The sequence below is a fragment of the Lycium barbarum genome, chromosome 4, assembly GCF_019175385.1.
Source record: "Lycium barbarum isolate Lr01 chromosome 4, ASM1917538v2, whole genome shotgun sequence".
NCBI lineage: Eukaryota > Viridiplantae > Streptophyta > Magnoliopsida > Solanales > Solanaceae > Lycium > Lycium barbarum.
In genome coordinates this window covers 140,061,567-140,205,745 of record NC_083340.1, presented here as the reverse complement: position 1 = coordinate 140,205,745, position 144,179 = coordinate 140,061,567, and the positions used below count along the sequence as shown (strand labels likewise).

Genomic DNA, 144,179 nt, shown 5'->3' with positions numbered 1-144,179 from the left:
GTCTTTTCCAAATATGAGGTTGTCCAGCAGCCCCTTTTTTTGAGACAGAATGTGTTCTTTGACAACATTTAGAATCAATAAAATTTCTCCAAAGAGTATCCTTTGTTCTGAAATTCCACCAAACTTTGGCACCAAAGACATGACTAATGTCTTGAATGGATCTGAAGCCAAGTCCTCATTCCAATTTAGGAAAGCATAATGTTCTCCATGCAATCCAGTGCTTCTCCTTTTTTCCTTCACTATCACTCCAAAACAGGTTAGCCATAAGCTGTTCAATCTGAGTATTAGTGGTCTTAGGAATTTGAATAACAGATAAAATATGCAGAGGAATAGAGTAAAGAATAGATTTAATCAAAATAGCCTTACCTCCATGAGATAACATCTTACCTTGCCAGCGTTGCGTTCTGTTAGCAACTTTAGAAACCAAATTACCAGAGTAAATAACTTTTTTCCTTCCATTACAGATAGGAGCACCTAAATAATTAAAAGGAAATTTGGCCTGTTCAAACCAGTTAGATGCTTGATGTCTTTAACAAGAGAAGGAGAAGTATTAGAGCCAACTAAGAAACAAGATTTTTTCTTGTTTATTAGTTGACCAGAGGTGCTCTCATGGATATACAGTTTTTTCATCATAGACATGAGGGATAAGGGGTCACCTGAGGAGAAGAGAATAGTATCATCTGCGAAACTAAGATGAGTAATGATAGGACAACCTCTATCCACAGCATAAGGAATAAATTGTTCATTTTAATTGATCCATAAGAATCGAAAGCAATTCAGAACCAATAATAAAAGGAGATGGAGAGATAGGTCCCCTTCCTTGATACCTCTGGATTTGAAAAAACAATGTCTTTCTCCATTAATTAATATTAATAGAGTACCAATTATTGGAGAGAAGTCTCCAAATCATGTTAGTCCAGTAATCAGAGAGATCAAAATTTCTCAAAACTTGATAAAGTAATTTCCAGTCTACTCTATCAAAAGCTTTTGCCATATCTAGTTTTAAGACCACATTACCATTTACATTGGCCTTACCAATATTGGAGTCAATTCCTCAAATGGTCACTCAACTTAAGCAAATTATCTAGTAAAGTCAGTTATCTATCATTTATTCCTCATATGGTCATTGGAGTTTATACATTTACCTTACAAAGTAACAAGGGCTAAAAGTCACTTTACAAATAAAAGAAAAAGGGTCAAAGTAGTTCCTTATGTTTGCATTTTCCACTAAAATAGTCTTATTCTTTAACATAAAAAACTAAGAACCTTTTAATGATACAAAATTTTAGTTCAACTCTAATTGTGATATTAAAAGTAACGAAACACACAAAAAATTGTGACTAATAACTTTCGAAATGGAAAAAAACTTTTTCATTTTATCACTACTAAAAAAAGAATGTGAAATAGCCTATATATACTTTATTTGCTTGGAAACTTAGGAGCTCAACAATAAAATAATGTTTTCTATTTAGTCATTTTATGAGCAATCTTTATTTTGATAAAATAGTTTAAATTAGTTGTTCGTTTCTTCTATGGTAGAAATTATTGGCAGGACATTCATAATTAATAAGGAAGACGATGAATTCCTTCAAACAAAAAAACTAGGTCCTAATAGGAAAAAAAATCATATGTAAAAATTAATCATAAAGCGTTTTTGTAAAGAAAAGCACATAGATCCATATAGAAGGATATCATCATAATAATATAAGTCATTCGATATCACATGAAATAAGGAGATTCTATATCATCATTGTGTACTTCAAATATTAATTGTTGAATCTTGTAATATTATTTGGGTGAAAATTATATCCCACTACAACCCTGCTAAAAAAATTAAATAGCTCTCACAACTTCGAACAATAGTTGTTCCTCCCTTTATCTCATTTAAAAATTTTAGTACCTATTTTACGCTTTATGTTAACACTCTTCATTTCTTTTTACTTTTAAATATTATGATTTTTTTAATAATCTATATACTAACCTATATGACGAACACAATCTAATTTACGAAGTAAGAAAGTGAAAAATAGTTGGAGGACTATTATTTTTCGGTGTTAAAAAAATAAGGGATGTTTTAACTCAAAGTCCAAACTTAAGGGACTACTTTGGCCCCTTTTTTTTTAATTTTTAAAGTGACTTTTGACCCTTGTTACTTTATAAGGCAAATGCATAAACTTCAATGACCATATGAGGAACAAAGAACAGATAAATGACTTTAGTAGGTAATTTCCTTAAGTTGAGTGACCATATAAGGAATTGACTCCCAATATTGTGAACCATTTCTTGAGTTAACATAATATTATCAGAAATGGATCTAACTTTAAGAAAATCAGTCCGATTCGGTGAGACAATTTTATGGATCACCTTGGATAGCCTGGTATTCAGCAATTTTGAAATAATTTTGCAGCTGAAGTTTCTTAAGCTTATAGGTCTCAAATTAATGTATCTCTGAGGATTGTCCACCTTTGGAAGGAGGATCAGACAAGTATGAGTAAGGGATCTTGGCAATTGAGTGCCTGCAAAAAATTCACAAATCATGATTAGAGATAATGTCCCAACAATGTTGATAGAATTTTCCAGAAACTCCATTAGGTCCTGGAGCACTATCAAGACTCAAGGAAAAGACAACTTCTTTAATTTCTTGAAGAGTAGGAGGAGCTCCTAACATATCATTATCCTCTTGAGAAATTATTTTAGGAATACAATTAAAGATCCTAAGATCTCTTTGTCATCTTGGATCAGAGAACTGTTTTCAAAGAAACTAACAGCCTCTTTAGCAATGTCCTCATTTCCTTCCACCCAAGCATTGTCATCCTTTTTCATCTTCTTAAGTGTCAGCCTTCTTCTTTTAGCATTGACAATGGAGTGAAAGAACTTAGTATTGGCATCTCCTTTCTTAAACCCTTTCATTCCTGCTTTCTGCCTCTAATATGCTTTCTCATTTTTTTTTTTTTTTTTGTGCATAATAAGCTGATCATTGGCTTTATTGAGTTCCATTCTATTGCACTCACTGTTGACCTGGATACACATCTCCTCCGTATCAGCCACTATTCTTTCCAATTCTTTAGTCTTTTAAAATGTTTCCAACATGATTCTTGACCACCAGGAGAGTTGTTTGTTGAGCTTCATGTGAAATATCCAAAGTGAGGAACTTGAAGCTTCAAATTCCCAAGCTCGTTTATCCACATCCAAGAAAGTAGGCTCATTAATCTAGAAATCCAAAAATTTGATGTATTTCTTATGAGTAGGCTGATTAGAATCGAGAGTAATGAACAACAGTGAATGGTCTGAACCTGATCTGATCAAGTGATAAACATATGTTCCAATATATTTTTGGGACCAACAGTAATTCATAAGAACCCTGTCCAATCTTTCCCAAACTCTAAATCTTGGACTTCTCCCATTACACCAGGTGAAAATGGAACCTGTGTACCAAGCACCAATCAAGGAGCTATCAGAAATGCAGTCTATAAAAGGCATACTATCACTCATTTTGTGCATATCTTTTTATTTTGATCAATGGCGCAATTGAAATCTCCGGCAATCATCCATGGGAGATTAATATTGTGAGCCATATTTTTTTTATGTCATTCCATAATTCCTCTCTTAAGTGTTGTTTACACTTAGCATAAACAACTGTAATAAGAATAGTTTCATCCTGCTCGTTAATACTACATGTAACTTGTTGTTCAGTATCCTGGATAATTGTATAAACAAAGTTGATCACAAAAAATCCATATCTTGTTTTTCTTATGAAAAAGTAGGAAACGCACTTAAAATTTTGACGGTAATGTATAGTATATCAACTCAAAATGCAAGTGTTTCAACTTGCATTGGCGATACAATCCAACGTCATAGGTATTTATTTTTTATAGGGATAAGGCACTATTACCCAAATCCTTAATTCCTCTTAATTCTCCTGTAGTTCATCATTAATAGAGTGAAAAGAAGTTTGTAGAATATTAAGTTCTTCAATCAAACGTTCTATCTCCCTTCAGTTCAAAAAAGTATAGTCTAGGGTTTTTTTTTTTGATTTCTTCGGTGGTACAACTTGTTGATTCACGGTCAGTTGGAAGGCTAAGCTTACATTTCGACCAAAGGTTAGTACTTTACTACATTTAATTGGGTTTGTGTTAGTCTAGGGTTTTAGGGGTTTTTATGTTTGCGATTTTGATGAATCGAACAAAATAGTATTTTTCTTGAATTGCTGCTAAAATGTTAGATTTTCCACTTGATTTGCATGTCTACACTGCTTTTTTGCTTTAGTGAGTTTTTCTCATTTTTGTCGATTACTTAGTTTGTTGAGAATTATGATGATTTTTTTTGTTATTTGTGTTTGTTTGCATGTAGGTATGAGTGGGTTTACATTTATCACTGTAAGACTGTATCATGGTGGGGACTTAGTGTATGAAGATGATGAGGATGAAGCAAGATATGTGGGTGGGGTAATGAGTGAATTTACTAATATTGATGTTGATACACTTTCTTATTTTGAGCTGAAGGGTTATATTACAGATCTAGGGTACAACTCATGTTGCAACTTTAGTATTAGGCCACCTAACAGTGGCATTTTAGGAAATATTGACAATGATAGGGTTCTTTCAAGAATTGGTAGGACTTTGCAAAGTGGGCATATTTTGGAAGTATATGTGCACATGGATGAGGGGGAGTCTGATTCTTCTCTTTATAAACGGGTAGGGACCATTGAAGGAAGTGCTAGTCAAAACATTGAAGTTGGTGAGGTATCTTTAAATGCCCCAGCTTCAACCCTAAATACTGCCTCCAAAAATGCCCTAGATACTGCCCCAAATACTACTCCATTAGAAGTAGTACCTCCAAACACTCAAGATCCAATAGATCTAGCTGCTGCTCTATCAGATTCTGAAAACAGTGAACTTTCAGTAAAGGGATCTGATGAATCAACTGATGATAGTCCAGATTCTGAATATGGTGACTTGACTGGAGAGGATGATTATTTCAGTGATGTACATGAGGAGTACATAGAGCTTAAGAATGAGAGAAGAAAAGCAGCAAGGAGGAATAGAAGGGAAAGAATTCCAAAAGACACTGAAGAAGTACCATGTGGTGAAGCTGGACCAGATTTGGGATTTGATGAGACTGCAGAAGTAGGTAAAAAAAAATTTAGAAGGCAGACTAGGGGGTGATGAACCATATTACCCACGTTCCGATCCTGGTAGCTATGAAATTGATGATGATGAATATTGGTTTGAAGAGGGGCAGCAGAGGAGGGTAAAACTATCAAAATTTAAAAGAAAAAAATCTGGTACAAAGGGTGTGAGATTTGATCCAACTTGTAAAAAAATTGTGTGGCAGTTGGGAATGGATTTTGTGAGTGTGAAGGAGTTTAGAGATGCAGTCACTAGGTATGCAATCCAGAGGAGAGTTCAGATTGAGAAGTATGTTAATGAGCCTAATAGAGTAAGGGTGGGGTGTTGCAAGGAAGGTTGCAAGTGGCTTCTGTTTGCTAGCCTTGACAAAGTAAGTAATAATTTTATTATTAGGACTTACATTCCAGTTCATAAGTGTGAAAAATCCTCCAGAAATTACTTGTGCAATGCTAAATTCTTGGCTCATGCCTTAAAAAAGAGAATAATTGAACAACCAAACATTAGCGTGTTTAAGTTGCAAGAGATAGTTAGAAAGAAGTTTAAAGTCCATGTTGGTAAGACCACAACTAGGAGAGCAAGAGCTAAGGTGCTGAAGGAGATAATGGGAGATCATGTTCTTGAGTTTGGGAGAATTCTTGATGATAAGGATGAGTTGTTAAGGACAAACCCTGGAAGTAGTTGTGTTGTTAAACTTGGTGATGCTAATGATCTTAGTCAGCTAGTTTTTGAAGCTTTTTACATCTCTTTTGATGCACTCAAGAAGGCATTCATGGCTGTTAGGAAATGCATAGGATTAGATGGTTGTTTCGTTAAAGGAATTAGTAGGGGGCAATTACTATGTGCTGTGGCTAGGGATGGGAATAACCAAATGCTTCCACTTGCTTGGGCAGTAGTGGAATACGAGAACAAAAATACTTGGACTTGGTTCTTGACTTTGCTGAAGGAGGACTTGGGATTAGGAGATGGCACAGGCTACACTATTATTTCAGACATGCAAAAGGTATGTTCTTATCATACCTTCTAGTTATTTTCACACTTTATGTTTATTTATTCTTCATTGTTTCTGTTTTTTCACTCTTTGATGCCAATTGTTGTAGGGACTTGAATCAGCAACTAGGGAACTGTTGCCAGCCTGTGAAGAAAGAAGGGGTGCTAGGCACGTTCTTGCTAACTGGTCAAAGGAATGGAGAGGGCTTCAAAGAAAGCAAGTATTTTAGAAGTGTGCTAAAAGCACTTATGAGGCAGAATTTAATGCAAATTTGAATAGTTGATGATCTACTCTACTATGATAAAGAGTATTGGTGCAAGGTGTTTTTTAACACTGATGTGAAGTGCGATTCAATTGATAATAATATGTGTGAGAGTTTTAATGCCTGGATTTTGGCAGCTAGGCACAAAACTATCATTAGCATGCTTGAGGAGATAAGAGTAAAGGTTATGACTAAAATTGCTAGATTAAATCAATTTGCAAATACTTGGATAGGGGACATTTCTCCAATGGGAATGAAGATAGTGGAGGATAATATTGACAAGGCAATGGACTGTTCACTGGAATTTAATGGACAATCAGGATATGAAGTGTTGGAAGGAGACAAACAACACTCTGTTTATCTAAGAAAGAGGGTATGTAGTTGTAGATCATGGATGCTTAGGGGAATACCCTGTGCACATGCCATATCTGCCATGGTTTTAAAACAATATGACCCAACTGAATATGTTGATAGCTGCTACAAAAAAGAGAGATATTTGATGACATATTCTCACTTCATTCAGCCTGTAAATAATATGCCTTTTTGGCCTGATAATAGACATCCTACTGTTTCACCACCAGTGGTGAAACCAATGCCAGGCAAGCCTAAAAAGAATAGAAGGAAAGAGCAAAATGAAACAAAGAAGTGTGGGAAATTACCTAAAAGTGGTATGACTATGACATGTGGTCTCTGCCGTGTTAAGGGTCACAACAGAAGAGGATGTCCTTTGAAAAATGTTGGTTCATCAGTTCCATCAAGTTCAATTGATGCACATGATCATCCTGGTTCATCAATTCCATCAAGTTCAACAATAAGAATGGGCAGACCAAAGGTAATGTACTATTTTATTGTGTGTCTTCTAATATTGGTTGTGTTTTCTAATATATGTGTGTCTGTATGTTAGAAAACAATAACTGTTGAACTTGAGCTTGCAGTAAAGAGAGGGAGAGGCAGACCTAAGAAAAATACAGTTGCTGCTGAAGTTCCATCTGCAACTAACACAACACCAAATGTGGCACATGAAACTTCTTCAAGAGCTGCTGAAAGTACAAAAAGAACCAGAGGTACTAGAGGTGGTAGAGGAAGTGGAAGGGGTGTGGGGAGAAATGTGGGAGGAGAAAAAGTTAATCACTTACTTGAAAGTTGGTTCAACTGCTCTGGAAGTACTACTACACCTGGTTCAACAGCTGCACCTAGTTCAACTGCTGCACAGAGTTCAACTGCTGCAACTAGAGGAAAAAGAAAAAGTGTGGGAAGAAATGTGGGAGGGGATGTTAATCATCCACTTGAAAGTTGGTTCAACTGCTCCGGAAGTACAACATCACCTAGTTCAATTGCTGCAACTAGAGGAAAAGGAAAAGGTGTGGAAAGAACAACACCATATAAAAGACCAAGAATGATAGGAGTAGGTGTGTTTCAAGCTAAGAATGGCTTCACAACTTTTAATGTAAGTATTGATACATTACTATATTGTACTGTTCTCTTAATAACAGTAACTTATGATTTATTTTTTAAATAGCCTGGGCTGCCAAGTCAAAGAATAGTATCTACTGGACCAAAAACAATAGTAAGATCAGCTGATGTAACTGGTGATATTGGTTTCAAACCAATAAGTACACTGAAGTGGAAGGGAGCTAAAGCACTCACAACAAGAAGGCTTCAACAGATTAGAGATCAAGTAAGGGCTAAAGCAAGGCAAAGTACCAATCCTTCACTGCCAAGAGACCCATGGAAGATCTAATGTTAAGTGACAGCTGGAAGTGTTGTATTTTGTTTGTTTGAAGCTACATTAAGACTTAAGACTTTGAAGTTACTGCTTTGTTCATGTTGGTATTCAGATGTACCATTTGTTTTTTGTTATGTTGGAAATGGTACTGAATTCTGCTATTTACACCCAATGTTTAAGAAGTGTTTTGTTTATCTATGGTGCATTTGAGTGACAAAATCTGGTGCATTTTGTCATTCAAAAAATTGTTAGTTTGTTATGGCATATGAGAATGCTTTTGAAGCTGAATTCTGGTGCATTTGAGTGACAAATTCTGGTGCATTTTGTCACTCAAAAAACTGTTAGGTTGTTATGGCATTTGAGAATGGTTTTGATGCTGAATTCTGGCACATTTGAGTGACAAATTCTAGTGCACTTTTAGAATGAAAAAAACTGTTAGGTTCTCATGGAATTTGAGAATGGTTTTGTTTGTTGAAATCTGGTGCAATTTGCTGCATTATGTGATTTTATTTTGCCCAACATTTACTCAAACAATACCAAAAGAAAGTTGTCAAAATTTAGTGAAACAACACCAATATGAGAAGTAGGATAAACTAAAACAAGTGTAGGTACAAGACCACCATTAAAATACCATTACAATGCTTCGTTACAATACCAAAATGTACCATCCAACAAAACACATCTAACTTATCCTATCCGAGATCATTCAAGTACCATTACAACAAACAAAATGAGGTACTATTAACAGACCACTGGCTACTATGGCAACTTCATTTGATTTTTCTTCAAGTTGCCCATTTCGAATAAACTACTAAGATACACAACAAATAAACAAACCATCAAACACCAAAGTAAGTTTCTATTAAACCAACACCTGCTGCTTTTCTTTTTTCCTGTCATATCCTTCTCTTTCAAATTACCCTTCTCTTTTGAATCTTCAAGCTCATTCAAATCATCCTTCTCCTCTTTTGTATCTTCAAACTCATTCAACCCATCCTCCTCCTCTTTTGAATCTTCAAACTCATTCAACTCACTTTTATCTTTTGAATCTTGAAGCTCAATCAACTCACCTTTATCTTTTGAATCTTGAAGCTCAATCAACTCACTGATGTTGAGATTATCATATTGAAGGGTAAGACTTTCAACCTCATCCAACTGAATTTTCTCCTTAGGTTCAAGTGAATTCATGTCGACATTATCATATTTCATCTTAAGACTTTCAAGCTCATCCAAATGCACCCGAACATGCTCGTAATTTTCTTCTAACTCTTTGATTTTGTTCACCAATCTTGGAATAATAAACCTTGATCTTTGATCAACTCTCTCTGTGTCTCTCCATTTGAAAAAATTACACTTCATTGGCTGAAATTTGAAGAATACAGTTACTTGAAATTAACACTTAACACTAAAATTAATCAATCAAATTAGAATATGAGCACAAACCTCATAGTGAGGACAAGACTAAAATCTCCTTCCGGGATTGCGATCAGACCAAGAAGTCTGCATTTTCAGCAAAATGCCATGTTTGCATTGCACTACGGAATTGAGCATAGGATCTTTTTCGTCCATACATAGCTTATTCAACAAGTTGTTCGCCATTCCTAACCTTAAAATTTTGTACACAAAAATTAGGGAAGGAAATTAAAACTCTAAACTAGAAATTCGACATGAGATGGAGAAAGGATAACAAATTTACACAATAATTTACTTACCTCATCGAAAAAGATGAGAATTTAAGACCAAAAAAAATAATTTGAGTTCTTCTTAAATTGGGTGTATAATCGGTTGAGTATAGGATGAAATGTAGTGTACTTTACACGATGGGGTCTTCACATAAGCTTTGGGAATGATACGTGGCAGTTTCCTATTCGTGAAAAATTATGTTTTTTTACCTCCTACGCGCTTCACATATTTGATCTCACGCACTAGTCCAGGTCAGCACAAAAGGTGCAAATAATTACGGGAAAATATAGTTTAGGGGGGTAATAGGACCCCTTGAAAGGAAAGGTGTGTCCTAGCAAATTTGGTACAATTTTTTTTTGGGGGGGGGGGGGGGTGGGGGGTTAACAGTTCCTTATCCCTTTTTTATATCTCTTTTCTTCCTTAACAGTGGAAATTCATAAGATATGGTTCGTTTCAGATATGCGGATGGTAGTCTCTCTCACTCTTATCTTTTCTTTTTTATTCTTTTCCAATGGAAAGGGTCAAGTTTTAAGAAAAGGACATTCATGTGGAAGTGAAATTAAAGGAAAGAATGATTTGATATTGCTACTGAATTGGGAGTTTGGAAGAAGCCATTTCTTTTTCTTGATGAGACAAAAGTGAGGGATATAGATACTCACGGATACGGTTATACACCTAAAGGTTATTGGTCACACCTTGATAAATCAGAATGTGATGACAAAAACCTTAATTGAAATATATCTTTGATAAAAAAATTAAGTGGGGATTTTTGCGCAAATAGCATTCAGATTCATTGTTTATTTTCCTAACTCGTATACATAGATTATACACTATTTACATACATATTATACATCGATTATATATGTATTATATATGTATTATTATATCTGTCGGCTATTTTTTTTAGTTTAAGTGGGTCAGCCGCCTAATCGTAATTAGGGCTGTTCACGGGAAACCATTAAATCGAATCAAACCGAAAACCGAATCAAACCGACAAAAAAAACCAATTTTTTTTTTAGGTTTGATTTGATTTGATTTTTAATATTAAAAACCGACAAAATATTATTTGATTTTGATTTTAAGTAAAAAATAACTGAAAAAACCCGAATCAAACCGATTATACGTATAATATTTAAAAATTATAATTTTACTTATATATATATATATGAAAGTTTTTACTGTAGTAATTGATTTGATTTGATTCTTGTATTTGCAAAACCGAATTAAATGATTTGGTCATCTTTTAAGTACTAACCGATCCAAACCGGATCATGAACACCCCTAATCGTAATAGTTTGTAACGGCCACTGGTGTACATTTAGTGTATACCAAGCATATAATTAGTGTTATACCATGATTATAAATTGATTATGCATTGCATATTGACTAAAATCTGTAGGAGCTAAGCTATGCCTTGTACGACAAAATTTGTGTTAGATTATGATGCGAAAATATAAACTTATGCCAGATAACTTAATTCCTACAGAACTTATATCGGACAAGGCAAAGGTTCTATAAAATTATACCGCGCAAAATTAGGTCATAGATATGGGTGGGCCGTTTTTTTTTTATTTTTAAAATGTTAGGGGTATTTTCGGCCACTTTTTTATTACTTAAAGTGTCGAAGGACAAAAATTTAAGACCAACGATTTGAGGACCAAAAATTAAATACCAACGATTTGAGGGATAAAAATTAAATACCACCCCAACATAGGGTCATTCGTGTGAATGACCCAATCCAATTTAACTTCAAAGCTTTATCAAACTTTTGAGAAGTGAAAATGACAACTAATTTAGGTTGGAGTGAGTATTAGATATTCAAGTGTATTAATTAATTGATCTCTTTATTGTGAATACATTTATGATTGGTCCTACAACTACATAAACGCCTTCTAATCATTTTTTTTTTCTTTATCAACTTATATTACTAATGTTTAGGTATCATTCAACCACACTCTACTAAAAAGAAATTTCCCATTTCCTTAGTTTTCAAACTTTATTAATCTCATCAGCCACAATGGATGTGGTAATTTTTTGAAGAAAAGATAGAGAAAAGGAAAAAAAGAAACTTTAATAATTACTAGGTTTACTTAATTTTTTTTGACAAACTTGGTTTAATTTGGAAGAAAAGAATCAAAACTATTTTCAGCCAAACACTATAACCGAAAATATTTTATAAGTTTCCAAAAACGCAAGGAGGAACTCAAGAAAATGGCTTCTCAAAAAGTACTCTTGCCGTCTCAATTTACGTGAAGGTAATTGACTTGAATTTAGAATTTAAGAAAGAAAGAAAGACTTTTGAAACTTGTGGTTTAAAAATAAGTCATAGACGTTTGTGGCTGTAAATCAATTTCATTACAAGTAAAATGAGTATTTTAAAGTCAAATTGTTACTAAATAAAAATGTGCCATTTTTTTAAACCAAATAAAAAGAAAAGAGTGTCATATAAATTGAGACGAAGGGAGAAACATTTGGGGGAAATGATTAAGGAGGAATCGAATAATGAACGTTGACACTCATCTTCTGAGTTTGATTTTAGGGGAAGTTACATAGATACAAGTAAAATATTTCATAATCTACAACTATTAACTAAATTACATAATCTACAATATATGCTATATATTTAGGGTATATATATAATTGTATACCATAAATAAAAAAATGTTGCTATGAATAAAAGGCTAACAATAAGGAGTTTCCTATATTAGTGATAATCAAATTAAATACATATCAAACCACATTAATTACTTTCTAAACATCCCAATATACTCAGCTAGCATTATTAATCCATAAAATAGTATACTACTGCTTATATGATATATATTATACAATTCCTTGAACAAGTATATATATTCTTGTACTTATATATTACGTATATTTCACTATTATATACTATATATAATATTATTTTTTATGTATATTAACAAGTATATACTATATATAAAATAATTTCTTATGTAGATTAAACAAAAAGTATTTTATATATATGTCTTTGACCACATACATTATTGTATATATTAGGCATATATTGTTTATTATATTAAATATATACAAATATAAATTTAATTGAGTTAATTTTCCTATTTCATGGAAGAGAGAAAAAAATTGAATAGTAAATATGTGATGGCAGAAAGGAAGCCAAGTTTAATGGGATGAGGTGTCAATTATTAATTAAGATCCCATTTAGTGGTAATCCATAAGTAATTATATTATTCTATCTATATGTTGTATATTATATTGTATACTTATATGTTATTGTAGAGTACAATTGGTTGGCACATAGAGTAATATATTCATATATTAGGTATATCGCAATATTATATACTATATACACAAATAATATTATTATATTATGCACTACATATAATATACACACTTAAATGGGATATGTACATAGCATAACTAACTACCAGTACATATTTATATTTAGTAGCTATAGTTTAGATTAATTACATCCTATAGCTAAGAGTAATATGTTAAATACAATTAATAGCTACATACATATTTAAAGTAGAATACCCATCATCACATTATTAGAATACCCATCATCACATTATTCCAACTCAACCCTCCGATATCTCTCTCCCATCTTAGCCCACTAGAGCAGCCATCCTCTTTTGTTCCTCAGATTTGCCTTCAATTTATTCAAATCGAATATTTGCTCCCATCCTCGTCCTCTTTTGTTCATATATTACTGCAATTTAGTCCTTCTTTGTCCTCTTTGCACATATTTGCAAAACGGCCCGGTGGATATTTGCAGATCTAATAGATTCATATGGAGTAAATAGAGGCGAGGATGAACGGGTCGACATCGTGGCACCGTCACCGCTAGTGTCACGACCTAACTAGAGGGCCATGACGGGTACCCGGAGCTAACTACCGATCACCACTAATCATGCTACTACCGTGCCCAACCTGCACACACATAATCTCCAATATAATGCTTACTACTACGAATTAAACATAAACTATTCCGCAAAACATTCATGTATACATAAGTCCTCACGACACAAAGGAATAATATACAAAATGTACACTAAAGGGGCACATAACATTTACTACCCACTCATATGTATTTACGAGCCTCTAACTGAAGCACTGAAGTCATGAAGACGGGACAGGATCCTGTCATACCCAAGTATGTACACAAAAGAACATATCAAAAACTGCACCTCCGGAATAGGGAAGTGCTCCTGTGCAAGCTGATCCGGCTCCTAGGAATATGGGTCATCCCCCTATCTACCTATGGGCATGAACACAGCGCCCATAAAAGAAAAGAATGTCAGTACGAACAATGTACTGAGTATGTAAGGTATATATAGTAACATAATAAGAAAGTATAGAAAGCATAATAAGAAAGATAGCTGGAACTGCGTGCCTCTTGAGGCGGAACCATGCATGCTCACTTTTACCGTGTAAAACATATCATACATGCATACATGAACTGTCTGAGTCAATAATATCATTAGCTCGCGTCTGGGCCTCCCGCGTCCGGGGTAATCATCTCATGCCTCCCACTAGTGGTGTCATGCCCGCGCCATAAAGACACGGTGTATTATCATTATGTACATAACATCAAGCATGCATGCGAGCTCAAGTAAAAGCTATAGCGCTATCAGAGTGATGTAAGGTCGGGAACCTCCGATTCTGTTTGGAACATCATCATCGTCATGCCTCGCCTTGAAAGAACTAGTATCATGAGGTGATGCAACAACAAAGAATAACATTAATGAAATCATAAACATAGAAATGTCAGGCTCATGAAAGCATAATTATCATCATCACTATCATAAAACATATCTTGTAAGAAGCTCTTAAAGATCTTTGACTTTCGTCTTTCGGGATGTAAGAAGGTCATGGGAGTATAGAAAAGAATTTGTAGTATAGAAATCATGCCTTTGAATGAAGGGGACTAGCCTTAACATACCTTTATGTCTCCTTAACGATATCGGCTAGGCGCTCTCCCTCCGAGCTGACAATTCTACATACAAAAGGGTTCGTACTAGAATCAGATAATCAGAAGTATACTTAAGCTTAAACTAAAGCGGCTAAGGCTAATAAAAATTGGGCAGTGATACGCTCAAATTACACCTATTAATGGCGAAAAGCAAACGTTGTCAAATATAGTAACCCAAACAAGGTTGGGGTCGAGAAAAAGGGAATATGGAGAGAAAAAGGTACTAATTATTTATGTAACTAAGCTCTAGAAACTTTAATTTTATTCCGAATAGTATAGAGGAGAGATTTGGTTTGTATTCGCTATTTTGAAGTATTTGGAATTTGTTTGGATTGGAAGAACCAAAGTTGTGTCCCCGCGGTGATTAGATGTTATGCTATAGGTATCAATAGGATATATTTCTAATGGGTCGGGGTTTTGTATGCACTTAATCTCTAACGCACTTCCTAATATTTTCCAATAGTTAGAAAGTATTTCTTTTCATGATTTTCCCAAATGTAGAAAAGTTGCAAGTAAGATCGATTAAATATGCCAAGTATAACTCATCTTATCCCTAAGTGAGTTCATTAAATGAGGGTTAGCGCCCCGAGTCCTTGTTATATTATTTCAACTCACACCCTAGTTCATCTTTCTAAATAAACTAGAGTTTGTGCATAAGGAAGTGTGTGCAACCACTAACTAACAATGAATATGAGAAATAATAAAACACATCACAACCCATTATATATATATATATATATATATATATATATACACAATGTTAGACACCCATTACATAACACCCATCATTTGGGTCCACAACTTTGAGTAAAGAAACTACTCACACATAATGGTCACAAAAGTAGTGAGCAATAAATGAGACATAAAGCTTACAAAAGTGTGGTAAAGATGATGGAAAATGGAATCTTATTGTCTTCACTAAGCTCCAAAAGTGGAGTAATCAATGCTCACCCACCAACGGAACTTTGTTCAAGTGCACAATAAAATATGGCTGCTAAAAATAACCTAAAATGTTCTTTAAATAGGCTCCAAAAGCGCACAGCAGCGACTGACAAAATTTGCCCTGATAGCAAGATTGACGGACCGTCGATCGTTCGATGATCTGTCGATTCCTCCGTCCTTTATATCTTTAGCGATGTGATCCATTCGACGGTACCGTCGACCAGTTCGAGCTCCGTCGAGTATTCCGTCTTTCTCTCTTCTTGTTGACAGATCTTGATTGATGACACAAACGACGAAGCGTCGATCAGTTCGACGCTTCGTCGATGGATCCGTCCTTTATCATCTTCAACTAAGGCCATCACTGGAAAATCGAGCTTATCGACGCTTCGAAAGACGGTCTATCGGCTGATCGACGGGACGTCGATTCTTCATTTCTGGCCAATTTTTCCTTTGTTCTTTGTTTTTTCTTTTGGGCTATTGTTTTCCTAAAACACAACAAAAACATATTAACAAGAACCAGAATTACTTGAAAACAACCAAAATTCATAGTAAAAAGGTGTCGAATGTGCCACAAATCTGCGGCTCATCAACACCCCCAACTTAGGATCTTTGCTTGTCCTCAAGCAAGTCAGACAAAACAACCACAAAATAAAACTACAACTATGCTAAAAATAAAGTAAAAGTGACTACAATTGTGCTTGCTCATCACTACCGGCATGTGCATTTTTCAAATTAACTCCCTCTTTCCTCATTCCCAAACAAGGTTCTTTCATAATAACTTATTAGAATTGACCATGACGCTTCAATCAATGACATCACATTATCAGAAGCATTTATGCGTGCGAGTATTCACCATTATGCCCTCACTTAGATTAGAGAATGTCCCATACACAATTTTACAATAAGAACCGGGACAAGGATGGATGAGAATAGAAAGCACTCGCGCTCACAAAGAAGTTCATGATTTACAAGTGCAGATACCATATGCTTGCCTTTAATTTCAATGCCTAACACTTTCGGATGGTTCAGTTGTGATCACTATAGGACTTGTTCTTGGGTTGTAATGTAGGCTCGGGGACGGGTAGGATACTCATTTGGGAATTAGTGACTCATCCTCCTCGACACTACATATTTTGACCTTTCTTTTCATGCCCATTCTATTCATTCTTCAACTCATGACTAAGATGTGATTTTATTCTTACTAGAATTTACAATATTTTTATGAGACAATATTATTATTATTTTTATTTTTTTATTTTTTATAAAACACTTTTCTCAAATTTGATTCGCTATCACATCCAGTTCTCGACTATGCAACTCACATACCCCCAGATTTAGGCTCTTGGCCTCTACTTCACACATATACCACCCCCAGCTTAGGCGATTTGTCTCTTTTCTCTAGTAGTGTCAAGGAGGGAACGGGTGCAAAGATAGAATGAATTCATGAAGCAGGAAAAAGGTTTGTTACGGCTAATCAAGAGAAAAAGTCAAAGGCTCAATATGGGAACTAGTGATATTCATATAGAACGGGTTTTGGGATTTTTAAGGTTAACGTGACTATTTACAAGGAAAGCCTATAATCACTTCACAACCAACTATCCTAAACAATATAGCACAACCTACCAGGCAAGTTCTAGATCCATATATGCTAATAATGAACACAAGAAGTTCTCACACGCACAATGGCATAAGGATTTGAACACTCAACTCATACACACTCTAATATTTATGATGTCACAAAAAGAATCATACATGTCAATTCATTACAACTTACGATACACAATAAGCTTTCGGAGGGGTCAATTTCAAATCAATCCATTTTTAAGTTCATAAATATCCCTTTTCATTCAAAATTCATGCCATAAGTTCAAAATGCAACAACCATGAAAGTCACAATTACTTTAAACAAGATTTAACACATATATACACTACAAGATACATCAGGTTACCCCACCCCCAGCAAAAAGAGGATGCATTGTCCCTAATGCATCAAAAATCATACCATCACCCCATGGTGGAGGGGCCAACCTGAGATGCTCTAATCCTGCTGTTGCTGCTGAGGTGTCTCCTCCGCGGCAGTGCAAATGGGAACCCTCTCTACTGCTGGCTCAATGGACTCAAGAGGTGGAGCATACTGGCCCTGTGGCTGCAGGTCCTGAGGAACTATCGTAATCGGCCTGACTGGTACTGGGATAGCACTAGTGCTGGACAATACGCTGGTGAAACTCGTGTCCAGGCGCGACCGCCGAATACCCTCCTGAAGCTCAGGGTCTTCATCCTCATTATCCTCTCCCTTATCCTCATCATCAGCCAATGTGTCAGGCCTCTTTCTCTTGCGAGTTTCCCTAGGATCATCCTCAGTCACCAAGTCAACTACTCTGATCAAATCTGAAATACTGGCGACTGGTGCAGGATGCCCTTTATCTCTCTGTTGGAGACTTCAACCTGACCACTCGTCTGAGGATGATAGGGAGTGGCAACCCTGTGATGCACGCCATATTTTTCAAGAAGATCAGCGAATGATTTGTTGCAGAAATGAGAACCACCATCACTAATAATAACTCTAGGAGTGCCAAATCTAGTAAAAATGTTCTTTTTTAGAAAGTCAATGACTCTCCTACCATCATTGTTAGACAAGGCCACTACCTCCACCCACTTGGAGACATAATCCACCGCAACAAGAATATATTTCAGGCCATATGAGCTCACAAAGGGCCCCATAAAATCAATGCCCCACACATCAAAGAGCTCCACCTCAAGCACAAAATTTATCGGTGTTTTATGATTCCGACCTATTGTGCCCTGGCGCTGGCATTTATCACAAGAACATGCCAATATATTCGCATCACGATAGATGGCTGGCCAATAGTAGCCACACTCTAGCACCTTGGCTGCAGTTCTATTTCCACTGTAATGCCCATCAACCGGAGAATCATGACAAGCCTTCAAAATATCCATCACCTCAGATTCAGCTGCACATCTTTTGATCATATTGTCTGCACAAGTCCTGAATAAGTAAGGCTCATCCCAATAATACTGTCGGCAATCTCTCAAGAATTTTTTCTTTTGATATGCCTTCAAATCTTCAGGAACAATGCCAGTTACCAAATAATTGGCAATATCGGCATACCATGGTGCCACATCACTGGAGATTGCCAAGACTCTTTCATCCGGAAAAGTGTCATCAATATCCAGCACATCAATCGGTTTCCCTGCTGCTTCAAGTCTGGAGAGATGGTCAGCCACTTGATTTTCTGACCCTTTTCGGTCTTTGACTTCAAAGTCAAATTCTTGTAGCAACAACACCCATCTTATCAACCGAGGCTTAGCATCCTTTTTAGCCATTAAGTACTGCAGGGCAGCATGGTCAGTGTGAACCACTACCTTGGCCTCCAATAAATAAGGTCGGAACTTTTCAAAGGCATAAACAATAGCAAGTAACTCCTGCTCTGTTACTGTACAGTTCAATTGAGCTCCATTTAGTGTTTTGCTGGCATAATAAATTGGGTGCAAGATTTTGTTGAGCCGCTGACCAAGCACAACGCCAATTGCAAGACCACTGGCATCACACATTAATTCAAAGGGCAACGACAAATCCAGGGACACAACAATAGGGGCTGAGGTCAATTTCAACTTCAACTCGTCGAAAGCCTTGATGCACTTCTCATCAAAACTGAATTTGGACTCCTTTTCCAAGAGTTTGCACATTGGATTTGCAATTTTGGAGAAGTCTTTGATAAATCTTCTATAGAATCCGGCGTGCCCCAAGAAACTCCGAACCCCTTTACTGAGATGGGTGGAGGGAGTTTTGAAATCACATCGATTTTGGCTTGGTCAACCTCAATCCCTCTTTTGGAAATCTTATGGCCAAGGACAATTTCCTACTTTACCATAAAATGACACTTTTCCCAGTTGAGAACGAGGTTTGTCTCCTCACACCTTTGTAGCACCCGATCAAGATGGTCAAAACATTTATCGAATGAATAGCTTTTTCAATGCCCAAAGGGCCTTATGCTCAAGCTCAATAGGCAAATGACATGCCTTCCCAAGTACAAACTTATACGATGAAGTCCCAATAGGAATTTTGAACGCTGTGCGATATGCCCATAAAGCATCATCCATCTTTTTGGACCAGTCAGTGCGATTCACATTGACTGTCTTTGCCAAGATGCTCTTTATCTCTTTGTTGGAGACTTCAACCTGACCACTTGTTTGAGGATGATAGAGAGTGGCAACCCTGTGATGCACGCCATATTTTTCAAGAAGATAAACGAATGGTTTGTTGCAGAAATGAGAACAACCATCACTAATAATAGCTCTAGGAGTGTCAAATCTAGTAAAGATGTTCTTTTTTAGAAAGGCAATGACTCTCCTACCATCATTGTTAGGCAAGGACACCGCCTCCACCCACTTGGAGACATAATCGACCGCAACAAGAATATATTTCAAGCCATATAAGCTCACAAAAGGCCCTATAAAATCAATGCCTCATACATCAAAGAGCTTCACCTCAAGCACAAAATTTATCGGTGTTTCATGCTTCCGACCTATTGTGCCCTGGCGCTGGCATTGATCACAAGAACGTGCCAACATATTCGCATCATGATAGATGGCTGACTAATAGTAGCCACACTCTAGCACCTTGGCTGCAATTCCATTTCCACTGTGATGCCCACCAATCGGAGAATCATGACAAGCCTTCAAAATATCCATCACTTCAGATTCATCCGCACATCTTCTGATCATATTTTCTGCACAAGTCCTGAATAAGTAAGGCTCATCCCAATAATACTGTCAGCAATCTCTCAAGAATTTCTTCTTTTGATATGCCTTCAAATCTTCAGGAACAATGCCAGTTACCAAATAATTGGCAATATCGGCGTACTACGGTGCCACATCACTGGAGACTGCCAAGACTCTTTCATCCGGAAAAGTGTCACCAATATCCAGCACATCAATCTATCTCCCTACTGCTTCAAGTCTGGAGAGATGGTCAGCCACTTGATTTTCTGACCCTTTTCGGTCTTTGACTTCAAAGTTAAATTCTTATAGCAACAACACCCATCTTATCAACCGAGGCTTAACATCCTTTTTAGCCATTAAGTACTGCAGGGCAGCATGGTTAGTGTGAACCACTACATTGGCACCCAATAAATAAGCCCGAAACTTTTCAAAGGCATAAACAATAGCAAGTAGCTCCTGCTCTGTTACTGTATAGTTCAATTGAGCTCCATTTAGTGTTTTGATGGCATAATAAATTGGGTGCAAGATTTTGTTGAGCCGCTGACCAAGCACAACGCTAATTGCAAGACCACTGGCATCACACATTAATTCAAAGGGCAACGACCAATCCGGGGACACAACAATAGGGGCTGAGGTCAATTTTAACTTCAACTCGTCGAAAGCCTTGATACACTTCTCATCAAAATTTAATTTTGACTCCTTTTCCTAGAGTTTGCACATTGGATTTGAAATTTTGGAGAAGTCTTTGATAAATCTTCTATAGAATCCGGCGTGCCCCAAGAAACTCCGAACCCCTTTTACTGCGATGGGTGGAGAGAGTTTAAAATCACATCGATTTTGGCTTGGTCAACCTCAATCTCTCTTTCGGGAATCTTATGGCCAAGGACAATTTCCTCTTTTACCATAAAATGACACTTTTCCTAGTTGAGAACGAGGTTTGTCTCCTCACGACTTTGTAGCACCCAATCAAGATGGTCTAAACATTCATCGAATGAATCTCCCACAACAGAGAAGTCATCCATGAAGACTTCAAGAAAGTTTTCAACCATGTCAGAGAATATGGACATCATGCATCATTGGACAGTAGCTGGGGCATTTCAAAAACCAAATGGCATTTGGCTGAAAGCGAATGTCCCATAGGGACAAGTGAAAGTAGTGTTTTCTTGGTCTTCCAATGCAATGTTGATTTGGTTATAACTTGAGTACCCATCCAAGAAATAATAATAATAAGACCTTCCAGCTAGCCAATAAAGCATTTGATCAATAAAAGGTATAAGGAAATGATCCTTGCAAGATGCAGTGTTCAGCTTTCTGTAGTCCATACACACTCTCCAACCGGTGATAGTTCTTGTAGGAATCAACTCATTTTTAGAATTAGGGACAACAGTGATGCCCTCTTTCTTTGGCACACATTGGACTGGACTTACCCATGGACTGTTGGCAATCGGGTAAACCACCCCAGCATCTAGCCACTTAATAATATCTTCCTTTACTACCTCTTGCATCGGTGGATTCAATCTTCTCTGATGCTCAACACTTGGTCAACTTTCCTCTTCCAACTGAATTCGGTGCTTACAAATTCCTGAGGGAATCCCCCAGATGTCTACAATAGTCCAACCCAAAGCTCTCAAATGTTTCCTCAAAACTGCGATGAGTCTATGAGTTTGGCCCTCATTCAGAAGTGATGACATAATAACTGGGAGAGTGGCATTTTCTCCAAGAAACTCATATTGAAGATGGGATGGAAGTTGCTTGAGCTCCAAATTCGGTGTCTCAATAATTGACGCTTTTGCTGGAGGAGTTGTTCGCTTCTCTAAATCAAGAGACAATTTCTTGAGCTCATAAGAGTAAGACCCCAGACCGGTGAGTGAATTCACCGTATCAATATATCCCTTCATTTCTTCTGCATCAAAATTGACCAAGATGGCCGATAATACTTCACCCAAGCATTCTTCCTCCATCTTGAATTCTACCGCTTCATCCACCACATTAAAAGAATTAATGACTGAAATACTTTGATAAAGACTAGGTAATTTCATACCCTTGCTGGCGTGAAAAGTCATCTCCTCATCGTTAACCCGGAACTTGATTTCATTCTTTTCTGAATCCATAAGAGGCCTCCCTGAAGCAAGGAAAGGACTCCCCAGAATAACAAGAATTTCTTGTTCAACAACACAGTCAAGAATCACGAAATCTTCCGGTAGTAGGAATTCCCCAATTTGAGCAAGCACATCATCAACTACCCCAACTGGCCTTTTTATCGACCTGTTAGCCATCCGCAACCTCATGGTAGTGGGTCTTGGTATCCCTAATCCTGATCCCTTGAAAATCTCAAGGGGCATAAGATTTATGCTAGCCCCGTTATCACATAACGCCTTGGCAAAATCCTGCTGCCCTGTGGTGCATGGAATGGTGAATGCTCCAGGATCTTCCCTTTTTTGCATTGTGGTCTTGGAAATAATAGCACTGGCGTGATGAGTGATACCCACAGTGTCGTGTTTCAATGGCTTCTTCTTCTTTGTTAAGAGATCCTTCAAATACTTAGAAAACCCAGGCATTTCTTGGACAACGTCCATGAAAGGAATGTTCATCGTCAACTGCTTGAGTTGATCATAAAATCGCAAACACTTGTCATCTTCTGTTTTCCTCACTAGCCTTTGAGGAAAAGGCGGCGAAGATTTGAACATTTAAGTCAAAGGGCATAGAGCGCCAGAAAGTTTTGCCTTCCCCTTTTCATGTTTTTCTCCTTGTGCCTTGAGATTATCAAGATTTTGCTCCTCTTCAGCTATAATAAGGACTTCCTCCTCTGTTTCTTCCTCTATAATAACATCAGATACATCAGGTTGTGCCTCTTCTTTAACAATTGGCTCAAGATCAATCACCTTTTTATCAGCACCTTGAAGTATTTTTCCACTTCGGGTGCTAATAGCAGCTACATGCTCCATAGAGTTTACCCCACTACCTTTCGAATTTGGAACTGTAATACTTGGTAGTTGTCCACGCTGAGGAGTATGCACTTCTCTGGAAAGGTCTCTGAATTGCGATTCAAGCTTCTGAATGGTAGCTGAATGAGATAGTTGAACCTGAGACATTCCCTTTATTGTACTTTCAGTTCTGTCCTGATTCATTAGCATTTTCTGCATCATACTTTTTCTCTCCGCATAATCATTAACAACATTGCTAGCAGAGTTGGTAGCTGAATTTACTCTCCACTGTTGGGAACTTGATGCTTGCCCCCTTGGTGGAATGTAGGGGTTAGAGCTCTTATTGCCATAATTGTTGTTATTATAATTCCCTTGATTTGAATTTCCCTGATCATTTCTGCTATAATTGTTCCCTTGCAATTGGTGTTGAGGCTTTTGCCGTGGGTGATGGTCCGGACCTTGATAATTTTGCCTTTGATAACCCCCTTGGGAGTTGTTGACATAATTAGCATCTTCATAATGTTGTTGCCCATCTTGGTACATCCCCTTAGGGACTTGATACATCCCTTGTGGATGAGGTGGTAAATCTTCAATAGCATTTACCCCTTGTGCATCCTTCTCTGCCAATTTCTTTGATAATAGATCCACCGTGGTTTGCAATTGAGCAAAGGCATGATCTCTCTCGTGGTTTTCTTTTGCAACAACAGCTAGTGATGGACTGCCATAAGAGAGACTCTCACTATCAGTTGAATGCCAAGCTTGATTGTGGGTGGTGAGTTTATCAAGCAAACAGGTGATGTTATTAAATGACTTGTCCATGAAGCATCCTCCCTTGGCAGTATTGACAGCAATCTGATTCATTGTATCTAAGCCCTTGTAGAATTTCTCAGTGAGAATAGCATCCGGAAACCCGTGAGTTGGAGATTGAGCTAGATAATACTTGAACCGCTCCCATGCCGAATATAATTGTTCCCCCGGGAGCTATTTGAACTCAAAGATCTTATCTCAAAGTTCAGCCTTTTTACTCGGTGGGGACCACTTCTTCAGAAATGTATTGGCTAGCTCGCTCCAGGTATGAATAGAATTGTTGAGAAGCTTTTCATACCATTCCCTTGCTTGGCCAGCCAAGGAATATTTGAAGACCCATAACCGACGTGCATCAGTAGAAACACCACCTTGAGATTGTTGAGCACATACGTGCAGGAAGTTCTTCAAATGTCGGAGTGGACAGTCCTCCGAAGAATTTCAGAAATAACCTTCAAGTTTCAGTAGCTGATAGATAGAACTATCAATTTTGAAAGTAGCATTTCCAGTTCTAGGAGGGACCACAGCAGAAGCATAATCAGCTTCATCGATGAATTCCGTAAATATATTCTCATCTTCCTCCTCTTCTTGTGCAGGTGGGTTCACTTGGAGCCCACTTGGTTTCCTTGATTTCGATTATGTCGTCCTGCCATGTTCACATGGTTCACCAAAACAGCAAACAAGGTGTGATGGAATAGAAAAAGTTTTAAAGCAAAGTACACAACAATCAGTAATTTCAAAACCGTATTTCCCGGCAACGGCGCCAAAATTTGATATGCTCAAATTACACCTATGAGTGGCGTAAAATGGTCTTTGTCAAATATAATAACCCAAACAAGGTTGGGGTGAAATCCCACAGGGAATATGGAGAGAAAAGGATATTAATTGTATGCGATACTAGTCTTTAAAGGCTTTAATCCTATTCCGAATAGTTTGAAATATTTGTTGTGTAATGTAATTGAATACTTTGACTTGAATTGTACTTAATGCGAGAGAGAGACTAAGGTTGTGTTCCCCACTTTGATTAATTATTATGCTTCAGGTTTCAATGTGATACACTTCTAATGGTTGTTCTAAGAGTATGCACTTGATCTCTTAAGGACTTCCTAATGTTTCCCAACAGTTAGGCCGTATTTCCTCTTTATGATTTTCCAAATGTAAAAGAGTTGAACTCAAAGAGCGACCAATAATGCCCATTAGGCTTGTTTTTATCCTTAAGTTAGTCTATTAAACGAGGGTTAATGCCCCGAGTCATTGTTATTCAATCTTACCAATACTAACTCTCTTTTCCAAGAAAAGTTAGTATAATGGCTTAGGCTAATGTTTGCAATCATTACCCAATGCTAACACACAAAGATAGAATAAATACCAACAACCATTATGCATATATCAATAGTAGAAACCCATTCACATAATACCGATCATGGGGTCCACAACCATAGAATTAAAATTAGCTACTCATCATTTTGGTTAACAAAGAAAGCTTAAAAGTTAACATAATGTACTTACAATGCTAATACAATGTGGAATGAGGGTGAAGTTGGTGCTTTAAATGCTTCAACCATTTCACAAATATCCAAGGCTTAAAGTTAATGCTCCAAAAGATCAGAATAAATGTTAAAAACCTAACTTTAAGTATTTATAGGGCCAAAAATTGCGCCAAAGGTCTGGACAAAAACACCCTTTCGTGGCATAGTTACGGACTGTAACACAGATTACGGTCCGTCCTTCGGTTCCGTCCTTTGTCAGCTTGATATAGGTCAACCTTTATGGCTTATTGCGACGGACCGTAACACAGGTTATGGTCCATATCTTCCAGCGGATCATGGCTTCAGTGTTCAGTGGCCAATGCGTTACGCCATGATGTTACGCCCTGTAACCTGCGTAACGGACCGTCCTTCTGGGCGTAACATGTGACACTACTTAGGCTTCTTACTGAAAATTTCCTTCAGATTATGGTACACGTTACGGCCCGCAACGTGAGTTACGGACCGTCCTTTATAGCGGCACATATCTAGATCTTCCTCTCTGGGTACGGATCACGTTACGGTTCGTAACTCGAGTTACGGACCGTCCTTTTGTTTCAAGTTGTCCGTTTTTCACCATTTCTTATCATTTCCGTTCCTTAGTCAGCCAACCCTACAAAACACCAAAATAACATAAGAAACGATGTAAAAACACTTAAAAACAAGCAACACTTCTAGTGAAAAAGACATAAAATGTGCCGAAATTCACGGCACATCAGCAGGTGGTGTCGGGTCATCCACAATAAACTGCTCTCTTGTCCGAAGGACCTTAATCTCAGCTCTGAGCTGGTCAAGCTCGGTCTTTAAATCTCCCGAAGTACCACTCTCATTCTTCTTCTGAAGAAAGGGTAGCATCAGCTACAGATGGTGTGGAAGCCTCTGCTGTGGACAGTCCCTCCGTGCCCATATCAACTGTGCCCTGTGGTACTGAATCCATAACATGCTCAGTCTGCTCATCCATGAGATCTAGCAATGAAGTACTGGTGGCCTGAGATGTACGGGGGGTCTCATTCTTACTCCGTGTGATGTCACGCACCTTTGTTGCGGGAAGAGTGGCTGCAAATGTATCAATGTGCCTCACCTGGGCCAACCTACACAACTGTGTGATAAGGCACGGGAATATCAAGGCTGTCGCCTCCTGTGGTACGCGTGCCCGAATGGCTCTATTGATCAATTCACCCAAGTTCATTGGGTACCAGGATAGCATGACAGCCACAGCCACTGCTCTGTCCGGCGTGACTATGTTATCTGCTCCCGTGGGCAGAACTCGATATATGACGAAATTTCACCAACATTTAGCTTCCAAGATGATATCCGCCTTATGTATTTTTGCAGCTAAGTTTCTCACCCATGGGGCCTGGTCCGCCGACCTTCTAGCCATCACCATTGCAAACCATTCCCTTACAGATTGCTCAGCCCTTCTTTCAAACTTATCATCATATTCCACTATGGTCGGTGCCACGAAGTCATCACCAAAATAAAACCTGTTGATTTGTGCGGGATGAGATATCAACATGGACACCCCGAACATACACTGTGTCTAATGGAGGGGCGGCTTTTAAAGCTCTCTTGTTCTTGTGCCGCTTCTCTAGCATCACTCTGTAGGTAGAATAGAATTCCGGAACCATGGTCGGGCAATAATCCCCTGGAGGCTGTGTGAATGCCTCAAGATTGTCACGACCCAACTAGGGGCCGCAACGGGTACCCGATACTATCAATATCGTCATTTCTTTACTTAACACTATCAATAATGGTATACTCGTAAAAAAGTGTCAATAAACTTTACTAACATATTAGACAACGACAAGGACATCAAGGTTGTGAAACATCTGACTGTACATATCTGTCTACGAGCCTCTAAATAAAATACATATAATCACAAGGAGGGCCGGGTTCTGCCGTGCCCGAATATATACACAAAAGTAGTACCAATAAACTGAAGCTCCGGAAGAACTGGAGCGCTCTCAATGTACCGCTGGTGGAGCTCCTAGGAATCGAACCCATCTACCTGCTTACCTGCGTGGCATGAAACGCAGCGTCCACAAGAAGGGACGTCAGTACGAGTAATGTACCGAGTATGTAAGGCATGAATAATAATATGATAATATGAACAGAACATGAACAACAACATAATAAGAAAATATGGAAGATAAAAGAAAAGGTATGTCTGTAACTGCTTGCCTCTTAAGGCGGAATCATGCATGCTCACTTTTACTTTCATACGTACATAAACTGTCTGAGTCAAATAACATCATTAGCCCGTGTCCGGGCCTCCCGCGTCTGGGGTAATCATCTCACGCCGCCCACTAGTGGTGCTGCCCGTGCCATATAGACACGGTGTTATTATCCATAAGCCGCCCGCCTTAGCGGTGCTGCCCGGCCGTATAGGCGCGGTGTAATCATCCAACATAAGCATGCATAAGAGCCCAATCAAGCGCTATAACTCCATCGGAGTGATGTAAGGTCGGTAACCTCCGATTACATTATGGAATAACCATGACCGCTTTGTCTCACCTTGAAGGAACAATTATTATAAGATGAGATGAGCAACGAATAACAGCATACATAAACCGACACCTGAAGGCTCAGAAACAAGTTTCAGGTCAATCCGATTTAGTATAAGGAAGTTATGAGCGTTTGAAGTACAAAACCTTTTGCGAACATTTCAGAAGCCATTTTTGGAAAATCATTCTTATCATAGTCATCATAGAAATATTCTCATCCTTGATATCATCATTGTCATTGTGAAACATATCCATCGTTATTGTCATAAGAGCTTACAAAATCATATACCTCTGTTTTGGTAGAATACGGACACTTTGGAAAACATTTACGAGTTATTGGGAAAAGAATCATGCCTTGGAATCATAAATATCTAACTTTTGAAAAACAAGTATGATATGGAAACAATTATGAAATCATAACATCGAGATCATGCCTTTGAAAGAAAGGGACAAGCCTTAACATACCTGCTCCACGTCCTATTAGCTACGCTTATTTATCCAAGCTTGCTAGTCTACAATCAAAAGAGTTCACACAATTATTAGATTCGTCATCATACATTTGCCTTAGTTCTCAAATAAATTTCACTTATGATCTGCCGAAATTTCGGCAGCATTTCCCCTGTAAATACACCATCCCCGAGAATCTAACTCGGCCAATTTTTATCAACAACAATCCGAGAATTTAACTCGGCCAAACTATCAACACAATACCATCAATCATACTAACAACTTTAACAATTTATCCAAAATACATTCTAACATTAACAATCCTTGCCACACAACTCATCGACACTTCATTTGTATTCAATTCAATCACATATAATCAAGCCAATACCAATGATACCACATTCAAGTATTACTCCGAAATCATTCCAACATGATTCAAGAATACTTCAAACAATTCACATAACATTCCAAACAACCTAATCAACATACTACTTCCCCCGAGACCTTCCAACTTCAATAAGAACAATAACAACCTAATTTCTTCTTTCAAGTTCAATCACAACAACCCAACAATTTACACACTAACAACATTATCTTCCATAAATACAAGAAGACTATTTTCAAATCGCATTAATTTCTAAAACAACTCTCCAACCATCACAACCTCACTAGAATCATCAAACTTCCATTATCAACATAGCATCCACAACAACAACAACCAAACACTAGATAAAATAATTAAATCATTATTCCTACACACACACACATACATTCACGGCCACAACATGTTTCCATATTTCCATGAATTTCATCCACTTTTACCTACTACAACATACATAATCATCCATAACATATAAGAAAAGGATTAAACCTTACCTTTTCCCTTAACTTCTCACTTGGCTAGAATTTGTAACTTGCAAGAATATGTGTTTTTCTTGCTCCAATGATCACTTCAATTTGCTAAGGACCCTTCAATGGATTGTTTAGCTAGAAGAAAATAATTTTTGATTAATTTTTCTTCAAGGTTCTTGTTGGGTTGAAGGTGGCCGAATGACCTTTGTTTTTCTCCTTCCTTTTCTTTGTTCTCTAAGGTTCTTGAAATATCTTAGGATAAAGATGAGAATTTAATGACTTAGTCATCTTTTATTTTGTCCATTAAGATCCTATGTGGGCCTAAGCCCACCACCATTGGCCGGCCACCTTGGCCCAATTAGTGCAAGCCCATCCTTTTTTTTTTTTTGTAAATCATGAAAATTTATTTTCCAAATTCCAAATTTGCCCTTAGCCTCCCTCCATATTTTCTATGGGCCATCTTGTGAAATTTCCTTTTTACCCCTAGCCTTTCTTAATATTTTCACTTCAAAATTTTCATACACAACTTGTGTATTAAACAAGGTCAAAATATAGTCTTGTCCTTGACTTCTTGCAATTGTCTTGATTTATCCGAATGTACAAAATGTGGAATATAACAAAGATGATAGTGCTGGATGAGATCAGTAATCCGAGGGTAGCTCTCTAAGCCGCTTATACTGATTTGTTCTTCTTCTTGAATATTCCTCCTTGGATTACCCCCGCTGACTGTAGTCTCCCCCTTTATATAGTACTTTCGGCACCCCTCATAGGGGAATCGGATTGCAGCTACCTCCATCTTTTGCAGCCGCTCTTGTTCCTCATCTAAATTTCGCTCAGGAGCGGCTGGTTGCTCTGTTGCTGCCTCGCTAGCACCAGCGGATGTGGAGGATGAAGCCCCCTCTATAGACTGGAGGAGAGTGGGGTGAGTGACGCTGCTCGGGGAGTGGTGGCCTGTGCCCTCAATCTAGTCGTTGGGACCACCGCTTGACATTCAGAGTCGGAGGGTTCATCCCTAAGAGTAAGGGTTGTTTGTCCTCGACATCAACCTTTTCTAGAACCACCACCCCGCCTGACTGGATTCTTTGGAGGCATACCTGCAAAAAATAACAGCCTTCGTTGTTGAGACAACCATAGAAATATAACAAAACCAGACAAAAGTGCAAAACATGTGATAATGTTAAAGATGCCAGCGGTCTGTCGATTTGCTACAAGAGTCGTCGAACAGATCGACAGAGCGTCGAAGTGTTCGTCGAATCGATCGACGAACCGTCGATCTCATCGTCGATCTCTTATTAGCCACTGGAATTTGCAACTTAAAGACGGTGGGAAAGACGCCCCGTCGATTGATTCGATGGACCATCGAGTCCACCGTCGATTTTGTTTTGGTTATGAGTTCTGAGAGGGCTCATTCGACATTGAGAAGGACGGTCCGTCGAATGAATTGACGGACCGTGGAACTGAGCATCAAATGATTTCGCAGGCTGCTACTAACAAATTCAATACAATCCTTTGGCCGCAGTGCAAATCTTCACGTAGTTTTGGGTTACTCAGACTTCACCCCACATTGGCTTAGGTTAGAATAGGGGAAACAATTGGCGGGCAAAACAACTCTCTGGTCGTAATGCCCTCCAAGCCATCGTTACACACAACGCCACACTTTGGCATTTCATCAAACAGGTGGCGGGCAAAACAACAACAATCTCATGAATGAGGTGTGTTTGTCGTAATGCCCTCCGACTCAGCTAAAGACTAATGAATCAACATCCAAAAACAAACCATCCCTAGCAAAAAAATTGAGCATACCAGGCGAAATAATAGAAAAACATGGAGCAATTGGATGGCAAGCAAAATAATCAAAACAAGTTATGGAATGCGAGCAAACAACTAGCAAGAACAAGGAAGCAAACAATCCGCGAACTCACATACCTTAAAATGGAAAGAAGATTTGATTTCAATCCTTAAGGAAGGAAAAACACACGAATAATCACTACTAGGGTGACATAGACACACAGAGGGACAAAGTAATGGGGCAGGAGGGGAACGGTGGTTCTGGGGTGGTGAAGAGAGAGGGACATGGGTAACGGTTATGGGAGAGGGAGAGGCTGAGAGAGAGAGAGAGATAGAGAGAGAGAGAGAGAATTTCAAAAGAAGTGAATAGGGAGGGGGAGAGACGACGCGGGGTTATAATAATACTCACCTGAACCGACGCGTCAAAAGGATGGAGCATCGATTGGTTCAATTCTCCGTCGAGTGAAAACGCTCCGTACTTTTTTTAAAATAAATGAAAAAGAGAGAAGAACGCCCCGTCGAACTGACCGTCAATCAGTTCGACGGAGCGTCATTGTCATCGAACTGCCATTATTTCCAGTGAAGAATCTTTCAGGTGGTCCATTCCGATGGTGCATTCGACGGCTCGTCGAACAGATCGACGGTCCGTCGAATGCGCCGTGTATCTGCTTTCCTTGCAATTTCTGGGTTCAACACTTAGGTTCCACGACACATCAACAAACATCAAAACAACACAACAACAAAAATCAACGAAATGGAAAAACATATTGCGAAAATGAACATGGGTTGCCTCCCAAGAAGCGCACAATTTAACGTCGCAGCACGACGTAATACCACTTTTGGTGTTAAGGTCCGGTGCCATGTTTCAACCGGTGAGCATCAACAATCTTGTCCCTATCAACCATCCAATGGTAGTGCTTTACCCGATGGCCATTCACCCTGAAAGTACGAGTCCCATCGTCGGACTTTAACTCCATCGACCCATTGGGTGACACACTCACCAAAGTAAAAGGGCCGGACCACTTGGATTTCAACTTGCCAGGAAAGAGCTTCAACCTTGAATTGAATAGCAACACCGAATCACCCGGTTGAAAATCTCTCTTTTGAAGTTTGACATCATGATAGTGCTTCATCTTTTCTTTATACAAACTCGCACTCTCATAGGCATGATACCGAAACTCATCGATTTCATTCGTTTGAAACAACTGCAACTTGGCTCTTCGTCCCAATTCATCTTCAATTTTTTTAATGCCCACAAAGCTTTGTGTTCAAGTTCAACAGGTAGATAGCAAGCTTTACCGAACAACAACCGATAAGGAGAAGTACCAATGAGCGTCTTGAATGTCGTTCTATAAGCCCAAAGAGCATCATTAAGCTTACATGACAAATCAGTTTTATTTGCATTAACCGTCTTGGCTAAGATGCTCTTTATCTCCCGATTGGAGACTTCGACTTGCCCACTAGTTTGGGGATGGTAAGGAGTTGCCACCCTATTGTTCAATCCATATTTCTCCATGAGATTAGCGAATTTCTTGTTGAAAAAGTGAGTGCCACCATCACTAATGATTTCCCTAGGAGTGCCAAACCTTGTGAATATATTCTTTTTCAGAAAATTTGTGACACTTTTGCCGTCATTGTTGGGCAATGCTACAGCTTCGACCCACTTGGACACATAGTCAACGGCAACAAGGATGTATCGCATACCACGAGAACTCATCAATGGGACCATAAAGTTGATGCCCCACACATCAAATAATTCAACCTCCATCACAAAATTCATTAGCATTTCGTGCTTCCTCCCAATTAACCCTTGTCGTTGACATTGGTCACAAAGTTTCACCATTAAATCTGCATCATGATAAAGGGTGGGCCAATAATAGTCACATTCAAGCACTTTTGCCGCTGTGCAGTTCCCACTGTGATGACCCCTCACGGGAGAGTCATGGCAAGCATTTAAGATTTCCATGGTCTCGGATTCGGCCACACATCGCCAAATGATGTTGTCGGCACAAGTGCGGAATAAATAGGGCTCATCCCAATAGTATTGATGACTATCTCTCCAAAATTTCTTCTTTTGATAAGCCTTGATGTCGTCGGGGATAAGACCCGTCACCAAGACGTTGGCGATATCTGCATACCAAGGAGCAACCTCACAAGATACCTCCAAGAGTCTCTCATCAGGGAAAACATCATTTAACTCAAGATCTCCACTCGGTCTCCCAGCTTCCTCAAGTCTGGATAGATGATCCGCAACTTGATTTTCACAACCTTTCCGATCTTTGACTTCAAAGTCAAACTCTTGCAACAATAATACCCAATGAATCAACCGCGGCTTTGCATCTTTCTTTGTCATCAAATATCTCAAGGCCGCATGATCCGTGTGAACAAACACTTTGGATCCAAGTAGATAGGCCCGGAACTTCTCAAACACATAGACAATGGCTAGAAGTTCTTGCTTGGTGACGGTATAATTCATTGGAGCTCCATTAAGGGTCTTGCTAGCATAATAAATTGGGTGCATGATTTTATTGTGCCTTTGCCCAAGCACCACACTAATAGCAAATCCGCTTGCGTCATACATGAGCTCAAATGGCAATGACCAATCCAGAGATACAATAATTGGAGTAGAGGTGAGCATTTCCTTCAACTCATTAAATGCCTTAAGGCACTTCTCATCAAACACAAACTTAGCTTCTTTTTCAAGAAGCTTACACATCGGATTGGCGATTTTAGAGAAATCTTTGATGAACAGCCGATAGAAGCCGGTATGCCCCAAGAAGATACGAACTCCTTTGATAGAGATAGGTGGAGGAAGCTTGGCTATAACATCAAATTTTGCTTGGTCTACCTTAATACCCTTCTCGAAAATCCTATGGCCAAGGACAATCCCTTCCTTTACCATGAAATTACATTTCTCCCAATTAAGTACAAGGTTAGTTTCTTCACACCGCTTCAATACCTTACCGAGATTGGCAAGACATTCGTCAAAAGAGTCACCAACAACCGAAAAGTTATCCATGAAGACTTCAAAGAAATCTTCCACCATATCTGAGAAAATAGACATCACACACCATTGGAAAGTAGCCGGGGCATTGCATAAGCCAAAAGGCATGCGGCTAAAAGCAAAAATGCCATAAGGACAAGTGAAAGTGGTTTTCTCTAGGTCATCTAATGCAATGTTAATTTAGTTGTACCCCGAATAGCCATCCAAAAAGCAATAATAAGATCTTCCGGTTAGCCGATCAAGCATTTGATCAATAAAAGGCATAGGGAAGTGGTCTGTACAAGTCGCTGTGTTGAGCTTTCGATAGTCCATACACACTCGCCATCCGGTAACTGTCTTTGTAGAAATCAACTCATTCTTGGAATTAGGGACAACAGTGACGCCCCTCTTCTTTGGCACACATTGCACCGGACTAACCCATGGACTATTTGCAATGGGGTATACAACACCCGCATCCAACCATTTGATTATCTCTTTCTTGACCACTTCTTGCATAGGAGGGTTTAGCCTTCCTTGATGCCCTACACTTGGTGAATTATCCTTCTTAAGTTCGATTCTATGTTCACAAATACCGGAGGGAATCCCCCTAATATCCGTAATAGTCCACCCAATAGATCTTCGATAAGCCCGCAACACTTCAAGCACCTTTTGAGTTTGTTCCTCATTTAACAAAGATGAAAGAATAACCAGTAAAGTATTATCTGGGCTAAGAAAAGCATACTTCAAATGAGAGGGAAGTAACTTGAGCTCAAGTTTTGGAGGCTCAATAATCGAAGGCTTATCTGGAAGAGTGGTTCTTTTATCAAGATCAAGAGTAATCTCTTTGGATCATAAGAGTACGAACCCCGGCCAATAAGAGAATTAACTGTTTCAATATACCCCTCCATGTTATCCGCCTCGATGTTCACCAAAATAGCCAAAAGTGTTTTGTCAAAGTGCTCCTCCTCTAACTTATGCTCCACCGCTTCGTCTACCACATCGAAAGAATAAATGACCGAAATTATCTCATAAGCACTAGGAAATTTTAACCCCTTGCTAGCTTGGAAAGTTACCTCTTCATCATTGACCCAGAATTTTATTTCATTCTTTTCCGAGTCCATTAGAGCTCTCCCGATGGCAAGAAATGGTCTCCCCAAGATAATTGGGACTTCTTTGTCAACCGCACAATCAAGGATGACAAAATCCGCCAGCAATAAGAATCTGTCCACTCTAACAAGGACGTCATCAACAACTCCTACCGGTCTTTTGATAGTTCTATCGGTCATTTGGTGACGCATACTCATTGGTCTAGGTGTTCCCAAACCCGATTGTTTATAGATGGCTAGTGGCATCAAAATTAATATTAGCCCTATTATCACATAAAGCACGAGCAAAATCATGATGACTGATGGTGCAAGGGATAGTGAAAGCCCCCGGATCTCCCTTCTTCTCAACCTTTGATGACGAAATAATAGCGCTCACACGGTAGGTGACTCCCACCGTATCATGCTTGATTGGTCTTTTCTTCGTCAAAAAGTCTTTCAAGTATTTAGCAAATCCCGGCATTTCTTGGAATGCATCAAGAAATGGGATATTCATTGATAACCCTTTCAATTGGTCGTAGAAGCGTTGGCACTTGGCATCCTCTGTTTTTTTTCATCAATCTTTGTGGGAACGGGGGAGGAGATTTATATGTTTGATTTAAGGGTTTAATTGCCCCCGTGACCTTGCTCTTTTGAGTGCTACCCCTGGTAGCCTTTTTAACCCTTGGCACCTCATCACCCTTGAGAACAATAGGGCGTACCTCCTTCTCTTTCTTAACATTAATAGACACTTCAATTGGTGCCTCCAGTTCTTCTTCAATTTCTTCCTCAATAAACTCATCAACAATCGGCTCGACAATGATAGGTTCAACCACTCTCTTATTTGCCGCATTAAGGATCTTCCCACTTCTAGTAGAAATAGCTTTGCATGAGGCAATGTGATCACCTTCACTACCCCTTGGGTTCAGAATTGTGTCGCTAGGAAGGCCCCCTCTTTGTGGTGGATGTTGCTTACGAGAAATATCTCGCATTTGTGACTCAAGTTTTTGAATCGAAGCGGTGTGAGAGCCCACCACTTCGGTCAAATGTTTCATCTTCTTGTCACTCTTATTTTGGTTGTCCAAGATCTTTTCAAGCATAGATTCCATTCGAGAGGTCCCTTGATCATTGGAAGGACCCTCTCGCCAATTTTAAGAGTTAGAAGAACGGCCCTTTGGTGGAACATAGGCATTAGAATTCCGATTACCATAATTGTTGTTGTTGTAATCCCTCCTGTCCGAACCACCATATTCATTTCGGCCATATTGATTGCTTTGTTGTTGGGGTATCCATTGCTTTTGATAACCCCCTTGAGAGTTATTGATATAATTAGCATCCTCACGTTGTGGCTGCCCCTCTAGATAAGTTTCCTCCGAGACTTGGTACATTCTGGGAGCATGGGATGACATTTATTCAACTACATTTACTCTCTTGGTGTCTTTCTCCACAAGCCTCTTTGACGACAAATCCATGGTGGTTTGCAATTGAGCAAAAGCATGATCTCGCTCATGATTTTCTTTGGCTACCGCGGCAACAAAGGGGCTACCATATGACAAGATTTCACTATCATTTGAGTGCCAAGCTTGATTGTGGGTGGTGAGCTTATTGAGCAACCTGGTGATGTTAACAAATGATTTGTCCATGAAGCATCCCCCAACTGCAGTATTGACAGCAATTTGATTCATTGTACCTAACCCCTTGTAGAACTTCTCGGTGAGAATAGCATCCGAAAACCCGTGAGTTGGAGATTGAGCTAGATAGTACTTGAAACGCTCCCATGTCGAATATAATTGTTCCATCGGAAGTTGTTTGAACTCAAAGATCTTATCTCGAAGCTCAGCCTTTTTGCTCGGTGGGAACCACTTCTTCAAAAATGTATTGGCTAACTCGCTCCAGGTATGAATAGAATTGCTGGGAAGCTTTTCATACCATTCCTTTGCTTGGCCAGCCAAGGAATATTTAAAGACCCGTAACCGAAGTGCATCAGCAGAAACATCACCTTAGGATTGTTGAGCACACATGTGCAGGAAATTCTTCAAATGTCGGAGTGGACAGACCTCCGAAGAATTTCGAAAATAACCTTCAAGTTTCAGCAGCTGATAGATAGAACTATCAATTTTGAAAGTAGCATTTCCAGTTCTAGGAGGGACCATAGCAGAAGCATAATCAGCTTCATTGATGAATTCCACAAATATATTCTCATCTTCATTCTCTTCTGGTACAGATGGGTTCACCTGGAGCCCGCCTTGGTTCCATTGATTTCGATTCTGTCTTCCTGCCATGTTCACCTAGTTTACCAAAACAGCAAACAAGGTGTGATGGAATAGAAAAAGTTTTAAAGAGAAGCACACAACAATCAGTAATTTCAAAACCGTATTCCCCAGCAACGGCGCCAAAATTTGATACGCTCAAATTACACCTATTAATGGCATAAAGCGGACGTTGTCAAATATAATAACCCAAATAAGGTTGGGGTCGAATCCCACAGGGAATATGGAGAGAAAAAGGTACTAATTATTTATGTAACTAATATCTAGAAACTTTAATTTTATTCCGAATAGTATAGAGGAGAGATTTGGTTTGTATTCACTATTTTGAAGTATTTGGACTTTGTTTGGATTGGAAGAACCAAAGTTATGTCCCCGCGGTGATTAGATGTTATGGTATGGGTATCAATAGGATATATTTCTAATGGGTCGGGGTTTTGTATGCACGTAATCTCTAATGCACTTCCTAATATTTTTCAATAGTTAGAAAGTATTTCTTTTCACGATTTTCCCAAATGTAGAAAAGTTGCAAATAAGATCAATTAAATATGTAAAGTAGAACTCATCTTATACCTAAGTGAGTTCATTAAACGAGGGTTAGATCCCCGAGTCCTTGTTATATTATTTCAACTCACACCCTAGTTTATCTTTCCAAATAAACTAGAGTTTGTGCATAAGGAAGTGTTTGCAACCACTAACTAACAACGAATATGAAATATAATAAAACACATCCCAACCCATTATATATACAATGTTAGACACCCATTACATAACACCCATCATTTGGGTCCACAACTTTGATTAAAGAAACTACTCACACATAATGGTCACAAAACTAGTCAGCAATAAATAAGACATAAAGCTTACAAAAGTGTGATAAAGATGATGGAAAATGGAATCTTATTGTCTTCACTAAGCTCCAAAAGTGGAGTAATCAATACTCACCCACCAATGGAACTTTGTTCACGTGCACAATAAAATCTGGCTGCCAAAATTAACCTAAAATGTTCTTTAAATAGGCTCCAAAAACGCACAGCAGCGACTGACAAAATTGCCCCTGATAGCAAGATCGACGGACCGTCGATCGTTCGACGATCCGTCGATTCCTCCGTCCTTTATATCTTCAGCGATGTGATCCATTCGACGGTGCCGTCGACTAGTTCGACGCTCCGTCGAGTATTCCGTCTTTCTTTCTTCTTATTGACAGATCTTGATTGATGACACAAACGACGAAGCGTCGATCAGTTCAACGCTTCATCGATGGCTCCGTCCTTTGTTGTCTTCAACTAAGGACATCACTGGAAAATCGAGCTTATTAACGCTTCGAAGGATGGTCTGTCGGCTAATCGACGGGACGTCCATTCTTCATTTCTGGCTAATTTTTCCTTTGTTCTTTATTTTTTCTTTTGGGCCATTGTTTTCCTAAAACACAACAAAACATATTAACAAGAACCAGACTTACTTGAAAACAACCAAAATTCATAGTAAAAAGGCGTCGAATGTGCCACAAATCCGCGGCACATCAGGCAGCATTTCCTTTGCTTCGACAACTTTCCCCATATAATAAAACAACTCGCAAACACCATAACAACACCTATAATATCGTAATACTAATTCCTTCGAGTTAGACATTATTCAACTTCCAAATTCACTTTTAAAATCCTCCATAACTATAACTATAATGCAACATCATGTTCATAATTTACATAATACTTCCTCAACATCGTTGGCGTCATTCGTAATAAGGTTATACTCATATTACACCATGAATCATGACTCAAGCTATCTTTCAACTCAACATACCATTATTTGCATATTTGAGCTCATATTCCATATTCTTTTCCTAATTCAAGTCCTTCAACTACTCAATACCATCAATAACATGAAACAATTGTAAAACTCACCTTTGATTACGTAGGGATGATCTTTGGATGGAAATACACCTCTTGAGAAAAGCTCAACTTAATACCAAAGAGATTTTTAGCTTCTATCAACCTAGGGAGCATTCACACCCTTGATTCTACCAACTCTTGATGTTTGATCTTAGATTTTTCCCTTAGATATGTGCTAGTATGATATGAAGAGGGTTCTAGAGGTTTAGAGAATGTTGGAGAAGTGTAAAATGAGAAAAAAAAATAAGAAGGATCGTGTATATATAAAAATGGAATTCGGACCCGACCCAAAATCTACGGCCTACTATACGGACCGTACATTTCCTCCAGAATGTCATCCCTCTCTGGAAGGGTTCTACGGATAGATATACGGGCCGTATAAATTATACGATCCGTATATATGACCATACAACCCACAATTTTTTTCGGATTTGTCCTCGTCGTTTCGTTTGATCTCAAATCCTTAGGCAACCTTCTTAGCACTTGTTTAACGCTTCATTAAAGATCTAAAGAACCTTATAACTCATCCTCGAAACCTTGCTAAATATTCGTTAGCTCAATAACTATAAAATCTTCCCTAAACACAACTTATACTTCGCTCCTTTTGACGAACCTAGCTTCACCAAGTCATATAACTTAAAAATCTTACCGTATATACTTTAAGGTTTCCAAATACCCTTTTATAGTCGTGAGAGCCTCATGTTCGTCCTAAGCTTGCGCTAGTCTATTTATGACTCAACGACATAAATTTTTTGAGGTGTAACACTTCCCCCCCCCCCCCCCAAAAAAAATATTTGTCCTTGAATGTTGAGTTCTCAGGAATTCTGTAGAAATTTTGCCAGAGTTTCCCCTGTAATTTGGAACTACCATCCTGTCACAATAACCCAAAATAACATCGTCACACAGGGATACAACATCAACAACAAGAACAATGGCCACACACGACCCAAAATGATAAAGAAAAGCATTTCATACTTGGGAACAATGGCGTTTCACCTTGAGCCTCTTCTGGGGGTAGAAATAAATGCGGATATTGGGACTTCATAGTTTCTTCTGCTTCTCAAGTCATTTCCTCTCTATTATTATTCCTCTATAAAAATTTGACTAAGGCTACCTCTTTGTTTATGAGTTTCCGCACTTGCCTATCTAGTATGGCAATAGGCATCTCTTCATATGCCAATCTTTCGGTGACTTGGATATCACTTGCAGGTACTACTTTGGTAGGAACATCGATACATGAAAGACTGGATGGACCGAGTTAAGCTCTGGGGGTAAGTCTAATTCATAGGCTACTTGGCCCACTTTATGTACAATCTTGTAGGGCCAATATATCCAGGACTAAGCTTACCTTTCTTACCAAATCTCATTATACCTTTCATTGGTGACACTTTCAGGAATACCCAATCATTGGCTTGAAATTCCAAATTTCGTCGGCGATTATCCGCATAAGATTTTTGGCGACTTTGGGCTGTCGACAACCGGTCTCGGATAAGCTTAATCTTCTCAACCGCTTGCTGGATCAGTTACAGGTCTGTCAACTATGTTTCCCCTACTTCAAACCATCCAATGGGCGATCTACACTTCCTCCCATATAAGGCTTCATACGGGGCCATCTAGATACTAGCATAGTAGTTGTTGTTATATGCAAACTCAATAAGTGGAAAATGATCCTCCCAATTACCTCCAAAGTCCAATGCACATGCCCGTAACATATCTTCTAAGGTTTGAATGGTGTGTTCAGCTTGTCCATCAGTCTGCGGGTGAAATACGGTGCTAAATTTAACTTGAGTGCCCAATCCTTCTTGAAAAGATCTCCAGAATTTGTTTGTGAACTGTGCTCCTCTGTCAGTAATGATGGACACAGTAGTGCCATGAAGTCGCACTATCTCTTTGAGATACAATCTGGCGTAGTCCTCCTCTGAATATGTAGATCTGACTAGCAAAACGTGCGATGATTTCGTCAGTCTGTAAACAATCACCCAGATGGAATCATACTTGCGCCGAGAACGAGGTAAGCCTATAACAAAATCCATATTGATCGCTTCCCACTTCTAGGTTGGAACTTCCATTGCTTGCAAGAGCCCCTCTGGTTTTTGGTGCTCAATTTTGGACATTGAGCCACAAACTCCGCTATATCTCTCTTCATTCCTTCCCATCAATACATTAATTTGAGATCATGGTACATCTTTGTTGCTCCTGGGTGAACGGAATATCGAGAGTAATGAGCTTCTTTCAGAATCTGACGGCGTAATCCCGCAACATCCGGAACACATAGTCTGCTTCGATACCTGAGAATTCCACCTGTAGAAATCTCAAATGGTGACTTCTCCTTTTGGGGAAGTGTATCCCCATAATAGTTTAATTTGGGATCTTCATGTTGGCGCCTTTTTACTTTCGTGTCTAGGGACGAAACAGTTGGGTTATGAATAGTAACCCATGCATTGCCCGAATCCATTAAGCGAACTCCTAGGCTAGCTAGCTGGTGGAGCTCACGGGCTAAATCTCTCTTTTCTGGCGGGACATCACACCGACTACCCATGGATTTATGACTAAGAGCATCGGCTACCACATTTGCCTTTCCAGGATGGTATAGAATATTTACATCGTAGTCCTTCAATAGCTCTAACCATCGTCTCTGTCACAGATTCAATTCCTTTTGCTTAAAAATATATTGGAGACTTTTGTGATCTGTTTAGATATCCACATGGACACCTTACAAATAATGCCTCTATATGTTTAGAGCATGAATAACTGCAGCCAGTTCAAGGTCATGGGTCGGATAACTCTTCTCATGTTTTCGTAACTGCCTAGAAGCATAGGCAATAACCTTACGTGTTACATCAGTACATAGCCTAACCCGACACCGGAGGAATCACAATACACAACATATCCTTCTGATCCTTCCGGAAGTGCCAGGACTAAGGTTGAAGTCTACCTGTCTTTCAGCTCCTGAAAGCTGCGCTCACAAGCATCGGTCCACTGAAATTTGGCGGCTTTCTGCATTAGCTTCATCAACGGTGCTGAAATAGAGGAAAACCCTTCCACAAATCTTCTGTAGTAACCTGCTAATCCCAGAAACCTACGAACTTCTGTAAGCGTTGTAGGCCTTGGCCAAGTCTTCACAGCCTCAATCATTTGAGTATCGACCCGAATACCGTCAGCTGAAATGATATGACCTAGAAAAGTTACAGAGTTCAACCAGAACTCACATTTTGAGAATTTAACATATAGTTTTCGAGCTCGGAGTATTCCAAGGATCGTACGCAGATGATCTGCATGCTCTGCCTCTGACTTGGAGTATACTAGGATGTCATCGATGAACACAATTATAAATAAATCTAGAAAAGGCCTGAACACCTCATTCATCAAGTTCATGATCCCTGCTGGAGCGTTAGTCAAGCCAAACGCCATCGCCCGAAATTCAAAAAAACTCACGTAATCTAGTTCTGAAAGCCATCTTCTAAATATCTTCTTCTTTGACCCTCACTTGGTGGTACACTGACCTCAGATCTATCTTTAAAAACCACTTGGCTTCTTGCAATTGATCAAACAAATCATCGATCCTCAGAAGTGGATATTTATTCTTTATGATTACCCTATTCAGCTGCCTATAATCGATGCACATTCGCAAGGACCTATCTCTCTTTCTTACAAATAAGACCGGTGCTTCCCATGGCGATGAACGGGGCCTAATAAATCCTTTCTCCAGCAAATCTTTCAATCGTGCTTTTAGCTCTTTCAATTCTGCAGGAGCCATTCTATAAGGAGGGATAGATATTGGCTCAGTATCTGGCAATACATCGATAGTAAATTCAATCTCCCGCTCCGGTGGAAGACCTGGAAGCTCATCCGAAAACACATATGGAAACTCGTTTACAACCGAGATGGACTGAAGAACCAGCGGTTTTGCTTCGATGTCATGGACCCGAACTAAATGATAAATATAGCCTTTGGCGATCATCTTCCTTGCTTTGAGATAAAAAATAAACCTACCTCTCGGAGATGCAGTGTTACCTTTCCACTCTAGAACTGGTTCTCCCGGAAATTGAAATCGAACCACTTTGGCTCTACAATCTACATTGGCATAACAGGAAGCCAACCAATCCATACCCATAATAACATCAAAATCCAGCATTTCTAGTTCAATTAAATCAGCTACGGTGTGTCAACCACTCACCACAATCCCACAATCTCTGTACACTTGTCTGGCTATCATGGGATCACCAACTGGGGTAGATACCTCAAAAGGTTTGATCGGCTCGGGTTTTATTCCAATACGACCAGCGATATTGTCACACCCCGATCTTACTAGGGTGTGATGGGCACCCGACCCGATATTCGGAGCCGAGCGAACCCGCTGACTCTTATTACGTACATAATCCTTTGGACTTTTAAATCAAATAAAGATGAAATGCATAGTAAAATTTTTAGAAATATTCTTTTTTTTTTTCGTTGCTTTCAAATCAAATAAAATCTGTAATCATATGCGACTTATATCATAACACGAATGACACATCGGCTGATGGAGCCGCTTACTGAACTGACAACCACTACCCACAACTCTGTCTGCAAAGTCTCTGGCTTCGAACAAAACTGCATAGCACATATACTCTGACTCGGCAGCACTCCAGGAACAAGTGGAGTCTACCAACTCCGCTGGAACGTCTTCTATAATGGCTTCCACTCATCTAGGTGTACCTGCACAGCATGAAACGCAGCCCCCGAAGAAAGGGGGTCAGTACGAGCAATGTACCGAGTATGTAAGACATGAAAAGCAGCATAATAAGGAACATAAAGTATGAATAACAATATCATAGGATCATAGAGCATATAGTGAGATAAGAGAGTAACCTGTACATATGAGTGCCTTTTTGGCGTGTACCATGCATGCTTAGTGCTGCGGAACGTGCATCCCGATCCATATATACATATACTATATCATATTGCTGCGGAACGTGCAGCCCGATCCATATGTACATATACTATATCATATTGCTGCGGAACATGCAGCCCGATCCATATATACATATACTATATCATATTATACTTTACTTTCTTTGAAAACATCTCTTTTTCATATATATAGAAAATAGAACATATCGTGTTGCCGAGGCGTCGGCTCCGATCCATTTAACCACATATCCCGCGTCCGGGACGTTATCATGTATCATACTCCAACTGATCAGGTGGTTGTGCGTCTATAGCGCCTTACCTTTCCCCTTACCCCATATACATATACATATATCATGTCCAGGTGTCATATACATATATCATATAAACAGCATGCATAAGAGCCCGAAGAGGGTCATGTATCTATCGGAGTGACGTAAGGTCGGTAGCCTCCGATTACGTTATGGAATAATCATAATCGCCATGTCTCACCTTGAAGGAACTAAAATTATAAGGCGAGGCTATCAATAAAGAGTAGCGTTAAGAGAAAACATATAATAAAATCGTAAACCTCATAAGGCGTCAATTTATATTCGTGGAAGTCCTTAGGAAGTAGAGTCATATTCAAGGAATAAAGTTGAGGATCAAGAACTAACTCTATATTCTCATATTCATATTGAATCCATAACTTGAGATTTGCAACCATGAAACCATATTCATCATAGACATATTCTCATTTTTGACAACATCGTTTTCATTACAAAACATGTCCGTCGTCATAATTATGAAAGCTTACAAAATCATAAACCCTTGTTTTGAAACGGTATAGACATTTTTGGAAAATATTTACGGGTTATCAGGGATAGAATCATGCCTTAGAATCCAAAACATCTAACTTTTGAAAACAAGGAAAATATGGGAACATTTACAAAATTATAGCGCAGGAATCATGCCTTTGAAAGAAAGGGGCAAGCCTTAACATACCTGTTCCACCTCCTATTGGCTATGCTTAGGTGTCCGAGCTTGTAAGTCTACATTTAAGATAATTCACACTAATGTTAGCCTTTTCATCGTACACTTGTACCATACTTCAAATTATACTATTTTATATTCTGCCGAAAATCGGGCAGCATCTCCCCTGTTTATATGCCTAGCCCGAATTTTTAATTCAGAAGCCAACAACACAACAACAATACCAACATCAGTAATATCCTTTTCCATAAAACAGCCCACACGCTGTTTTCCAACTTTCCACAACTAATTAACTCAGTATACAATTATTTAATCGCTTCTTCTTCATAAATAAACTAGTATTAACACAAATAGGAAGAGATTCATACCTTTCTCCTTTTAATATTGTTGTATCTTCACCTTTTCACGCTAATTTTTGGCCACCACACGCCCGCCATATGATTCTGCAGCGAAAACTATACGCTATCCGGATTGGAATTGGGAAATTATACCTGGTTTGGGCTAAAATTTGGCGGTAGAAAGTTGGGGAATTTTTGGGGGGTTTTTCGTGGGTTTCCAGCTGAAAATGAGGGGGTTTCCCCCTTTTTATAACGTTTTAGAAGCTGCCAGAAACGACTGGAAAAGTGTTCAGCGCGTTCGCGCTGGCCCTGTTTTTCTGCCTAGACCTTCGTTCAGTAAAACGGTCATAACTTTTCATCCCGATATCGTATGAGGGCCCACGACCTATGGTTGAAAAGCTAATTCAATTATCTACAACTTTCATATATGGACGTTTTCCCAAATTCCAAACTTATAATGCCGTTTTTTCCCCTCGAAGTCAGATCGTCCGAAAATGTTTCCTTAAATTGTCCCTTTGGAGGGCTTATGCCCATTTTTGGCTTATGGGTCCTTCTTATGACTTGCTCAACTTTCCATATACTACATGTATGTATCTTCATATGTCCTTTATAAAACTCCGACATGTGGGCCCCACTTAGCTTGCAGCAACGAGGGATTTTCGTCAATTAACATATGAACTAATTTACACCATATGGTCTCCAAATGTCATATATATGCTATTATTACCTTCTTATAACACAACCTTCATTCCGAACTTGATTTTTATATTTTTGTTCAGCGCGTTCGCGCTGTATTGGCCCTTTGGTCTTCTGCGCGTTCGCGCCACTCGCCGGCGCGTTCGCGCAGACCATTTTTTTTTCTGGCTTGCCCATCCAACTTGTAATGTCCATATCTCCTTACCCCGATGCCCGATTGAGGAGCCGCTTGTTCCGTTGGAAACTATACTTCCCGAACTTCATTTTAAACTTTTGTTTTACTTCAAAATTATTAATGTACTAGAACATATCATTTCTTCCATTTAGACCAAAATTTTCGTATCAGACCTTGCCTAACTTTCTTCCAAAGCCTCGGAAGCTTAACCTCCTTAATCCTGGCGTAACTTTACTCTTCCTTTGGCCCATACTAAGCCATCTACAGTTTTGGTAGCGCAAAATTTTTCCGGGGTGTAACAGATATAAGGAGTAATATATGACAAGATAGAACCCGGATCAATCAACGCATAAACATCATAAGACGATACTGTCAATATACCTGTAATACATTAGGGTAGGTCTCAAGATCATGTCGTCCGGCCAATGCATAAATATGATTCTGGGGACCACTCAAACTAGAGGCTCCTCCTCTGCCCCTGCCACGGCCCGCTGAAACCTGGGAAGTCTGCCCTACGGGACGCACGGATGTCGAAGAGCCTGCTACTGAACCTGTGGGCTAGGCCCCACCTCTGCCACTCACCGAGGGACAATTACACATCATATGCCCAGTCTGGACGCAGCCATAGCAAGCATCCGAGCCTCGGCGACACTGACCCAAATGTAGTTTGTCGCACAGGCTGCATCATGGTGCCGAGGGTCTCCTCTGGCTGGAATCGCCTCCGAAATGGGGGCCTGAAAATCTCGAGCACTGGCCCTGTCCAGAATAAATAGGGCGATCAAATATTCAACCCGCGAACCGAGGAGGTGCACTAGCTACAGGCTGTCCCGAATGTCTAGAATGATGTGGTCTCTGGCCCCCTCTATATTCACCGCTCGTACCGGCAGATCTGGCCCTCTTACCATATCCCCTATCAACATCTCGCTCACCCCTGTGTGGTTGTTGTTGCTCTTCTAGGTTCTAGGAATGGGCTTGAATACGCGAAATGTCCATTCCTTCTAGGAGTGAAGCTGTCAAATAATCTTTAAACAAGTGTGGCCCTAAGCCACTCACGAACCGATGTACCCGGTCTCCCATGTCTGCTATCATGGCCGGAGCGTATCTAGCCAGTGAATTAAATCGGAAACTATATTCCCGAGCACTCGTGCTTTCTTGCTTGAGATTCAAGAATTTATCGGCGTGAGACCGACGGACCTCAGGTGGCAAATAATGACAAATAAAAGCATCCACAAACTCTTTCCATTTCGTGGGAGGGTTTTTTCCCCTCTTGAAGAAATCCAATTGTTATACCATAAAACAACTACATCACGGAGTCTATAGGAAGCCAACTCCACGGACTCAGTATCAGAAGCATGAATTATCCTCAGCGTTCTCAACACCTTATCAATAAAGCCCTGCGGGTCTTCATTTGGTTTTGACCCGAAAAATTCTGGAGGATTCAAGCTCATGAAATGACGAGCTCGGGCACTAGTCGCCCTATCACCTGGACCCGCACTCTGCCGCTGAGCCTGAACGACAACTAACAGAGTCAGCAACTGGACTACATCTCGTAGGTCCTGATCTGGAGCAATAGAGGAAGGGGTTGGGGCCCTGTCATGCCCTTCTGCTGCTGGAGGAATATGAGTGGCATGCGAGGGAGTAGCACTCTGGGCCTCGCTATGTCCTAACTCAGCTGGGGTTCTCGACTGGTACCTTCTCCAGCGACGCCTAATATTGCGCGGATTTGCTTTTTCCTTGGCGGCATCACTGAAATTATAACGCACAATTAGGATAACAGGAAATATTACATTATAGCTCTATCGCACGATCTATAAGGAAGAGGGACGGTCATTGTTCCTAAATGCCCCCACAGCCTCTTATTTATAAGTGTGGCGCGCTTCACACCCATAAACAAGACTCTACCGGATACGGCTCGTAGACACACCTTAGGACAGAACTGCTCTGATACCACTTTTGTTACGACCCAACTAGAGGTCCATGATGGGTACCCGGAGCTAACTACCAAGCACCACTCATCATGCTACTATCGTGCCCAACCTGCACACACATAATCTCCAATATAATGCTTACTACTACCAATTAAACATAAACTATTCCGCAAAACATGCATGTATACATAAGTCCTCACGGCACAAAGGAATAATATACAAAATGTACACTAAAGGGGCACATAACATTTACTACCCACTCATATGTATCTACGAGCCTCTACCTAAAGCACTGAAGTCATAAAGACGGGACAGGACCCCGCCATACCCAAGTATGTACACAAAAGAACATATCAAAAATTGCACCTCCGGAATAGGGAAGTGCTCTTGTGCAAGCTGATCTGGCTCCTAGGAATCTGGGTCGTCCCCTTGTCTACCTGTGGGCATGAACACAACGCCCATAAAAGAAAAGGGCGTCAGTACGAACAATATACTGAGTATGTAAGGCATATATAGTAACATAATAAGAAAGTACATAAAGCATTATAAGAAGAATAACTGAAACTGCGTGCCTCTTGAGACGGAACCATGCATGCTCACTTTTACTGTGTAAAACATATCATACATGCATACATGAACTGTCTGAGTCAATAAGATCATTAGCCCGCGTCCGGGGTAATCATCTCACGCCTCCCACTAGTGGTGTCATGTCCGTGCCATAAAGACACGGTGTATCATCATTATGTACATAACATCAAGCATGCATGCGAGCTCAAGTAAAAGCTATAGCGCTATCAGAGTGACACAACGTCGGGAACCTCCGATTATGTTATGGAACATCAACATCGTCATGCCTCGCCTTGAAAGAACTAGTATCATGAGGTGAGGCAACAACAAAGAATGACATCAATGAAATCATAAACATAGAAATGTCAGGCTCATGAAAGCATAATTATCATCATCACTATCATAAAACATATCTCGTAAGAAGCTCTTAAACATCTTTGACTTCGTCTTCCGGGATGTAAGAAGGTCATGGGAGTATAGAAAAGAATTTGTAGTATAGAAATCATGCCTTTGAATGAAGGGGACTAGCCTTAACATACCTTTATGTCTCCTTAACGATATCGGCTAGGCGCTTTCCCTCCGAGCTCACAATTCTACATACACAAGGGTTCGTACTAGAATCAGATAATCGAAAGTATATATACTTAAGCTTAAACTAAAACGGCTAAGTCTAATAAAAATTGGGCAGCATTTCCTTTGCTTCAACAACTTTCCCCATATAATAAAACAACTCCCAAACACCATAACAACACCCATAATATCGTAATACGTAAATTCCTTCGAGTTAGACATTATTCAACTTCCAAATTCACTTTCAAAATCCTCCATAACCATAACTATAATGCAACATCATGTTCATCATTTACATAATACTTCCTCAACATCGTTAGCGTCATTCGTAATAAAGTTATACTCATATTACACCATGAATCATGACTCAAGCTATCTTTCAACTCAACATACCATTATTTGCATATTTGAGCTCATATTCCATATTCTTTTTCTAATTCAAGTTCTTCAACTACTCAATACCATCGATAACATGAAATAATTGTAAAACTCACCTTTGATTACGTAGGGATGATCTTTGGATGGAAATACTCCTCTTGAGAAAAGCTCAACTTAATACCAAAGAGATTTTTAGCTTCTATCAACCTAGGGAGCATTCACACCCTTGATTCTACCAACTCTTGATGTTTGATCTTAGATTTTTCCTTAGATATGTGCAAGTATGATGTGAAGAGGGTTCTAGAGGTTTAGAGAATGTTGGAGAAGTGGAAAATGAGAAAACAATAAGAAGGATCGTGTATATATAAAAATGGAATTCGGACCCGACCCGAAATCTACGGCCTACTATACAGACCGTATTAATTATACGGTCTGTATAATGGACCGTACATTTCCTCCAGAATGTCGTCCCTCTCTGGAAGGGTTCTACGGACAGATATACGGGCCGTATAAATTATAAGGTCCGTATATATGACCGTACAACCCACAATTTTTTCCGAATTTGTCCTCGTCGTTTTGTTTGATCTCAAATCCTTAGGGAACCTTCTTGGCACTTGTTTAACGCTTCATTAACGATCTAAAGAACCTTATAACTCATCCTCAAAACCTTGCTAAATATTCGTTAGCTCAATAACTATAAAATCTTCCCTAAACACAACTTATACTTCGCTCCTTTTGACGAACCTAGCTTCACTAAGTCATATAACTTAAAAATCTTACCGTATATACTTTAAGGTTTCCAAATACCCTTTTATAGTCATGAGAGCTTCATGTTCGTCTTAAGCTTGCGCTAGTCTATTTACGACATAAAATTTTCGAGGTGTAACAGCCAGATCTGGCGGACTGATTTTTTTGCGTTTGCCGGTGCTTTCGCCAATTTTTCGCTGTCGGTGACGGTGATAGCATCCATGTTAATATTTTGTTTGGTTTCACTAGATTTAGTGGTGGTCGAGGCGGCGCCGGTGAAGCTCCGGTTCGGCAAATCTGGCCGGAACTATTGGTTGTTGTTGTATTCATGAATACACGAGTGTATTCACTTTTTTGAGTTTTTTTTTGTTAATTTTTTAGATTGTATTCATTTATTTAGGGTGTATTTTGTTAATTTTTGGTGTATCTATATTTTTATGTATTCAGTTTTACTCGCTTTATTCATTAATACAACGAGCCCTTTTATGAATACATCTTAAATTTTTAGATTTGTATTCATTTTTTTAGGGTGTATTTGTTAATTTTGGTGTATATATTCAGTTTTACTCACTGTATTCATGAATACAACGAGCCCGTTTATGAATATAGATAGTCATTTCATGAATACAGTGAAAAAGAAAAAAAGAAAAATCGTTGTATTCATGAATACAGCGGAAAAAAATGAATACAACGAAAAAAAAAATACGACGAAAAAAAATACAGTGGGAAAAAAATGAATACAGCGAAAAACAAAGTAGCTACACCATGTAAATATTGAACATGTAGCTATGCCCAATTTAAAACCCCTAAAATGTAGTCATTTATGTAAAATTCCCAACTTAAATATGCTAATTTCTACTATTATATTCACAAACATTTTGTTATCATCTTTTCAGTTATAAATATACCAATTTGAATGTACCATATACTTTTTAAGGTATATTTTCATGTACATTTCTTATACCATATTTCCATATAACATATCTTTTCATGTACTTTTCTTGATATTAATATTCAAATAATTTCTTTTAGTTACAAAAAAATAATTGAATCATCATCAAGTGAAATTAAAAAAAGAAGAATAAAAGGAGGAAACGAAAGGAAAAAAAGTCTTTTTAAAATGGTAGATGGAATATGGTATTTGAAGTTGATTTTGTTATGTTTATTTGAAAAATTACATTATAATGATTTTGAAAGAAAGAGAAAGTAAAAAGTGAATATGCATTAATGGTAGTAACTCCTAAAATTAAGTATTATTGATATTTTAGGAATGTAAAAAGTTGTATTTTTGTAATTAAGAAGTTAAAATTTTGAATAAGTTGTATTTATGTAATTTTTTGAAAGTAATTGTAATCTTTTTAATTATCATTTGAAAAAGTTGTATTTGTGTGACTTTCCCTTGATTTTATTGATCTCTCTCGAATAATCAAAAGGAAGCTCACCCTTTTCTAGTTTAAGATCTACTTTCTTTTCTTAACACCATATAAACCATGACAGAACACACAAGTTTGATGCTAGCTTACCTATTTCTTTTGGTTCTAACCCGATGTTCGTTATTTGCTTTAGGATTGGATTAATCCATAATCGCATCGAGAAGTTTCACGTTGAGATATAAATTTCCTATAAAAGGCGATTTCATTCCCAAAATTCAAATTCGAGACCTATGATTAATAAAGAAGAAATACTTATGCTATATTTTCAATTATAACATATACACAAAATATGGCCTATAACAAATTCACAAAGCAGGGAAGTGATAAAGAGAAAGAAATATAACATCTCTAAGAATATTGTATAAATTTATCAAACGGTCACTCAACTATATAGAACTATTTAATAAAGTTACTTAGTCTTATATTAATAAAGTCACTCAACTTTATGTTTTCTCTGACAAACTTACTGTACTTGAATTTAGGGAAAAGGTCAAAAATACCCCTGAACTATTTGAAATGGGTCACTTATACCCTCCGTTAAATTTTCAGGTCAAAAATACCCCCGCCGTTACCAGACGAAGCCACAAATACCCCTCTGGTTAACGGCCTTCCACTTCATCCGATGTGGCAGTGCCACGTGGAAAAAATTATCCACGTGGACTGCCACGTCAGCCTTTTGGAATAGTTCAGGGGTATTTTTGACCCCCCCCCCCCCCACCCAAAAAAAAAAATTAACAAAAGTTTTGAATTTTTTTTCTTTTTTCACCAGCCACCCCTCACCCCCGCCACCCCCACCCCCTGCCCAAAAAAAAATTTGATTTTTTTTTGTTTTTTAACCAGCCAGCGCCCCCCCCCCCCCCCCCCAACAAAAAAAATACATAACTTCTTTTCAAGATTTGTTTTTTTTTTTTTGGGTGGTGCAGGAAATAAAAAATAAAATTAATTTTTTTGGGTGGGTGAGTGGAGTAAGAAACCAAAAAAAAAATCAAAATTTCTTTTTTAAAAAAATTACTTTTTCGGTTGGGGGGGGGGGGGGGGGGAGGGGGAGAACCAAAAACAAAAACAAAAAAAAATTGAAAAGAAGTTTTGATTTTTTTTTTTTTCTGGTTGCTTACTCCACCCACCCACCCAAAAAAATTAATTTTGTTTTAAAAAAAAAAAATATTTGATTTTTTGCACCACCCACTCACCGACCACCCAAAAAAAAAAACTTGAAAAGAAGTTATGTATTTTTTTTTGTTTGGGGGGGGGGGGGGGGGTGTTGAGGGGTGGGAGGACGAGGGGGGATTGGTGTAAAAACGAAACAAAAAAAAATCAAAAATTTTAATTTTTTTTTGTTGGGGGGACGGGGGGGGGGGGGGGGGGGGGGGGTGGTTGGTGAAAAATCAAAAGAAAATATCAAAACGTTTTTTTTGGGGGGAGGGGGGGGGGGAGGTGAGGGGTGGCTGGTGAAAAAAGAAAAAATTTCAAAACTTTTGTTATTTTTTTTTTGGGGGGGTGGGGGTAAAAAATACCCCTGAACTATTCAAAAGGCTGACGTGGCAGTCCACGTGGATAATTATTTTCACGTGGCACTTCCACCTCGGATGAAGTGGAAGACCGTTAACCAGAGGGGTATTTTTGGCCTCGTTTGGTAACGGCGAGGGTATTTTGACCTGAAAATTTAACGGAGGGTATAAGTGATCCATTTCGAATAGTTCAGGGGTATTTTTTACCCTTTTCCATTGAATTTATAACTTCCGGTCATCAAAAAAACTAGATTTCACAAAATAAGCTGATTATTTATGCCACGTGAACCTAAACCCGCACTATATAATACCATATCAAAAGACACATTAGTTATAACCCCGCACCTAGGGGCGTCAATGGTACAGTTCAGACGGCTATTTTATAAAATTTATATCATGGCGATTTTTCAGTTATTTTATTTAGTATAACCAAAATTAGACTTTTCAAAACCATCCCATCATCTCGGGTTTTTTGGGTATCGGTACGGTTCGGTTAATTTTCGGTATTTTTTAAAAACAAAAACTTTATGTAAATATCGCTAGTAAAAGGTACATGATACCATACATACTTCGGTTGGACTTTGACAAAACTCTCTTGGCATTTTTACTGTTTAAAAGATGATGAATCAAGAAAACATGAATAACGACAAGAAAGAGATTGATCTCACTATTTTACAATAGTGTAAAACAATGTTTTTAAATCACACAAGTAGAACAAATCAATCAATATTTTGATTCAAGAACTGATTCTTTTTTTTTTTTTTTTGGTAACTAATTTTGTTGTATTAATCACCAATTGAAACATTACAGAAACATAGCTAAGCGACCACAGCTTGCTATCTAAAACAGTAAATATAGGACTGTCAGACTCCTATAAAACTCCCAACCCACTTAGAATTTGTATGCTAGTATTGTACTCCTAATCCCTGGTGGGGCTCGAACACATGATACATACGCAGTTTCCTTAGCTATCAGTTGCTAATGTCTTCTCCTGTCCTCAAAGATCCTTGCATTGCGTTCTATCCATACAGCATGAACCACTTAAGCAAATATCAACCTGAAAATCTTGGCTTGTTGAGACTTCCCTTTCCCAGCATGTACTGCCCAATGCAGATATGCTCCTAGTTTCTAGCAGCTAATGTTGATCTGCCCAGCCAGTGCAAAACTTTCTTCCACAGGTTTCTAGTGTATTCGCATACAACAAATAGGTGCTCCCTGGTTTCATTATGCGATTGACATCGCGAGCAAATGGGATTTACATCCATTCCCCATTGTAGTAGTTTTTCAGCAGTTCTCATTCATCCGTGTAAGTGTAGCCACATAGTGAATTTGGCTTTTGGTCTTGCATCATTGTTAAACATTAGGCTTTTCCACTCCATTCTCATATAGTCACCCAGTAAATGAATGTAGCAACCAGACCCAAATAGTAGCAAGAGTCTCATCACTCAAGAACTGATTCTACTAAGATTAAATATTCAATAAGAGAAATATAATTTAAAACATATGATGGGAAAGATATATAATAATATGTAGTTTGCTATCAAAAATCGTTTGAGTACCTTGTAGCTTACATGTTACTTATCGAGGTCCTCAAACTAATTTAGTTTTAATATATATGTAGCTTACATGTTACTTATCGAGGTCCTCAAACTAATTTAGTTTTAAAATATATATATATATAAGTAGTATAATAAGTTTCAGTGTTAGGACCTTAGGTGTTAATTATGTTGTCAGCTCATAGTTGTTTCCATCACCTCAGGCTCACGGTGAAAATTTTAATATTTTATTATTTTTAAAAATAAAATATAAAATATATTTATATTTAAATATATTCGGTACAGTTCGGGATTTTTTCGATTTTTTTTATAAAAGTAAAAACCAATTCAGTATGGTTATAAATTTATGAAAAATTGTCGGTTTTTAAAGAAAACCTAAAAATCAGTTCGGTATGGTTCTATTCGGTCGGTTAAGTCGATTTTTCAAAATCCATTGACACCGCTCCCACCTCAGTTCCAATGCGAATAGTTCTGAGTTGGACTAGGTTCGGCCGTACCAATGTCTCATATACCCTTGGGTTCACCCTATGAACTCCTTGTTATAGGACACAATGGATGACCTCTATATATGTTGGTGACATTTTTACCAATTGCCTCTTTTTGAGAAATATGTTTAGTAAATGATCGGTTTTTTTATTCTTCTTTTTTTAAAAAAAAAAAAAACTTATGGACCTACCACTTTGCTGGGGAACTATTTTGATATTGAGAGAATTTCGGTGTAGCGGTCTGTAGTCGTCGAGCCAGGAATTTAAATTGGGGGATTCAAAAAAGAAAATTCATATCCCACAGGGATGCAAAAAAAGATCATTTTTATCCTATTTACAATATAAATTTCCAAAGAAGGGGGGTTGGATTGAACCCCTTGCATGCCTCTGCCTCCGCCCTCTGTATGTGGCTGTTTAAGCTTCTAGCTAAAAATGTCATGGCAGAGCATTTAGACTTGCTCCTCTGCAGCACCAGGGTACTTTTTCGTGTTGTCAATGCTCGTATCGTTCCAATTCTTGAGCTCTTCTTCTGAGTCTTCAAGAGTCCTGTTAAGGTTTTGCGCCTTGTATTGGTGTCTCATTGAGAAAACTAGGAAAACCAAGAAATTGAGTATTCCGAGCACTGCTAGCGTCCAGTAGAATTCGTCCAGCCTACCGTTGTTCAAATTGCTTTTAAGCCAGCTTCCGTTCGTTACCTTATGTACAACTGACACTAGCAAGCTACTCATAAAAAATCCCATGGAGAGCGTGGTAAGGAATAGGCCGGTGCTCATAGATTTCATTCCTTCCGGTGCTTCCCTGATGAAAAACTCGAGTTGTCCAACATAGGCGAAAGCTTCACCAGCGCCAACAATGAAGAACTGAGGGACTAACCAAAAAGCACTTATGCTATAGTTGTGTTTTATGGCGTTCTCCCTTCTTTGTTTTTCTACAATAGCTGCAGCTACCATCCCGGCAACAGATAGTGTTAGTCCAATTCCAACCCTTTGAAGGCTTGTGAGTCCTTGGTTATTGCCCGTGATTTTTCTTGCAATAGGTACAGTGACCCTTTCGTTTATGGAAGTAAACAAGAGTATTGAAATAAAGAGAAAAAAAGAAAAGGACCCCGCTGGGACACCAAATTTGCCAACGTTTCGATTCATGAAGGTAGCTTGCTCGATGCTGAACGTATTCATCTGAGAATAAACCGTCCAGAAAAGTATGCACGTGGACCATATCGGAATCAACTTAAGAACCATTTTCACTTCTTCGACTTGAGTAACGGTTGATACTATCCATGGATTGTTTCTATTTTCATTTGCAACTGCATAATCATCAAGAATCGCTGCCTTGTCAAAACACCTGTTGATAACAATCACATACTGATTAGCTCCTATATGAAAAATGAAGAATACCTGCTTCTAATTTGCTATTGTGATTCATTTGGTTCTTGTTTTCAACCTAAAAAGTTCATTCAGTTAAAAAATCAAGTTAAGAATATTAAATTTTGCAGAAAATTTTGATTCAAAGTGCCTGTCGAAATAATTTAGGCTTTGAGCAAAGTCTCACATGGAAAGTTGAAACGAAAAACAAGCTGCTTATAAGGTGTCAAATACTCTCAGTGATGCCTTTCGGGAAAACCGTGCATGCTTGGCCAAAAGTAGATAATATTACACCATGTTATTAAGAGTATCTTTAAGCCAGTTTAGCCCATATGCCTATTACACCAATTTGTGTCTTTCCCCTTCCATATTCACTGGCCCATCCTTCTCATTAAGTTAGTCCATATTTTGACTTTTTATTGACTCCTTTCGAAAGAGGTAAGATCAGGTGAATATGAAACAATTATTTAAGAATTCAAAACTTTTTCATTGAACAAACATATGAATATGCGTGGATTGAGCTAATCCATCGACGTGAATAGCTCATGGAAGAAAATTACGCTATTTTACTATGGTCAGGGCAGTGAGATTTATGGAACCAATTATACCTTTATGTCTATCGTCGTAGAGCTGTTCCTAGGAAAGATTATTGGCCTCGGATTAAAAATAAGTGAGAAAACTTGAGCTAAATATGAATCTCACCTCAGCATTTCTGTATGTGGTACTTTTGCATTGTGATATTCATTCAAGAATCCAGGATCTGAAGGGTGAGAAAGCTTTCTCTTTCTCCAAGCCAAGAACAAAACTCTCCATATTATAGTCAAAGGACTTCCCTCTGGCTTCTTGAATCTGTAAAATTTTGTTCCACCAAGCAATACAGCCACTGCTAGTACCATTGTGCCAGCTGATATTCCATACCCCCACCCCCTTCCAACATTGTCTTGTATATACACTAACACAGTCACTGCAAACAAAGATCCAAGGCTTATGCAGAAGTAGAACCTGTTGAAGAAGTATATCATGGCCTTGTTCTCTTTAGGATTTGACGAATCAAATTGGTCCGATCCAAAACCGGACACGCTTGACTTTATCCCCCCACAACCGAGGGATATGGTGTATAATGCTGCGAAGAGGAGAGCGAGCTGCTGCCCACTGGCTTCAATGCAGTGGCCTTTTGATCTTGAGTCGCACACGGGCGGCTTCATACTTGGGACGGATGTTGCGAGTGTCAACAGTGTTACTCCCTGGTTATAGACACATTATGTTAGTTGAATGTTTAACAAGTTTCTTGCTTTGTTACTTAATCAGATGTTTGCCCTTTCTAATAGCTATAGCATCTAGTTACTTCATAAGGTAGCTTTGTGATTTTAGAAGTGTTGAAGACATAATCAAATAAATCAGAAGTGTGCTCTTTCTAACAACTAAAACGTTTAGTTACTTCATTAGAAACTTCGTGCTTTCACATTGAGGACATAATCAAATAAATCAGAAGTGAACTCTCTCTAATAGCTAAAGCCTCTAATTACTTCATAAAGTAAGCTTCACACTTTTAGAAGTTTTGAAGATTTAATAAAATAAATTAGAAATGTGATCTCTCCAACGGCTTAAGCATAATTCAATTTAATTACTCCTAAATTCAAATATAATAAATTCAACATGGTATCAAAAAGGCAGAAGTCCTGTGTTCTAGTCTTACTGACGCTCATTATCAAAAGGGGCTTCCACGTGTATGTTTCAATGTAAAATAATCAAAACCACAAATGAGGAGATGCATTGAAAACATCGTTAAATAAGCTAAAAGTATGCTCTCTCTAATAGTTTGAACTTACCACTGCAGAGATGCAACCAAAGATTCCAATAGTTGCATAACGGCCGAGTTTAGCATCTGCCAAGAAACCACCAAAGAGGGCAAGAATATTGAGTGTGCCCATGAAATTGGTGACAATGTTAGCAGAATCAGAGGATGGAAGATGTAAATCTCCAACCAAGTAAGTCACCAAATTCATTGATATTCCCATGACACATAGTCTTTCTGATAGCTCTGTCCCTGAAACAGATAAATTAACATTTTGAGTACTATGACAAACATTTTTGTTATTCTCAAGAATAACAAAGTTGATTTCATGGTGATGGAGAGCATACCTAGGATTAGCCCTGCACCAAGCCATCCTCCAGTACGCGATTTATCGACTGGATTTCCACGAAAATCGACTAGAGCTCCATCAGTTGAACCATCTTTTTCAGCATGGTAATGAATAAAACCCTGTGAATGAATGATAGAAAGAAAGATAACATAAGATACTTAAGCATAAAAACATTTGTATTTTTGAAATGAAGTGATAATAGCTGAGTTTAGCATATTACCATTGTAGTGCAATTGTGTTCACAAGAGAGAAAGGGCAGAAGAGAGATATATAGAAGAGGATAGTTAATTTGAGGAATAAGGAGGGAGGGAAGATATATTTATAAAGCAAAAAAAGAGAGAAAATGAATGATTAGGCAAAGAGTTGGAAAAGGTAGGCATTAACACAACAGAGCCTTCATGTTAAATATCTTCTAGATCAGGAGGTAACTGACTGATTGAATCATTGAAGGATAGTTTGTATGTGGAAGGATCATTATGTGGTAAAAAAGTTAACAAACCCCACTGAGAAATAAGATTGAAATATGTCATTTATTTGATCAGAAAGTGTTTCTTATCTCCACAGCAACAGGATCTCTATGGGACCAGTTGCCAGAGTTTTTCGGTTATCCCTATTTATTACTTTTACAAATTACACATGGTTTAATTTGAGGCTTTGATGCTATCTCAAATTGGTAATAACATGTGGAAAGTGAGGAAACTAAAAAATTTACACTGTAGGTTGCTAGGACTCTTCAAAACGCCAATAGATGTGTGTTAGATCCTTAAAAAATAATGCATTTTTTTAGGATACATAATGCATTTTTAGAGGATTAGACACGGATGCAACATCGTTTTTGGAGAGTGCTAAAGTGGTAAATATTTGAATCCCAATAACAGAAAAATCCTCATTTAAATAGATTCTTTTTGAATTTATTGTTGATATATGGAATTGGACTCCCGAACTTAAGTGATGCAAGATGAAATTACAACGGATAGGCATATGTCATCTCCGTGCTACGAGACAAGTGTGTATCAGGATGAAGCATCAACTGGTGGACGAAAGTTTTTCGCGCTGTATTCCTCCTTAAGATATGCCCGACTAATTCTTTTATAGCCGAGAAATCCGCTGAGGCCAACCCTTAGAACTAACCGTACTCTTTGAAACTCAGAGATAATAGGTCCGCATGGTGCAGAGTTCGAACATGTGACCTAAGTCAGAAGTCCCTCAACCTTTGCCACTTAAATTAAGGCGCTACAAATGGGCCGGTGAAACCTTGTCCACGTGTCCACGGTTGTAATCATGGCTACGAATGGATTGCCTCCAGCTATACAAGGGTGTACGCGGTTGAGCTGGGAGCGTCATGCGGACTAATATATCTTAAATGTAACTTTATCATGAACACTGAATCTCTAAAAGAAAACTGTTTATGTTGCATGCTTTTTGGATGATTTTGGTCCACCACCATATGTATTGATTGATCAATTATATGCATGGTCATCAACTGGGCATCTTTTTTTCCTTTTTCTTGGCCAAAAGTTTTTTGTCTGAATATTCCCTATACTACTCCCAGACCCCCAAACACTGTATCTGGGTCCCTTCTGCTAATTATAGCACACATGACACACATATAGTGCTATCTTTAGTAATTCTGGAAGTAGCATTATCGCAGTCTACCAAGAATATCTATCCTACTCTTGTTACATTCTTTAGAGAATACTACCTATAAAAAAAAAAAAAAAAAACCCCTGGAATAAGCTAAGAGTTTCTTCACTAATTTGTAGCTAAATAGCTCGTACCCAACATAATCTTTCGATAATTTGTCGCTAAATAAGATTAACGATGAATTTTGTCTTTTAGCTATAGAATTTGCGTCGCTAATTCCTATTTTTTTAGTGTTTGACAATAATTGAATTTATTACTTCCTCTGTTGCATTTCATCTGTCTTACTTTGACTGGGCATATAAATTAAGAAGATAAGGGCGACTTTTGTATCTCGTACTCTTTTAAAAATGTGTATAATATATCAAAATGTCTTTTAAATCTTGTGAGTGAGGAAAATAAATTGAAACAGACTAGTATAAGTAAGTTGTGCATAGTTGGCAGTTGCTTCATACAAAAATTGTGTATATTATTATAACTAGTGCATAGTCGGTAGCTGCTTCGTATGGATGATCTCAATCTATCTAAAGCAAAATTTGCCTGCATCATTACCTGTTTCAATCCCAAAAAGAATGAAATTTTTCTTTCTTTAGTAATAATTTATCTTTAAAATACTCATTTTACTCTTAATGAAATGATTTACAACCACAAAAATATTTATGGTTCATTTTAGATAACAAGTTTTAAAAGTTCTTTTAAAAAAAAAAAAAAACCGTGTCAAGTCAAACACCTTCATATAGGGATGGAGGGAGTAGTAGGTTTGATTAAGAACCAGGGCCGGATTTACCTTGTCGCAAGCGGTATTACGTGCCACTTCGTTAATTTTTATTTATATATGTAGTCCTCACAAATTTTCAAATTAATGTTAAACTTTTCAATTAATTACTTCTAGGTCCTAATTTTATTTTTTAAAGTCAATTTTAAAAAAAAAAAATTATTTTATTACATAGGGGTAGGGGAAGGGGAAATGCGGGAGGGGATTATAACGTGAGGATTTCAACCCTCACCAATAAGGTGAAAATTTAAGTAACCAACCAATTGAGCTACGTCAACTTTACTTTTTGTTCTTATGGTATACTTTTAGAAGTTGTCGAACACCTACATTATTTCTTCTTTCACTTTCTTCTATTGATCTTATCTATTATCCTAAAAAAAAATCATCCTTATTTCTTCTTTCACTTTCTTCTATCGATCTTATCTATTATCCTAAAAAAAAAATCATTTCTTCGCTAGATATTCTTGCTTCTTGTCACTCTCTCATTTTCCCTTTTTCATTTGTTGCTTATTATGCTCCAACCTTTTTTTTCCTCTTGTTATTAGTTCGTTGGTTGTAGATTCTTATGTGTAGGCATTTCTTTTACTAAACTTGCATTATTGCATTTGAGGAAAATTTGTTTACTTACTCGTAGGCATTTCTATTACATTATATTTTATACTTTACGGAGCTCATGTGTTTAAACAAATTTGTACTAAAATTATTTTTAGGTATAATTTAAAAAAAAAATAGTCTAAAGCTAAGGTTAAAAATCGCATTTAACCAGCATAAACCCTTAACACAAAATAATGAGTGCATAATTTAATAAGTATCAAAACAGATTTATTTTTATCTATAAATAAAGTCACACGCTCACAAATTCACAAAAATATGAAAATATTTTTCGATTTATGGTTTTTGCAAGTTGTAATTATCCTACTTTATCATATTAGTTTTAGGATATCGAATCACTTGTGTCCCTTTGAGATTTTCTAATTTTTCTACTTAACTTTCTTCCTCATAAATAAAGTTTTCGTTAAAAGTCATCTAATTGTGTGATGAAGAAACTTTAATAATTATAAAACTTATTAATAAGGTATCATTAACCTGCAAATACATTAAATTAGTTATCTGGTAGAAAAATGTACTCCCTCCGTCTCAATTTATGTGATATAGTTTGATTAGGCACGGAGTTTAAGAAAGAAAAAAAAACTTTTGAAACTTATGGTCTAAAACAAGTCATAAAATTTTCACTAGGGGATATTCAAAATATAAGGTTAAACATACGAAAAATTCAATATCTGCTACATATATAAATGTTTAATCTTATATATCTATGCCGTAATTGTCCAGTAAAGGGACTGGGATGAACTCTCGTACGTTCCATAGCTCCGCCACTGCCTACTGGCGCCTAGAATTGGATTGCCTAGGAATGTATTATTTACCTAAAAAGTAGGGATGTACAAAACAAACCGACAAATTAACCGCACCAAACCGAGAAAAAAAACCCGACTAGTGGTTTGGTTTGACTTGGTTTGGTTTTAAAAAGAAAAACCCGAACACTATTGGTTTGGTTTGGTTTTAACTAAAAAAAGTCAAACCAAATCAAACAAACCCGACATTAAATTTATAAAATTTCAAACACATTTTATACATAGAAATATTTATTTATAATGTAATTTATAAATGTTTCTTTAACTTTTTCATAATTTTTTGTCTTTTAACATATTATTTCAAGCTTGGAATTAGACTTTTGAATGGTTTAATAAGTTTTATAGCCCAATGATATTAGTAACTCAAATAAAATTCAACAAAAATCAAATCAATACTAATGCTAACAAAAGAAATTCATATCTAACACTGGAATGACAATAATATCTATTCTTTAGTTTTATATTAGTTTAGAAAGTAAAAATGCATAACTTAATTTTATTTTTTTCTTAATATTTAGTCATGTAATTAATACTTAGTAGATGTACTTATTTTAGCATGACTTAGTACTTTTAGATTATGATCATTTTTTACATGTCTTATAAATTAGTTGTATTTATTGTAGCATGACTTAGTATTTTTAGATTATGATAATTTTATTTTATGCAATTTCATTAATTTTTTTCGTTGAATATTTTAGTACAATGTCATCTCTCATCACGTTTTGTGTTATTTTCTTAATAAACATCTTAATTAGATCGTTGTATCTTAATAGGACTAAAGAAATATTTGAAGTATAAGTTATATGTTTTGTATGAAGACTTGACCGGAAAAAACCCGAAAAACCCGAGCAACCCGAAAAAACCGAGAAAACCCGAGGTTGAAAAACCCCACTTTTGTTGGTTTGATTTAGTTTATAGATTTAAAAACCCGATGCAATTGGTTTGATTTGGTCTTTAAAAAATCTGAACCAACCCGATCCATGTAGACCCCTACTAAAAAGGAAAGTAGAATGTAACGTTTTTATCATTGGCTTCTTTTTTGGCTTTTTATCCGTCCAAGGTAAACTTCAGATTCTAAGTCAATAGTGCAAATCCAATTTTCATTTGGACCACGCAACACGTCCCCACAAGTGATTTAAATTCAGCCAACCAATCCAAAAGTAACACATGCATTCGAGCCTTTTGTTGAATTGAACAATTAGTACAGTTAATGGCGGACACAAAATTATTCGTGATCCTATATGTGCAATGGCGGAGTCACAGTCAAGGAAGCGGTTAATTGAATCACCTTGAATAGATCATCGTATTTCAAGGACGACAAAAATGACATAAGGCAAAATTTCATCACAGTAGTAAAGTTATAAGTTCAAAATTTGTATTTTACGTCGCAAGTTTAAAGTTTTGAAATCTCTTATTAAAATTTTTAATTCCACCACTTTATTTGTTGTATATATACATAGGAATAAGATCTATAAATATATAAGTTTAATAGAAATTTTCGATGAAGTAGGTTAGATAGACATCATGTGAAGCAATGTGTCTCCACAACTTGTATATAGTGGTATTATTAAAGGGCACATGTTCTATTTCCTTGCTTCTTTCCAAATAATTGATGACTAGGAAGACTATGAATTGAAAGATTTTGAGAGTGCCTTGGCACCACACACATAAATGAACCTGCTGAACTTAAACAAAAAATTATTAGTCAAATTTGAAGTTTCAGAATAAAAGTGAGGCTATTAGTTAATTCCTGGCGAAACTGGTGAATATAGATAGCCAAGATATTACTATGATTTTTCTTTTCTTTTTTTGGATTATATGCCACGCATATATAGTTGGATAACCTATGCAATGGGATAACGAGTTGCCCTTAGATTCTGTCCTCTAATTGAAAGGTGATCATGATGTTATACGTGATTAATTTCAGATTGAGGCCATCCATAATCTAAAATTTTATGGGTTCTTGCGATCGACCACAAATAATAATAATAATAATAATAATAATAATAATAATAATAATAATAATAATAATAATAATAATAATTGAGTTTATATTTAAATTATTAATAAATATAAAAAGATGTAATTTTTTTGGGATTGATTAATTAAAAATAAAAAGTGTCATATAAATTGATACAAAGAAAGTATATTCTTTCTTATTAAATCAAGATCCTTTGTCATAAAAAAGAAGGCAAATACACTTAAAGATCTTGAGTCATTATATAGTAATATACGGATTACAAATGCAAGTGTGACAACTTGGCATTACATTCCAACTTTGAAGATATTTCGTATCTTTTTTTTTTTTTTTTTCCTATAATGGAAATGTGTTAGGTATAATTCGTTTTAAATACGTGTATGGTAGTCTCTCCCTTGATACCTTTTCTATATGCTTTAGTATTGAAAAGGGTAAAATTTCAAGAAAAAGACATGCATTATACTTTTTTTGGTTTTGTCATTTGGTGTCTGGTACGTGCAGAGGCGGATCTAGGATTTGAAGGTGGTGGATTCCACAATTTTCTTCAATGTACATCTTGTTAGGAGGGTATATTTGGGTTGAGTCTATCTCTTTTTAGTTTATTCAGGTCAACTTAATAGATTTTTTTTTATTTGCAATTATGAAAATTACATCTCAAAAATAAAAAAACGAACATAATTAGCATCTTAAACAAGAAATTACACTCATTAACACCCATTAACAACAGAAGTAAAATCAACATTTTCACCAAGGGACTTGCATCTCTTATGTATATTAAAAAATGAATTTGCACAATAAAATAACATCTTCAATAAAAGAATTACACCAATCAAAATAAGAAAATTAACAGAAAAACTCTTCAATAGGTAAATACACCCCATAAGTAAATGTAGAATTAGATAAATTACAAGTTCTCAAAAATAAATTATAAATTTCATGTTTTTTCTAAGCAGTGCTTACGAAATTTCCATCATAATTTAAGTAGTAAAGTGATTTAAATTGAATTTAACAATTATAGAATAACATAAATTTTTATAATACACTCCCTTCGTCCATTTTAATTTGTCCATTATACTAAAAATATATGTCCACTTTTACTTGTAAGTTATATAGTTTGAAAAACCAAGACATAATTTACCATTTATACCTATTTTACCCTTATTATTAAGTACTCCAATTCATTTCTCATTTTATTTATTGCCTATTAAGAGTGTCCCAAGTCAAATATAGACAAGTAAACATGGACGGAGGGAGTAATAAACAAAAAAAAATAAAAATAAAAAAATAAATTAAATTTTGATCTCAATCCAAAATTCCCATTGAGACCCAAGTTTTTCGATTTAGATACTCACAGATTTGAGATTAAAAGAAATTCTTAATTTAAGAGATTTTGTAGTTTTTATTTGTGTGTTCTCGCTAGAGATCATAGATAAAATAATAGAAAAGAGGAAAGGTAATTTAAATAATAAAAAGATAAATAGAAAATTGGGAGAGCCGAAAAGGGAATTACTGGTAAAAGGAAGTAAAAAGCGCAAAGAAAAATGGGAGTTGGAAAATGCTCAAGATAGATTCAAACTTGTGTCTATCGGTCGTGACGCCTTTGTCTAATTTACGACTGGGGGGTGACAGGATCAAATATTTAACCTAATTTAAACAAATAACAACATAAGTATATAAAAAAAATTATTAATCGAAGGGGTGCCATGCCACCCCCACCCTAAAGGGTGGATCCACCCCTGGGTACGTGTTTTGGGGCCGGATTAATTCAAATTCATACTGGAAAATTCTATTTTGAAAGTAAGCGTTCCCTACAAAAGATAACTTTGTGTTTAGAGTTTAAACCCGAAACGTCTAATTAAGAATGAAAGAGTACTTATCGCTACACCATAACTTTCGATGATAAATTAGAGACAATAATACTCTGTAGAAGCGAAAAGGGGAAACTGCCTCAAAAAGAGGAATTAAAAGAAAGAATGATGTGTTACTGCAATTCCATTTTTATACATTTTTGAGATCTCTGCCATGGTGGAAACATAACAAATCTAGAATCCAACAGCACTCAGATTTTGAGACATTATCTACATGATTAGCTATTGTGGCTTTGAGATTATCCAATTAATATATATCACAGGAAAAGTAAGATAGCGAGAGATAACTTTTGTTCCTAAATAATAAAAGTTCTTCCTTAGTTTTATTTATGATGGATTAGATATATATTAAAAAGATTTTGTTAGCTATGGTTATTAAGCGATAAAGTAGAGATAAATTTTGTAAGTTTGGTTCACATGGAGCTGGTCCTTTTTTATATCGAGTCAGTGAAACAACGCAATCATCAAAGGTGGCTTAAGGTATAGACTAGTATAAAACTTTGCTATAACCTCCAAAATTGAGTCTTAAGAATTACTCGTAGAAGGTTTTGTGGTTACTTTTCCTTATAGAAAACTCGGAAATTTTTTAGATCAAAGGAAAAAAATGTGTTTTATTTGTTTCTTTCCAAATGATTGATGGCCAGGAATAAGGGTAATAGATTTTGACTACATTAGCACCACAAAATTAGTCAAATTTGAAGTCTCAGAAAGTGAGGCTTGCTATTACTTCCCAGCAAAAGTAGTGAATATAGATACCCAACTATTACATTTGTTCTTTGGATTATACAACAACAACATGCATCTATAGTTAGATATATTGATGCAATGGGATAACAAGTTATCTTGTCTTTCTAGACATAGTGACGGATTTAGAATTTTTGAATTATGTATGCTCAGTTATTTTCGATTTCAAAATTGTTACTGAAAGCGGGTTACGTGGTTATGGGTAGAAGATTAGCATGAAGATATTACATTAGCATTGTATCCATTTTTTGTTTCTCCAAAATGCCCCTAAAAGTATCGGGCCGGCCGGTGCTTTAGCCCCATCTATAACGTAGGTCCGCCATTGCCTTAATTGGCTAGTTGGCTCTAGTTGAAATGTGATCATGTTATATGGCCTTTTAATTCATGGGAGAGAGTCCGCATCGTAAAATACTTTAAGTTATGTAAACTAATAATGTAAAGTAATAACAAGTATTCTCTCTTTTAGTAAACTTAAGTTATCCTATCAAAAATAATTAGCGAATGCACTTAAAATGTTGAATATAATAATATACCGACTAGAAATGCAAGTGTTCAACTTGACATTTATTATAGTCAAACGTAACCTTGAAGGTATTCTTATCTTTTCGTCCTTACAGTGGAAGTGAGTTAGGTGCGGATTATATCGTTTTAATTAGATACGTGAATGATTTTCTATTATTTCCATTGAAAAATGGTAAAGACACTGTATAAGATATCAACTCCAGAAAATAAATCGATCTTTACTAGGGTTAGATGCACATTTTTCGCAATAGGTGCAAATGCACTTTCTACATATTTTTAAAGCTAAAAGAAATTTTAAAATATATTCCCTTTTTACTTAACTAGATTTTTCGTATGAAAAAGTAGGAAATGCACTTAAAATTTTGACTGCAATGTATATAGCATATCAACTCAAAATGCAAGTGTTTCAATTTGCATTGACGACCAATCCGACGTCAAAGGTAATTATTTTTTATATCTCTTTTCTTTCTTAACAGTGGAAATTCATAAGATATGATTCGTTATTTCAGATATGCTAATGGGAGTCTCTCTCACTAGCTATCTTTTTTTTTATTATTCTTTTCCAATGGAAAGGTTAAAGTTTTAAGAAAAGGACATGCATGTGAAAATTAAAGGAAAGAATGATGTGATATTGCTATTGAATTGGGAGTTTGGAAGAAGCCATTTCTTTTTATGATGAGACAAAAGTGAGGGACATAGATACTCAAGGATATGGTTATAGGTTATTGGTCACAATTGAGGAATATAGATATTCAAGGATATGGTTATAGACAAAAGACGTCAAAGGTTATTCCAATCAGAATGTGATGACAAAAACCTTAATTGAAATATATCTTTGATAAAACTTTTAAGAGCAGCTAGTGGGGATCTTTGCGCAAATAGCAGTCAGATTCATTTTTATCTTTGCGCAAATAGCAGTCAGATTCATTTTTAATTCTTCCTAACTCGTATACATAGATTATAAACCAGTTACGTAAGTATTATACATTGATTTATATATGTATTATTATATCCGTTGGCTATTTTTAGCTTAAGTGGTCACCCACCTAATCATAATAGTTTGTAATGATCGCTGAGGTAAATTCAGCGTATAACAAGTATATAATTAGTGTTATACAATGATTATAAATTGATTGTACATTACATATTGACTAAAATTTGTAATACATATATATATATTGCCATTGTTGTGGGCATTGTTAAGCTACTATGTAACTATATAGCAAAATCCCAACTTTTAATATACTCTCTCCGTTCACTTTTACTTGTTCAGTTGACTTTGCACATCCTCTAAGAAATAATAATTGATATGGGTATTTTACGACAGTATATATTCGTATTACTTGATGTTTAATCTTAGGTCTTGGGAAATACTCAATATGGGAAATAAGTAATTAATGCTAAGGTTAAAACATGATAAAAATATGCTTTTCTCTTGATATGTTTACTAATAGTGATGAGTAAAAAATAAAAATGCATTTTTCATATAGTGGACAAGTAAAAATGAATGGAGCGAGTATTAATAAGGATGGCTAAAAAAAGAAAATCTAAGTTTGGATCATGTTTTACTTCTCGAGAGTCAAACTATGTGAGCTTTGATTAACATTTTAAATTATATTTTTTCATCATATTGGCATGAGAAAATGGCAAGTGGTAGTACTTTTTATGTCGTTTTTAAATATCAAAATTTTAATTGTAAAATATTGCGATGATATAATTAATATCCAATTTAACTTTAAAGATTTGTCAAGTTGACTCTTAAGAAGCGAAAATTAATGGCAACTAATTGAGGTTGGAGGGAGTATCGGGTCTCTTTGGAAAGCCATCTAGTAATTGGAATTGGTCTAGTTACTAGGGCAGCAATTACACAGTCTAGCAATTATGATTGCCTGTTTGTTTATCATAATGTAATTACAAGCATATTATTTAGTTGCACATGTGTAATTGCACAGTTAGATTATTTTAAAAATAAAAATTAATAATTGACAAATATGTGTCTTTACAAATGATATAATAAGTTAGGTTTTTAAGATATATATTATTTCTTGAAAATATATTAATTAATAATCACATATTTGTAAATAATATTGTAAAAATGATTATATATATTTTTCAAATTAATAATTTTATAATTTAATTAATTATAAAGATTAAAAGCACACACTTTAAAAGAACATCATGGACTGGATGTGACAATAAAGTTAATATTTATACATATAATGTCTAAACATTATTCAAATGCCTGACAAAAAAATAATTTATCAATTGTAAGTAGAAAATGAAAAACATGCAATGTAAAACAACAAGTTAATAGTACTAAAACAAATAAATTGAAATCGAAAATATAACCTAATTTCAAAATTAAAAAAAAAATTAACATGATACTTTTATGTCAGATTCCAACATAACATAAAAAAAGTTTCAATATAACTTAAGTAAATATAATTCAAAATAAAGTGAAAACATATTTATGTCTGTAACCTCATTCAACAACGGGATTCTACTTTTATAACATCACTAGCTATATGTCAAGTTTGTTATGACTCATTGTTTATAATATTAGGAAGTATAGTTTCAAAAACCAAATAATAACGTAGTTACGCTAAATGAAGAAAATAAGAAAAAAAAAATACGAGCAATTATATGGAATCACAAGAAGTAAAGGTTGGGAAATGCGAAGAAAGAAAATGAAAGATTAATAATATAAAAAAATAATTTAAGATGTGAAAATAAAAAAGACATTAAATAATAGAATTAAAAATAAATTAAAAAGAAAAGAAATTAAAATAAAAATAAAAAGAGAAGAAATTAAAAAGTAATCCTGTAATTACAGGGTGTAATTACATCAATTTCTCAACCATCTCTTGAGCATTGGAGAGTGTAATTATCCCCTCCCAATTACATGTTGACCATGTAATTACTTGGCCTGACAAACATGCCAAACTATGTAATTGCACGCAATTCCAGTTACATGGTGGCTTTACTGTGTTATTAACATTTCTAAGCTTTAATTGATCTCTTTATTGTCGATTACATTTATGATTGGTCCTACAACTGCATAAAAACCTTGCAACCAATCTTTTTCCATCAACTGACAGTAGTAATGTTTAGGTATCATTCAACCACACTCACGGTAAACCTGTCAACCGGTTCGACCCGGCCCGGTTCCGGCACCGATTGGGCCAACCAGCCAGTTAAAAAATCGATTATGGAAACCCGGTTAATCGGGGCCAGTTATCCTGTTGAAAATACCCGAATCGTAACCGGCCGATTATATATATATATATATATATATATATATATATATATATATATATATATATATATATATATATATATATATATATATAAGTTTCATATATACCTATGCTTATAAATGGAGTATATGTAATACAGATTGTATACTTTTTATTTTCAAGTATATCTTTAACTTAAGTATATTTATATATGTTATGTATATATTCTAAGTGTGTGTATTGATAACGTCCAAATCCACTCCTCAAAGAGAAAGTGTACACGGTCGTATGCAATATAATTTACCCAACTATGAGTCGGGATCGATCCCACAGGGAACAATATACTAGCGATTAAGAAAGTAAGGAACTTTCACCAACTAAGCTAAATCCAAACGATAGGTAATTTTTGGTTTTTGAGAAAATTATAACTAATGCGGAAATATAAACTAACCTAGAAAGCAAGTAAAATGATCAATGGCCGCAAGCATGGATACACAGGAAATTACACTCAAGTAACGATCCAATGTATTTCACGATTTTACAACTAAGAACGGGTTTATATTAATAGATAATGATTTCTAAAATCTCATTGAAAGTCTTCCAACCAAATCAATGAATTTCACTCTTAAGCTTTTCCAAGCCTTAGAGTGTGATATTGGGCACAATCAATTTAACCTCAAGTAACTATCCTCTTCCGAGCTCAAGTTATTAGATGGGTTTAATGACCCAAATTCTTGCTATTAACTCTTTTCCTAACCTCTACTTTCTTTTCCAAGCAAAGTATGGGTATTTAGGCACAAATAATGTTGTACACCATTAAAGGACATTAAAGCTTGAAGAGTTAATAGAGAAACAATAAACCCACTTCATTAGTAATAACAACCATTCAATACATAAGCATAACAAGAGTTTTAATCCAACACTTAATAATCAATAATATCATAAACAAGATTCAAGTAATGAAATAAAATACAACACCCTTAAATAAGCAATACAAAGCAAGGAATTAAAGAAAGGGTTGAGAAATTTATCATTAACGAGCTCCAATCTTCTCCTCCAAAGGTGTGGTGTAAAACCTAGGCTCCAAAACTTGTAAAAAACTGCCAAAGATAAGTTTTAGAAACCCTAGCATTCTATTTATAGAAGTGCCAAAACGGGAACAAAATTTGGACAAAAATACCCTGCGTGCAAACATGCTACTCGCATCTTGTGTCGCAGGTGCAACATGCGAGTCGCATGTTGTGCCAATTTGTCTGTCAGCTCTGCTACTCGCAGATGCTGCATGCACAACATGCTGCAGCAAATGCTGCCAGAAAATGCTGATTGTTCTATTTTTGCTCTATTTTGCTCTGTTTTGCTCCTTTTTACTCCGTTATGCTCTCCGGGCATCTTATCCTACAAAACAACATAAATACACAAAAAGTAACAACAAAAGTGCTTGAAGAGTCACAAAAGCTTAAGGAATTAGCATCGAATATCCCGTAATTTCACAGCACATCATGTATATATATATATATATATAAGTTTCATATATACCTATGCTTATAAATGTAGTATATGTAATACAGATCGTATACTTTTTATTTTCAAGTATATCTTTAATTAAAGTATATTTATATATGTTATGTATATATTCTAAGTGTGTGTATATATGTGTGTGTGTTTAAGTTATATGTATTATATAACTTAAGTTTATACATTTACAAACAACTTATCAGTATTATAAAATTCAAGATTGTTTTTCTCTAAGTATATAACTTTCTATTTTATAACTTAAGTATATGTATATATTATAAGTATATTCTAAGTATATTGTAGGTATATATGTTTACGTTATATGTATTATAACTTAAATTTTATATTTACTAATAACTCATGAGTATTATAAAATTCAAGATTGTATATTTATAAATATATAAAGTTATAACTTTCTATTTTATAATTTAAGTAGATGTATATTATAAGAGTATATTGTAGGTATATTCCTAACTTAATATAAGTAATATTAACTTGAATACTCGTAAGAATATGAACACAAGTAAATAGAAGAAAGCTCAATGAGCATATATTTTATTCATTAATGGCTAGTATTTATTTGCAAGTTGTAATTTTTTTAAATTTGCAAATAAATATGAGTTGCAACTAAGTAGTACAAGAATAAAAACACATTGTTTCAACCATTTGGGTAATGTCCGCCATATCATATTCATCCATTGAGATATCTTCCATGTCTTCAATTTGGTCTTCTTCACTTGCTATTGAAACTTCAATCTCTTGTTGTTCTCCTTCCACCGCCGCTAGACTTTGATTGCGCCGCTCCGATCTAATCCAATTGCGAATGCAAACTAGTAATTGCAAGCTAAATCCGGATAAGGAGTGTCCATGGTCTCGAATTTGTTGTCTTCCTTGGCTAAATGCACTTTCCGAAGCCACGGTTGATATTTGAGCATTAAGGATATCCCGAGCCATTCTTGCAAGTACCGATAATTTGCCTTGTATTTCTTCCACCATGCTAAGAATTGTCCACTTCGTCGTTCATTTCCACCACTGGCTGCGTCAAATCAAAGTGAGGTTCATCAAAGTTTGCACTACTACTAGAAGGAGTAGTAGAAATGTTTCTCCAAATTCCTAAACTAGACATGCCGCATTTTTTAGTTTGAGAAGTAGAAGTAATAGGGTGTGGAGCAATGGGTGTAGCATTTTCTTCCAACTTAGAATAATGTTTTGTAAAAAAAAAAATTAAGCTCAACATCTACTGCTTTCTCGGCCTCAAATTTAGATGGTTCCTCGGCAGTAATATCTAAATAATGATAAATTTGTCTAACCAACTCAATGGTATAACAAGTTTTAAGACAAGGATTTAGAATAGAGCCCAATATAAATAAAGTTGTGATGGGAAAATAATACTTCTTAAATTTTTCACTCATACTATGAATAGCCGCTTGATAACCCGGTTTTTCACTATACTCATATAAAACTCTAGTTATTTCGGCTAAGTATGCTAAAATCCCGGTAACCGCGGGATACAATTGCCTAGAAAAAGCAAGAGTAGCATTATAAAAAGTTCCTAAAAGTGTAGTACATTCCATAACATCTTCCCAATCGGAATTACTTAACCACTCACTAATATCCTCATTGTGATTGTTGTGAGTATTTTATATGGGAACCTTATATTCATATGCTTGTTGTAAAATAATGTAAGTGTAGTTCCATCTAGTATCAACTTCAACTTGAATTTTCTTAGGTATAAGACCAATACTCACGCATTGTTGCTTAAAATCTCTACTTTTAACCCTATTGACATTACAAAAAAGAAAAGCAACCGCATTTCTAACCTTGTGAATAGAATCATCAAATGACTTAAGACCATCTTTAACAATCAAGTTTAAAATGTGACAACTACATCTCACATGGCAAATATTTTCTAGTGGAAGGTTTAATTCATTTTTTATAAGGCCAACCGCCTTTGTGTTGTCAGAAGCATTATCTAAAGCAATACAAAGTGTTTTTTTTGTAAATGTTAAAAAGTTCATATTAGTTGTTATTTCATTCGCTAAAAATTTACCGTCGTGACGACCCTTCCCTTCATCATATATAAAAAGCTATAATTCTTTTTTGCATCGCCCAATTATCATCTATCAAATGACATGATCTAACTTATTAACATTAAGACCAAGATTGACGGTAAGGGAAACATTACAATTTAAAGAATTAAGTACATGACGCAAATAAAATCTATACTTTTTATATAAATCCATAATATTCGTTCTACAAGTACTTCTAGGAATACCCTCAAACATCGGATTATAACTACGTTGAATATAAATTACAAAACCCGGCCCCGAAGGAAAGGAAAATGATAAAGCATCATAAGCTACCACTTTAGCTATCTCTACATGCACGGTCTTTCTTCTTGTTGTAACTAAAAGTTTTTCCGGTATGTGGGTCTATTATTTTTTATATCTTGTGTTATTTCTTTTACGTTTCCGCTAATAGACGGATCTACTAAGGAGGGAGGGATGCCACGCCACCTGCACACCTTCGATCAAAATCCTGTGTATTTATGTGTAAATATAGAGAAAATGGGTTAAATAGGTGGAGTGGCACTCAGACGAACAAATAGTTTCTTGGCGCCACTGGCGGAGGGATGAGTATTTTGCCCCTAGCACGCGAGGTCAAACCTTATGTTCTCCGCTTCTTTTTCTTCTTTTTCAAATCTATTCTGTTTTCTATTTTAAGAAGCTTGTACTGCCGTACAGCTTACAGGAGATTCGTTCTCCTTTTGTGTTATTTTCTTTTTTCTAGTTTGCTTCTTCTTTTCTTTCTTTTCCTTGTTTTTTCTTTTCTTTCTTTTTTCTTTATTTGTTGTTAACTATTTTTTCCTTATAAGTTACTATTGACATTTTAGATTTTATGATTTTTGCTTCTATTTTATAGTTCAAAGTGTTTTGTTTTGAGTATCTACATATACATCTAGAATGAGTCCTTGTTCTAGTTGTCTGACTCAACTATCCTTGAGTCAGACGATAAACCTAAAATATGTAAATTCATCAACGATTATAAAATGATATTTTTATTTATTAAATACGAGGTATGAATCTAGCCAAACCCCCGCCACTCCAAGGCGGCTATATAAAAAAAATGTTAATATTAGTAATATTATTGAAGTTTAATTATGATTTCTTCAAAATTATCACAATTTTCGGAGTATATTTTTTTGTTTAATTGTATTTATAAACCGGAAAGACAAAGAACCCAATCTGAAGCTCAAAATATATCAAGTCGAAGCCCAAAATAGTGTGGCAATCGGTATGTCTATATATAAATCAAAAAGACGAATAACCCGAACCGAAGCTCAAAATAGATTAAGTCGAAGCGTAAAATAGTGTGGCATCCAGAATCTTAAAATCCTGAATCCGCCTCTGCATAGGGATGCAAAAGAAAATCATTTTTATCCTATTTACAATATAAATTTCCAAAGAAGGGGGTTGGATTGAACCCCTTGCACGCCTCTGCCTCCGCCCTTGGCTGTTTGTATGTGGCTGTTTAAGCTTCTAGCAAAACATATCATGGCAGAGCATTTAGACTTGCTCCACTGCAGCACCAGTGCACTTTTTGGTGTTGTCAGTACTCGTATCGTTCCAATTCTTGAGCTCTTCTTCCGAGTCTTCAAGAGCACTGTTAAGGTTTTGCGCCTTGTATTGGTGTCTCATTGAGAAAACTAGGAAAACCAAGAAATTGAGTATTCCGAGCACTGCTAGCGCCCAGTAGAATCCGTCCAGCCTACCGTTATTCAAATTGCTTTTAAGCCAGCTTCCGTTCGTTACCTTATTTACAAGTGAAACTAGCAAGCTACTCATAAAAAATCCCATGGAGAGCGTGGTAAGGAATAGGCCGGTGCTCATAGATTTCATTCCTTCCGGTGCTTCCCTGATGAAAAACTCGAGTTGCCCAACATAGGCGAAAGCTTCGCCAGCGCCAACAATGAAGAACTGAGGGACTAACCAAAAAGCACTTATGCTATAGTTATGTTTTACGGCGTTCTCCCTTCTTTGTTTTTCTACTATAGTTGCAGCTACCATCCCGGCAACAGATAGTGTTAGTCCAATTCCAACCCTTTGAAGGCTTGTGAGTCCTTGGTTATTGCCCGTGATTTTTCTAGCAATAGGTATGGTGACCCTTTCGTTTATGGAAGTAAACAAGAGTATCGAAATAAAGAGAAAAAAGGAAAAGGACCCTGCTGGGACGCCAAATTTGCCAACATTTCGATTCATGAAGGTAGCTTGCTCGATGCTGAAGGTATTCATCTGAGAATAAACCGTCCAAAAGAGTATGCACGTGGACCATATAGGAATCAACTTAAGAACCATTTTCACTTCTTCGACTTGAGAGACCGTTGATACTATCCATGGGTTGTTTCGATTTTCATTTGCAACTGCATAATTATCAAGAATCGCTGCCTTGTCGAAACACCTGTTGATAACAAGAACATACTGATTAGCTTCTACATGAAAATCAAGAATACACTGCTTCTAATTTGCTGTGGTGATTGATTAATTCTTGCTTTCATCCTGTAAAAGTTCATTCAGTTAAAATCTTGTTAAAGATGTCAAATTTTATAGAACAACTTTTGATTCCAGTGCTTGGAGAAATAATTTAGGTTATGAAAAAAGTCCCACATGGAAAGTAGAAGCTACTTATAAGGTATTAGATACTCTTCATGATGCCTTTTGGGAAAAACCGTGTGTGCTTGGTTCAAATAGGATGATATCACACCACGTTAAGAGTATCTTTCGACCAGTTTAACCCCACAGAATATGCCTATTACCCATTTGTGTCATTCCCTTACCCTATTCACTAGCCCATCCTTCTCAAAATGTTTAAAAGTAAGTGAGAGGACTTGCACTACAAAAAAAAAACTGAAATTAGCTACAAACTTCAGCTCTAATTTGGTGCCAAATTGCTCGTAGCTGACATATTTTTTCTGATAATCCGTTGCTAAATAGGATTAGCAACAGATTTTGCTGTTTAGCATAATTTGTCCATCGCTAATCCTGGTTTTTGGTAGTTTTGAGTTAAATATAAATCTCACCTCAGCATTTCTGTATGTGGTACTTTTGCATTGTGATATTCGTTCAAGAATCCAGGATCTGAAGGGTGAGAAAGCTTTCTCTTTATCGAAGCCAAGAACAAAACTCTCCATATTGTAGTCAAAGGACTTCCCTCTGGCTTCTTGAATCTGTAAAATTTTGTTCCACCAAGCAATACAGCCACTGCTAGTACCATTGTGCCTGCTGATATTCCATAACCCCAGCCCCTCCCATCATTGTCTTGTATATACACTAACACAGTCACTGCAAACAAAGATCCAAGGCTTATGCAGAAGTAGAACCTGTTGAAGAAGTATATCATGGCCTTGTTCTCTTTAGGATTCGACGAATCAAATTGGTCTGATCCAAAACCGGACACGTTTGACTTTATCCAGCCACAACCGAGGGATATGGTGTATAATGGTGCGAAGAGGAGAGTGAGATGCTGCCCGCTGGCTTCGATGCAGTGGCCTTCTGATCTTGAGTCGCACGCGGGCGACTTCATACTTGGGATGGATGTTGCTAGTGTCAACAGTGTTACTCCCTGGTTATAGACACATATTATGTTAGATGAATGTTTAACAAGTTTCTTGCTTTGTTACTTAATCAAAAGTTTGCCCTCTCTAATAGCTATAACATCTAGTTACTTCATAAGGTAGCTTCGCGATTTTAAAAGTGTTGCAAACATAATCAAATAAATCAGAAGTGTGCTCTCTCTAACAACTAAAGCGTTTAGTTACTTCATTAGAAACTTCGCGCTTTCAGATTGAGGACATAATCAAATATTTCAGAAGTGTACTCTCTCTCTCACAGCTAAAGCCTCTAATTACTTCATAAAGTAAGCTTCACACTTTCAGAAGTTTTGAAGATTTAACAAAATAAATTAGAAATGTGATCTCTCCAACAGTTTAAGCATCTAATTCAATTTAATTACTCCTAAATTCAAATATAATAAATTCAACATGGTATCAAAAAGGCAGAAGTCTTGTGTTCTTACTGACGCTCGTTATCAAAAAGAACTTCCACGTGTTTGTTTCAATGTGAAAGAATCAAAACCACAATTGAGAAGGTGCATTGAAAACATCGTTAAATAAGCTAAAAGTATGCTCTCTCTAATAGTTTAAGCTTACCACTGCAGAGATGCAACCAAAGATTGCAATAGTTGCATAACGGCCGAGTTTAGCATCTGCCAAGAAACCACCAAGGAGGGCAAGAATATTGAGTGTGCCCATGAAATTGGTGACAATGTTAGCAGAATCAGAGGATGGAAGATGTAAATCTCCAACCAAGTAAGTCACTAAATTCATTGATATTCCCATGACACATAGTCTTTCTGATAGCTCTGTCCCTGAAACAGATAAATTAACATTTTGAGTACTATGACAAACATTTTTGTTATGCTCAGGAATAACAAAGTTGATTTCACGGTGATGGAGAGCATGTTAGGATTTAAATCCCAAATCCGACCTTTGTAAGCAGGTTCCCAGGAAAGATTGGAGGGTCACAGCTGGACCACTTAAATACCAACCTCCTTAGACAGAACCTACTTACGCCGTGATGTAAGCGAAGAATAAATAGCACACACAGATTTATAGTGGTTCACCCTCAATGTGAGAGCTACGTCCACGTTGCTGCTGCAGATCTTATTAAAGAAGAAATATTACAAGTGTTTACAACACTCAACCTCACAACCCCAATCCCAATTACACTCAAGAATTTTACCACAGACAATTCTTTCAAAGACCTTCTCTTACTTAAGCCTTTCACTAAGAGTATTTCTCTTAGATTTTTTTTCTCTCTTTGGGATGTGTTGTCTTCTTCAATTTGGTGTGTTTTACAAATGAACCATAAGCTACCTATTTATAGGAATGAATTTCCTATGATGAGGTAAGCGCTTACATCACGACTATCATGAGGTAAGCGCTTACATCACGACTATGTGAACAAAAGAATTGACTTGTTTGGCCAATTCCACACCCAACAAATCTCCCACTTGAAGACTAATTTTAATTTGTCTTCACACTTTGATCGATGCAGCAGCTCTTTCCTAGTTTCATACTTCGTGCAGGCCAACTGAAGCTGAGCATAGCTTCAGTTTGTCTATCGTCACTGCCTTTGTCAGCATGTCTGCTGGATTCTGACTCCCTGCGACCTTCTCAAGCACTAGCGCTCCATCTTCCAAAGCTGATCTAATGAAATGGTACCGGAGTTGTATGTGCTTCGTTCGATCATGGTAGACCGGGTTCTTTGCCAAATGAATGGCACTTTGGCTATCACAATATATCACACTTCCCTCGTGGTCCTGATCCAATTCCCGCAGAAAAGATTGTAGCCACATCATTTCCTTTGTGGCCTCCGTCACAGCAACGTACTCAGCCTCACAACTAGAGAGAGCTACTATCTTTTGCAACTTGGAAACCCAAGAGATTGCAGTACCTCCGAAGGTGTAAACATACCCGGATGTGCTCTTTCTGCTATCAATATCACCACCGTTGTCAGCATCAACATACCCTTGCAATCCTGTTTTTGATTTTCGGAAATACAGAGCTGAACTCGAGCTGCCTTTCAGATATCTGAATATCCACTTCACAGCCTCCCAGTGTTGCTTTCCCGGATTGCTCATAAATCGGCTGACAACTCCCACTGCATGTGCAATGTCTGGCCTTGTACATATCATTGCATACATAAGACTACCGATTGCAGATGCATAAGGTATCTTGTCCATCTGCTTCTTCTCATCCTCGGTTGTCGGCGACTGATCCTTTGACAACCGAAAGTGTCCAGCCAAGGGAGTGCTGACTGGCTTGGCATCATGCATGTTAAACCTTTTGATAACTTTCCTCACATATTCTTCTTGTGAGAGTTTGATGCCCTCCTTGCTTCGGTCGATTCTCATCCCAAGGATTTGCTTTGCAGCTCCCAAATCCTTCATTGCAAACTCTTCCGATAACCCTTTTTTCAACCGATCAATCTCCTGTAGGTTTGTTCCTACGATTAGCATGTCGTCGACATAGAGTAGCAGTATCATGTACGAGTCTTCAAATTTTTTGAAGTAACAGCAGTGATCTGCCTCGCACCTTGAAAAATAAGCTTTCTTCATAAAGCTGTCAAACTTTAAATACCACTGTCTTGGAGCCTGTTTTAGTCCGTACAGACTCTTTTGAAGTTTGCACACCAGATTCTCCTTTCCTTTGATTTTGAATCCCTCCGGCTGTCGCATGTAGATTTCCTCGTCTAGATCACCGTGAAGAAATGCAGTTTTCATGTCCATCTGTTGCAGATGTAGATTTTCCTTTGCTACCAGCCCAAGAACAGTTCTGATAGTCACCATCTTGACTACGGGAGAGAAGATCTCCGTATAGTCAATGCCTTATTTCTGTTGAAATCCCTTTGCAACCAGCCTTGCTTTATAACGCTTGCTTCCATTGGGTTCTTCATTTATCCGATAAACCCATTTGTTTTGCAATGCCTTTTTATCCTTTGGCAACTCGGATAATTCCCATGTATGATTTGCCGATAGTGAATCCATTTCATCCTTCATTGTCAGCTCCCACTTAGTCGATTCATCAACTTGCATTGCTTCTTCATAACATTCTGGCTCCCCTCTATCAGTGAGTAGAATGTAGTTGAGGGATGGAGAGTACCTGTGAAGCGGCTTCCTGATCCTGGATGATCTACGCAGCTCTGTGATTGGCGTCTGTTCATTTGTTTCAGAATCATCACTTTCATCAGCACCTTCTCGGATTGTTTGTTCCTCTGCCTCGGTTGTACCTGGCTGCGGCTCAGGTGCCGGAAAGTCCTTCAAATCGACTATTTCCGATTCCTTGTCCTGACATTCTGAATTCTTTTGCAGCTTGTATTTGTACAGTACCTCTTCGTTAAAGACAACATTCCTGCTTCGGATGATCTTCCGATTTTGTTCATCCCAAAATCGGTACCCAAGCTCGGTGTCACCATAGCCAATAAAGTAACACTTCTTTGATTTTGGATCAAGCTTGCTTCTAGCCGTATCATCATTATGAACATATGATAAGCAACCGAACACTTTCAGAAATGAAAGATTTACCTTCTTGCCACTCCAGACTTCTTCTGGAATTCTGAAATCCAAGGGAACTGACGGTCCTCGGTTAATTAAGAAGGCCGCGGTATTGACTGCATCTGCCCAGAATGTCTTGGGCAGTCCAGAGTGTATTCTCATACTCCGAGCACGCTCGTTCAACGTTCGGTTCATTCTTTCGGCTATTCCATTTTGTTGCGGCGTTCCAGGAATAGTCTTCATCATCTTGATCCCATTATCGGCACAGTACCGTTTGAAATCACCATCAGTGTATTCTCCGCCGTTGTCGGACCTCAAACACTTCAACTTGAGGTTTGTTTCATTCTCGACCATGGCTTTCCATCTTTTGAATACACTAAACACATCGGATTTATTTTTCATAAAATAAACCCATACCTTCCTGGTTGAATCATCAATGAAGGTCACGTAGTAGTGTGATCCTCCAAGGGAGGGTACAGTGGTAGGTCCCCACACGTCTGTGTGCACCAATTCTAGCTTTTCGACCTTCAACTCTCTGCCTGCACTTGAGAAGCTTACTCGCTTTTGTTTTCCGAGAATGCAGCTCTCACACGTATGAAGGTCCACCGTCTTCAGCTCCGGAATTAAGCCATTTGTCACCAACAACTTCATCCCCTTCTGGCTGATATGCCCAAGCCGACAATGCCACAAATCTGTCTTCTTTGTGTTGTCAACCACAGCAACAATATCACGACAGCTATCCGTCATGTAGAGAGTGCCAATCTTCTTTCCTCGGCCAACTACCATAGCACCTTTCGCCACCTTCCAAGACCCATTACCAAAGTTGAGATCATATCCCTCATCATCAAGCTGACCTACTGAAATCAGGTTTCGCATCAGCTTTGGAACATGTCTAACTTTTGTAATCTTCCACGAGGATCCATTTGACATCTTCAAATTAATGTCTCCCGTGCCAACAACATCTAGCGGCTCTCCATCGGCTAAATAAACTTTGCCGAGATTCCCAGCCACGTAGTTTGTCATTATATCATGATGTGGGGTGGTATGAAAGGACGCTCCTGAGTCAAGCACCCAAGAGTCTATCGGGCTGTCAACCGATAGCAACAACGCATCGCCAATGTCTTCCGTAGCAGCGTTGATTCCAGCCCCCTTGTTGTCCTCCTTCTTTGGCGCCCTGCAGTTCTTCTTGAAGTGACCTGGTTTTCCACAGTTCCAACACTCAAATGTTCGTCCTGGTCTGGATTGACCCCTGCCATTCCTTGACTTCGATCTGCCCCTATTTCGGTTGTAGTTTTTGTCATAATTTCTGCTTCTGTTTTCAACATTAAAAGCAGAACTCGTCGATGCCTCTCCAGAATCTGTCCTGCGCACTTCCTCAGCAAGGATACGATCCCTAACATCGTTGAACTTTAGTTTTTCACTACCGACAGAATTATTAACCGCTGCTCTCATTGGCTCCCAGCTATTTGGTAGGGATGCCAACAAAATTAGAGCTTGCACTTCATCATCGAAGTCAAGTTTTACCGATGACAATTGATTTACAATGGTATTGAATTCATTTACGTGTGCAGCAACATGAGCATTTTCCATCATCTTTAGATGAAATAGTTTCTTCATGAGAAATACCTTATTATTTGCTGAAGGTTTCTCATACATGTCAGACAATACCTTCATCATATTTGCAGTGGTCTTCTCCTTTGCCACATTGTGAGCAACGTTCTTTGACAGCGTCAGCCGAATGACTCCCAGAACTTGTCTGTCTAGGAGATTCCAATCTGCTTGCTTCATCTCCTCTGGTTTCGGACTCAGAGGTTCATGAAGCTTTCTGCCATATAAATAATCTTCAATTTGCATTCTCCAGAACACAAAGTCTGTACCATCGAATTTACCGATGCCGTGCGTCGTACCATCTTCGCCTCCCATCGTTTCTAAATCACAACACAACCTGTTGCTCTGATACCAGTTGTTAGGATTTAAATCCCAAATCCGACCTTTGTAAGCAGGTTCCCAGGAAAGATTGGAGGGTCACAGCTGGACCACTTAAATACCAACCTCCTTAGACAGAACCTACTTACGCCGTGATGTAAGTGAAGAATAAATAGCACACACAGATTTATAGTGGTTCACCCTCAATGTGAGAGCTACGTCCACGTTGCTGCTGCAGATCTTATTAAAGAAGAAATATTACAAGTGTTTACAACACTCAACCTCACAACCCCAATCCCAATTACACTCAAGAATTTTACCACAGAAAATTCTCTCAAAGACCTTCTCTTACTTAGGCCTTTCACTAAGAGTATTTCTCTTAGATTTTTTCTCTCTCTTTGGGATGTGTTGTCTTCTTCAATTTGGTGTGTTTTACAAATGAACCATAAGCTACCTATTTATAGGAATGAATTTCCTATGATGAGGTAAGCGCTTACATCACGACTATCATGAGGTAAGCGCTTACATCACGACTATGTGAACAAAAGAATTGACTTGTTTGGCCAATTCCACACCCAACAGAGCATACCTAGGATTATCCCTGCACCAAGCCATCCTCCAGTACGCGATTTATCGACTGGATTTCCATGAAAATCGACTAGAGCTCCATCAATTGAACCATCTTTTTCAGCATGGTTATGAACAAAACCCTGTGAATGAATGATAGAAAGAAAGATAACATAAGATACTTAACCATAAAAACATTTGTATTGTTGAAATGAAGTGATAATAGCTGAGTTTAGCATATTACCATTGTAGTGCAATTGTGTTCACAACAGAGAAAAGGCAGAAGAGAGATATATAGAAGAGGATAGTTAATTTGAGGAATACGGAGGGAGGGAAGATATATTTATAAAGCAAAAAAAGAGAGAAAATGAATGATTAGGCAAAAAGTTGGAAAAGGTAGGCATAGCTCCGCCACTGCCTACTGGCGCCTAGAATTGGATTGCCTAGGAATGTATTATTTACCTAAAAAAGAAAGTAGAATGTAACGTTTTTATCATTGGCTTCTTTTTTGGCTTTTTATCCGTCCAAGGTAAACTTCAGATTCTAAGTCAATAGTGCAGATCCAATTTTCATTTGGACCACGCAACACGTCCCCACAAGTGATTCAAATTCAGCCAACCAATCCAAGAGTAACACATGCATTCAAGCCTTTTGTTGAATTGAACAATTAGTACAGTTAATGGCGGACACAAAATTATTTGTGATCCTATATGTGCAATGGCGGAGTCACAGTCAAGGAAGCGGTTAATTGAATCACCTTGAATAGATCATCGTATTTCAAATAGGACAATAATATTTATTTTTGTATATTTGTAAACTTTTGAATCCCTCTAACATAAGGCAAAATTTCATCACAGTAGCAAAGTTATAAGTTCAAAATTTGTATTTTAGGTCGCAAGTTTAAAGTTTTGAAATCTCTTATTAAAATTTTTAATTCCACCACTTTGTTTGTTGTATATATACCTAGGAATAAGATCTATATGTATATAAATTTAATAGAAATTTTCGATGAAGTAGGTTAGATAGACACCACGTGAAGCAATGTGTCTCCACCACTTGTATATAGTGGTATTATTAAAGGGCACATGTTCTATTTCCTTGTTTCTTTCCAAATAATTGATGACTAGGAAGACCATGAATTGAAAGATTTTGAGAGTGCCTTGGCACCACACACATAAATGAACCTGCTGAACTTAACCACAGAATTATTAGTCAAATTTGAAGTCTCAAAATAAAAGTGAGTCTATTGGTTAATTCCTGGTGAAACTGGTGAATATAGATAGCCAAGATATTACAATGTTTTTTCTTTTCTTTTTTTGGATTATATGCCACGCATATATAGTTGGATAACCTATGCAATGGGATAACGAGTTGCCCTTAGATTCTGTCCTCTAATTGAAAGGTGATCATGATGTTATACGTGATTAATTTCAGATTGAGGCGATCCATAATCTAAAATTTTATGGGTTCTTGCGATCGACCACAAATAATAATAATAATAATAATAATAATAATAATAATAATAATAATAATTGAGTTTATATTTAAATTATTAATAAATATAAAAAGTTGTAATTCTTTTTGGGACTGATTTATTAAAAATAAAAAGTGTCATATAAATTGGTACAAAGGAAGTATATTCTTTCTTATTAAATCAAGATCCTTTGTCATAAAAAAGAAGGCAAATGCACTTAAACATCTTGAGCCATTATATATAATTATATAGTAATATACGGATTACAAATGCAAGTGTGACAACTTGGCATTACATTCCAACTTTGAAGGTATTTCGTATCTTTACTTCCCTATTATGGAAATGTGTTAGGTATAATTCGTTTTAGATACGTGTGTGGTTGTCTCTCCCTTGATATCTTTTCTATATGCTTTAGTATTGAAAAGGGTAAAGTTTCAAGAAAAAGACATGCATTATACTTTTTTGGGTTCTGTCATTTGTTGTCCGGTACGTGTTTTGGAGCCCGATTAATTCAAATTCATACCGGAAAATTATATTTTGAAAGTAAGCGTTTCCTACTAAAGATAACTTTGTGTTTAGAGTTTAAACCCGAAACGTCTACTTAAGAATGAAAGAGTACTTATGACTACACCACAACTTTTGATCATAAATTAGAGGCAATAATACTAGATAGTAGCGAAAAGGGGAAACTGCCGCAAAAAGAGGAATTAAAGGAAAGAATGATGTGTTACTGCAATTCCATTTTTATACATTTTTGAGATATATGCCATGGTGGAATCATAACACATCTAGAATCTAACAGCACTAAGATTTTGAGACAGTATCCACATGATTAGCTATTGTGACTTTGAGATTATCCAATTAATATATATCACAAGAAAAGTAAGAATTAGCGACTGATAACTTTTGTTCCTAAATAATAAAAGTTCTTCGTTAGTCTTATTTACGACGGATTAGCGATATATTAAAAAGATTTTGTTAGCTATGGTTATTAAGTGATAAATTAGAGATAAATTTTGTAGCTACTTCCTTTTTGTTTTGTTTTGTTTTTTTTTTTTTTTTGTTTTTTGGTGGGGGATGGGATATTCATATATGCCATCCCAATATACTCGTGCCACCTAGCTCTCCCTTTATCATCTTTCATTGTTCTTTGTATATAAGACACTTGTGCTAAAGTGACCTTTTGATCTCAATTCCTTTTCAATTCTCTCTTTTCTTCTGTTGTCTGGCTTTTTCCTTGTTTTCTGATTATGAAAAGAGTGAAAGTTATATATGGATACTCAATGCAAAGAATATTTGTTACGTCTAAGTAATAAATAGTCAGTTACATGTGTTGATTGTTGAAGTGTGTAACCAGTAATTAATCATCTCATCTAAAATTTTAGAACAAATTTTTATTTATTTAATTTTATGTTGAACAGACCTCCTCACGTACACACACGGACTTGATTTTTTTCATGAGCCAAGAACGTGACGGTGATAACTGATAAGACTTGAACAGATAACCTTGCCTGCTCTGATATCATTTAGAAGTATGTGACTATCTCATTTGAAAGTTTAAGTTTTAGAAAGAGCACATATTTATAATTTAATGATGTCTGCAACAACACTTTGACAAGAATCGATAAGTGATGAAAAGACCTTAATTACTGAAATGTCTCTTGATATAAAAATTCTAATATAGTAAAGATAGAAGAAAGGAAAATATAAGTTTGGTTCACATGGAGCTGGTCGTTTTTTATATCGAGTTAGTGAAATAACGCATATCATCAAAGGCGGCTTAAGGCATAGACTATAGTATAAAACTTTGCTATAACCTCCAAAATTGAGCCGCAAGAATTATTCGTAGAAGGTTTTGTGGTTACTTTTCCTTATAGAAAACTTGGAAATTTTTTAGATCAAAGAAAAAAAAATTGTGTTTTATTTGTTTCTTTCCAAATGATTGATGGCTAGGAATAAGGGTAATTGATTTTGACTACCTTAGCACCACAAAATTAGTCAAATTTGAAGTCTCAGAAAGTGAGGCTTGCTATTACTTCCCAGCAAAACTAGTGAATATAGATACCCAACCATTACATTTGTTCTTTGGACTATACAACATGCATATATAGTTAGATATATTGATGCAATGGGATAACAAGTTATCTCGTCTTCTAGACATAGTGATGGATTTAGGATTTTTGAATTATGTATGCTCAGCTATTTTCAATTTAAAAATTGCTACTGAAAGTGGGTTACATGGGTAGAAGATTAGCATGAAGATAGTAGATTAGTATTGTATCCACTTTTTATTTCTCCAAAATGCCCCTAAAAATAACGGGCCGGCCGGTGCTTTAGCCCCATCTATCACGTAGGTCCGTCATTGCCTTATTTGGCTCTAGTTGAAATGTGATCATGTTATATGGGCTTAATTCATGCGAGAGAGTCCGCATTGTAAAATACTTTAAGTTATATAAACTAATAATGTAAAATAATAACAAGTATACTCTCTTTTAGTAAACTTAAGTTATCCTATCAAGCATTATTAGCCAATGCACTTAAAATGTTGAATATAATAATATACCGACTAGAAATGCAAGTGTTCAACTTGACATTTATTATAGTCCAACGAAACCTGGAAGGTGGAAAGTATTCTTATCTTTTCGTCCTTATAGAGGAAGTGAGTTAGGTGCGGATTATATCGTTTTAATTAGATACGTGAATGATTTTCTATTATTTCCATTGAAAAATGGTAAAGAGATTGTATAAGATATCAACTCCAGAAAATAAATCGATCTTTATTAGGGTTAGATGCACATTTTTCGCAATAGGTGCAAATGCACTTTCTACATATTTTTAAAGCTAAAAGAAATTTTAAAATATATTCCCTTTTTACTTTACTGGATTTTTCGTATAAAAAAGTAGGAAATGCACTTAAATTTTGACTGCAATGTATATAGTATACCAACTCAAAATGCAAGTGTTTCAACTTGCATTGACGATACAATCCGACGTCAAAGGCAGTGGCGGACTTAGGATTTTTATCAAGTGGGTTCAATATAAGAAATATATAAATAACACTGTATATACATATATATTTTTTTAAAACAGATTAAATATACATGTATATACAGTGTTATTTTTCAACGAAATGAGTTCATATGAACCCACTTGAAACCACACACGACCGCCCCTGGTCAAAGGTAATTACTTTTTATATCTCTTTTCTTTCTTAACAGTGGAAATTCATAAGATATGATTGGTTTCAGCTATGCGAATGATAGTCTCTCTCAGTAGCTATCTTTTCTTTTTTATTCTTTTCCAATGGAAAGGTTAAAGTTTTAAGAAAAGGACATGCATGTGAAAATTAAGGGAAAGAATAATGTGATATTGCTATTGAATTGGGAGTTTGGAAGAAGCCATTTCTTTTTATGATGAGACAAAAGTGAGGGATATAGATACTCAAGGATATGGTTATAATTATAGGTTATTGGTCACAAGTGAGGGATATTCAAGGATATGGTTATCGACAAAAGACGTCAAAGGTTATTCCAATCAGAGTGTGATGACAAAAACCTTAATTGAAATATATCTTTGATAAAACTTTTAAGAGCAGCTAGTGGGGATCTTTGCGTAAATAGTAGTCAGATTCATTGTTTATTCTTCCTATGTATACATAGATTATGCACCAGTTACATAAATATTATACATTGATTATATATGTATTATTATATCCGTCGGCTATTTTTAGTTTAAGTGGTCACCCACCTAATCGTAATAGTTTGTAATAGTGCTGATGTAAATTCAGCGTATAACAAGTATATAATTAGTGTTATACAATGATTATAAATTGATTATGCATTACATATTGACTAAAATTTGTAATATATGTGTGTGTGTTTTGCCATTGTTGTGGGCTTTGTTAAGCTACTATGTAATGTAACTACATAGCAAAATCACAACTTTTTAATATACTCTCTCCGTTCACTTTTACTTGTCCAGTTGACTTTGCACATCCTCTAAGAAATAATAATTGATGTGGGTATTTTACGACAATATCCGTATTACTTGATGTTTAGTCTTAGATCTTGAAAAATACTCAATATGGGGAATAAGTAATTAGTGCTAAGGGTAAAACATGAAAAATATGTTTTTTCTCTTGATATGTATACTAAAAGTGACAAGTAAAAATAAAAATGTATTTTTCGTATAGAGGACAAGTAAAAGTGAACGGAGTGAGTAATAATAAGGATGGCTAGAAAAAGAAAATCTAAGTTTGGATCATGTTTTACTTCTCAAGAGTCAAACTATGTGAGCTTTGACTAACATTTTAAATTATATTTTTCATCATATTGGCATGAGAATATTACAAGTTGTAGTACTTTTTATGTAGTTTTTAAATATCTAAATTTTAATTGTAAAATATTGAGATGATATAATCCAATTTAACTTCAAAGATTTGTCAAGTTGACTCTTGAGAAGCAAAATTAATGACAACTAATTGAGGTTGGAGGGAGTAGTGGGTCTGTTTGGAAAACCATCTGGTAATTAGAATTGGTGTAATTACTAGGGCAGTAATTTACACAGTCTAGTAATTATGATAGCCTGTTTGTTTGTCACAATGTAATTACAAGCATACTGTTTGGCTGCACATGTGTAATTACACAGTTAGATTAGTTTAAACATAAAAATTAATATTTGACAAATATGTGTCTTTACAAATGATATAATAAATTAGGTTTTTAAGATACATATATTTTCTTAAAAATATATTAATTAATAATCAAATATTTGTAAATAATATTGTAAAAATGATTGTATACATTTTTCAAATTAATAATGTTATAATTTAATTAGTTATAAAGATTAAAAGCACACACATTGAAAGAACATCATGGGCTGGATGTGACAAAAAAGTTAATATTTATACATATAATGTCTAAACATTATTCAAATGTCTGACAAAAAAATAATTTATCAATTGTAAGTAGAAAATGAACAACATACAATGTAAAACAACAAGTTAATAGTACTAAAGAAAATAAATTGAAATCGAAAATATAACCAAAATTCAAAATCCAAAAAAAAAGTTTAACATGATACTTTTATGTCAGATTCCAACATAACATGAAAAAAAGTTCCAACATAACTTAAGTAAATATAATTCAAAATAAAGTGAAAACATATATAAGGCCTCATTTGTTTTCATTAAGATTAAGACATCTGAATCTGAATGCACATCTGAATGATTAAGATGTTGCCTCTAGATCTAAGCACTAAATGATTAAGACTGTTTGTATTTCAACATCTGAATGTGCATAATGTATTTATTTAAACATAATAAATATACAATTCAAATAAAAAAGTAACTAAATATTAGAAAATAAATACAAATTTAATAAAATAAAAATATTATTTGATAAAAAAATGAATAATTATGTTTGCTAGTAATGATGGAGATGTTTGTAGTGGTGATGGATGGGCTTTTTTTGGCGGGGGGGGGGGGGGGGGGGAGGTTGATAGGTGGTGGTGGTGCGGTGGGTCTAAGGATAGGGTGGGTGGAAGGGGATTGGGGGTAAGGGTGGTGAATGGGGTGGGGGTTGGGTGGTGGTGGTGGGTAGGTGGGGGTTAGGGTGGAGTTGGGTGGTGGTGGTGAGTGGGGGGAGAGGGTAGTGTTAGGGGGGATGGGTTTAGGTGCGTGGTGGTGGGTTGGTTGGTTGTGGGGTGGAGGTAAGGTGGGTAGTGTTAGGTAGGTTGGGGTGGTGGTGAGTGGGGGTAGGGTTGGGGGTGGGTGGTGGGTGGTGGGGGTGGCTAGTGTGGGCCGGGTGGAGCTGGTGGTAAAAATTATCCGTACAAAATTCCTCTTAATGATATGAAGACTTTGTTCTAGATCTTAATGATTAAGACATATTCATCAAATCAAATAAGTGCATAGATCTTAATGTAAACAAATGCACTTAATGACCTAAGTCTGACCCATTCAGATTCAGACCTCCATTAAGTGCAAACAAATGAGGCCTAAGTCTATAACCTCATTCAACAATGAAATTCTACTTTTATAACATCACTAGCTATATGTCAAGATTGTTATGACTCATTGTTTCTAATATTAGGAACTGTAGTTTCAAAAACCAGAATAATAACGTAGTTACGCTAAATGAAGAAAATTAAAAAAAATACGAGCAATTATAAGGAATCACAAGAAGTAAAGGTTGGGAAATGAGAAGAAAAAAATGCAAGATTAATAATATAAAAAAATAATTTAAAATGTGAAAATAAAAAAGAAATTAAATAATAAATTAAAATAAAAAGAAAAAGAGAAGAAATTAAAAAGTAACCCTGTAATTATCAGGTGTAATTACATCAAATTCTCAACCTACTCTTGAGAATTGGAGAGTGTAATTATCCCCTCCCAATTACTCCCAATTACATGGTGAACATGTACTTGCCTGACAAACATGTCAAACTGTGTGATTACACTCAATTCCAATTATATGGTGGCGTTCCTGTGTATTAACATTTCTAAGCTTTAATTGATCTCTTTATTGTCGAATACATTTATGATTGGTCCTACAACTGCATAACAACCTTGTAACCAATTTTTTTTCATCAACTGACAGTAGTAATGTTTAGGTATCATTCAACCACACTCACGGTATGAATACTCCTTCCATTCCATAACAATTGAATTTTTGGGGTGTGGAAAACCCTTTAAAAAAATCAATTAATGACATTTACTCAATGGTCACTTCACTAAATTATTCTATGTCTTTTTTCAAACTTTTTTCTTAAAGGTTGAAATAGTGAGTGTTGGGATTTGGAAAAACTATTAAACAGAAGGGTAAATTTGGAAATATTTAATTAATAACCTCTTGGACTTTGAAAAATTCACTTATTTTGGATCAAGAAAAAAGTCTCAAAAATTAATTTATGGAGTAGTGAGGATATTACACAAGTTCGTCATGTTCCTCATCTGAAAAAGAATTTGATCTCCCTGGGTACTCTGGATGAACAAGGCTACAGGTACATGAGCGAAGGAGGAACTATATAGGTGACTAAAGGTTCTTTAGTCATGCTGAAAGGCAAGCTGGAGGATGGCCCTTACACATTGGCAGGAAACACCATTGCTGGCTCTGCAAATGCATCTACAGTGCAATTATCTAATGATGACAATGCAAGATTATGGTACATGAGATTGGGTCATATGAGCGCATGTGGACTGGAGATGTTGACCAATCGTAACCTTTTGAAAGGCGAGAAGATCAGTACACTTGAATTTTGTGACCACTGCGTTCTAGGGAAGCAGAAGAAGGTCAGCTTCAGCACTGGCAAGCACAAGACAGGAGGGGTGCTAGACTACATCCATTCAGATTTATGGGGTCCCTTTAAACTTCCATCGAAGGGTGGAAAGAGGTATCTTCTCACTTTTATTGATGATATCTCACAAAAGGTTTGGGTGCGTTTTTTGAAGGCAAAAAGTGATGCTTTTGAAGCATTTAAAGAGTGGTAGATTTTGGTTGAGAATCAAATGGAGCGAAAAATCAAATATTTTCGCATAGACCATGGCTTGGAGTTTTGCAGTGAAGAGTTTAACAATTTCTGCAAGGTTCATGGAGTCTCAAGACATAGGACTGTCAAGCACACCCCACAATAGAATGGAGTTGCCAAGAGGATGAACAAAATTCTTCTTGAAAAGGCTCGTTGTATGCTTCTACAAGTCAAAACGTCCAAAGTATTTTGGGCTGAAGCAATTCACACTGCTACTCATATTGTCAATCGATCTCCAGCATCAGCGATTGACTATAAGACTTCGAATGAGGTATGGTCAGGTGAACCCTCTAACTATTTATACTTATGAGTATTTGGGTGTCCAGCTTATTATCATGTTAATGAAGGAAAGCTTGAACCAAGGGCTAAGAAGGCCATATTCGTAGGGTATGTGGATGGAGTAAAAGGGTACAAACTTTAGTGTTTGTCTTTACTTAAATTTATAGCTAGTAGAGATGTCACCTTTGATGAATCCTCTATACTTGATCCCTGTAAAGTTTCCGTGAAGTTTGCAGGAAACGAGAACAACGAGCAGGTGGAGCTTCCGGTGGAGCTTACCAAGGAAAAGGATCAAGAAACTCAGGTTAAAGATGAGTCAAAAGATGTAGATGCTGAAGAACTTCCTGTCAATGAACCATACACAATTGCGAAGGGAAGAGAGAAGAGGCAGATACAAAGACCGGAACGCCTTATAAATCAAGCAAACCTGATTGCATATGTGTTTGTAGCTGCAGAAGAAGAGATTAAGGATCTGGGGCCCTCTTTGTATGTTGAAGCAACTTCTTGCCAGGATGTTGCACAATGGCGATTAGCCATGACTGAAGAGATGGAGTCTCGTCACAAGAATCAGACATGGGTCTTAGTGAAAAGGCAAAAGGGGAAGATGACAGTTGGATGCAAATAGGTCTACAGAAAGAAAGAGGGAATTCTTGAAATGGAAGATGCTAGATTCAAGGCGAGATTGGTTGCAAAGGGTTTCAATCAAAAAGAAGGAATTGACTACAATGAGATATTTTATCTGGTCGTGAAGCATAGCTCAATTCGAGTGCTACTAGCATTGGTTGCACAATTCGACTTGGAGGTTCAACAGCTTGATGTCAAAACTGCTTTCTTGCATGGTGATCTAAAAGAGACAATCTATATGGATCAGCTTGAAGGTTTCCTAGCTGAGGGGAAAAAAGATCATGTATGCCAACTGAAAAAGTCTTTGTATGGTTTGAAGCAATCCCCTAGACAATGGTACAAGAGGTTTGATGCATTCATGACTACACATATATTCTCAAGGAGTGCATTTGATAGTTGTGTGTATCATAAGAAGATGTCTGGTAACTCAATGATTTATTTATTGTTGTATGTTGATGATATGCTTATTGCTGCTAACAACATTATAGAGATAAATGCTTTGAAGAAACTGTTGAGTAAGGAATTTGAAATGAAGGATTTGGGAGCTGCAAAGACAATCCTTGGTATGGATATTTCAAGAGAAAACAGTGTTGTACATCTTTCTCGGAAGAGGTACATTGAAAAGGTTCTCGAGAGATTCAATATGCATACGTGCAAGCCTTTAAGTATACTGTTAGCTCATCATTTTAAACTTTCAGAGTTACAAATGCCTCAGTCCGAGGATGAGGTGGAGCATATGTCCAAGGTTCCTTATGCCATCGCAGTTGGTAGCATTATGTATGCTATGGTATGCACATGTCCAGATATTGCTTAATCTGTAAGTGTGGTAAGCAGATACATGTCTAACCCAGGAAAGAAGCATTGGGAAGTTATCAAGTGGATATTGAGATATCTCGAGAGAGCTTCTGATGTTGGTCTGACCTTTCGAAAAGGTGATGGAGGTATTTCAATTATCGGTTATGTGGATTCTGACTATGCAGAGGATCTTGATAGAAGGAGGTCCACAACTGGATACATCTTTACTCTTGTTGGCAGTGCCGTTCGTTGGAAATCGACTCTACAGTCGATTGTCACTTTGTCTACGATAGAAGCAGAATACATGGCAGCAGCGGAGGCGGTGAAAGAAGCTATTTGGTTGAAAGGTTTGGTGGCGGAATTGAGTTTGGTTCAGCAGGAATCAACCCTTAGATGTGATAGTCAGAGTGCTATTCATCTGATTAAAAATCAAAGATTTCATGAGCGCACTAAACACATTGATGTCAGATTTCATTTTATTTGAGATGTTGTTGAAGAGGGAACTATCAAGGTCGTGAAGGTTATCACAGTCGATAACGCTGCAGACATATTGACCAAGATAGTCTCATTCGCTAAGTTTACACACTGCAAGGACTTGGCGCGAGTACGCATTAACTGATGCAACTCCGAGAGAACAGTTGTTAGGTAGAGGTATGTATCCTTGAGTCAGACGATAGCCCTAAAATATGTAAATTCATCGACGATTATAAAATGATATTTTTGTTTGTTAAATACGAGGTATGAATCTAGCCAAACCCCCTACCAGTCCAAGGCGGCTATATAAAAAAATGTTAATATTAGTAATATTATTCAAGTTTAATTATGATTTCTTCAAAATTATCACAATTGTAAGAGTAATGTTTTGTGTTTAATTATTTTTATAAACCGAAAAGACAGAGGACCCGAACTGAAGCACAAAATATATCAAGTCGAAGCCCAAAATAGTGTGGAAATCGGTATGTCTATATATAAATCAAAAAGACGAATAACCTGAATCGAAGCTCAAAATAGATTAAGTCGAAGCGTAAAATAGTGTGGCACCCGGAATCTTAACATCCTGAATCCGCCTCTACATAGAGATGCAAAAGAAAATCATTTTTATCCTATTTACAATATAAATTTCCAAAGAAGGGGGTTGGATTGAACCCCTTGCACGCCTCTGCCTCCGCCCTTGGCTGTTTGTATGTGGCTGTTGAAGCTTCTAGCAAAACATATCATGGCAGAGCATTTAGACTTGCTCCTCTGCAGCACCAGGGCACTTTTTCGTGTTGTCAGTACTCGTATCGTTCCAATTCTTGAGCTCTTCTTCCGAGTCTTCAAGAGCACTGTTAAGGTTTTGCGCCTTGTATTGGTGTCTCATTGAGAAAACTAGGAAAACCAAGAAATTGAGTATTCCGAGCACTGCTAGCGTCCAGTAGAATCCGTCCAGCCTACCGTTATTCAAATTGCTTTTAAGCCAGCTTCCGTTCGTTACCTTATGTACAAGTGACACTAGCAAGCTACTCGTAAAAAATCCCATGGAGAGCGTGGTAAGGAATAGGCCGGTGCTCATAGATTTCATTCCTTCCGGTGCTTCCCTGATGAAAAACTCGAGTTGTCCAACATAGGCGAAAGCTTCACCAGCGCCAACAATGAAGAACTGAGGGACTAACCAAAAAGCACTTATGCTATAGTTGTGTTTTATGGCGTTTTCCCTTCTTTGTTTTTCTACAATAGCTGCAGCTACCATCCCGGCAACAGATAGTGTTAGTCCAATTCCAACCCTTTGAAGGCTTGTGAGTCCTTGGTTATTGCCCGTGATTTTTCTAGCAATAGGTATGGTGACCCTTTCGTTTATGGAAGTAAACAAGAGTATCGAAATAAAGAGAAAAAAGGAAAAGGACCCTGCTGGGACACCAAATTTGCTAACGTTTCGATTCATGAAGGTAGCTTGCTCGATGCTGAAGGTATTCATCTGAGAATAAACCGTCCAAAAGAGTATGCACGTGGACCATATCGGAATCAACTTAAGAACCATTTTCACTTCTTCGACTTGAGTAACCGTTGATACTATCCATGGGTTGTTTCTATTTTCATTTGCAACTGCATAATTATCAAGAATCGCTGCCTTGTCGAAACACCTGTTGATAACAAGAAAATACTGATTAGCTTCTACACGAAAATCAAGAATACACTGCTTCTAATTTGCTATGGTGATTGATTAATTCTTGCTTTCATCCTATAGAAGTTCATTCAGTTAAAATCTTGTTAAAGATGTCAAATTATACAGAACAACTTTTGATTCCAGTGCTTGGCGAAATAATTTAGGTTGGGAAAAAAGTCCCACATGGAAAGTAGAAGCTACTTATAAGGTATTAGATACTCTTCATGATGCCTTTTGGGAAAAACCGTGTGTGCTTGGTTCAAATAGGATGATATCACACCATGTTAAGAATATCTTTCGACTAGTTTAACCCAACAGAATATGCCTATTACCCATTTTTGTCATTCCCTTACCCTATTCACTGGCCCATCCTTCTCAAAATGTTTAAAAGTAAGTGAGAAGACTTGCGCTACCAAAAAAAAACTGAAATTAGCTGCAAACTTCATCACTAATCCGGTGCCAAATTGCTTGTAGCTAACATATTTTTTCTGATAATCCGCTGCTAAATAGGATTAGTAACCGATTTTGCTGTTTAGCAGAATTTGTCCGTCGCTAATCCTGTTTTTTAGTAGTGTTGAGTTAAATATAAATCTCACCTCAGCATTTCTGTATGTGGCACTTTTGCATTGTGATATTCATTCAAGAATCCAGGATCTGAAGGGTGAGAAAGCTTTCTCTTTATCCAGGCCAAGAATAAAACTCTCCATATTGTAGTCAAAGGACTTCCCTCTGGCTTCTTAAATCTGTAAAATTTTGTTCCACCAAGCAATACAGCCACTGCTAGTACCATTGTGCCTGCTGATATTCCATAACCCCAACCCCTTCCAACATTGTCTTGTATATACACTAACACAGTCACTGCAAACAAAGATCCAAGGCTTATGCAGAAGTAGAACCTGTTGAAGAAGTATATCATGGCCTTGTTCTCTTTAGGATTCGACGAATCAAATTGGTCTGATCCAAAACCGGACACGCTTGACTTGATCCCCCCACAACCGAGTGATATGGTGTATAATGCCGCAAATAGGAGAACGAGCTGCTGCCCGCTGGCTTCGATGCAGTGACCTTTTGATCTTGAGTCGCACACGGGCGGCTTCATACTTGGGATGGATGTTGCAAGTGTCAACAGTGTTACTCCCTGGTTATAGACACATACTATGTTAGTTGAATGTTTAACAAGTGTCTTGCTTTGTTACTTAATAAGGCAACTTCACACTTTCAGAAATCTTAAAGACATAATCAAATAAATCAGAAGTATGCTCTCTCTAACAGCTAAAGCCTCTAATTACTTCGTAACGGAAGCTTCCCACTTTCAGAAGTTTTGAAGATATAATAAAATAAATTAGTAATGTGCTTTCTCCGGCGGTTTAAGCATCTAGATGAGATGGCCACACAATTCAGCATAGTATCAAAGCAGGCAGAAGTCTTGTGTTCTGGTCTTAATGTCGTTCATTATTAAAAAGAACTTTCACGTGTTTGTTTCAATGTAAAAGAATCAGAACCACAAATGAGAAAGTGCATTGAAAACATCGTTAAATAAGCTAAAAGTATGCTCTCTCTAATAGTTTAAGCTTACCACAGCAGAGATGCAACCAAAGATTGCAATAGTTGCATAACGACCGAGTTTAGCATCCGCCAAGAAACCACCAAGGAGGGCAAGAAGATTGAGCGTGCCCATGAAATTGGTGACAATGTTGGCAGATTCAGAGGATGGAAGATGTAAATCTCCAACCAAGTAAGTCACCAAATTCATCGATATTCCCATGACACACAGTCTTTCTGATAATTCTGTTCCTGAAACAGAGGAACCAAAAATATTAACATTTTGAGACTATGAAAACATTTTTGTTATGTTCAAGAATAACAAAGTTGATTTCATGGTGCTGGAAAGCATACCTAGGATGAGCCCTGCACCAAGCCATCCTCCAGTACGCGATTTATCGACTGGATTTCCACGATAATCGACTAGAGCTCCATCAGTTGAACCATCTTTTTGAGCATGGTTATGAACAAAACCCTGTGAATGAATGATAGAAAGAAAGATAACATAAGATACCTAAGCGTAAAAACATTTGAATTGTCGAAATGAAGTGATAATAGCTTATTAAAAAAAAAAAAAAAAAAAAAAAAAAGAAGTGATAATAGCTGAGTTTAGCATATTACCATTTTAATGAAATTTTGTCTTCACAAGAGAGAAAGGAGATAGAAGAGGAATGTTAATTTGAGGAATACGGACGGAGGGATGATGTACTTATAAAGAGAAAAAAAAAAAAAAAAAAAAAAAAAAAAGAGAAAAAGAGAAAATGAGTGATTAGGCAAAAGTTGGAAAAGGTAGGCATTAACTACAAAAGAATTTTCATGTTGAATATATCTAGATCAGGAGGTTACTAACTGACTGATTGAATCATTGAAGGATAGTTTGTATGTGGAGGGATCATTATGTGGTCAAAAAGTTAAGAAAGTGCTTCTTATCTCCACAGAACAGCACAATGGGACCAGTCTCTTGGTTATCCCTACTTATTCCTTTTACAAATTACACATGGTTTAATTTGAGGCTTTGATGCTATGTCAAATTGGTAATAACATGTGGAAAGTGAGGAAACTAACTTTATCGTAGGTTGCTCGGACTCTTTAAAAAACGTCAATGGATGCGTATCAAATCGTCCAAAAATAGTAGTATTTTTTGGAGGATCCGACACGGGTGCGATAAGTATTTGGAGAGTCTGCACCTCATAGGTATTCAGAGTAAGGTTAAATTGGAAATTCTGGAATCCCAATAAGAGAATATCCTCATTTAAGCTGATTCATTTTTAATTCATTATTGATGGGATTGGTCTCGCGTGAACTTAAGTAATGCAAGATGAAACTACAACGGATAGATATACGTCACCTCCGTGCCACGAGACAAGTGTGTATCAAGATGAAGCATCATCTTGTCAACAAAAACTTTTCGTGAAGTATTTCTCCACAAGGTATGCCAACTAATCTCCTTTCTTTTTTATGATCGAGAAATCAGTCTAGGGCCAACCCTTAAGACCAACAATAGCTTTATACTTCTCCACTTAAATACCAAAATTACTTTGTATGGCTCAAGACTCGAATATATGACCTAAGTCAGAAGCCCTTGAACTTTTGCCACTTAAACTAAGGCTATGGGTGGAGCGGTGAAACCGTGTCCATCAGTCCATGGCTGTAAATCGTTGCTACGAATGGAATGCCTCCAGCTGTCCGCGGTTGAGCTGAGGGCGTTATGCTGACTAATCTTGAAAATGTAACTGTATCATAGACACTGAATCTCTAAAATTAAAGAAAACTGATTATGTTGCATATTTTTGGATGATTTTTGGTCCACCATCATATGTATTGATTGGTCTATTATTGCATGGTCATCAACTGGGCATCTTTTTTTCCTTTTTCTTGGCCAAAGGTTTTTTGTCTGGATATTCCCTATACCATTCCCAGACCCCCAAGCACTGTACCTGGGTCCATTCTGCTAATTATAGCACACATCACACATGCATAATGCTATCTTTAGTAATCCTGGAAGTAGACACGTTATGGCAGTTTACCAAAAGTACCTGTCCTATTCTTGTTGCCTTTTATTTTTTAAGGGAATACAACAAAAAGAAATTGCTACGAATTTCGGCACTAATCCGTGCTAAAATAAATACTGGCATTGCTAAATAAGATTAGCTATAGAATTTGTGCATAGATAATTACTTTTTGTTTAGTAGTTTGACAATAGTTGAATCTATCATTTTATGTGTTCGTTTGACTGTTCGTGAAGTTAAAGAAAATAAGGGAGATTCTTGAATTCTTATAGCTTAAACTAAAGATGTGTATAATTAATGTACCAAAATTGCTCTTAAATCTGGTTGGGTCTTATACAACACACTATGTATAATATTGAAATTAAAAAGCTACTATCAAATATAGAAATTGATATTCTTTTTAAAACAGATTAAAAAAAAAAGTAAGACAAATAAATTGAAAAAAATATAACGAACTAGTGCATAGGAGTTGGCAATTGCTTCATATAAAAATTGTCTATTATGTAAGTACAGCATAGTCGGCAACTTAAAGATAAAAAAATGGCTATATCGTGCACTAGTTGCGTGGTTCTTTGCTACTTTTATGAGTAATACTGTGTCTTTTGCGACTTCTTATTTATGACAAATTTTAAATCTGATGGTCACCTCAAATGCCACAACTTTTCAAGCTGTTTGCTATTTGTCCAGTATTTTCCTTGTACGTTTAGCAGGGCGGCGTACAAATATATTCAGAATTTAAAGTCTGTGGATGTGCGTATCACCGGGCGATTACTATTGCATAGTGATAAATGGTTTGACTAAGAACTTGGTATAAAACTATAAATATCTGTGTTTAAAAAAAAATCAATTATTTAAATATCTACTATATAGAGATCATGCCCCCAAACCATATGCACTTTAGATTTTGCTTGTATAGCTCCTTGACTAGTGATTACATTACACGTAAAGCTAGGGTCCTAACTGAGCGACTAGTAATCGCATCTATCCACCTCTCCAGACACAATATCTTGAGTACCTATGATGGTGACCACATTTGCTGGCACGTGATGTTTGGACATAGAATCGAGTCTATCTTAGAGTAGTTCTAGCCCAGCATGGTAACTATAAACACTTGAGAGATGACTGAAAATTGTGTATTGTATTGAGTATCAGGTTGAGCTTAAATACAAGTTTTTGTTAGAGTACTTTATGTACTAGGAGACTTGTTGAAACCAAAACTAATTAATTAAGAGATAACTCTGGATTAATAAATAACTCAAGATATCTATCTATGTAAGGGTTAAACATAAAAGATAAATACCAACCCTAGAAGATAAGATCTAGTAAAAAGAAACCATTGTTCCAATAGTAACTGGTCTACTGTCAGATGCAAATCTACGATCTAGAGTGTGTAGGTTCAGAATAAATATGATCTTAATATCTGTTTATATTTTAATTTGTTTTTGCATATGTATGTAAACGTAGTTCTAGCCGAAAGCAATTAATTTTGTTGAGCACGCTGAAACCGCCCAAAATTCGCCTATATCTCTTTTCTGCATTCCTCGTCAATGCTATTTGCATTGTCATCAGGTAAATTAAGTGCTTCCAATCATTATCATTTGTACTCTTCATTCTAACCTCATCCACTACTAAAAAAATCTTGTTTTACCTATGGAATTTACTAAGGGACGTCCAACAATAATTTGTAAAATAAGTTAACTCAAGGTATGAAGGGTCTTGATCGACTAGTGAATTGACTTTTGTCCTAGTCAATGTTTGGTGGTGAACATTGAACCTAGAACCTCTACCTACTATATAATTTGTGGTGAGCTAGACAACCATTTGAACATACAATCACCAGGACCAAAGAATGCCAAGAATTAGATTGCTTGGAAATGTATTACTACTACTAAACTAAATTCTTGGAAATATCATGGAGACATGCCTATCTTGTAACTGTTTTTTTTTTTTTAAGAAAAACAAAAAGAAGAAGAAAAAGGGAAGTGGATTGTAACGTTTTTATAATTGCCTTAAATGTTTTGGCTTTTTGGCCGGTCAATTTAGGATTCTGAGTCAGAAGTGCAAATGAAATTTTGATTGGGACCAAGCAAAACACGTCCCCACAATTGATTCATATTCAGCCAACCAATCGAAGTATAACACATGCATTGGAGCCTTACGTTACATCTGCACAATTATTATAGTTAGTAGCGTAAACAGAATTATTTGCGATGTTCATCTATGCCATAATACGTGTTTGACTTTGAGATTAATTGAGTTATAATAAGACCTTATTTCGTGTCCTATGTGTGTAATGGCGGCCACAGTCAAGGAATAGGAGTTGATTGAATCCCTTGGTTGGAAAATCGTATTACGCAAATAGGATTACTTTTTTTTTTTTTTTTTTTTTTTTTGTGTATATTTGTGTACTTTTGAATCCCCTTTACATAGGAGAAGTTTTCATTGTTGTGGTGAAGTAAGTTCAGAGATTATTTTAGGTCGCAAGTTTAAATTTTTTGATTTCTCTTTTTAAAAATTTTGGCTTTCACCACTATATTTGTATATGAATTTAATAAAATAATTCGACGAAGATATCACATGACACCACGTGAAGCAATGTGTCTCTACCACTTGTACGTACATTATTAAAGCTAGTGTTTTCTTGTTTTGTTTCTTTCAAAATGATTGGTGGCTAGGAAGACTATGAATTGAAAGATTTTGAGAGTGCCTTGGCACCACACAAATAAATGAATCTGTTGAACTTAACCTAAAAATTATTAGTCAAAATTTAAGTCTGAAAAAAATGAGGCTATTACAATTACATTATATTGGTAGCCAGCCATTACACTGGTTTTTTCTTCGATTATGTCACACATAATTGGATAACCTATGCAATGAGATAACGAGTTGCCCTTAGATTTTGTCCTCTAATTGAAAGGTGATGATCATATATGTAATACATGATTAATTTTCAGATGATAAAGGGCCGGTGCAGGATTTTGAGAAGATGAGTGCGTTATTTCGAAGAAGTGGATTTAGGTTATAAATTTAACCAGTTTAATCTTTAGATTCTTACTGTTGAACGTATGTCGCGCTAGGTTCAAAATTAACTTTTTTTTTTATACATAGTAATTCTTTTGCATAAATATATATATGTACGTCGTATCGAAAATGTTGGGATCGGTTGCACACATTGATTATATGTTACATGCTCCATGCACAACATTAATTTTAATATACATGAATGTGATCAAATTAAAGGAGAATAAAAATTTCAGTGTGTTAGACCGGCAATTTTAAAAGTATAAACCAAACAAAAAAGAGGAAAAAGATAAAAAGTTAGAAAACACAAGAAGGGACACCAGACATGTGCATCCCTATGGGTGGACCTAATCTTAGAAAAAGAAAGGAAAAAATAACAAGCACCCAATAACAATACCCATGTGACACTTTAAACATGAGTTGCGCCCGCACGCATATATATATATATATATATATATATGAAGATATTTTTTGAATAACCTGTAAAACATTATTTACATTTACAATGTATAACACTTAAACTGTCATCTTAAAGATACTTCCCCTTGTCAATTGTCATGCTTCAACCAGTTGTACATGATTAGTGTAGTTTTATGATGGTAACATGTTGTAACAATTAATCTTTCGTTCCTGAAAATAATAATCAAGATAAGAAAAATAGCGACAAAGAGTAATATTTGATTTCAAGAATTTGTGCGGGGGTTACAATCTTTATTAAATCTTAAATAAAAAGATGTAATCCTCTGATTCTTCTCCTCACGATACAGCCGTCAATCAAGGGCTTTGCTTGTTCTTGAATGGACGAATTACTTGTTGTTGATATTTCACTACGAATGCGGAGCCGAACTTTAATCACAAACGTAGAGGTATGGAAACTTGCGGCTCACCACTTGGAGCGAAGACTTCTTAGTATGCGGAAGATTTGCGGCTGAGAGCTTCTCTGTGTATTTTTCCTTTTTCTTCTTTTTCCTTTTTTTGGCTTTGTGAAGACCCCTATTTATAGTTGCAGGGGAGAGCTAGAGTTTGAATATGATTGGTTGAACCATGTCATTTGAACAATTTGCGACATTTGATTGATTCATCTACTGACTTGACATGCTGCGTCACTTATGCAGGTGGCATGATTTTATTGGTCCTTGACTTGACTTGGCGCGCCACGTCATTTGACACGTGGCATGGACCTTGGGCTGATAGAGTGGGCTCATCATGTGAAGTCCGACAAGATAGACTAGCCCAATTGAATTGGTCCTTCAATTAAATCCATACCAATTGGACTAAATCAATTAATTCAATTATATTAGCCCATAATATTTGTTTGGACCAATACATCTCGAATTTGGAATATGATCCCAATTAATTTGTGAATTTAAGTCTGACTAAATTTCAGTGCCTACAAATGTCCCCTGCTTCAAGGCTGGTTGAGATGCATGACTTGTCGGGCCTTTTAGAGACGAGACTTGAAGTATTCGTGAAGCAAACACTTTTTTTTTTACTCCATCTAGTTGATTTCCCCAAAATATTTGAAATGTGATAAGAAATAACTACGCTCAAGTTCTTCCATGGTGCCGCAACTTGACCGTCCACAAGTTTTTTTCTGCGGTGGCATTCTCTAATTTGCAAGAGGTCCAATTAGCTTTTGGTCTTTCGCCAACTCATTATTTTTGAATTTGAGGTGTTTCCGGCTTATGAAAATATTGCATGGTATTCCTTTATTATCAATAGCTGGGAAAACGAAGTTTTGTCGAAATATGTAGCCAATTTTTTTTTTTTTACAACTACACAAGGGGCATAATGTGTATCAAGAGAATGGCCCGTAGACAATGTATGACTTAGTCCTGAGCATAGCACACGGCTAAAACTCGTATTAGAAAATCCCTGTAGCCCTTTTTTCTTTAGTCCCAAGCAAATCATACCATCAACATGCATATCTCTCATATACTTTCCATATTTGCATGGTACTTCTTTGAGTTATTAGGAGAGAATATGAACTTTCCATAAGTTTAAACTTTCCATACATAAGCCTAAACTTTCCATGATTAGATTCCAACTAGAACAAGGATTTCTTTGTGTAGTCTATGTAGGAACCAGATTTTGACATCTATAAATACACCGCCTTCTCTTGGTGTTTGAGCGTCAATTTGAAGCATCATCGAGCTGGTTCGACCCATCTCTATCAGGTAATTTTCTTCTTCCATATGTATTTTAGTCACTTTCTTCACAGCTCTGCATGTCTGTGGTAGAAAATTCATATCTCAATGTAGGAACGTCGAAATCATGATCCGCTTGATGTTTTGGAAACTAGACTCGTAGAGCTACGTCACACGCGGAAACCACGACCCAATTGCATCTATATTTTCTCAGATATTGATCGAGAATCAGACTTTGAGTTCTGGTTCGCTGGTTTATTAGTCTTGCGCGTCCTGACGAAAAATCTTATATCTTGACTTAGGAACATCGCAATCACGAACGGTTTGCGGCGTCGGAAAGAAGACTCATAGAACTACGTCATATACGAAAACCACAATCAAATTGCTTCTATATCGGCTCAGGTATATTTTTTTTAATCAGCCATAGAATCTGATTTTGCTTTCTTGGCTTTGGACATGTTCTACGAAACTTACTTGTCCCCTTTATTTTATTTCTTTTGCAGGTCTTTGGGCACATTTGTATGGATTTAACTTTAAAGAAAGATGATGCACTTTCGTGACCGCGATACGCCACGTCCTCATCTAGAGATAGTGAGCGACAAACGAAATTCGAACGCCAAAGTCCTTGCCTTGGAGGTTCAACCTCCAGTAATCGGTGCCTTCTCACTTGATGGAGAGCTTTCTACGCTTCATCTTGCTGAATGGTTTAAAAAGGAGACCAAAGACGTCATGAGCAACTTCTCAGGCAAGGCCACTGTTATGGACGTCCCTCTGTTGAAGTCCGCAATTCATCGAGAAGTCGCGCCCACCGAATCTTCTCATCCCAATGGATGTTTCAACAACTGGAGTGTCCCGCCTTCTGGTTTCGGCAAAGTTTGCTACACACCTGGCTATTGGGAGTGGGTGGAAGATGTGCTTCCTCGCTATAAGGAAGTCTTGGAGCGTGTCAAAGTTTACGATGCCATCTACGCTTCTTTGTTTACATATGATTATGATGACAACGTACTGCATGCTTTTTGTGAGCTTTGGCGTCTGTCTACCAATACGCTTTCCACTTTCATCGGGGAGATGTCTATCGCACTTTGGGACTTACGAACAATTGCAGGACTTCCCATTCACGGATCTTTTTATGATGAAGTTGTTCCTTCGGCGAAATAATTGACGCAAATGGACAATCAGGGGAAACCATGGCTCCCCAAGAGCTGTGTATACTTGTTTTCAGCCTTTTACAAACTTGCCGAAGGTGGCCGTCATGAGGTGTCCATCCATGATTGGGTGAAATTTTGGTTTAGAGGACCAAGCAGGTACGCGGAGCCTCCGCAAAGGGCGTCAAAGGGTCGTGCAACGAAGCCAAGATTGAATCACAATCCTTCCGGGCATATTGACATGAATTACTTACCACAAACTGATGAGGAGCATGCCCCCTTCGTCGAGCTAGGAGTGTTGGAATCACAAGATTCCAATTTCAATGGAAAGAGGACTCATTGAACTACAATATATATAAAAATCACTGCCAAATTCCTTCTAGATTTGTACAGATAATTCTTCAAAGTTAGCTTAGATTCTGCCTTGTTCGACTTTTCAGCTTCGCTTCGGTGGGAGAAAATTCATAACTCGGAGTACGAGTGTTGGAATCACAAGATTACAATTTCTATGGAAATAGGACTCATTTATCTACAATATATATATAAAAATCATGGACAAATTCCTTATATATGTGTACAGATAATTCTCCAAATTTATCTCAGACGCTGGCTTATTCTATTTTTCAGCTTTGCGCTTCGGTGGGAGAAAATTCATAACTCGGGGTACGAGTGCCGAAATGACGAGATTCCAATTTTTTTGGAACGAAGACTCATTGAAATACAATATTTATAGAAATTACGGCAAAATTCCTTCTAGATTTGTACAGATAATTCTCCAAATTTAGCTCAGACGCTGCCTTGTTCTATTTTTCAGCTCTGCGCTTCGGTGGGAGATAATTCATAACTCGGGGTATGAGTGCCGAATTGACGAGATTCCAATTTTGTTGGAAATACGACTCATTGAACTTAAATATTTATAAAAATTATGTCCAAATGCTTTCTATATTTGTACATATAATTCTCCAAATTTAGCTCAGACGCTGCCTTGTTCTATTTTTCAGCTTTGCGCTTCGGTGGGAGAAAATTCATAACTCGGGGTACGAGTGCCGAAATGACGAGATTACAATTTTTTTGGAAAGACGACTCATTTAACTACAATATTTATAAAATTGACGGCCAAATGTTTTCTACATCTGTACGGATAATTCTCCAAGTTCAGCTTGGAATCTATCTTGTTCGACTCTTCAGCTTTTTGTATGTGTGGTAAAACAAATCTCAACTCGTCATAGGAGCGACATTCTAGATTTGGCGAGCGACTAATTGGAGCATCCATCAGCTTTTTTAGTGGCATCATTCTTTGAAGAAATAATGATGACTTGATAGAAGCGTTTAAAACAAACTGCAATCATCTTCGGCTTCAATTGCTGTGAATTGTCTTCTTCTTTCCAGTTATGTTTGTCTCCTCACTGAAAGAGGTCAAGCGTCGATCCCATATCGCCATGCTATATATGTGTATATATATATATATATATATATATATATATATATATATATATATATTTTACTCATGCGACTGAACTTAGAATAATACTCTAAGCGCCTACGTACCTCGGTAAAGAGGATCAAGTCATAATGTAGTTCAGAAATAAAAACAAAAAAGAAGGATTTTTTTATGCGACTGAACTTAGAATGAAACTCTAAGCGCCTATGTACCTCGGTGAAGAGGATCAAGTCATTTCGTAGTTCCGAAAAAAGAGGATTTTTTTTTTTGTCCTAACTTTTTCCTAGGCCACCCCTTTCGAGGTTTTCAACCTAGAGGACTTTTTTTGTTTGTCCTAAATTTTGCCTAGGCCGCCTCTTTCGAGGTTTTCAACCTAGCAGACTTTTTAATTTTTTTTGGGGCCGTACACAGTTTAAACTCATGTGGGCCACGAGTATCATCTTGATTCAAGGATAGTACATCTTCAAGAATTTTCCGCTGATGGGACCGATCCGCAAGCCATCTGCATCTATAAGCTTGTAAGCACCACTTGTATAGGCTTCTTGGACAACATTTGGCCCATCCCACTTTGAAGTGAACTTGCTTCCAGATTTATGAGATATGATAATAGGTCTTCTTACCGCCAGGACTTGATCACCAACTTGGAAGGACCTCAGGCGAACCTTTTTACTGAAAGCACGGGAAAGAAGAGCTTGATAACATTCAAGGCTTTGCTGAGCTTCCAGCCTTTTCTCATCAAGGGCCTCTAACTCTTCAAGGCGTAGACGAGCATTTTCTTCTTCAGTGAGCCCTTCTTGGATAGCGAGCCGCAATGAAGGTATTTGGCGTTCAAGTGGAAGGACCGCTTCAGCTCCGTAAACAAGAGAATAAGGAGTTGCTTGAGTCGGTGTGCGATGAGTCGTTCGGTATGCCCAAAGAGTTTCTTCCATTCTATCATGCCAATCTCTTTTAGACTTGGAGACGACCTTCTTTAACAAGTTGCACAAGGTCTTGTTAAATGCTTCAGCTAGTCCATTTGCAGCAGCATAATACATAGACGAGTTTCGTTGCTTGAAGCCAAAAAGCTCGCAAATCTTAGTCATCAATTTGTTGGAGAACGGCTTGCCATTATCTGTTATGATATAACTAGGAATGCCAAAACGATAGATGATGTTTACTCGAATGAAGTTTGCCACATTCTCCTTTTTTACTTCTTTGAGGGCGACAGCCTCAGCCCATTTTGAGAAGTAATCTGTTGCAGCTAAGATGTACAAGTGGCCACCAGAAGATTTCGGTAGCGGTCCAACCACGTCTAGCCCGCAAGCGTCAAATGGCCAAGATGCAACAGTTGGATGTAACACCTCAGGAGGTTGGTGTATAAAATTTGCATGAAATTGGCATGCTTTGCAACTTTGCGCATAGTCCAAACAATCTTTCACCATTGTTGGCCAATAATACCCCATCCTTTTTATATGAAAGTGCAGTTTTGGCCCAGATTGATGTGATCCACAAACTCCAAAGTGGGCTTCTTGCATAGCTTGAGTCGCTTCTTCTTCCCCCAGACAACGTAAGAGAACTCCCTCGAACGATCTACGGTACAAAGTATCTTTGTAGTAAAGGAAGCGAGGGGCACGACGACGAATTTCGGTCTTTCTTTTTGGATCTTCTGGAAGAATGCTATAACACAAGTAATCGATCATGGTTTGTCGCCAATCGACTTTCTCAGCTTCAGTAATGGCCACAAGAAGCTTGAGTTTGCTTTCTTCATCTTCATCGTCCTCCGGCGGTACTATCCATTTCTGGCAGATAGTGATTTGCGCTTGGTCAGGCAAAGTCAATGTTGAAGCCAAAGTAGCCAAAGCATCAACCTTTTTATTTTCCTTTCTTGGCACGTGCTGGAGAGTTACGTTGCCGAGCCACCCAATTAATTTTTGTGCATAGTGATGATAGGGACACAATTCTGGCTTTTTGACCTCGTAGGTACCCAACAATTGATTGATTGCCAATTCAGAATCTCCAAAGACTTGTAATTGTAACTGTTTCATATCAACAGCCATTTCAAGCCCAAGTATGAGTGCCTGATATTCCGCAACATTGTTGGAGCAACATTGTGTTAAAGTGAAGGAATACGGTAAGACCTCATCCTGAGAAGTGACAAATATCACACCAGCGCCAGCTCCTTCGCGAAGTGCAGCACCATCAAAATACGTCTTCCAAGGCTGTTGAATCTCAATGACCATCGCATCCTCATCGGGTAGTTAATCAGTTAATTCCCAGTCATCGGGTATCGGATGGTCTGCTAGAAAATCCGCCAATGCTTGCCCTCTCACAGCTTTTTGAGAAACGTCCACAATCTCAAATTGTTGAAATTGGAGATATCACCTTGCTAGTCGGTCGCTAAGGATAGGTTTCGACATCACAAATTTGATGGGGTTTGCTTTGGAAATAAGACGAACTGCATGAGCTTGAAAGTAGTGTTTCATCTTCTGAATCGAGAAGACTAAGGCCAGACACAACTTTTCAATCGGCGAATATTTCAACTCATTTGGCGTCATCATCCTACTCAAGTAGTAAAGGGCATTTTCTTTCCCTTTGCTATTATCTTGGGCTAAGAGTGCTCCAATTGAACTTTCTTGTGCCGATATGTATAGTATCAATGGCTTTCCAGGAACTGGAGCCGCTAGAACTGGAGGTTTGGTCAAGTAAGTTTTGATGCTCTCAAAGGCGTTGGCACAAGCTTGGTCCCATTCGTAAGGAGCACCTTTCTTCATGAGACGACTGAACGGCTGATACTTCCCTACTAGATTTGAGATGAATCTCCTAAGATACGCCAGCTTCCCTTGCAGACTTTTCAACTTATGGATGTTTCTTGGCTCGGCCATCTTCACGATTGAATCTACTTTGGCTTGATCAATTTCTATCCGCCGATGTCGAACGACAAAGCCAAGGAATTTTTCGGAGGTAACCCCAAATGCACACTTCAAAGGATTCATTTTGAGTTGGTGCTTTTGTAGTAGGTCAAACACCATTCTCAAGTCTTGCAAGTGATCACTCCTTTTTCTTGATTTTACCACCAGATCGTCAACATAACATTCGACGTTTTTGTGAAGCATATTGTCAAAGATATTTTACATAGCTCTTTGGTATGTTGCTCCAGCATTCTTCAAACCAAAAGGCATTACTTTGTAGCAATAAATACCTTTAGGAGTGCGGAATGCGGTAAGCTCTTCATCCTTAGGTGACATGCGGATCTGGTTATAGTCGGATGAGCCGTCCATGAAGGACATTACCTCGTATCCAGTAGTGGCATCAATCATAAGCTCAGCAATAGGAAGTGGAAATTCATCCTTAGGGCATGCATTGTCGAGATCCCTAAAGTCAACACATACTCGAATTTGTCCATTCTTCTTTCTCACAGGGACAATGCTCGAAATCCATATGGGGAACTTAACTTCGCGAATGAAACCAGCCTCAATAAGCTTGTTAACTTCATTTTCGATCAAGGGAACCAATTCTGGCCTGAAACGTCGTTGTGCTTGTTTGATAGGATGTGTGCCGTTCTTGACAGCGAGATGATGGACCGCAACTTTAGGGTCTAAGTCAGGCATATCTTTGTAACTCCAGGCAAATACATCCTTATACTCTTTAAGTAATTCAACATAAGCACTCTCTTCATCGACTGCAAGAAAAGAATTTACATAAGTGGGCCTTGGATCTTCATCAGTGCCAAGGTTGACTTCTTTCAATGTGTTGACTGTCGTTTTTACCCCTTCTTCAAATTCGGGCGGAGCATCCTTAGCGTCTTAATCTTCTTGAGGTTCGCCATCATCGACAGATATATGGTAACACAAAAAATCCTCCAATTCTTCATCAACCCTTATTGGAGATAAAGTATCCCTTTCATCTTGTACAGTAACGTGATATGAAGAGCCAACACTTTCTTCATCTTCATCCCGCTCCTTGGTGTAGACCACAACATGCTACTTTGCTTTTATCACTTCTCCATATGAGACCACAAGATCCGTTTGCCGCCTCATCCTAGAAGGGATCAGACTTCGGAAGTCTTTGGAGATATTTTGAGATTTGGGAAAAACTGATGATTTCATACGCTTGTGGTTTCTCCGAATCTTGCTTCCATTCTCCATTGGTCCTAACCTCTCAAATACAGAAACTCTCACGGTCAACTTTCCCAGTCGGTCAAAGACATATGGCTTTTTGTTAGAAGTAAGAGGTTCCTCTTCCGCAGTGATGTAGTTGTTACTTGCCCTTCTTATAGAGATGCGAACTGGTGGGGGTTGTTTATACCCCAAACCTTCACGTTTTTGCCTTGTCGCATGTTCCATCAGAAGCTTCCCCAATTTTGATGGTTCGCTAGGATTGTATCCAGCCTTTGCGAGTAGTTTGTAAGCATTTGGATCAAAACCTTCACCTGTACGCTGCGTAGGGAGTGCTTCATTTTGTGGCGAACTGCTAGCCACAAATCTTCCAAGTAATTTTGTGGATGACATTATTGTGTCAATCTGCTTGATAGGAAGGGTTAGTCCTCCCAACATGTTTCCCTCGTCCCTTTTGGCCTTTCGAACATAACGAAGAACAGAAGTCACTTTCTTACTCGAAGAAGCGCCATTTGTGTTGGGCAACTTACTGACATCGAAGAACCTTTGATCTTCCTTAACTGCTGCCTTCTCCTTACAAGCAACCACCTTTGAATTTTTGTTCATAACCTCAGCATTATCGATTATCGCAACTTCATCAACTTTTGCGGCACATTTATTTAAGTAAAACTTGGCATCGGCGAAGTGCGCTTCGGCTTCAGTGAAGGGATTATCATCGTCCATAATCTTCTTTTCAACTCCGTCTTCATGATACTTCAAACACTGGTGGTAAGTAGAGGGTATCACCTTGTTCTCATGTACCCAAGGCCTACCGAGCAAGATGTTATACGAAGTTCTTGCATCGATCACATGCAACCACGCGCTAGATTTCAACTCGCCGATGGTGAGGTCTATTTTGACAGCTCTTATGGCTCTTTGTCCCCCTTGGTTGAATCCTTGGATCATCAAACGACTTGCGGAAAGATCCTCCATTGCGATTCCAAGCTCCTTCATTGTGTGAATAGGATGGATGTTAACTCCAGATCCACCATCGATTAGGATTCTGTTCACCTTTTGCTCACGTGCAAACCCAATCATTAATAAAGGGCAATTATGAGGTGTGTTGCCGAGTAGAAGGTCATCATCGGTGAATGTGATTTTGGCCATGCACGTATCTATGATTTCAGGAGATGACTTTGCAGAGTCTTCTAATGATGGACATGACGAGGTCACGTTTTTTGCTTCCTTCTCATCAACGGTACAACATGAAGCTTTTACATCATCAATGACGAATTTGGTGTGAAACCAACTCGGCAAGTATTCTCCTAATGTTATTGGCCGACGTGCTTCTTGGTAGTAGCGCTCCTCTATTTTCTCCTTCTTCGGGTGCTTAACTGGATTTTTTGTTTCAGGTTTACTCACCTTCTTTCCCTTAGTTTGTCGTTTCACTGAATCCTTTAGCGAACCTGTTTTGCAGCGCTTGCGACGAGTTACGAGAGTCCAACCCCCATCATCAAGATGAGTAATTTGGTCTTCGTCTTCTTCAGGCGGTCCTCCTTCTACTGACACAACATCACTCGGTGTAAGAAGAGAAAACATTTCATTCACATTAACTGGTTCCAAGTCTCCAAACTTAATCATTCCTGCCAGACATATGTTCGGGATGTCTTTCTCTCCATATCCTTCAACAAAGTTACAGGTCATGACTGGATCGAGCGAGCTAATTGTGACACCAACTTGGTTTGCACTTTCTTTCTCATCTTCAAGTGAAATCTTTCCTTCGCGGGCTAGCTCCATAACTTTATCCTTGAAGACAAAGCATTTCTCGATAGGGTGGCCGATCAACCGGTGGTACTTGCAATAATTCGGTTCATCAGTTCTCCCTGCTTCATTCGGCCGCTTCATCTCGGGTAACTCAAAAAGTTTCAGCCCAAGAAGTTCATCAAAGATTGCAGAAACGTCTGAATCAAGGAATGGATAATCATTCTCTTGTATCTCCTTCAAAGTTGGTTTTCTATTCGCTCTATCCTCCAAAGAAGTTATCTTTACGCTCTGCTTCTTGCTTACTTTAGTGGTGAACTTCACAGGCGCAACATTAACGTTCATGGATTCTTTGTTTTCAGTCTTGGAAAAATATCTCCCCACTTTTTTTACTTCTTGCTTGTCTTTACCTTTGCGGGATTCGTAGACCGGCGGCGTTTCACTTCCGATTGACGCCATGCTTAACTCCATATCATGAGCACGAGTGGCCAATTCTTCAAAAGTCTTAGGCTTTATGCCTTGCAAGATATAGGTGAGACCCCAGTGCATACCTTGAATGCACATCTCTATTCCCGAAGCTTCGCTAAGTCTATCTTTGCAGTTTAGACTTGCATGCCTCCATCGGTTGATGAAGTCAATAACTGGTTCTTCCTTTCGCTGGCGAGTGTTTGTAAGTTCCACCATGCTTACGGTGCATCTCGTGCTATAGAAGCGGTTGAGAAACTCCTGCTCCATTTGCTCCCAACTATCAATGGAACCGGACTCAAGGTCTGTGTACCAATCAAAAGCATAACCTTTAAGGGAACGAACAAATTGTTTGGCAAGGTAATCACCACATGTTCCAGCGTTATTGCATGTTTCAATGAAGTGTGCCACATGTTGCTTCGGATTTCCCTTGCCATCATACTGTTGAAATTTTGGGGGTTGATAATCGGCAGACATCTTCAAGCTATCAATCCTTGCAGTGTACGGCTTCGCATATGTAAAGGATGATTTTGCGGAAACATCATATTTATCCTTGATAGTTCCCATGATGAACTCCTTTATTTGATTGATTGGAATCATCCCTTCAGAGGAAACTTGGATTTCTGAAGCATGTTCCACTTGTTTTGCGGGAGATTCAATCCTTTCTTGTGCTTGCGGACGTTTTACAGGGGCATGAATCGAATCCCCCTCCATCACACTATCAAACCTGTCTGTCAACTTGACAATTCGATTATCTTGATCTTGCACATATTTGGTCAAGTCTCCAATTGCCTTTGTCAAGCTCGCGAGTTGTTCTTCAACAGTTGAAGCATTGGTCATCATCGCATGCATCACCATCATAGATGAAGAAGAATAACACGGATTTTCGCGAACATAGGATGCGGACATGTTATGCGGAGTAGATCCAGTGCTCAAGACATCATCGTCAACTTGCTTGAAGGATTTCTTGGGCTTAGATAAACTAAGTTGGGCAAGAACCCTCTCCACCATTTGGCGACATTCTCCCCATCCTCTGTGGTGTTTGCGGAAAACGAACCAAAGACGACAGCAGATTCAGGCTGTGCTTGCGGAACTCGTTGCCCTAGAAATTTGGCTTGGTTCCTTGTGACAGGTCCGATGCTCCCCTCAGTAACATCTAGGATGTTTTCAACAGCAACGGAGAATTTGGATTTAGTAGTTTTTGCGGATGCGAATTTCGGGTTGACCTTCTTGGAAGCCATCTTAGTGTTTTTGAAGTTCGACTATTGGAGAGAAGAGATGAGAGGTAAAGATGGTCCCACTGGGCGTGCCAAATTGTAACGACTAATCTTTCGTTCCTGAAAATAATAATCAAGACAAGAAAAATAGCGACAAAGAGTAATATTTGATTTCAAGAATTTGTGCGGGGGTTACAATCTTTATTAAATCTTAAATAAAAAGATGTAATCCTCTGATTCTTCTCCTCACGATACGGCCGTCAATCAAGGGCTTTGCTTGTTCTTGAATGGACGAATTACTTGTTGTTGATATTTCACTACGAATGCGGAGCCGAGCTTTAATCACAAACGTAGAGGTATGGAAACTTGCGGCTCACCACTTGGAGCGAAGACTTCTTAGTATGCGGAAGACTTGCGGCTGAGAGCTTCTCTGTGTATTTTTCCTTTTTCTTCTTTTTTCTTTTTTTGGCTTTGTGAAGACCCCTATTTATAGTTGCAGGGGAGAGGTAGGGTTTGTATATGATTGGTTGAACCATGTCATTTGAACACTTGGCGACATTTGATTGATTCATCTACTGACTTGACATGCTGCGTCACTTATGCACGTGGCATGATTTTATTGGTCCTTGACTTGACTTGGCGCGCCACGTCATTTGACACGTGGCATGGACCTTGGGCTGATAGAGTGGGCTCATCATGTGAAGTCCGACAAGATAGACTAGCCCAATTGAATTGGTCCTTCAATTAAATCCATACCAATTGGACTAAATCAATTAATTCAATTATATTAGCCCATAATATTTGTTTGGACCAATACATCTCGAATTTGGAATATGATCCCAATTAATTTGTGAATTTAAGTCCGACTAAATTTCAGTGCCTACACATGTCACTTATCATTTTGTGCATATTACCAATTCCCATAGAAAGTTACATGCAATTGGCTATTATACATAATTTATATTCTATTTTGCCCCACAAAATTTAGATCCTTTTTCTTAAAAGCGATTTTTTTTTAAAATTACATAAGGGGTTGGAGAAGGGGAAATAGGGGAGGGGAATCGAACTCTCACCAAAAGATGAAATTTCAGTTAGCCAAACAAGTGAGCTATTAATTTGAAAGGTGTTATGCACATTTGAAATTAGAAATTATTCAAAGTATATTCTTTCTTACTAAATCTAGATTCTTAATTTGTCATAAAAAAGTAGCAACACTTAAAATCTTGAGTCATTATAATATACATATTAATATATAACGACTACAAATGCCAGTGTTCCAACTTTGAAGGTATTTCGTATCTTTGCTTCCCTATAATGGAAATGTGTTAGGAATAATTTGTTATAGATAAGTGAATGGTTGTCTCTCTCTTGATATTTTTTCTGTTATTTTTTTATTGAAAAGGATAAAGTTTTAAGAAAAAGATGTGCGTTACGTTTTCTTTTTGTTCGTCAGGTGTCCGGTATTCATTTTGGAGCTCAACTAATTCTAACTCGTAAAGGAAAGTCCTTCTTTGGAGTAAGGCGTTCCTTAATTCCAAAGACGACTTCATATTTAGAACTTGAACCCGAAATTTTTAATTAAGAATGAAGGATTACTTATCACTCCGCAACAACTTCTGACGATAAATACATACAATAATACTCAGTGAAGGCATAAAGGGGCAACTGCTGCATAAAGAGGAATTAAAGGAAATAATGACATGTTATTGCGATCTACTGAATTTTTAAACACCTTTTGAGATCTTTGACATGGAGGAACACAACACTTCTAGAATCTAATTGCAGAAATTTAGCTATTGTGACTTTTGAAAATATATATATATATATATACTATCCATTTTTCTTTGAAAAATTAGAGGAGCTGTCTGTAATCCAAATGACATTACTAACCATTCAAAATGTCCTTCAGGGCAGGTGAATGCAGTCCATTCTATACTTTCTTCATGCATTCGTACCTGCCAATATCCTGATTTACAATCGAATTTACTAAATATTTTCTTTCCTTGTATTCTATTTATTAATTCTGTTTTGTCTGGTAACTTATATCCATCTGTTCTAGTATTATCATTAAGTCTTTTATAGTTTATTACCATTCTCGCTTTTCCTCTTACTATTTTGCTATGATTTCTTACCATAAATGCTGCAGATCTATGTTTAGAAGTAGATCTTCTTATTACTCCTAAATTTAATAATTCTTTTATTTGTGCTTTAAAGTCTTCCACATCTTGGTTAGTTGCTTCTATTGAGGCTGTTTTAATTATATATTCTGGGTTTATTATGTCTAATTTACATACAATTTTGTTATTTTTCTAATGTTTTAAAGGTTTTTCTCCTATAATTTCTATCTCATCTAGTATTCTTATTATATTATCTAAATCGTTTTGATTCTTTATTACTCCTATCCTTTCTATCCCTGTTTTAAAATTATATAACTCTGTTTCTATGTCTATTAAAGTATAATTTTTTTCTAACGAATCCTCTTCTCCTAGAATTTCTTCTTCTTCTTCTAGAGTTAAATTTCTTCTTCGCTTTAAATCTCTTATCTGAATCTCTTAACCTTATCTGACTTCTTTTTATGCTTTTATTGAGCCGAGGGTCTTTCGGAAACAGCCGTCCTACCTTGGTAGGAGTCAGGTCTGCGTACACTCTACCCTCCCCAGACCCCACGATGTGGGATTTCACTGGGTTGTTGTTGTTGTTGCTTCTAGAGTTAAATTTTTTTATTTCTGGCTTATCTTTACAACATGTATTATTTTCTTGACACTCTTTACAACAACTATCTTCTTTCTTTTGCAGGTTGCTTCGGTCTGTGGTAGGGATCTTCTTATGACGGATTCTAGTTTCAGTCTTAAGAACTTGTACTGGAGGATGAGTAATATTTTTTAAGAAGATTACTCCATCTCTTGTAATCATACAGCAGCCTGGTGGAACTATTATATAGAAGGATGTACAATGTGTATAGAAAAAGAATTTAAGACAAAAATAAATAAAGAGGAAACTCATAAAAAAATTGAAGACCCTACTATTAATCTAAGAATAATAACATTAGAAACAAGAATAAATGAATTAGAAACTAGATTATGTAACCTAGAAAAAAGAAAATAAAAAGAAGTAGATAGTAAAGACGAAGAAATAAGATTATCAAATATACAACCAATAATGAAACCATTAAGAACAATACCAGAAGATTCTCAAGCAGAATTAATGAGTATAGAAGACCATGAAGCATTAGTATGTAATGAAGATAAAAAATTAGGAACAATAAAAATACTTGCAAGAATTAAAATAGATGATTATGAGATAGAAACATTAGCATTAGTAGATTCAGGATGCACAAAGTGCATAATAAACAAAAGAATAATTCCACCTAATTTAATAAATTTTTTAGAAAAAACAGTTGTAGCCATGCAAATGGATGGAACACATAACATATATAGACATTATGTTCATAAGGCCTACATTAGCTTTATAAATACATGTTCAGAATTTTACAAACCAAGCTATAAAATGGATAAGATATGGGTAAGAGACCTTAATATAAATGTAGATTTTGTCATAGGATTAGACTTTATGTTACATAATAATGACAGTTGTATGATTACAAGAGATGGAGTAATCTTCCTAAAAAATATTACTCATACTCCAGTACAAGTTCTTAAGACTGAAACTAGAATCCGTCATAAGAAGATCCCTACCACAGACCGAAGCAACCTGCAAAAGAAAGAAGATAGTTGTTGTAAAGAGTGTCAAGAAAATAATACATGTTGTAAAGATAAGCTAGAAATAAAAAATTTAACTCTAGAAGAAGAAGAAATTCTAAGAGAAGAGGATTCGTTAGAAAAAAATTATACTTTAATAGACATAGAAACAGAGTTATATAATTTTAAAACAGGGATAGAAAGGATAGGGGTAATAAAGAATCAAAACGATTTAGATAATATAATAAGAATACTAGATGAGATAGAAATTATAGGAGAAAAACCTTTAAAACATTGGAAAAATAACAAAATTGTATGTAAATTAGACATAATAAACCCAGAATATATAATTAAAACAGCCTCAATAGAAGCAACTAACCAAGATGTGGAAAACTTTAAAGCACAAATAAAAGAATTATTAAATTTAGGAGTAATAAGAAGATCTACTTCTAAACATAGATCTGTAGCATTTATGGTAAGAAATCATAACGAAATAGTAAGAGGAAAAGCGAGAATGATAATAAACTATAAAAGACTTAATGATAATACTAGAACATATGGATATAAGTTACCAGACAAAACAGAATTAATAAATAGAATACAAGGAAAGAAAATATTTAGTAAATTCGATTGTAAATCAGGATATTGGCAGGTATGAATGCATGAAGAAAGTATAGAATGGACTGCATTCACCTGTCCTGAAGGACATTTTGAATGGTTAGTAATGCCATTTGGATTAAAGACAGCTCCTCCAATTTTTCAAAGAAAAATGGATAGTATATTTGGAGAATACAAAAGGTTTGTATTAGTATATGTAGATGATATACTAGTGTTTAGTAGAGATATTAAAGAACACTTAGGACATCTACAAACGGTATTTAGACTATTCGTAGAAAATGGAATAATAATTAGTAAGAAAAAAATGGAATTATGTAAAAATTATATAAACTTTTTAGGAGTAGTACTAGGAAAGGGTAAAATAAAGTTACAACCTCATATAGCCAAAAAAAGCTTTAGAAATGCCAGATAAATTAGACAATGTTAAAGAATTACAAAACAAATTAGGAATAGTCAATTATGCTAGAAATTTTATAAAAGATTTAGGAAAAATAGCAGGACCACTGGATCTAATGGTCAAAAACACTTTAATACTGAAGACATTAAATTAGTACAAAAAATTAAAGAAAAAATAAAAAACATTCCCGATTTAAACATGCCTCTAGAAACAGACTATTTAATTATAGAAACAGATGATAGTTTTGAAGGATAGGGAGCAGTACTAAAAGCAAAACCCAATAAATATAGTAATAAAAATGAAGATAAGATATGTGCTTATCAAAGTGGTAAGTATAAAGAAAAAGGAAATATGAGTAGTATAGATACAAAAATTTTAGCTGTAATATATGGATTAAATAGTTTTAGACTATATATCCTGAATAAACCAGAAATACTAGTTAGGATAGACTGTGAAGCTATAGTTAAATTCTATCAAAAGATAAATGATAAAAATAGTAGTAGAAGACGATGGCTAAATTTTTTAGATACCATCTCTATTTATAATTTAAAATTTGAACATATAAAAGGAAAAGATAATAATTTAGTAGACCAATTAAGTAGACTAAAGATTACTGCTAACTGATTTTTTATTTGAACAGCATGAGATCTTCCAGTTCTCAGACAGCAGACAAGGGGAAAGGCATAGCCTCAACCCAAGACACATACAGACAGACAGTATTAGGTAACCTTCATTTTAGACCTACATCTGCATTAGACAATAATGCCATAGAAAGAATACATTTTGAAACCAATAATTTAATATTTTTTCCGCCATCTAACTTAACTTTTAAGGTATTACCAGAATATGTAATAGACAAACAACAGACATGTTTAGTAGATAATTTATGGATATCACATAACAAAAAAAACGCTAGTCATTTTGTAGCCACTCTAAATGCACTTTGTCAGTATTTTACAGACAAAAATCTAGACAAGAAATTTAAATTTTATGTTGTAATCCATGGTAGAACTAATGGTATTTTTCAGACCTGGATAGAAGTTTTAGATTCTATTAAAAATATAAGAAAACCTCTTTTTAAAGGCTTTAATGATTTCACCGAGACATTAGACTATGCTAGAGGAGTATTGGGTCCAAACTACTATATTTCTCCAGCTCTCAGACAAAATCCAAACAGAACCCCTCAGTACAATATACAAAAAGACATAGACAAGATGATTTTTTGTGATCACTGTTCTACTATGACTGAAGTAGTCAAGAGATTAAACCAGCAGAAAGAGACATTGGTTCAAGAAAAAATGAAACTCTTGGATCAAGTGAAGACATTAGAACAGATACTACAAGCGGTTAAGTTCGAATTGGTGCAATCTCAGAGTTCTCCATCTCAAACAAAAATGGATGAGACGGGTGTGCATTCCCCAATGAATGCAGTCAGACCCACTGTTTCGGGTAAGGATACAGCTAGTCCTGTTCAAACGGTTGCCGGTAAAGACTCATCAAATCCGTTGATGGCTGTCACTTTGCTAAAAAGTGAAGATGAGGGATGTTCAAGACGGAGACTACCAAAGACACTTACGCAAGGAGCAACTTCTACAAAGAAAAGCAAACTTGCAAAAAAGAAAAAGAATGAAAAAATAGAAAGTATAGTAAAAGAGACACTAGAAAAAAAATTCTAGACAAAGGAACAAGATAAACATATAATTAAAAATCCTAGTCCGGAATTATCTCCAAGTCAAGGAATGTCACCAATCCATAGTTCAGATTTCGAAGGAGATGATATTAATTTCCAAGATAGTGCATTTCAAGACTCTCAAGATCCAAATGATGTAGACTCAGGCATGAGTTTTGATTCTATTGCACTACATAATTTAGACACATAATTTTATATATATATATATATATATATATATATAGGTGTGTGTGTGTGTGTGTGTATGTGTATGAAATAATCAGATAGACGTAGTGGAGGAAATAGTTATGATGAGACAAAAGGCTGAAAGATTCGTTGGACAAAGCAACGGCTAGAAGACATTTGCAGAAAAAGAAGGCTTTATTAAAAGCAACTTTAATAAAGCAGCCACAATAAATTGACAGATCAGCTAACAGATGAGTAAATAAAGTTTCTTTTGAAAAAGTTCACGTGACGATGGGGCCCAAAGAGCACCCGGCTGAACTCAAGAGATTCTTTAGCATTTTGAAATCCGGAGTTAAAGTCCGCCAGACGCCTATAAATAGCAGCATTTGTGGAGAAGCAAAGACATCACCAAGAAGAGCATCAACCACCTCACTCTAGAAAATTTCCATATTCCTCTTCTCTTTCATCAAATACTCCAATCCCTTGCCCAGTCCAAAACCTGTGTAATATAAACCCCTATTGTAAATCAGTATTAAGTTTTAATAACTACCCCCTAGTGTGAAGTAGCTTGTTGGGGTTCCCCGAAAGGGAAACCTCTCTCCTTCTTCAAACTATGTAAGTTTATTTACTATGTTTTCTGTACTAATCTCCCTATTATGTAAATTATTTTGTGATTATTATGTTTAAGTAATTACTTCCTTATCATCATGAATCTGTTATTATTAGTATATGGTTATTTTCTTAACTTCTTAATAACCTCGATGGATTAACCTATAAATTCCTACATTTTAAAGAGGCCGTTTTAATGTCCAAATCATAAGGGACGATGTTGGCCGTGGTTACCGGGGTGTGGTTAAAGAAGACTGTTATTAAGAACAAAGGTTAAGAGAAAGATATGAACAGTATAACAAGATTCGTGGCTGGACAAAGTCCAGATTAAGATTAAAAAAAAAATGAAAAATTTGGGAGATAGACAGAAAACTAGAAATATAACTACACGATACGAAGAAATATCGGAGTGAGGAAGTACCGAGTAGGATTGTTAAAAATTTATTTGAAAACAACACTACTTTCTTGATTTATCCTTTGAACTTTTCTATTGAAAGAACTTATAAAACTTACTACCCCTCTAAGTTTGGTATATATATATATATATATATATATATCCCAATAAGCACTATAAGAAAAATAGAAATTAACGATGGTAACTTTTGTTGCTAAACATAAAAAATTCGTCACTAATTTTATCTAGTAGGATTAGCAACGAGAATCAAAACGTACTGTTAGCTACGAACTATTTAACGAAATATTTGTAGTTAATTTTTTTTTTTTGAGTATATTTTTATGTCATCCCAAGATAATCATCATGCCACCTAGATCTCCCTTTATTGTGTTTCTTTATTACATTCTTTGTAAGACACTTGTGCTAAGTGACCTTTTTTATCAAGGTTCGAACTTCGAATCATGAAATCATATTCCTTTTTAATTCTCTCTCTCTCTCTCTTTTTTTTTTGGTCATCTCTCTCCTGTCTCGCGCTTTTTTATTTTTTCCTGATTTAACAAAAGTGAATGAAGGATACGTTTACTCAAAGATATAGTGTTAAATTTGGGGATAATTTTAATAATATACAATTCAATAAAATATTACATTCACGTAGCCATATTTTAAATTTACATCCGCATAGCTAACTTTTTTATTGCAATAGTGTTTATACACACGATATACAACATTATACACTTACCGTAGACAATGTATAAATCTTATATAAAAGTGTATAATAATATATAAAAGGGTCATTTCGGAAAATGTTAGAAATATGGGCCATTTTAGATAAATATTTTCTCCAAAAAGACATAGAGTATTATTTTCCCTTAAATCTGTGTACATAATAGATTATTAGTTATACCTTTTGAAGTGTGTAAGCTTCTCATTTAAGAACTTAAACCGTATTTTTATTCATTTAATTATGTCTTAACATACTTTCTCAGGTGGGATTTCTTTTTTCATGAATAAAGCACGTGAGTTTTCTTGGATAATTAATGACGATGAGATTTGAATCGACGACCTCTTATACTCTAGCTAATAGCCTGTTGAAGTGTGTGACTATCCCATTTAAAAATTTAAAGTTTTAGAGAAAGTGTCTTCAACAACACCTAGACAAAAATTGAAAAGTTGACGAAAAAACATTAGTGAAATATCTCTTGATAAAAAAATAAAATAGTAAAGAAGGAAGGAGGAAATGTAAATTTAGTTCATGTAAAGCTGGTCGTCTTTCATATTGAGTTATTAAAGCGGCGGGTAGCATAAAGGCTGCTTAAGGCAAAACTAGTGAAACTTTACTTTAATTTAGAGTTTAGACCTCAAAAATCTTGAGCTCCAATAATTGTTACTAGTAGATTTTGTGGTTTACTTTTCTCATAAGAAAAACATTGAATTTTGTAGATAAAAAGAAATCAAAACATTGTGTTTTCTTTGTTTCTTTCCAGATGATTCATGGCTAGGAATAAGATATAGATTTTGAGAGTACCTTGGCACCAAATGATTAAATTAACCACAACTATAGTCAAATTTGAAGTCTTAGAAAGTGAGGCTATTACTTCCTGGCTAATTGGTGAATAACCAGTCAGTTAAATTGAGTTGGGTTAAAGGCGGCTAGGCGGGTCATTAACCCCTCATGGATTGATATGGCCTGGGTAAAGATGAGCTAATTGGGTCGATGCCCTTACAACCCAAATCTTACGTAATTTTAATTTCTTTATTTGTTTTCTTATAATTTATTTAATTATATTTAAAAAAAAATCCTGTAAAAGAGCTACTATATAAAGAAAACTACAAATATTTTGACAAAGTTTCTCATGGATCAATTTGACCTACACATCTAGTCCAAATTAGTCTAACTTTTAGATGGTGAATTGGGCGGTTTAAAATGGTCAAATTGAACGGATCATGTTTTTCATGAGCTGATCTTGCCCTCCTTTATAGTCAGGGGCGGAGCCAGCCCTTCGGGTGTGGGTTCGGCCGAACCCAGTAGCTTTTGTCCGAAACATATATTTGTATTAAAATTTTTGTCAAATATGTACAAATTATTAATTAAGAATCCAGTAACTTTAAAAAATTAGAACCCCGAACCCACAAGCTTCGAATCCTGGCTCCGCCTCTGTTTATAGCATATAGTTAGATATTAATGCAATGGGATAGGGATAGCAAGTTGTCCTGTTCTTTAGTTTATATATGATCATGTTATATGTGATTAATATGAGAGAGTCCGCATTGCAAAATAAATTAAGTTATATAATCTTTTTTAGTAGACTTACATATCGTCCTGTCAAAAAGAATTAGTCAATGGCTAATGCTCTTAAATCATGAGTATAATAATATACCGATAACCAACTATACATGCAAGTGTTTCAACTTGACATTTGACAATATGTATAATCCAATCTCGAAGCTACTTCTTATAGTGGGCAAGTGTTTCAACTTGGCAATATATATAATCCAATCTCGAAGGTACTTCTTATAGTGCGCTAAGTATGGATTATATTATTACTACTAATATATAAGCGGCTAAGGAGAGCAGCTTGATGTTCTGCCTAAAATGCATATATTTATTCATTATTTATTTCATATTTTAGTATTTTTAATCGTCTCTTGAGTATTAATTATAATGATTTGGGCTAGTATTATATTTTTAATATGTAAAAGTAAAGCGGTGCTGAGATAAAGAGATTTAGAGAAAAATTGAATAGAAAGTGGGAAAAGAAAGGAAAAGAGAAAAGAAGAGGGAGACAAGAATAGGGGAGATCATAATTACACAAAATAATTGTTTCATCATTACTCCAATCATTGGAGTAATGATGAGACCAAATTGAAATGGGAATTGAAGAAGCAGAAAAGAGGACGTAAACCCCTGGCAGCAAGTTGATCAACATGCGACGCAGCATTATCCCAACAAAAGACGTTCTCTGAATAATTTTCTGCCGCCCACTATTTTTTCCAGTCCAAGTTGGATTTGGTTTTTAAAAGTTCAGACCTTTTAGTATTCTATAAATATATATTTTACACAATTTTTACACATTTTACACAATTTGGGACCTAGAGAGAGCTTGGAGCCGTCGTGGAGGCCGTAGTTACAGGATTTTACATTCTCTTCTCTGTAACGTTTTATTCGGATGATTTGTTATTTTTCCTCCATGTCTATGCGGAGCTAAACATTATAGTTCTAGCCTTCTAGGGTTGTGGTGAAAGATATGATAGTTGGTCTGACGAAAATTTCTATCAATTAAATTTCCATATTTTTGAGTTGCTTATTTATTTTTATGCTTAATTGTTTAATTACTTGATCACTAATTAAACACCATCTATGGTGCGTGAGTTGGACTTGAAAGAGGAAATTCACGTACGTAATAAGAATAAATAGAGTTTGTTCGATTTAATCGTTTCGCTACTGAGGATAGAGATATACCATTTAGCCCTACTTAGTCAGTTACAGAGAAATAAATGCGTTCTTGTTACCTCTGGCGACAATAGAGATATAGGCATTATAGCAGCATCTACAGGCTTGTAAATAGTTCGAGAGAATATCATAAAGTTACAATTAACCCGTCAACTAGTAACCCAGAAAATAAGATAGATAGAATTGTCAGAAGATCAACTAGATTGTCGAAAGCCATGACCCTAGAACTTTCTCTCACCTGATAAACCTTACAGTCTTTGTCACAAGTTTCTCAGTCACAAAAACACCCATACTCAATTGTTTACTTTCAGTTTTAGTTTAGTAACAATAAATACTTTGATTGTCACCTTCTTGCTAGTTACAATGAAATTTGAATTACTTGAAAAGTATAAATCTAAGTCTTTGTGGGTACGATATCTGGACTTAAAAACCTTATATTATTTGTACGACCGCATATACTTGCGTGTGCGTTTGGGAGCAACATTAGGGTCGTCCGAGGGTTTGTTGGTAAATTCAGGTGGTTTTCACCTACTTAGGAGAGCTGTAACTTTATTTTAACGCCCGCTATTCCATTTTTCCCTCTGTTAACACGTTCTTACGTAGCTCTCAACGTCTGCTTCTGCTTCGCTTCGCCTTTAACTGCTTAGTTTATCTGCCTTCCTTCCCAGTTTATGTACATTATTCCCTCTATAGGTAAGTTTTTCCCCTGTTTTACCTTTTGTTTATTTGACTTTTTTTGTTATCACTGTTATTTAGGTTTAACCTTGTGTTAATTTTTAATTTAAAGATGTTTGCAATTTTCCATGATAGATTTAGCTTCCTTTTCTCTAAATTTGTTGGCTAATTGGTGATGTATTATTACGCTTCTGTTTTGTGTTTTCCCTTTTGCTCTTTTAATCGTTTGATCTTATATTTCAGTTGTTTCAACTCTCTCAAGGTGAGTAATAATGGAATTTGAGTTTGTTATTTTAGATACTACATTCGGACTTGCATTAGATGTGTTTGCGAAATTGTCCAAAAGAAACTGCGATGGTGTAGTATTCTGCTAAACTGCAAAAGGAGATTACAAATTTCTTCTCTGGTTTCGTTTCGAGTGAGATATAGTATGCTGCTAAACTGAAAAAGGGGATTGCCAATTTCTTCTCAGCTTTTGTTTTTTCAAGTTGCACACATAATTTTACTTGTTTTTCCTTTTTTTTTTTTTTTTTCTGTGACATGGTAATTGATTTTGTTGTTTTTTTAGCATCTAACACAAACATGAGATTAGAGGTAAAATTTTGTTAATTAATCTGAAACCAGATGTGCAACACATTGATGCTCCCATGATTGCCGATAATAGTTAACTTTTTTTATCTTTCCATAGAGATAATAGTTAAGTCACTATCAAAACATAACCAAAAGAAAGAAAGATACCATCCATAGTCTTTTGATGTCTCCAACTTTTAGAACCCCATTCTTTTCAAGTTAACGATACTTTTCTTTTTAGTTACTGTCAAAATAATGTTTACTTCGAAGCAGGGTGGATAGTCATATTACTTGATTTAGCTACTATATCTGTATTGTTTGTGCTAAATACTTGGTTTAGAAAGGTATTGCATGACTTTCCCTGTTATGCTATTCATGGAATGGGAAAGACGCACTACTGATGTGCCGTGAAATTATGGTACATCTAATGCTTTTTGACTCCAAGTTTTACTTGTTTTCGAGTAAGTTTGTGTTAGTTTGATGTGTTTTGTGTATGTGCAGGTATTTAGAAGTGGAATTGCAAAAACAGTTGAAAACAAGGAATTTTGAAGACAAGGCACTGCTTTGCACTTGTACGGACCGATAACATGCTCGACGGTCCGTCAAGTAGGTCGTCGAAGTGCACTGAGTGAAAGATAAGAGACTCTGCTATATTTATGTAAAAAGACGGAAAGGTCGACAGACCATCAACATGATCGACGATCCATCGATGTACATGGACGGTGGAGTTTCTGCAAAGTGAAAATTGTCATCAGACCGTCGAAGTGCATCGTCGACATTTGACGGCCCGTCAATGTGCAAAGACGGTCCATCAAGTTGCAAGCCGACCTGGAACTGGATTGGAATTAATTATTCCGAGTTTAACTTGTATAAATACCTATTTAGGTTTTATTTTTTAGACATCTAGAGTTTTAGACTTGTAGTAATTACTTTTAGGTTCTTAGTACTTTTGAAGATTTTCCAGACAATTACATTCATTACTTTCAGTTTTATTCGTAAGTTCAATAACAATTTCAATTATCCAATCTTTAATCTTTTATTGTTTTCTCGTTGCCATGAGTAGCAAACCACCTTTACTAAGGTTGTGAACCCAAGGATGGGTGTTTCGTGATTGGGGATTGTGATTGATATATGCAAAATGGATTGTTAGGGATTATTTGTTCTTCGTTTTCATCATATAGTTAGTGGTTGCAAACATTAGCTAATGCCATAAACTTTGGTTTATTTGGGAAAATAACTAGGGTTCGGTAAGAACAAATAACAAGAACTCAATGCTTTAAACCTTGTTTAATAAATTCACTTAGGAATAAGAGGAATTTACTTGGCATAATCAACCGTTCTTCATGCATACTTTCTTATCTTTGGGAAAAGCATAGAAAGAAATAATCTTTTCTTATTGGGAAATAATCTAGATTCATATAGAGGTTAAGTGCATTCATACAACGATCCATTATAAGTATATTAAGATCAAGATCCATGATCATACACTTTATCTAACGGGGACACGACCTTCATTCTTTTTACCCATTTATTTACAACTTTAAATTACTAGTCACTTTAAATTAGTCCATAAACCAAAACTCTTATAAAATCCTTTTTTCTGGAATACACCAGGAACGCAAGATTAGTATAATACTTATTTAGTAAACTTTTTACACCATATTCTCTGTGAGATTCGACCCCAACCTTGTTGGTTACTATATTGACATCGTCCGCTTTACGCTATTAAAAGGTGTAATTTGAGCGTATCAAATTTTGCCGCCATTGCCGGGGAATACGGTTTTGAAATTACTAAATAGTGTTTACTCTTCTTAAAGTCTTTGTCCTATTCCAACACACCTTGTTTGCTACCTTGTAAACCAGGTGATCATGGCCAACAACGAACTTCCAGTCGACAACGTTTTTGCTGATGAGTTAGAAGAGGAGGAAGACTTTGCATCTGTAATAATTTATCCTAGGGTGACTGCTACTACAATTAAGTTTGACCGATCCCTCTATCATATGCTCAAACAAGAGGGATACTTTCGGAATGCAGTCGATAATGATCCTCACCTGCATATAATAAACTTTCTGGAGGTATCCACTCATCATATCCAAAGGGGTGTGACTCAAGAAGTTGTTCGGTTGAAACTATTCAAATATTCTTTAGCTGGAAAAGCGAGAAAATGGTTCACAAAGCTGACCCGAAACTCTATTGCTACATGGGAAGAGATGGCCAAGGTGTTTCTCAGGAAGTGGTATCTCCCGAGTAAAAGAGCTGAGATTCGTGACCAAATTTACGAGTTGAAACAACGTCATGGGGAGCAGCTTTTTGAAGCTTGGGAGAGGTACAAAGAATATTTGGATAGGAGTCTGAACCATGGTTTCCCAGATCATATTCTAAAGGAGAAGTTCTACAGAGGGTTGGATCCTATGACCCAAGCAATAGCTAATAATGTTGCTAGCAGCTGTTTCATGAATAAGTCCTATGCTAATATTACTGATATACTTGATCGATTGACTACACACAGTCAAGCATGGCATTCGAGTAATTTCGATGGGTTATCTCTTGGGACACCATTAATCCAAAATATTGTGAAGGATAGCCAGGAGATGCAGCAGATATTGGCACAGCTAGCCACTAATATCCTTTACTGAGGAAGAGATTGGATGATAGAGAGGCAAAGAAGGTGAACATTTGTGAAGATATCTCAAGCATGTCGCTTGGAATGTACCAATGCCAAGAGGGTCCATATCAAGAGGGTCCCCCTGCGCCAGTTGAGAAACGTTTGTGAAGATATCTCAGGCATGCCGCTTGGAATGTACCAATGCCAAGAGGGTCCATATCAAGAGGGTCCCCATCCGCCAGTTGAAAATGTTCAATATGCAGACTACATCAGGAAAGGGAAAATTCCTGGACCAAATCAAAGATACTGGAGACCTCAACAAGGGCAGGGTGCATACAATAACAACCAAGGGAACTACACAACAACCAGGGGAACTACAATAACAACTATGGTGGATCGAACCAAGGTAGATACAACAACAACATGGTAACTTCGAAAACAAAAGTTCCAACCCTTACATTTCACCAAAAAGGCAGTCTAATGATCAAGGTAGTTCGAGGTTGGAGTCAATGCTTGAAAAAGTGTTGGCAAGTCAGACAAATACTGAAAAGACATTATCTGGGCTATCAGAGACAGTGGTTTCTCACTCAGCGGCTATTCAAAACCTTGAACAGCAGATGCGTGACCTTTCCAGAGAGCAGCATCCTGCTAGAATGAGAGGACTTCCTAGTGAGACTATTCCAAACCCGAAGAATGGTGGTTATATGAAGCGTACTTTTACTATTAGCACGAGAAGTGGTAAAATACTTCAAGGTGTTGACAAGAAGGCGGTTGATCTAGATTCGATTATTGAGGAAGAAGAGGTGCATTCTGATGTGCCTATATTTGATGATGAGGTCCATGTTAAACAGAAAGTTGTTGATATTCCAGATGTTGCTGCTGATACTAGGAAATAGACGATAAAAGGGGCTCTTCGCCCTTTGACTCAGATGTACAAAGCAAAACCTCCCTTTCCTCAGAGGTTGGCAAAGAAGAATAATGATGCTAAGTGTCAACAGTTCTATGATCAGTTGAAGCAGTTAATGGCGAATTTTCCATTCTTAGATGTTGTGAAAGAGATGCTCGAATTTGCTATGTTTGCGAAAGACCTTGTTACTAAGAAGAGGTCGGTTCAACATGAGACAGTGAATCTAACTCATCGCGTGAGTTCGGTTAGTGCTTCCACCACGGTTCTGAAGAAGGGAGATCCAGGGGCGTTTACCATTCCGTGTAATATTGGGCTTCATGCATTCGCTCATGCTCTGTGTGATAATGGGGCGAGTATCAATCTAATGCCTCTTGCTATTTTCAAGCAATCTAGATTGGGAATGCCTAAACCGACTTCTATGCGATTATAAATGGCGGATAGATCCATTAAGAAGCTAGTTGGGGTTATAGATGATGTGTTGGTACAAGTGGGTAAGTTCATGTTACCTGTTGATTTCGTTATTCTAGATTGTGCTGTTGATAAAGATATTCCCATCATCTTGGGAAGACCCTTCCTTGCTACGGGCAGAGCGCTTATGGACTCTGAAAAGAATGAAATCAAGTTCAGAGTGAATGATAAAGAAGTGGCTTTCCAAGCAAGTAAGGGGATGAAGTTACCAAGTGCTTATGAGAATATCTCGATTATTGATTCGTTTGATGGGATTGATGATGCTGCCGAACATAAAATGGAAGAAGAAAGTTTAGGAGAAGCTCTTGCTGCTATCCTAGTAAACGTTGATAGTGATGATATGGAGGGCTATGTGAAAACGGTGAATGCACTTGAGGGTTTGACTTCTTATACTTACCACCCAAGAAAGCTTGATCTTGATTTTGCAAATAGAACCACTCCACCAGCTAAGCCTTCTATTGTTAAGCCACTAAAGCTTGAGCTTAAGCAGCTCCCACCACACTTATGGTATGAGTTCCTTGGTCCGAACAAGACATTGCCAGTGATTGTTTCAGCATTACTGACTGAGGAACAGTTTGAGCGATTATTGGAGATTCTACGCGAGTATAGACGTGCTATTGGTTAGACAATAGCAGACATTCGGGGTATTTCTTCTGGTATTTGTGAGCATAAAATTCAGCTAGAGGAGGACAACAAGCCGAGTGTTGAACATCAGCGAAGAGTGAACCAAAACATGCAAGAGGTAGTGAAAAAGGAGATCATAAAGTGGTTAGATGCTAGGGTAGTGTATCCGATTGCAGACAGCAAGTGAGTGAGTCATGTTCAATGTGTTCCAAATAAATGAGGTATCACGATGGTGCCTAATGCAAAGAATGAGCTAATTCCCATTCGTACAGTTACTGGATTGCGTGTTTGCATGGACTATAGGAAGCTGAATTCAGCTACTTGTAAAGACCATTTTCCCATGTTGTTCATTGATCAGATGCTTGATAGGCTGGCTAGGAGGTCTTACTATTGCTTCTTTGATGGGTACTCTAGCTACAATCAAATCAACATTGCCTTAGAAGATCATTTGTCCTTATAGGACGTTTGCGTTTAGCCGAATGCCCTTTGGGTTGTGTAATGCACCAGCAACTTTTCAGAGGTGCATGGTGTTGATATTTTTTGACATGGTAGAAGACATTTTGGAGGTGTTCATGGATGATTTCTCTATTGTGAGCGATTCGTTTGATGATTGCCTTGACCATCTGGGTCAAGTGCTGAAAAGGTGTGAAGAGATAAATCTTGTGCTAAATTAGGAGAAGTGCCACTTTATGGTGAAGGAAGGGATTGTCCTCGGTCACAAAATCTCTTAAAAGGGAATTGAGGTCGATCAAGCGAAGATAGATGTGATTGCAAAACTTCCTCCACCCATCTCAATCAAAGGTGTCCGGAGTTTCTTGGGACATGCTGGGTTCTACAGGCGCTTCATCAAAGATTTCTCCAAGATTGCTAACCCGATGTGCAATTTCCTTGAAAAAGAGGCTAAGTGTGTGTTTGATGATAAGTGCGGAAAGGCATTTGATCAATTGAATGAGCATCTCACTTAGGCTTCTGTTATTGTTACTCCTGATTGGTCCCTGCCTTTTGAGTTGATGTGTGATGTTAGTGGTTTCACGATAGGTGTTGTGCTTGGTCAGAGGCACAATAAAAGTATACACCCAATCTACTATGCTAGTAGGACTCTTAATGCGGCACAGATGAACTACACGGTGATTGAGCAAGAGTTGCTTACTATAGTGTATGCCTTTGAAAAGTTTCGATCCTATCTGTTGGGGGTCCAAGGTTGTGGTGTACACTGATCATGTTGCATTAAGGTATCTTATGGCAAAGAAGAAAGCTAAGCCGCGACTAATTCATTGGGTCTTTTTTTTGCAAGAGTTCAATTTCGAAGTGAAAGATCGAAAAAGGTCCGAAAATTAGGTTGCTGACCGTCTCTCTAGGCTTGAGGAAACTGGGGTATCAGTAGAAGAACTTGATATTGATTATGTTTTTCCAGATGAGCAATTTTTGGCGATGACTATACAAGTGGCACCTTGGTATGATGATTTGGCTAATTACTTGGTGACTGGTATCATTCCTGACAAGATCAAATCTTACCAAAAAAAGAAGTTCTTGCGAGATTCTCGTCAGTACTATTGGGATGAACCATACCTATTCAGAACTTGCGCTGATAACATTATTTGACGTTGTGTTCCAGAGAGTAAGGTGTTGGAGATTCTGAAAGCTTGCCACGACTCTCCTGTTGGGGGACATCATAGTGGTACGAGGAATGCTGCGAAGGTTCTCGAATGTGATTACTATTGGCTTACTCTCTCTCATGATGCTAATTTGATGGTGCGATCGTGTGATCAATGCCAATAGCAAGGGAATATTGGTAGGAGGCAAGAGATGCCTATGAACTTTGTGATGGAAGTTGAGGTGTTTAATGTCTGGGGGATTAATTTTATGGGGCCCTTTGTGAGCTCTTGTGGCATGAAATACATCTTGGGTGGATGTTGACTATGTTTCTAAATGGGTAGAAGCAGTGGTTTTACCTACTAACGAAGCCAAAAGTGTCATGGGATTATTGAAAAAGAACATATTTACTCGATTTGGTACTCCAAGGGTGATAATCAGTGATGGTGGTTCTCACTTTTAGAGTAGAGCCTCTGCGAGATTAATGGAGAAGTATGGAGTCAAGCATAGGGTGGCAGCCCCGTATCATCCTCAGACAAGCGGGCAAGTTGAAGTCTCTAATCGGGAGATTAAGAGTATTTTGGCTAAAACGGTGAATGTAAACAGAACTGATTGGGCCTGCAAGCTCGATGATGCTCTATGGGCTTATCGGACTGCTTTCAAGACTCCGATTGGGACTTCGCCTTTCAAGCTAGTTTTTGGTAAAGCATGTCACCTGCCAGTTGAACTTGAACATAAGGCCATGTGGGCCTTGAAGAAATTAAACATGAATTGGGAAGAAGCGACCAAACTTAGGTTGTTTCAACTCAATAAGATGGATGAGTTCCGCTACCAGGCCTATGAAAGTGCAGCATTATACAAAGAGAGGATAAAGCAGTGTCATGACAAGAAAATCCTGAAGCGGGAATTTTACAAGGGTGATCTTGTCCTGCTGTTTAACTCTAGATTGAAGCTACCGGGCAAATTAAAATCAAGGTGGTCCGGTCCTTTTGAAGTGGTGAGTGTCTCACCCCATGGAGCAATTGAATTAAAGTCTGAAGATGGAACTCGGACATTTAAGGTGAACGGGCAGAGGGTGAAGCACTACCATGGTTGCATTGAGAGGGTGTCACGCCCCGAACCTGGGCCTGGACGTAACACGGCACCCGGTGCCTGACTGCATGTGACCGAGCGAACCAACTAGCTCACTGAATCAACATGTGATATCAAAACATAACTGAATGTGGAAACAATTAAACACATGCTGATATACTAAAGGTCTGACTGGAATCATAATGCGGAAATACTTAGACAATCTGAAATATATCTGAAAGTAGCCAACATGGCTAAACCAAAACAACTGAACGACTGAGTATAACTGTCTACAAGGCTAACATAACAAATATCTGACTGTCTAAACTGTGTCTATGAAGCCTCTAAGAGTACTGAATAATATAACTGTCTATAAACTGAATTAACTAGATAGCTGACAACGCCCCGAAGGAATTTGGGGCTCACCAGTAGCTGATACGTGCACTCCTAAATAGCTGAGTCGTCAACCTGTATATCGTTGCCTGCATCACGAGATGCAGGCCCCCAAGCAATAAAAGGGACATCAGCACATTTGAATTGTACTGGTATGTAAAGCAACTGAAGCAATAAAATACTGAAACTGAAACTGAAACTGATAACTGTAACTGTAATAGCAAGGAAGTAAATATATGAATGCTCCCTGCTCTGTATCTGAATCATCTGTATTATCTGTGTTTGTATATGTGGGGCCTCGGCCCAATAATAAATGCACGCTATGGCCTCGGCCTAGTAGTGCGTCAGTCAATGGCCTCAGCCATGTATACGTATACACAAGACTGTGTTGTGCCCTCGGGCAAAATCACATATGTATAATTATGGTTAATTAATAAGGACTGAGACCATAACAACAATGAACAATTCTAAACTGAAATAGACATGTTGGACTGAATTGAAAACACCGACTGTTTCTGAGCATACTGAATTTCTATACTGAGACTCATGTGGTAACAATACATAAGTCTATAAAGATTACGTGCTGAGTTCATGATATTCAAATTGATAACCATGAACGAATTCTGTAACTGCAAACCTAGAAGATAACAGTTCTACAACATATCATAAAACTAGGGCTAAACTCTACTTTGAGTCGAATTACTGACAAGTATGAAGAATGAGGCGTAGGGAGAATCATGAACATTCCCTAACGTAGATAGTTAGCCTCACATACCTTAATTCTAGCCTTTGAGCGTAATACAATGTTCGTCAACCCTTTCAACTTTGATCTATATCAATACAAGTCAAAGGGATTCTATATTAGCAATAATATTCATGCTTTGGTCATCTAAACATTTTATCAAACACTTAATGGGCTTGAAGCTCCACAGTCTCCATTAATGGTGATTTCTTCACCCAATTCCCATTCTATTACTTCTAGGTGATTCTACAATCTTAATTAGATGTAATTAACATCATTCTTCATCACCCATATGAATACAACAATCCCAAGTCAACAATCCAAAAACCCTAGCATAGTTCATATAATTCTCTTTATCAAACCCATTTACTATTCTCCCAAGAATTTATCAACACTTTAATCATCATGAAACATCATAAAACTTACCTTAGTTATTGTAGGAATAATCCTTGAGTTGAAATACTTCACTTGAACAAAACCCTAATTCCACTTTCCATGGAATTTCTTGACTTGAATGGAGTTGATGTGTTTCTCACACTTAGTTTTGTGGATTGATGAAGTGGATCTTTAGTTTCACTTGGATTCTTGAATATGATGTGTTTGGATGGCTCTAGAGAACCCTTGAGTCGTGGAGGAGAAATAGGAATGAAAAAAATGAGCTTGGGTCTCTTATTAACATCTTAAAATCTGATCCGTCGGGCAATTCTACGCCCATTTTTACGTCCCGTACAATTTGTACGGACCGTATATCATTCCGTATAATCATTCCAGTGATTTGGACATTCTGGACCAATTATACGGCTGGAATATACGGCCCGTATAATTTTTACGGTCCGTATGTTCCACCGTATAATTTTTACGGTTCGTATGTTTCCACCGTAACTGACAGAACACTGTTTAGTAAAATGGGCATAACGTTATGCACAGATGTCCGTTTGAGGCCCATAATATACCGTTGGAAAGCTATTGCAAAGGGCTACAACTGTCATCAAGGAAGTTTGCCCAAATTCCAAATTAATAATGGGGTTATGGTCATTGGAAGTAAGACCTTCTATAAACTCACTTGTAAACATGCCCCGTAGAGTGGTTTTCAACTTTGCTTTGCCCAAAGACTCTTCTCATGACTTAATTGGTTTTCAACACACTTCCTATAAACCTCATTTTGGTTCCATTATATTATCATCTTATGAGTCAAACTTCGCCCGAAGCTACGAGGTGTTACAATATCTCCCTCTTGGGATCATTCGTCCTCGAATGATAAATATTCGGGATTCTACAAAAATTTTGCCAGAGTTTCCCCTATAATAAGGCACTACCAACCTGTCACAACAACCCATAATATCATTGCCTCATAGGGCTACATCACAATAGCATTATAAATTGGCCACACACGACCAATAGCATGAAAAGAAAGCTTACATACCTCAAAATCTTGGTGCTTCATCATAATTCTCTTCTGCAGGCTGAAACAAGTACGGGTACCTGGATTTCATATCCTCCTCGGCTTCCCATGTAGCTTCCTCAACTTTCTGACTCCTCCACAGGGCTTTCACTGAGGCTACTTCCTTAGTTCTCAACTTGCGAACTTGACGATCAAGAATGGCTACAAGGATCTCCTCATAGGTGAGTCCATCCTTAACTGTTATAGTATTAGCAGGAATAACCAACGATGGGTCTCCTACCCACTTCCTCAACATGGATACATGAAACACTGGGTGAACAGCATCCAAATCTTGTGGCAACTCAAGTTCATAAGCTACTAGACCAACCTTTCGTAGAATTCTGTAAGGTCCAATATATGGCGGGACTATGTTTCCCCTTCTTACCAAATCTCATGCCACTCTTCATAGGTGAGAGCTTAAGAAATACCCAATCATTAACTTCAAACTCTAAATCTCTTTGTCTCACATTTGTGTAAAACTTCTGGCAATTCTGAGCCATTTCCAATCGCTTCTAAATCAACTTGACTTTCTCTATAGCTTGATAGAACAAATCTGGTCCTAACAACTCTGCTTCCCCAACTTTAAACTAATCAATCGGTGATCTACACCTTCGCTCAAAAAGGTTTCAAACGGTGCTATCCCAATTACCTTGAAATTAAGGACACAAGCTTACTTAACTGAACGAATACAAGATTGCTAAACTGCTGAGATACTAAACTGAATGTCTATTGAACTGACTGAAGACTGGGCTGACTAAATACTGAGCTAACTGAATACTGGATTAACTGAGTATCGGACTAGCATGAATACGTGAGTACTGGACTGATATCTGAGTACTAAGCTGACATAAATATCTGAGTATTGAACTAACATGAATATTATAACATGAGATCTGAATAGCGTATCTGTCTGACCATTTGTCTGAGGATGAAAAGTTGTACTAAGGTTCACCTTGGCACCCAATCCTTTCTGAAAGGATTTTCAGAAGTTCGCTGTGAACTGAGCACCATAGTCTGAAATAATGGACACTAGGGTCCCATACAATCTGGCAATTTCACTAACATATGACTTGGTATAATCTTCTTGTTCAATCTGTGGTCTTAACTGCCAAGAAGTGCGCTGACTTCATAAGTCTGTCCACAATCACCCAAATTACATCATGCCTCCTATCTAAACGAGGTAGACCTAGAATAGTGAGCTTCTGACATAATTAGCTCTCTGAGTCCATCTACTTCTAGAACGCATAATCTGCCTCCGTATCTCAAGGTACCATTATCTCCCCCCTTGTTCAAAAGCTAAGGCTTTATGTTCGTGAATCCCCTCTTTTATCTGCAGCAAGTAGGAATCACCAAACTACTTCTCTCTAACTTCGATGACTAAGGAGGAATAAGCTATGTTCTGGGCAACAACTCCACCTACTTCGGAGTCCGAAAGTCGAATTCCTAGCTTAGATAAGCGGTGAACTTCTTTCACCTTAGTTCTCTTGTCTGCCTAAATCATGAGTTGTACTTCCTATACTTGATTTTTTTTTTCTGAGATACTTCCTAAAATACTCATAGTACTGTTGTGCGCTAAGTCTATGACTAGCACCCTAAAGATTAGAGTCTCATGTAATGGCACTGCCCTTGTGACACGTAACTGGGCATGATCGTATAGCTTTTACTTAATCGCCTAATCGATAGTAATTGAACTTGACACGATTCGTTCGATGATCATTCTACTCATTTCGGGTTTCCTCTAAGTTGAGGCATATTCCTTATGGAGACTATCTCATTATGCCAACCGAACTGAACTAAGGTTCTTCATATCTCATACTAACCCTTCGGGTCTTCAATTATCTCACTGGACTTATTGGCGATTTATGCATCTCCCCCTTAGATCCAGGCTAACATCTTATACTTACCAATTCTTCTCTTTTGATGGGATCCAATTAACATTCCTTATCTTCTGTAATTCCTTTGTACTCTACAACACTGATGACTTTTTTTTTTTGACTCACATCTGAGCAATTTCTCATGGGAAAAAACTAAATTTACTTACATGAACGGGTTGCTACTGTATTCATAACTGTCATACTCCATCTTAACGACTTAACTCTACTCACACTGTAAATCTTCGGACAACCCGTTTTGACAACTCTTAAAGGCTATTCTTCTGTAGTTTGTTGTCTTACGGCTTAGCTGATTTGTTCTTCCACCAATCATTCTACTCCGAACATAACTTAAGCCCTTGGTTTCTAACACATATTCGGATGTATCCGAACTGTCACCCACTTAAGATGTTCATCTAACTAAGGAAATCAAATCATACTTCTACTAGTTTTGCTGAAATTGCTAATGCATTGTACCTACTCAAAACTTACTTACTATTTTTCTGTTAATCACCTGCTAGCTTCATATTTTCTTCTTTTGCTCTGAATAACCTAAGTTATTTCTAACTCTCCCTCATCATCTGACGCTATTCTATGGTTATATACTATCTTTTCTGAACTATGGATCACACTTAACAATCTGTCATCTATATTATACGAAAGATTAGAACAACTAAACCCAAACTTTCTATACACTTCAAAATCGTATTAGGCTATACACATTTGGGATAAACACTTAATCACATAGCTTAAATGAGAACTGTCACATCTTCTTATCTCATAATAATAATTACTTCTTATAGTAATTTACAGCCATCGTACTCTCTAACTCTGATCTGACTAACTTAAACAAACTAAAATCATTCCCGAAAATTTAATATCGTCTGCTCATGGTTACTATTTCATACATACCTCTTTTCTTAACAGGCATAGTTCGTACAAATATTTCATCTGTGGAGATAACTGGGGATGCTCTTTATCCTGACGACCTGCTGAAGCTTCCAAGCAGTCTTCACTGAGAATTGAAATATCAGGTTTAGCTGTATTACAACCTGGCTGAGCTTGAGAACTAAGAGGAGCCACCGAAACATATATTAAGGCCCCAAACGATACACCCCTTGGTGTCTCCTATAGCACTTGTTGCACATAAGATTTGAAAACTTCTGTGGCTCACACTGGTATGTCACTGAGAGGCGTGCTCTTAAAATCTGCTTATAGTTGAACTGACCCTTTTGATCATATCTAGACCTCGAGACTAGTGCAGTAGCTGTAGATGGAGCGGGTCCTGATGAGAAACTGTAGAATACTGTCTGCCTCCACCTTCCTGAGATCCTCCATGATTTACGTTTCCTACAGACTTAGCTCATTTTCTAATTTCTCTGATATCCTCTCCCCGTTGTATCCCATTCTCCTTTCTCAAGAACATCATTATCATTCAACATACCATTCATTCTACTACACCCCTTCTCGGGAAACTTACATTGTATTCCACTTTCAATAGCACTTGAAGTCTCATTCCTTACCAGTAAGTACTGCACAATTGTACCCCCTATGGGTAAACATCCTTACTTGGACGTTGAATTATCTGTTCGTCGCCTGTGCATTCGAAATGTACGTAATTTGATTGGAAGAGAAGGTTACTTATTGCTCTAAGACATGGCACGATCTAGAGTAGAAAGAAATGAGACAATCCTGAATGTCTTGGTAGTCAACTGTTTATATGTATGGGGCCCTCACACATATAAAAGAGACCCCTCTGGACACGGCTTCATAGACTTCCTAAGACACATGAACCTAGGCTCTGATACCAAGCTTTGTCACGCCCCGAACCTGGGCCTGGACGTAACACGGCACCCGGTGCCTGACTGCATGTGACCGAGCGAACCAACTGGCTGACTGAATCAACATGTGATATCAAAACATAACTGAATGTGGAAACAATTAAACACATGCTGATATACTAAAGGTCTGACTGAAATCATAATGCGGAAATACTTAGACAATCTGAAATATATCTGAAAGTAGCCAGCATGGCTAAACCAAAACAACTGAACGACTGAGTATAACTGTCTACAAGGCTAACATAACAAATATCTGACTGTCTAAACTGTGTCTATGAAGCCTCTAAGAGTACTGAATAATATAACTGTCTATAAACTGAATTAACTAGATAGCTGACAACGCCCCGAAGGAATTTGGGGCTCACCAGTAGCTGATACGTGCACTCCTAAATAGCTGAGTCGTCAACCTGTATATCGTTGCCTGCATCACGAGATGCAGGCCCCCAAGCAATAAAAGGGACATCAGCACATTTGAATTGTACTGGTATGTAAAGCAACTGAAGCAATAAAATACTGAAACTGAAACTGAAACTGATAACTGTAACTGTAATAGCAAGGAAGTAAATATATGAATGCTCCCTGCTCTGTATCTGAATCATCTGTATTATCTGTGTTTGTATATGTGGGGCCTCGGCCCAATAATAAATGCACGCTATGGCTTCGGCCTAGTAGTGCGTCAGTCAATGGCCTCGGCCATGTATACGTATACACAAGACTGTGTTGTGCCCTCGGGCAAAATCACATATGTATAATTATGGTTAATTAATAAGGACTGAGACCATAACAACAATGAACAATTCTAAACTGAAATAGACATGTTGGACTGAATTGAAAACACCGACTGTTTCTGAGCATACTGAATTTCTATACTGAGACTCATGTGGTAACAATACATAAGTCTATAAAGATTACGTGCTGAGTTCATGATATTCAAATTGATAACCATGAACGAATTCTGTAACTACAAACCTAGAAGATAACAGTTCTACAACATATCATAAAACTAGGGCTAAACTCTACTTTGAGTCGAATTACTGACAAGTATGAAGAATGAGGCGTAGGGAGAATCATGAACATTCCCTAACGTAGATAGTTAGCCTCACATACCTTAATTCCAGCCTTTGAGCGTAATACAATGTTCGTCAACCCTTTCAACTTTGATCTATATCAATACAAGTTAAAGGGATTCTATATTAGCAATAATATTCATGCTTTGGTCATCTAAGCATTTTATCAAACACTTAATGGGCTTGAAGCTCCACAGTCTCCATTAATGGTGATTTCTTCACCCAATTCCCATTCTATTACTTCTAGGTGATTCTACAATCTTAATTAGATGTAATTAACATCATTCTTCATCACCCATATGAATACAACAATCCCAAGTCAACAATCCAAAAACCCTAGCATAGTTCATATAATTCTCTTTATCAAACCCATTTACTATTCTCCCAAGAATTTATCAACACTTTAATCATCATGAAACATCATAAAACTTACCTTAGTTATTGTAGGAATAAGCCTTGAGTTGAAATACTTCACTTGAACAAAACCCTAATTCCACCTTCCATGGAATTTCTTGACTTGAATGGAGTTGATGTGTTTCTCACACTTAGTTTTGTGGATTGATGAAATGGATCTTTAGTTTCACTTGGATTCTTGAATATGATGTGTTTGGATGGCTCTAGAGAACCCTTGAGTCGTGGAGGAGAAATAGGAATGAAAAAAATGAGCTTGGGTCTCTTATTAACATCTTAAAATCTGATCCGTCGGGCAATTCTACGCCCATTTCTACGTCCCGTACAATTTGTACGGACCGTATATCATTCCGTATAATCATTCCAGTGATTTGGACATTCTGGACCAATTATACGGCTGGAATATACGGCCCGTATAATTTTTACGGTCCGTATGTTCCACCGTATAATTTTTACGGTTCGTATGTTTCCACCGTAACTGACAGAACACTGTTTAGTAAAATGGGCATAACGTTATGCACAGATGTCCGTTTGAGGCCCATAATATACCGTTGGAAAGCTATTTCAAAGGGATACAACTTTCATCAAGGAAGTTTTCCCAAATTCCAAATTAATAATGGGGTTATGGTCATTGGAAGTAAGACCTTCTATAAACTCACTTGTAAACATGCC

The 144,179-nt window shown here is 37.0% G+C and overlaps 4 protein-coding genes, 1 long non-coding RNA gene and 1 other non-coding gene across 7 annotated transcripts; 3 read left to right on the top strand and 3 right to left on the bottom strand.

Moving 5' to 3' along the window:
- The first annotated feature begins 24,261 nt into the window (after positions 1–24,261).
- Positions 24,262–24,368, top strand: LOC132638993 (small nucleolar RNA R71). Its single transcript, XR_009582043.1, has one exon. It is a non-coding gene; the product is annotated as a small nucleolar RNA R71 (small nucleolar RNA).
- Positions 24,369–55,936: 31,568 nt separating this feature from the next.
- Positions 55,937–59,724, bottom strand: LOC132636671 (protein NRT1/ PTR FAMILY 6.4-like). The gene is made up of 5 exons (XM_060353640.1): positions 59,468–59,724; positions 59,246–59,366; positions 58,933–59,150; positions 57,806–58,347; positions 55,937–57,083 (listed from the first exon to the last, which is right to left on the bottom strand). Exons 1-5 carry the CDS (start codon positions 59,468–59,470, stop codon positions 56,192–56,194), a joined length of 1,776 nt encoding a protein of 591 aa, XP_060209623.1. The 5' UTR covers positions 59,471–59,724; the 3' UTR covers positions 55,937–56,191.
- A 16,538-nt stretch (positions 59,725–76,262) lies between these two features.
- On the bottom strand, positions 76,263–84,949 carry LOC132636670 (protein NRT1/ PTR FAMILY 6.4-like). The gene is made up of 5 exons (XM_060353639.1): positions 84,787–84,949; positions 84,565–84,685; positions 79,144–79,361; positions 78,016–78,557; positions 76,263–77,396 (listed from the first exon to the last, which is right to left on the bottom strand). The coding sequence occupies exons 1-5, from the start codon at positions 84,787–84,789 to the stop codon at positions 76,505–76,507; spliced, it is 1,776 nt and encodes a 591-aa protein (XP_060209622.1). The 5' UTR covers positions 84,790–84,949; the 3' UTR covers positions 76,263–76,504.
- An 8,118-nt stretch (positions 84,950–93,067) lies between these two features.
- On the top strand, positions 93,068–93,505 carry LOC132637914 (uncharacterized mitochondrial protein AtMg00300-like). The gene has a single exon (XM_060354927.1). It carries the CDS (start codon positions 93,068–93,070, stop codon positions 93,503–93,505), a length of 438 nt encoding a protein of 145 aa, XP_060210910.1.
- A 2,678-nt stretch (positions 93,506–96,183) lies between these two features.
- On the bottom strand, positions 96,184–100,331 carry LOC132636669 (protein NRT1/ PTR FAMILY 6.4-like). Of its 2 annotated transcripts, none has more exons than XM_060353637.1 (5): positions 100,275–100,331; positions 99,281–99,401; positions 98,961–99,178; positions 97,981–98,522; positions 96,184–97,361 (listed from the first exon to the last, which is right to left on the bottom strand). In XM_060353637.1, exons 1-5 carry the CDS (start codon positions 100,314–100,316, stop codon positions 96,470–96,472), a joined length of 1,815 nt encoding a protein of 604 aa, XP_060209620.1. In that variant the 5' UTR covers positions 100,317–100,331; the 3' UTR covers positions 96,184–96,469. The 2 variants fall into 2 exon arrangements, with proteins under 2 accessions (XP_060209620.1, XP_060209621.1); XM_060353638.1 differs by lacking the exon at positions 100,275–100,331 and adding an exon at positions 99,548–99,699.
- Positions 100,332–127,578: 27,247 nt separating this feature from the next.
- On the top strand, positions 127,579–129,440 carry LOC132638723 (uncharacterized). The gene is made up of 2 exons (XR_009581864.1): positions 127,579–127,920; positions 128,974–129,440. It is a non-coding gene; the product is annotated as an uncharacterized LOC132638723 (long non-coding RNA).
- The last annotated feature ends 14,739 nt before the right edge of the window (positions 129,441–144,179 follow it).

Excerpts from the sequence above, each read along its gene's own strand:
- LOC132636671 (XM_060353640.1), bottom strand. Across the intron at positions 59,151-59,245 it reads TGGTGCAGGGCTAATCCTAG|GGACAGAGCTATCAGAAAGA; the intron begins GTATGCTCTCCA and ends TATCTGTTTCAG. Across the intron at positions 57,084-57,805 it reads CCACATACAGAAATGCTGAG|GTGTTTTGACAAGGCAGCGA; the intron begins GTGAGATTCATA and ends TGTTATCAACAG.
- LOC132636670 (XM_060353639.1), bottom strand. Across the intron at positions 79,362-84,564 it reads TGGTGCAGGGATAATCCTAG|GGACAGAGCTATCAGAAAGA; the intron begins GTATGCTCTGTT and ends TATCTGTTTCAG. Across the intron at positions 78,558-79,143 it reads TTGGTTGCATCTCTGCAGTG|GGAGTAACACTGTTGACACT; the intron begins GTAAGCTTAAAC and ends GTCTATAACCAG.
- LOC132637914 (XM_060354927.1), top strand. The coding sequence starts at position 93,068 with ATGCTGAAAGGCAAGCTGGAGGATGGCCCTTACACATTGGCAGGAAAC.
- LOC132636669 (XM_060353637.1), bottom strand. The coding sequence starts at position 100,316 with ATGATGCTTCATCTTGATACACACTTGTCTCGTGGCACGGAG. Across the intron at positions 99,402-100,274 it reads ACTTGTCTCGTGGCACGGAG|GGTTTTGTTCATAACCATGC; the intron begins GTGACGTATATC and ends ATTCATTCACAG. Across the intron at positions 99,179-99,280 it reads TGGTGCAGGGCTCATCCTAG|GAACAGAATTATCAGAAAGA; the intron begins GTATGCTTTCCA and ends CCTCTGTTTCAG.